The 143,836-nt window shown below is 44.3% G+C and overlaps 2 protein-coding genes and 1 pseudogene across 4 annotated transcripts; 1 reads left to right on the top strand and 2 right to left on the bottom strand.

The window, feature by feature from the left end:
• Nucleotides 1-92: 92 nt before the first annotated feature.
• On the bottom strand, nucleotides 93-52,840 carry Ttc26 (tetratricopeptide repeat domain 26). 3 transcript variants are annotated; one of them, XM_052720896.1, is made up of 18 exons: nucleotides 52,708-52,840; nucleotides 51,846-51,983; nucleotides 47,854-47,946; nucleotides 45,195-45,309; nucleotides 42,839-42,888; nucleotides 35,186-35,331; nucleotides 32,524-32,695; nucleotides 30,120-30,194; nucleotides 26,957-27,059; nucleotides 24,765-24,820; nucleotides 23,466-23,519; nucleotides 21,874-21,937; nucleotides 16,608-16,696; nucleotides 14,933-15,016; nucleotides 13,698-13,767; nucleotides 7,026-7,132; nucleotides 3,665-3,798; nucleotides 93-2,374 (listed from the first exon to the last, which is right to left on the bottom strand). In XM_052720896.1, exons 1-18 carry the CDS (start codon nucleotides 52,708-52,710, stop codon nucleotides 2,263-2,265), a joined length of 1,665 nt encoding a protein of 554 aa, XP_052576856.1. In that variant the 5' UTR covers nucleotides 52,711-52,840; the 3' UTR covers nucleotides 93-2,262. The 3 variants fall into 3 exon arrangements, with proteins under 3 accessions (XP_052576856.1, XP_052576857.1, XP_052576858.1); XM_052720897.1 differs by lacking the exon at nucleotides 52,708-52,840 and adding an exon at nucleotides 52,439-52,546; XM_052720898.1 differs by lacking the exon at nucleotides 47,854-47,946.
• A 26,443-nt stretch (nucleotides 52,841-79,283) lies between these two features.
• Nucleotides 79,284-79,701, bottom strand: LOC128099168 (immediate early response 3-interacting protein 1-like; annotated as a pseudogene).
• A 7,084-nt stretch (nucleotides 79,702-86,785) lies between these two features.
• Zc3hav1 (zinc finger CCCH-type containing, antiviral 1) lies at nucleotides 86,786-139,313 on the top strand. Its single transcript, XM_052720895.1, has 13 exons — nucleotides 86,786-87,448; nucleotides 102,230-102,365; nucleotides 106,222-106,474; nucleotides 109,768-110,799; nucleotides 111,475-111,573; nucleotides 113,549-113,672; nucleotides 117,717-117,891; nucleotides 123,528-123,648; nucleotides 127,747-127,849; nucleotides 130,919-130,976; nucleotides 131,620-131,750; nucleotides 131,988-132,121; nucleotides 136,008-139,313. The coding sequence occupies exons 1-13, from the start codon at nucleotides 87,141-87,143 to the stop codon at nucleotides 136,274-136,276; spliced, it is 2,943 nt and encodes a 980-aa protein (XP_052576855.1). The 5' UTR covers nucleotides 86,786-87,140; the 3' UTR covers nucleotides 136,277-139,313.
• Nucleotides 139,314-143,836: the final 4,523 nt, after the last annotated feature.

Genomic DNA, 143,836 nt, shown 5'->3' with positions numbered 1-143,836 from the left:
TTTTAAAAATATAAGGAAGAAAGAGCTAAGATACTCAACTTGGCCTCTGACCTCCACATGTGCAAGCACACCTGCATAAACATAAACACACATGAAAAGAGCCAAAAAATAAAATTTAATTTAAATATAGTACAGCGGTATATAATTCTTTTGCAGTACAAAAATAATTGTAAAAGTTTTTTTTCCATTTCTAAGTATACACTACAGATTTTAAATAGTACATTGATGCTATAGACTGTACACATTTCCCATTCCCCATCCTGGAGCCTTTTTCCTTTGGATTTTCCTCTGTGAGAAAGCCTGAAACCCTGTCAAGACAACCAGAAACAATTACCCTCCTAACAGAATTGCACGTGCTTCGCTCTAAGTAGCCTTCATGTTTCCATTTCAATCTTATAGATTAAAAACTTTAAAAAGTAATCTAAAACTCTGCTGTTGAGGGAATAGACATCCTTCCCTCAAGACAGGAAGATGTCAGACTACTGAGTAGTAAACTCTGAAAACCTCCCTGGGAAGTGCATCAGCATGAATGAGTGTCTTGAAGACATAGAACTGAGTGGCACCTCACTGGAAGATGCCCACAGCTGCCAGGACTTGCACCTGCCCTCCCACTACCCCGTTCCTTTAGAGTAAGGGAAGTTTGACAAGAATGCTTCACAGAACTCTTCACAGCCATATCTGACCCACCTAACATCCTTGACAGTGAGAATCAGCTGTGACTGAAGAAGCAGAAACAACAGAACAAGAAGATGAAGCTTTGGCGCAGGTTGATGATGTGACTCTGTTTCCTGGAGTTCTGTTAGACCAGTACTGTGATTTGTGCTCTGGACCCATCAGATCTGAGCCTAATATCAAGGATGGCACACTGGCCACCTTCTGAGCAGACCTGAAGAGCACCTGGGGGCTGGCCAGATGTGGAGGCTGTGTCCAGCCGCTGCTCCATTGCTCTGGCTGCTCTCACTCTGGACCGGCTTCCCTCTCCTTTCTGTTCAGCACCATGCCACCTGCAGCGGGAGGCTGGGGCAGGAGGAAGAACCAGCAGTGCTTCCAGGAACTCTTCCACATCCTTCCCAGTCCACTCTCTGCTCTATGAGGATGGGTCTGCGTGTTCTAGCTTGTGATATTGTGTACCTCAAACTTACAGAAGAAAATTAGAGAGCATAGAAACAAAGGTAACCTAATACAGAAAAAGATGTCTGTTTTCTGAAAGTGGGATGTAAGTCGAGAATACTTGGTTGTAGAAGAAAGAGGTTTACGTAAGGACAGCTCAGAGACAGGAGGCTGAGATATAATGTAGAGGCTAGCCATTAGGAGGTCCCTTCCAAGGACCCTCATTTATAACTATCAATGAATCCCTATAACACGTGCATGGGTGTAATATAATATGCCGGGTGGTGGTGGTGCACACCTTTAATCCCAGCACTTGGAAAAGAGACAGGCGGTTCTCCAAGTTTGAGGCCATCCTGGTCCACAGAAAACCCTGTTTCAAAAAACCAAAACCAACCAAACAAAAATGTACATATGTTGCATGAAAACCTTCACAGCTCTATGTTCAAATTGCTGTTCATTCAGCTAATATAGGAAGAAGTTTGCCCTGGCTTTGTTTCCTAAAATACAAGGTAGTGGAGACTCTGAGATCGGTGCACTTGCAGAGACACCGCATTTTCCCTTTCTCTCACCTTTTAAAACCCTACAGCACTCAACCTGTCTCACTGAGAGAGTGAGCCTGTGCGCCTACTCTCTGCCAATGACTGCACAGTTGAGTAGAGGGTCTCACGGCCATCCTCAGAATCACACACTGGGGAAGACTTCTTCACCCAGGACTCAGATGTATTCTTCACGGATGGGCTAATGGACAAGATGACGGAAGATGATCAAATGATAGTCATCTTTAGTATAAAAGTACTTGTCACTGCAGCTAGGAGAAAATGTCCTGAATGCTAACAGAAAAGGAAAAACAAAACTATGATCTACTCTTAAAAGCCAGTGAATTATATAGGAGTATTCTGAGTGATTTTGGAAGAAAGGCACGGGGAAATCCAAAGTCCTTTCACCAGTAGATTACATGGGGAGTCAGTACAGACCAGGGAGATCTGTGCTTCCTGATGGCCAGGTCCACATATTCCAGCCACTCATGTTGACGTGCTAAGAGCGAGGAAGGAAATGTCAATCAAACAGGTCCTGGATCACATGTTCAAGTGCAGGAGAATAGTTCCAGTTTGATGTGAGAGGAAGCTGCTCCCTGGCCCAGGGCTGGGCTGTTTAGATAGGCACTCTGTTCTCCTTGGCCCACTTCTTCATGATCCTGATGATATACTCCACTTGGGTGTTTCCTGTGCTTCTCAGTAAGTGCAGCACTTCTCGGAGGGTCTCTCTGAGGAAAGGTCAGCAAAAGCACGTCTCAATAGAGAAGGAAAACTGGCAATCTCACACTGTTACACTGTATCCAAGTGAGGCATCTGTGCTCATGGATCCTCCACTGAGTGCAAGCCACTAACAAAGCTACTAGTTTTCTAAGCCATAGCAACCAGTGGCTTCTTCAACAGATTGGTTTAAAAGGAGTTCATATATACTAAGAATAGAAATGTGAATAGCAGTAAGGACTAAAATGTGAATATCCAGCATTTATAATTTAACTAATTAAAAATGCTTTAACTTAAAAATTCATTTTATCTATGTATGCATGTGTCCCTTTGTGTATGTCTGTGTGAATGGATTTGCATGTGTATGCAGGTGCCTGAGAAGGCTAGAAGAGGGTGTCATATGTGCTGGGATTCAAACTCCAGTCCTCATGACTGAACAGCAAGTGTTCTTAACCACAAGCCATCTCCAGCCCCAAATTCCAATTCATTATAGTTAAAGCTCAGATTTTAATGAACTATAATGAGGCAGGCTGAAGCTTCCTGTTGTCTCATCACAACGCTGGCAATTGTCTGTGGATCCACTCCTTTATGGTCTTGTTTTCTATTCCTTTCTCTTCAAGGAACCTCCTGCACACAAGTGCTTTTATTTGGGATTGTAAATAGATACAAAGCAGAAGGTAAACTTTGATAATTTGCTTGGAAAATTATTAATTTTTCTATCCATATGCATTAAGCAATAAATATATTACATAGAGTTATTTTTGGAATACTGAATTATGAATTAATTTTAGCCAAGGCTGGTCTTTCTGGACTTGAGCTCACAATTCTGCTTGAGGATCCCAAGTGCTAGGAATTTAAGTGTTTTAATTTTTATTCAGATAGAACTATAAGCCTCTTAGTTTTACATAGTCAAATATCTCAGCATTTCCTGGAATATAAGAAGGCAGGAGCAAAAACAGAATTTCACCCATGTCTACTCTATTCCTCTTTCTTTGAGGCCTGAATTAGACAGCAGAAGGAAAAGCCAATAGGCAGAGAGAGCGGAAACGTGAATGGCATTTGTTTACTGAAATGGCTGTTCATCTGGATGTATACCTTGCCCTGGATGTGGAGGCTCTCATACACTTAGTGTCCCCAGTATGTATGACTTATAGTCATTTGATTGCATAAAATAAGACATTTCTGGAAGAAATGGTCATACAGAAAATCTAACATCTCAACGTTTCTATCTTTGCAGTTTCCACAGGCACCCGTCCCAGGGGCGGATGGACAGAAGTGCCTCTGTCCCTTTGTTTACTTACTTGGGCTCTCTTCCGGCTAAAATCATCTGGAAAATGCCCACACAGGCGCCCCTTTTGCCTTCCCAGTATTCAGGGTTGGGATCCAGCCTCTCTAGGACATCAAAAGCTTTGGCTGAATAGTAGAACTGGCCCATCTGCACAAAAGAAAGCATGGTGGTAGCACTGACATTTAGTCAAGAGGCAGAACCTAATGGAATATACGGAGTACAGAACAGAACAGGATGAAACAAATCGCGTGCACGCGCGCGCGCACACACACACACACACACACACACAAAACCATTTTGAGGTAGCAACTTAGGTACATTTCAATTCCAAGCCAATAGGAGAGGACCCCAGTTTATTTGCATAGGTTTGTTTAAAGCCACAAGCTCTTACTTTCAGTGATAGAACATTTTGTCTCCATACTGTTGAATCATGCTGCCATCAAACCATTTGTTACTTCTTCTAATTCTATTCCACTCTTGTGAGAAACTGATTGTTGTCTTTTTTTAAAAGGTATTTTCAAGTCTCCTAAATACTAACCTGATTATATTAAACTCAAAAGACTTATCTTTTCCAGATTATCTTAAATGCTTAGAAAGCCTAGGCAGTGACAATTTTAAGTACAAAATCTCCTAATTCATTTTGACAGACATCTTTCCCAAAGACATGACACATTCAGGACATGTGGAGCATGACTGAGTTGGCTCGTAAGGCTCCTAATTGCGGGGTGACCCTCTTTACTGTTGATGTGGTTGCCCCTTCAGCCTACTTCAGCCACTGACCACTTCCTTAAGTCCATACTGCATTCTCAGCTTTATACTGCAGAGAGAGCATAAACTTCCTTCCCTCGGAACAAATAATACCCTTCCCTTGTCCCATCTCTCTTCCTATCTCTCAAAAACAAGTGTTCTTCCACTTCTCAGGGTTTACCTTTCTGTCTTCACATTTCTTTACAATATGTAAAATAACACACATATAGAGCAATGTGTGAAACATGTACAGCTTACTGTGTGTGAATACAAGTGAAGAGGCCACCAGGCCCACACAATATGGAAAACAAGCCTTTAGCATATCCCTTGCCAGTGATCCCTGCTTCTTCCTCACTCACCAGCAATTGCTATTCCCACTTCTATGCTCAATTCTTAGATCCTCTTTATACTTTCATCTTCTACCTCTGCATCTTTATATTTTGTCTTGGGGGGAGTATGTTTGCTATAGCATGTGTGGAGGTCAGAGGCCAACTTGGGGTAGTCAGTTCTTTGCTTCCATGTGTGTCCCAGGGATCAAACTAAGGTTTGCTCTGCTTAGCAGCAAGTAACCTTACCTGCTGAGCCACCTCACTGGCCCTCTGCATCTTTTAAAAAATGTCATCAAGTTTGCCTCTCAGAGTTTTATCTGTATGAAGTACTGCATTTGGCTCAAAACTTTAACATTCATCTACATTATTATATATAGCACTAATTAGTTTTTTCCTTAGGTATTTTCTTTTTATGTTTTATTTCATTGTTTACCTGCACACATGTCATGGCAAACATGTGGAGGTCCGAGGACCACTTGTGGGAGTTGGTGCTCTCTCTCCTTCCATCATTTGCATTCCAGGGATCACACTCAGATTGCCAGGTTTGGCAGCGGTGCCTTACCCACAGAATGATATCACTGGCCAAGTTTTAGTTTTAGTTTATGTGTAGGGGTGTTTTGTGCACATACATCTCTATGGACAGTGTGGATTCCTGATGCCCATGAATGTCAGAAGGAGGATCAAATCCTGAGACTGAAGTTACAGATGGTTGTGAACCACCCTGTGGTTGCTGAAAATCAAATCTGGATCCTCTGGAAGAGCAGCAAGTGCTCTTAACCACTGAGCCATCTCTCCAGCCATTAACATCCCCAGTTTTATTTTTAAATAATTACAGAACTATAGGAAATTACAAAGATAGGATGATGTCTCCTGTACATCTCACAATTTCTCCCAATAGTTATAGCTTCTAAAACTACAGTAAAAAGATATCAAAATCAGGAAGTTTACATAGGCACTGTGGAGATGACAGTCCTGCGGAGAATGCTAACTTCCTCTACTATCAAGATCCAGATTCCTCCATCAGCAGAGATTGCCCTGGTTCCAGCTTACAGTGACAACAAGCCCTTCCCTGTATACTCAGCATCCCCAACACCAGCCCCCACTAATAATTCTTGATAATCTTGTCACTGATGTTATAATTTCAAGATTGTTTGTTTTGTTTTGTTTTCTGAGACATGGGTTCTCTGTGTAGCTTTGGAGCCTGTCCTGGAACTCACTCTGTAGACCAGGCTGGCCTCAAACTCACAGAGATCTGCCTGCTCTGTCTCCCGAGTGCTGGGATTAAAGGTGTACGCCACCAATGCCTGGCTCAAGAATATTTTTTATTTATGTTATAAAACACAAAACTGTTTTCATTACTCAGCATAATGTATATGATAGTCCTTATTAATTTGGGTATCAATTTGTTTTCACTATAATCACTCTGCAAAAGTAGGGATTCCCCCAAAATTTGGTTTGGATATTGAGATTGATGATGCCCTCCCCCATGAGGAGTATGAAAATGTTTCTTATCTGTAGAACTGAGATCAATAAATTTATTTATTTATTGTGGCACTGTGAGTTGAACTTAGGGTCTTGAGCATGGTAGGCAAACACTCTACCACTCACCTATATTCCCAGCTTCCTGAGAAAGCAGGAAAAGGTAGGTGTGTGTGTGTGTGTGTGTGTGTGTGTGTGTGTGTGTGTGTGTGTGTGTATGACTGCCAGTGTGCCACAGGAATTGGTTCTCTCCTTCCACCAAGTAGGTTTCAGGGACTGAACTCACATCATCAGGTGTCTTGGTGGCAGGTGCCTTTACTTACTAAGTCATGCCAGCCCTGAACCTGTTTCTGAGGGCTTCATTTTTCTTTTTCTTTAAAACAGGTCTTGAAATCGCTACGTAGCCCAGGCTGCCTCCAAACTTGTAAGTGATCCTCCTGCCTCTGCTTTCCAAGTGCTGAGATCAGAGGCATGTGCTACCACACCTAGCTAATCAATACTTAAATGCTGATGGTGATTCCTAATCTGTTTCCAGATGACATGTTTCTCAAGTTTCAGAACCAAATTTCTGCCCATCAGCTGAACATTTCTACCTTGATAGCTCCTGAGATTTCAGGGCCTTAGAAATCGGAAGCCTCCTTCAGAATCATTGTTTATATGCAGATGAGACTCTGAAATACTAACCTATCCCTGAGGTCACATAATTCATAAAAAGGGTGACAGTCTTCTCACCAATAGCTAGCCAGCCTCCAGGACTATCATTTCGCTGATGAAACATGACACCGCTCCTGTCTTCCCTTTCCCGGGACCCAAACTCACCTTGTAACAGTCATTGGCAATGAGCTGTAAGAGGCTGAAGGACTCGCCAGAGGTTTCCATCTTGAGATAAAGTTCCCATGCTAGTCTTGGTTTTTTATTCATGATATCTACAAAAGGAAACAACTGTTTTTTAAATGTTCCAGAATTAAGTCCTTTACTGTGCCATTCTATGGACTTGCATTTATATCCCCAAATACAAAATGGTGAGGTGTTGCCATTTAACTGGCTCCTTACCAGAATTAGACCAAACTTAAAATACTTAAGACTTACTTAATTATCTTTTAGACTGGGTTGATTTCTAGAAGTTTCTACTTTGCTAAAGAGTATGGTTATTATTCATTCACTCCTGCTCAGTTTCATCCTCACAGAATCTGACTGCTAGCCAGGTGTGGTGGTCCATGCTTGTAATTCCAGCTTTCGAAAGATTAAGGCAATGGGATCGGAAGTTTAAGGCCAGCCCGGGACACAGAGACTTTGCCTCAAAATACTACTAGCACCACCAACAAAAAGAATATGTAATTGCTAAAATTTTCCTTGACTACAAAAACGTACTGAACATTTTAAGTATAGTTTTAAAATGTTCATTTATTACCGTGTGTGTGTGTGTGTGTGTGTGTGTGTGTGTGTGTGTGTGTGTGTGTGATGTTTGTGTTTGGCCTTGAGGGCTATGTGCCAGGGTTCATATATGATAGTCAGAGCACAAACCTGTCAGTTCTCTTCTACCACCTTTCTGTGGGTCCAAGAGTCACCTCAGTGGCCCTTGGCACATATTTGAAATCTGACCAAATGGTAACAATGGCCTGACCCTTGTGCCCAGAGTAGGCACCATATACAGAACTCCCAGAGTTCTCTTTCCTTCTCTTCTGTTTTCCTATCTAATATTTAATTTTAGCTTAATGAACCATCTCCGTTGTGCCCTGTTGTTGTTCCTTCTTGTTTTTAAATTTTTATTTTTGGTTTTTATTTTATATTATTTATTTATTTATTTTGGTTTTTCGAGACAGGGTTTCTCTGTGTAGCTCTGGAACTTGCTTTGTAGACCAGGCTAGCCTTGAACTCACAGAGATCTGCTTGGCTCTGCCTCCCGAGTGCTGGGATTAAAGGCGTGCGCCACCACCGCCCGGCTGGTTTTTATTTTAAAGATTGATGTTTTATTCATGGAACTGGAGTTATGAGCCCCTTGTGAGCTATCTGATGTGGATGCTGGGATCCAATCAAGTTCTCTCAAAGAGCAGTGAGTACTCTTGACTACCAAACCATCTCTCTAGCCCAGATTAGCTATAAAAAAAAAATTCACTCTGTAGCCCTGGATGGTCTAGAACTCATATGTAGACCAGGATGGCTTTGAACTCACAAAGATCTGCCTCCCTCTGTCTTCCAAACAGCTTCATTTATTTTTTAGACAAGTTTTAATATATCCCAAGCTGACCACAAACACATCATGTAGCCAAAACTTACCATGTAGTCAAGGATGGCCTGGAACTTCTGATCTGACTTCCTCTTAAGTGGTACTGTTTTTTGTTTGTTTTTGTTTTGATATTTTTTAAACTGGCACTCTCAAAGAATATAAGTAGACCTGTAATTATGGGTCTCCTGGTCTCAGCCTCCTGAATGCTAGTGTTGTTTAGGCTATCTGATATGATTTCAATCTCCCTTCACTGAAGATGACTTACCGCCTCTCTGTCTTTATTGTTCATCCTTTCTGTTTACCTTTCTCCCTACATTTTTTTCTGTTGCTCAATCTAATTACTAGTATTATGCAGTTTATTTCCCTTCTATTCCTACCATTAATAACTAATATTATAGCACACAATGTACTATTCTTATTCCTTTAATTCCTAAAATTATTGGAATTGGAGAGGTGGTTGCTTTTAACTGACTGCTGCTACATTTTCATGGTAGGCATATCCATAGTTAGAATTGTTTCTTCAGTTACTATATTACTCTGAGAGCAGAGCTGCATATTGTGCCTGGTGCTCTGAGCATGAGGGCTGAGGTTAGCTGCTGAGCTACACTCTGGGACCAGAAGGGGAGAAAAAACACTGAACACTGAAAACACTTTCACTGAAAGAATACAAGTGATTGAAAAACAAAATCCAACCAAAAACATAATCCCATATGTGCAAAGCCCAATTCAGAGCCAGGTGTAGTGGCACACATCTTTAGTCCAGCACTTGTCCCAATGCAAAAACATAAAAACCCTGAAAAATCAAGACAATACAACTACCCTAAAAATTAGTAATTTCACAGTAATACAGTCCAGTGAGAGTGAAATGAACTAGGTGAAATCCTGGACATGGAATTCAAAAAAATGAATAGGAGAACATTTGTTGAAATCAAAGATGGCTCAGTGGTTAAGAGCACTGGCTGCTCTTCCAGAAGACTCAGATTCGGTTTCCTGAACCCACAAGATGGCCCACAACTGTCTGTAACTCCAGTTCCAGGGGATCCAATGCCCTCTTGTGGCCTGGACAAGCATTGCATGAAGACTGCATATGTATACATCCATGAACATAAAAAAATTTTAAGCCCTAAATTGCTAAAATAAAATAAAATTTAAAAGTCAAAATAGATATGAAAATGAATTCATAATAGGAAATACTAGAAAAACTTAACTGCAATTTTGAAAGTGAAAAATTCAGTAAGTCATACAAAACTTTGGTGGGAGGCCTTGCCAGTAGAATGGATCAAGTGGAAGACAGTATCAGGGCTTGGGAGAAAGTAGATGAGTGTGACAGCTAATCTTGGTTATCAACTCGACTATATCTGGAATCCACTAAAATTCAAGGTTCTGGACATGCCTGTCAGGGGTTCTCTTAATTGATTATTTGAGGCCAGAAGACCCATCCTAAATGTGGGCCACAACTCAGGGTAGCAGCCTACATAGAAACACTTGGGAAAAGGAAGCTTTTGCTTTTCACCTGCTTGCCCTCACTCTAACTGACAAGTTCACCTGCCCTGTTGCTAATGCATTCCTTTGCCTACACTAGAACTAACTTCTTTGGGATTCCAACACAGACTGAAGCTCAGCAGCTCTCTCTCCGCAGTCAGTCCTCTAGGACTCCAGTGCCGGATTGGTAGACTGGTGAAATGTCCACCCCTTGGGATTGAATACCTACCAGATTCGCAGTCTTTCACCATGAGACAGCCATTGTTGAACTATCTGGACCCTAGCCTGTAAGCTAGTATAGCAAATTATATATATATATAATGTGTGTGTGTGTGTGTGTGTGTGTGTGTGTGTGTGTGTGTGTGTCTGTGTCTGTGTCTGTGTCTGTGTGTGTCTGAACGATGATTAATACCATGAATTAGGACAGTTATATAACAATGAAAATGAAGTATTAATAGAAGATGAAGAAATGAGATATATAGGACATGATGAAAAGATTAAATATATAATTCATGGGCATAGAACAGAGAGACATTGAAGACAAAGGTACAGATGTATTTAATAAGATCACAGTAGAAAATGTGAAAATCTAGGGAAAGAGATATTTATCCAGATATAGGAAGGAGGCTTTTAGAATGCCAAGATAAGACCAGAAAAGAACCTCCCATGCCATAGTTAAAACACTAAACATATAGGGGCCCAAAGAATATTAGAAGCTTCATGGGAGAATGTAAAGACAACTCCATTAAACAAGGGTAAATTTTGCAACAGAAATTCTAAAAGTCAGGAATGCATAGAATGTCGTATTTCAAATTCTCAAAGACAATAATCGCCAACCCAGATTACTATACTCAGCAAAGCTATGCTTCATAGCTGAAGAAAGAAAAACTTGCCATGATAAATACAAACTAAAAGGAATTTACGTTCACTAAAACAAAACTAAGTGGAAGGAATCATACACACCGAAAAGACAGACACCCTATGAAGGCATAGGAAAGAGCAAACCACAGGAGAATGGTAAATAAGCAAAGAGAAAACCTATAGCAAATATTATACTAAATGGGGAAACTCAAAGACTTTTCACTAAAACCAGGTGTCCATTTTCTCTACCCTTCAAGAAATCTTAATGTCGATGGGTGGCAGTGGCGGGGTGGCGGGGGCGGCGGGGCACACCTTTAATCCCAGCACTCAGGAGGCAGAGCCAGGCGGATGGATGTCTGTGAGTTCGAGGCCAGCCTGGTCTACAGAGTGAGCTCCAGGACAGGCACCAAAATTACACAGAGAAATCCTGTCTCAAAAAGACAAAAACAAAAATAAATTTTAATGTTTTAAAACTTTCTCTACTCTTATTCAATATAGTCCTTGAAGTCTTAGCTAGAGCAATAAGACAAGAGAAACAAATAAAACAACAGTAATAAGTCAAATTATCCCTACCTGTAGATGGTATGATCTTTTTTTTGGTTTTTCCAGACAGGGTTTCTCTGTGTAGCTTTGCACCTGTCCTGGAACTCACTCTGTAGCCCAGGCTGGCCTCAAACTCACAGAGATCCACCTGATTCTGCCTCTCGAATGCTGGGATTAAAGGCGTGTGCCACCACTGCCCAGCTAGATGGTATGATCTTACACACTGGAAACTCTAAAAATTCTATAGGAAAACTTTTAAAACTGATGAGCCCTTTCTACAATGTATAAAAAACAGTATACAAAAACTAACATGGTTTAAAAAGTAGTAGCTTGTCTATATACCAATAACAAACTTGCCAAGAAAGAAATCAGGGAAACAATTCCATTTATAATAGCTTTAAAGACAGCACAACAACTGGGAATAAACCTAACCAAGGAAGTAAGAGACCCACACAATGGAATTGTAAACACCAACGGAAAAAAAAAGGCACTAGAAAAATGAAAGAGCCGCTATGGTACTGAGTCAGCAAAACAAAAGCGGCTGTATTACCAAAGGAACATACAGTTTCAATGCAATTGCCACAGAAGTTCCAAAGACATTCCTCACTGTAACAGAAAAAACAAAAACAAAACAAACGGCTACAATTCACACAGACGTACAAAAGAGGTCTGGGCAGAAAAGCAGACATGTAACTCCGTGGAACAGAATAAAGGAACTACAATTTAATCAGTGCAGTTACGGCTGCCTGAGTTTGACAAGGGTTTCCAAACCTCAACTGGGGAAACAGAGCCTTTAAAACAAATGGTGCTGGGGAAGTGGACATCCACATAAAGAAATTAGGTCCCTGTCTCTCACTCCACTTAGAAATATGGACCTTAGCCAAAGAGCTGAAACTAAAACTGTTAGAGGAAGTCACAGGGAAAATGCTCCAAGATAGAGCCATAGACAAGGTCTTTCTGAAAAGCATTCTAACAGCTTAATAACTGAGGCCAAGACTTAACAAATGGGATTTCTTGAATTAAGAAGCTTCTATGTGGCCTAAGAAACATCTGAGTGAAGAAGCAGCCTACAGAAAGGGCAGAAATATCGTTTAGCTATATATCTGATGGAAGATTAATGTCTGGAATATGTAAAGAGTTTCAACAACTCAAAATACCCAAAATCTAAATAACCCAACAAACAAATGGGCTAAGAAAATGAACAGTGCTGAAAATATAAACTGTAATGGCCAATAAGCATATGCTAATGTCTAACAACCTTAGCAGTCAGACATGAAAATTAAATCCACATGGGACTCCATCTCTTCCCAGCCAGGATGGTCATCTAACAGAATAAGTACAGAGAGTGTGGAGAGAAGGAACGACACACCATTGGTGGGAATATAAATCAGTCCAACGGGTACAAAAGGCTGTTATCAAAGTTTCTCAAAATCTCAAAATAGTGGGGCTGGATTAGAGTGGTACAGCACGAGGCCCCAGGTTTGATCCCTAGACCACAAAACAACAAAGCATGACTGCCTAAAATAGAACTGCACTATGATTCTAGGTCTTTATAGCATAGACACTTGCACACTTATGTTTATTTCTGCAGTATTCATAATAGCCATGCTGGGGAAATAGTCCAGGTGCTCACCACAGATGAACAGATAAAATATGATACACACACACATATACAAGATATAAAGAACAATGAAATTATGTTTTAGAAAATAATACAACTTAAGAGCATTGTATTAACATATGAAAACTCAGACAAACATCTTCTCTCATCTGTACATCCTAGATTTTATACAGATTTACAAGACCATTTCTCCATAGGATATGAAAGCAGAAGGGAGATGGGGAATGGAGAAAACTATGGGAGAGTATGTGGGGTGGATATGGTCAGAGTATATGATATACTTGAAGTTGTCTTGATGAAACCTGGCACTATGTATAATGAAGATATGCAAAAAAATCTGAGAAAAGAGGAAAAGATATGAGAGACTTATTACAGGTTATCAGTGAACAAAAATTACATTTTGACATGTTGCTACTTTTCAGGCTTGAAAAATGAAAAGGTAAAACCAGCCTGACAGCACCATTTCCCTAATGGCGCTGAATACAGAGTCTGGAAGCTTTAATAAAGCTAAAAGAAGCTGACATCTTGCTGCAATGGCAGTGGTATGTCAGTGTGAATGGTGGAACTAATCATGGGTGAAGTTACACATCATATTCCCATGGCAGCTCTTACCAAGGAACAGAAATAACCCTTCATTTCAGTGTCTACTCATTCTACAGAACAAAGAAGTGTAGGAAATGCTTAATGTGATTTTCAAACAGATTACATAATGGGAAAGAAAAAGAGGAGCCTTCTGATGTCGAGAAAAAAAACTTACAGCAGCGAGCTAACCAACTGAGGTAAATGTAATCATTTTTCAACTTCTCGCTTTGGATCAGGAGGAAAACCTAGGAGAGAGGAAAGGGAGTAAACATGAAGCCAGGTCAGCAATAAAAATGGACATAATCAACTAGACCAGGCTGCTGATACTGTAGCCTTAGAGTTTACTAGCAAAACTGAAGTAAAGGAAAACATTAATGTTATAAAATCTGTATGTTGATCGACACTGTACTTTTTAAAAGATTATATTTATATTTATGTGTATGCATGTGTGTTTGCTTGAGTTTATGCACACCATGAACATGCAAGAGCCCACAGAAGATAGAAGAAGGTGTCAGGTCCCCTGGAATTTGGATTACAGGAAGTCATAAGCCACTATATAGGTGCTGGGAACTAAACCCTGGTCTTTGCAAAAGCCAATAAGTGCTCTTAATGGTTGAGCCATCTCTCTAGCCTGATACTGTACTTTTTAATGTAAATCATAAAGAAACAAATTTAAATCATTTATTTACTGTGTGTGTGTGTGTGTGTGTGTGTGTGTGTGTGTGTGTGTGTGTGCTTGTGCACACAGGAGTATACGGTACATGTGTAACACAATGTACATACGGAGGTCAGAGAACACCTTTCAGAAGTTGTTTCCTGCCTCCCACATTGCTGAAGCAGGGCCTTTTACTTTGCTGCCACGAGTGCTGCATACTCCAGGCTAGCTGGCCTGCAAGCTCCGGGTAGTTCTCCTGCTTCTGCCTGCCTCCCTTCTACAAGATGCCACCACAGCCAGCCTTTTTATGTGGGCTCTAGGGGTGAGTTGGGTCACCAGGCTTGCACAGCTAGTTCCTTAACCCACTGAGCCATCTCTCTGGACTATTTTGTTTTTTTTGAGGCACAGTCTTGCTATGTGGTTCAGGGTTTATAGGACTGGGGTACCAGTCCCTAGCTAAATCAACCTATAACAGTCCTTTACACTTGGCTATTTTATTTTAGAGAGAAGAAGCTAAGAATGCTTTTAGGTATGATCATTCAAATGCCTTCAAAAGCAGGCACCCTAATAAGTGTCATAATTTTTTGTTTTTCAGGACAGGGTTTCTCTGTGTAGCCCTGGTTGTTCTGGGACTCGCTCTGTAGCCCAGGCTGGCCTTGAACTTACAAAAATCCACTTGCCTCTGCCTCCTGCGTGCCGGGATTAAAGGCGTGCGCACACAGACCACGTTAGAGAGGACAAAAGCAGGTACTCACCTCTTCGCCCTCACTGGTGTTTCCGGTTGCAGCTTTGGCTTGGGCATAATTAAAGTTAAAGATGTCATCATTGTAGAAGTAACTCTGAAAATGTGTCAAGAACAGGACACGCTGAGTCTTAATATGTAAAATGTAAAATCATCAGCTATACTGACTGTAAAATAATGAGTAATAATGAATAATCATCAGCTACACTAGCTAAAAAAAATCTTCTTAAAGTTTATTATTGCTGGGCATGCTGCCACATACCTTTAATCCTGGCACTCAGGAGGCAGAGGCAGACACATCTCTGTGAGTTTGACACCAGCCTGGTCTACATAATGAATTCCAAGCCAGCCGAAGTGACATAGTGTAACCTTGTCTCAAAGGAAAAAAAATTAGGGCTGGAGAGACGACTCAGAGGTCAAGAGCGCTGGCTATTCTTCCAGAGGTCCTGAGTTCAGTTCCTAACAACCACATGGTGGATCACAACCATCTATAATGAGATCTGGTGTGCAGGGATACATGCAGACAGAACACTGTATACTTAATAAATAAATAGATAAGTATTTAAAGTGTGTGTGCGCGCGCACGCACCGTGGCACACGTGGAGGTCAAAGGACATTTTTGTGGTGTCAGCTGGAGCTCTTTCTTTCATTGAACTCAGGTCACCAGGCTTTTGAAGCAATTTGCTGCCCCCACAGGAATAATCTTACGGAATTAAGCCAGGTATGGTGGCATACACCTCCTATCGTCCAACTTGGGAGGCAAAAGCAGGTGGTTCTCTGAGTTCGAGGCCAGCCTGTGTTGTTGGTTGTTTTTGCTCTTTTGCTTTTTTGGGGGGCCTGCCACCCAGCTCCCAAATAAATCACATGGAGTCTTACTTATAATGCCCGGCCTTAGCTTGGCTTATTTCTAGCCAGCTTTCCTTAACTAAAATTATCCCATCTACCTTTTGCCTCTGGGCTTTTATCTTTCTCTTACTTCTGTAATCTTACTTTCACTCTTACTCCATAGCTGGCTGTGTAGCTGGGTGGTTGGCCCCTGATGTCCTCCTCTTTCTCTGGCTACTCCTTGACCTCTTTCCCAGATTTCTCCTCTTATTTCTTTCTGCCTGTCTGCCCGCCTGTCCTTTCTCCTTTCTCGCTATTGGCCATTCAGCTCTTCATTAGACCATCAGGTGTTTTAGACAGGCACAGTAACACAGCTTCACAGAGTTAAACAAATGCAACATAAACAAAAGTAACACACCTTAAAATATATTCCACAACAAGCCTGATCTACAGAGTGAGTTCCAGGACACCCAGGACTACACAGAGAAACTGTCTCAAGAAAAACCCAAACAAACAAACAAACAAAGGATTTAGATTAATTCCCTGATGCTATCAACACCAGCAGAGAAAAGGAGCTAGCTGCAAATGTATAACTTTGGGGAGGGGGGCATGATTCTCCTTGAATTCCTTTTTTGTTGTTGTTTTGAGACAGAGTCTATGTAGCCTTGGCTGTCCTTGAACTTGCTCTGTAGACCAGGCTAGCCTCTAACTCACAGAGATCAGCCTACCTCTGCCTCCTGAGTTCTGGGATTAAAGGCATGCACCACCATGCCTGATTTGGCCTTGAACTCAGCCATCATTCCCATCTAACACAGCATGTAAAGTGTTTCATACATAAAGTCACATAGATAATTCATACTGACCTTAAAAGAGTTGAGGTAAATCAAGACATCATCAAATTGCTTAAGCAGGAAGAAACACGAAGCCATGCACTGCCTCCCTGGTATTGTATCTAAAATAGGGTTAAGGAAAAGGAAAAAAAAAAACATAGAAATTCATGAAACCAGAAGTTGTCTTCAGTTAAAATTTGAATTACTGTAGAATTTAGAAATAGGAATGCAGCAAAATGTGGTGGCACATGCCTTTAAGTCCAGCACCAGGAGGCAGAGGCAGGTGGATTTCTGTGAGTTCAAGGCCAGCCTGGTCTATATAGAGAGTTCCAAGACAGCCAGGGATACATAGTGAAACTCTATCTAAAATAAAATAATGAATCCCAGGACCCTTTTCTTAGTCCTGATTTTGAAATTGTGGATTCTGCTGGCCCCAGGCTCGAGGGTCAACTCCCCGAGTCCACAGGAAACATATCCCCTGCAAGTATACTGGTTTTGGTATTCCCTAGACTGCCTTTATGGAGCTTTGGTTTCTGCAACTGGTATGGACCTCAACTCAATCAATATGGTCCCGTCTCCACATTTACCTGTCCAACACAACATAGCACCTCCAAATTCAAGCAGGGAAATAATGTGCCATGGAGCTACCTGATTCTGATCTTACACTTCTATTTAAGATAGCAGATGCTATTTAAAAAACAAAACAAAACAAAACAAAAATGACATACAGACCAATGGAATCTAATTGAAGACCCTGACATTAATCCACGCACATATGAACACCTGATTTTTGACAAAGAAGCCAAAACTATACAATAGAAAAAAGAAAGTATCTTCAACAAATGGTGCTGGCATAACTGGATGTCAACATGTAAAAGATTACAAATAGATCCATATCTGTCACCATGCACAAAACTCAAGTCCAAGTGGATCAAAGACCTCAACATAAATCAAGTTACACTAAACATAACAGAAGAGAAAGTAGGAAGTACTCTTGAACGCATTGGCACAGGAGATCACTTCCTAAATATAACACCAGCAGCACAGACACTGAGCACAACAATTAATAAATGGGACCTCTTGAAACTGAGAAGCTTTTGTCAGGCAAAAGACACGGTCAATAAGACAAAAAGACAGCCTACAGAATGGGAAAAACCTTCACCAACCCCACATCTGACAGAGGATTGATCTCCAAAGTATATAAAGAACTCAAGAAACTAGACATCAAAATACTGAACAATCCAATTAAAAAATGGGCTAAAGAGCTAAACAGAGAATTCTCAAAAGAAGAATTACAAATAGCTGAAAGACATTTAAAGAAATGCTCAACATCCTTAATCATCAGAGAAATGCAAATCAAAACGATTCTGAGATACCACCTTACACCTGTCAGAATGGCTATGATCAAAAACACTAATGACAGGCTATGTTGGAGAGGAAGCAGAGCAAAGGGAACACTCCTCCACTGTTGGTGGGAATGCAAACTTGTATAACCACTGTGGAAATCAGTATGGCAGTTTCTCAGAAAATTGGGAATGGATCTACCTCAAGACCCAGCCATACCACTCTTGGGCATATACCCAAGGAATGCTCAATCATGCCACAAAGATACATGCTCAACTATGTTCACAGCAGCACTATTCGTAATAGCCAGAACCTGGAAACAACCTAGATGCCCGTCAACTGAAGAATGGATTAAGAAAATGTGGTACATATATATACACAATGGAGTACTACTCAGCAGAGAAAAACAATGACAGCATGAAATTTGCAGGCAAATGGATGGAACTAGAAAATATCATCCTGAGTGAGGTAACCCAAACCCAGAAAGACAAACATGGTATGTACTCACTCATAAGTGGATTCTAGATATAAAGCAAAGAACAATCAGACTGCAACCCACAGAACCAGGGAGGCTACATAGCAGGGGGGACCCTAGGATGACTGTGGCTTATAATAAGTTTTGGTTTTACTCAATTACTGAGCAAGCCTCAATGAAACATTTCACTATTAGGATAAGAATTTGTATTGTATCAAGCTGATAATAGAAAAATAAATTTAAAAAATTAATAATAAACTTAAAAATTAAAAAAAAGATAGCGGATGCTAGTTTGACATCCTCATCCACTCCATGGCATTCCAAAGATTCCATGCTGGTTAAGGTTTGTTATAGTCTGCTATGTTTCATAATCTAGTTCTGTACCATGTCCCACTAGACTGCAAGCCCACAGGGCAGGGATTCTTGTTTTATGTGCTGCTATATCCCCAATGCTTTAGTAAGTTTTGTTGTACAAATAAAAAAATGAAATAGGGAAAAGAAATACTATTCAATAAATAATGGAGAAACATTTGTGAATCTTCAGGAGCAATTAAAAAAAGTTAACAATCAGTTCAGCAAGTATAATTTTTTGCTCTGTAAACCAGGCTGGCCTGGAACTCTGAGATCCATCTGCCTCTGCCTCCAGAGTGCTGGGACTAAAGACACTATTCCCAGCAGATTTAAATTTTTTAACAGGATAGGGGGTGGGAAGGGAGAAACTCAGTGTAATGACATATATCTGTAATACCAGGACTTAAAAATCTATCTATCTATCATCTATCTATATATCTACGTATCTATCAATCTATCCATCCATCCATCTATCCTCTCTCTGGTTGATTTATTACGTATGCATGTCTGCCTGTACACCAGAAGAGGGCACCAGTTCTCATTACATATGGTTGTGGGCCACCAAGTGATTGCTTGGAATTGAACTCAGGACTTCTGGAAGAGCAGCAAGTGATCTTAACCTGAGCCATTTCTCCAGCCCCTCTTTCTCTCTTTTTAAATATTGTTTATGTGTGTGTGTGAGAGTATTCCACATGCCCACAGAAGCCAGAGAAAGGCATCCAATTCCCTGGAGCTAGAGTTACAGACAGTTGTGAGCAGCCCAACATGAGTGCTGGGAACCAAACTCCAGTCCTCTGCAAGAGTAATACATGCTCTTAACCACTGAGCCATCTCTCTTTCTTTTTTAATGGCCTCTGATTATTTTTTAACATTTAGGGTTTGTTTTATCACATTTATTTATACATTTTGAATTGTGTGTATATGAGTGTGGTCATGAATCTGCTATGGTGCACATGTAGAGGTCAGAGGACAAGTTGTAGAAGTTGGTTCTCTCCTTCTACCATGTGGGTTTTGACAAACTCAGGTCATCAGCTTTGGCAGCAAATGTCTTAACCCACCAGCTCAGCTCACTGGCCTTGAGTTTTAATTTTCCCCTTTTTATGTGTGTGACAAATGTGTGTAAATGTATGATGTGTATGCACGTTTGTCTGTGTATATACCACGGCATTCGTGAGGGGGTCCGAGGACCTCCTCATATGTTGTTCCTTGCCTTCTAGCTTGTTTGAGTCAGGCTCTCTTGCGCTTGGCTGCATATGCCAGGCTAGCTGCCCGGCAAACTTCCAGGGATTCTCTAGCTCCACCTCCCAGCTCACAGCAGCACTGGGATTACAGATGTCCGTCACTCTGTCCTGATGCGCATGGGTGCCAGGGATCCAAACTCAGGTCCTCATGCTTGTATTACAAGTGCTTTACCACGGAGCCATCTGCTCAGTCTGGGTTATTTTCATAAGCAATAAAATATGCTCTGAAGTTAGGCTTTGCTGGATGTGGTGGTGCATGCTGTAATCCCAGCACTTGGGAGGCAGAAGCAGGATGATCATAAATTTAAAGCCAACCTGCTCTACATAGTGAGTTCCAGGCCAGCCAAGACTACATAATAAGACCCTGTCTCAAAACAACAACAACAAAAAAAGTGAAATTTAAAGGTAGATGACCCATGGGGGACAGGAGGTGAATCTGCAATGTGGCATATAAGAAGTTGCTAAAAATTCAGTCAGAACATTTCATATTAAAGCTAATTTAGCGCTGGGCAGTGGAGGTGAATGCCTTCAATCCCAGCACTTGGAAGGCTGAAGCTGGTGGATCTCTGAGTTCAAGGCCAGCCTGGTCTACAGAGTGAGTTTCAGGTTAGCCAGGGCTACACAGAGATACCCTGTCTCAAAAAACAAAAAAACTAATTTAGACTTAAAATTCTCAGGAACTAAGGAGCAAATTTATTCCTATTTATTTATTCTCATATCACACTTTTAAAAATTATACTTATGTTTTATGTGTATGAGTCTTTTGCCTAACTTATGTCTGTGGATCATATGTGTACCTGGAATACATAGAGGACAGAAAAGGACATCAGTTTCCCTGGGACTGGAGTTACAAACAGTTGTGGGTTGTCATGTGGGTAATGTGAATTGAACTCAGGTCCTCTGTAAGAACAGACAGTGCTCTTAACTGACGAGCCATTTCTCTAGCCTCATGTCCTTTATTATTTATTTATTTATTTATTTATTTATTTTTATTTATTTATTTATTTATTTATTTATTTATTTTATTTATTTAGAGACAGGGTTTCCCTATGTAGGCCTGGCTGTCCTGGACCTCACTCTGTAGACCAGACTAGCCTCGAACTCACAGAGATGATCTGAATGCTGGGATTAAAGGTGTGTACCACCACTACCCAGTCTTTTTTTTTTTTCTAAAAAAAAATTATTTTTTTAATTTAATTTTAATTAATTTATTTAATTTTAATTAATTTTTTTCTAAAAAACCTATTTTAATTTTAATTTTATTTTTAATGTTTAATTAACATGTGTGTACATGTGTGGGCATGTACACATGTGAGTGCAGGTGCCTGTGAAGTCCAGAAAGGAATTCTGGATTCCCCTGAGCTGGGGATACAGGCAGTTGTAAACCACCTGATGTGGGCGCTGGGAACTGAACTTGAGTCCTCTGGAAGAGCAGCAAGTTTTCTTAACCACTGAGCCATCTCCCCAGCCCTTTCTTATCCCTCTTTATCGACATGTTCAAAAGGGATAATTCTGATATTTTCTCTTACTGTTGTGTTTATTTGTGGGAGCATCATTATTGCAACAGCTTCCTATATCCCAGGCTGGCCTTCCCATGGAGCCAAGGGCTCCTTGAACTTGTGATCAGCTGTTTCTCTTCGAGGGTTAGAATTATAGGTACCAGCTATCATGTTAGCTTAATGTGGTGCCAGAGATCAAACCCAAGACCTTGTGAGTACTAGGTGAGCATGCTACTAAATGAGCTACATCCTCAGCGCTCCACTCCCATTTCTAACTCCTTGCTTCATAACAAAAAGCATAACAAGAATCCCTCGATGGTTAGACTCCACTAGTCAGTATCAACCAACTCCAGTATGAACTGGGTTCAAAGGACAGACCATAGACATACCACACTCACTAGCCGATCCTCCTACTAACTGGAAAAACTGCTGGGCGATTTTCATGTGATCCCTCTGCAAAACAGAACAGAACTGAGAGAGAGGAAGCAGGCACAGTACTTTATTTATATTGTACTTACGATTACAATGCATTTTCATGTATGTCATTTAACAAATATCCTTGTTTTAAAACATAATCAAGTTCTTATTAGCTTATTATTACAAGCCCCAAGAAAAATACAACCTGAAATTATGTGAAAACTTAAGTAGAGTCCATTAGAGAAGAATCTAACCTCCAAATTCCACCCTAAAATCCATGTAATAAATAAATTTACACATTCAACAAATATGTAACACTGACTGTGTCTGAACTTTGTACAGAAGCCATGGACATAACAAGAATTATTAGACTCCTTTATTTATGCAACGAGGATTTGCTGCCTACATGGAGAGACCCAGAGATGCAAGGCTTATTTATTACATTCTTTGCTTCATCAAGATCTTTTTTTTTTTTTTTTTTTTTTGGTTTTTCGAGACAGGGTTTCTCTGTAGTTTTGCGCCTTTCCTGGAACTCACTTTGTAGACCAGGCTGGCCTCGAACTCACAGAGATCCGCCTGGCTCTGCCTCCCGAGTGCTGGGATTAAAGGCGTGCGCCACCACCGCCCGGCCATCAAGATCTTAATATGCTACATTAACATGGATAAAAAACCTTAGTTTATGTATCTGTCTGTCTGTTGAGAAATGGTTGCACTATCTAAGCCAGCCTGTCCTTGAATTTGAGATCCCTTGCCTTGGCCTGCAGTTATAGGTGTGTGCCACCATGCCCAAGGGCAGCCTAACTTTAGACTGCTCTCGTAGTTCTAAGAAGCTCTTTAGCCAGGCGTTGGCGGCACACAACATTAATCCCGGTACTCCAGATGCAAGCGGATCTCTGAGATTGAGGCCAGCCTGGTCTACAGAGTGAGTTCCAGGACAGACCCTGTCTCAAAAAAAAAACAAAACAAACAAACAAACAAAAAAGCTCTTTAAACCAAGCTCTGGGGAGACTGAGGCAGGAAGACTGAAGATTGGTATGAGCTCAAGGCCATCCTGGAGATATAGTATATGAGATCCTGTCTCAAGAAACCAAAATTAAAAAAACAAAAAAGCTTTTCTAAAAGAGATGTGGGTGTATCCCCAGTGCCTTAAAAGCTTTTCTAGAGAAGGAATTTGTCCCATTTTCTAGGTACCAAATCCATTTTCTGTGTTCGTCAGTAAAGAGACAACCATATTATAATGGGGCTCTTTTAAAGAAATAGCAAGTTTTATGACTACAGCTTTAAAAAAAAAATCTCTACATGATAGAATTGTTTTTGCAGGGATCCTGGACTAGAGGGTTTAAAGAATTAAAAGGAACTGATGGACCAAGGATATGGCTCAATGCAAGTATGTACCAAGCACAAGGGTTTGCTCCCTCACACCCCACCCCAACAACAAAGTACAAGGACCCTCGGAAGAACCCAGTGATCATAAGCTTGTTACTGGTTGCTCATCATCATTCATCCTGGTTTTCACATAACTAGAACTTTGCAAAGTAGGGGTTACCAATGGTTTCATACTCACCGAACCCATTTCCTGGCCAAGGGCTGCATTAACAACTCCCTTGAGAATATACTCCTGGGAAAACACAATCATACCATCAATCAGTTGTGTGGGCGATCCTGTTGACCCCTTGTACGAACTGAGTCCGGTTTGACTCCTCAGGCAAGAGCCCAGATAGCAGCGTTTACCATCGTACAAGCTCAGTCTTAAGCAGAGATGACTCGGTGGGAGGCTGGGGAGACAGCCCAGTCAGCAAAGGACTCGCCATGTAGCATGAGGACACTAGTTCAATCCCCAGGACCCATGGGAGAAAACCACTGTGATCCCAGTGCTGGAGAGGTGAAAACACATTCCTGGAACTTGACAGGCAAGCCAGCCTAACCTAACCAGCGAGCCCAGGCCAGTGAGAGCCCCTGTCCCAAGGAACAGGGGAGACACTGCTTGTGGAAACGCACTACATCTGTGTCATCCCCCCCTCCAATGTCACAAGAACTACGCTGTGGTCCTTTTCCTACAGGACAAAGACAACTTCTGATACCTACTTACAAGATACTTGCTCTATTGGAGTCTTGTAGCCTCATCTATAGCCTATTTTTTCAAGTCTGGGCTCATTCTAGATAGCAAAAGGATGCTGGAGCCTTTCGTTCCCTTGAGAAAAAGCCTTGATAGGCTCCATCCGGTCAGGAAGTATTTTTCATTCAGATTGTTTTCCTTTTCTTTCTTTTTTTTTTTTTTATAAAACATTTATTCAGTGTGTGTGTGCATGTGTGTGTGTGCTCGTGGGTGTGTGTATGTGTACAAGCCATAGCATGCATGTGGCGCTCAGAGGTAGGCTTGGTCTCTTTCTATCCACTATGTGGATTCCAAGGACTGAACACAGGTCGTCAGGCTTGATGGCAGCAGCTTTTACCCACTAAGCCACCTTGGCGGCCTCCTCTGGTCTGGTATTGGATGAAGGGATGCTTACTATGTCCTTAGCACACATGGTGTTGGAGATACAATAGAGACACGGTCCCTGACTGCAGGAGTGAGCGTCCTACTGAGGGGAGAGACAAGCTACAGACACTTACATTAGTAGTGGTTGCTCATTTCATTTCTAGATTTGGATTTTTTAAACACATTTTAATATTTCCAAGCTTTAGACTTTTTAGGAATTAATCGATATTAAGGGACCTGAGTCACATTAATAATAATAATAAGACAAAGCCCAGAACATTCACTCTCCTACAGACAGTCTTCTCGACTGCCCCACAGCTGTGCGCCTGCAGTGCTGCTCCCCACAGCACCTGCCTCACAGAAATGTACGGCACCTCCAATTACCTGGGGTGTAGTAGGTTCCAGGTCCTTGATTAAATTGTAAGCTTCCTGTACATCATCTGCAAGGTAAGAAGTCAGCTGTTACGCGCGCTTGTGTTTCAACAAAGCTCTCTGAAGCACTCCCTGGAAAACTGAGTCTGCAGTATTCAACTCCTCATACAAAATAGGGTGCAGCTTAGTAATAGAGTGCTTTTACAGCAGTGCAGGGCCACACGTGTGTGTGTGTGCGTACACACACACACACACACACACACACACACAAACAAACATACACACAGAAAATATGTTTCATCTGACCATTAATTCTCTATCAAGTTGAAGGTTGTGTAGTTATCCTAAAGATAACAAGTATTTTCCTTTCCAAAAACTGCATGTATGTATGTGCATGTGTGAAGGCATGTGAAGGGTAGAGGACAACCCCAGGCGTCATCCTCAGGGACAGAGTCACTTTGAGACCAGCCTGGCTAGCCAGAGACCCAGGGATCCTCGGTCTCCACCTCCCCAGTGCTGAGATTACAAACACGGGACACTACCCCGGCATTTTCACATGACTTCTGGAGCTGGAACTCAGGTCCCCCTTGGCTTTCTTGGTAAGCACTTTATGGACTGAGTCCTACCCTGGCCCATGAAAACAATTATCTTCAGAAAACTGATACTGAGCCAAAAAAACACCTAAAAAATGCTCAAGTTAAGAATATAGGCTGGGCCAGGCATGGTAGCACACACTTTTAATTCCAGCACTCAGGAGGCAGAGGCAGGTGGATCTCTGTGAGTTCAAGGCCAGTCTGGTCCACAGAGTGATAGCCAGGGCTATTGCAGAGAGACCCTATCTAAAAACAAATAAAGTAAAATAAAATAAAAAGTAGGCTGGGTGTTATGTCAATGGATTTGTATTTAAATAAGAAAACTTGGGGCTGGAGAGATGGCTCAGAGGTTAAGAGCACTAGCTGCTCTTCTAGAAGACCTGAGTTCAATTCTCAGCAACCACATGGTGGCCCACAACCATCTATACTGAGATCTGATGCCCTCTTTTGTCATGCAGGTACACATGCAGGCAGAACACTGTATACATAATAAATAATCTTTTAAAAAAAATAAATAAGAAAGCTGGCACACGCCTTTAATCCCAGCATCCAGGAGACAGAGGCAGGCCTGATCTACAAAGTGAGTTCCAGGACAACCAGAACTGCTACACAAAAAAAACCCTGTCTTGAAAAACAAAACCAAAACAAACAATCAAAAAAAAGTCTTTTTTTTTTCCAAAAAGAAATATATCTTACATACATAACAGTGAAATAACAATGGTGGTCATGGAACTCACTCTGTAGACCAGGCTGGCCTTGAATTCACAAAGATCCACCTGCCTCTGCCTCCTAAGTGTAGAGATTAAAGTCATGAACCACCATCTCCAGCCTAAAAATGATTTAATCTGGAGTCTTTGGAGGTTCTATAATTTGTTTTTGTTTATGCTAGAAATTTTTCATAAAATAATTTGTAAAGTATATTCACTTTTCCACTAATTCATATCTAAAAACAAATTTCTTTTTGCTTATCTATCATATAGAGGGGACTGTTTGCAAGACATGTTCTCACAAAATACACATTTTTCTCAGTAAGTCATAAGTTGCCTGGTTGGCCTCCACCAGGCACCTGAAAAGGCCTCACTGCTAGTTTCAGGTCCGTGGCCTAGCACCCTACTCTGGTAAGTTCTGGGAAGAGCTGCTCCAGGAAGGTTTCCAACAATGAGAGCATCAGATATCACATTCTCTTCCAATCAGAGCATTTCTCCTAAGATACCTGTGTTCCAGAGCAAGAGATGTGGATACTTGGAGCAAATACAAAAGCTGATAGTTTTAAAACAAACCAACCAACCACAAGAAAACGTGAATGTACAGTTTCATGAAACACAAACAGAAAAAGAAAATAAGGAGGAGAAAAAAACTGAAGACAAAGGACATTGATAGAGAACAGAGCAGTAAGAAGAAGAATGGAGGGAGGAAGAGGTGTAGGGCCAGGAGACAAAGAGAAGAGAAGGAGAACAGGACAACTAGTAAGTGCCATGAACTTTGTTTTGTCTCATGACCTTGTTGCAAGTATGTATTTGGAAGTGCTATACATTTAAAGTGCATACAACTAATTCAATCAGATTCAATAGTCTAAAATATTTTCTTCAGAACATGACCAATTTTTCTTACCTTGGCGAAGATAGTAAATCACTAGGTTTAGCCTCGCTTCAGGGATGACGTCAACCAGAGGAGGTAACACCTGCAAAGCCCCCTCGCCTCCTCGGAACACAACCTGCACATAGAGGGGTTACTGCGGCAGCACGGGTGCATGTGCTCACCACTGGGAACGCTGCTACCACACACCCAGGGGTGGTGACAGGAGAGAACTCACTCCCACAAGTCACCCTCTGACGTGCACACGCCTGCCACGGTGCACATGCTTGCATGTGCATACATGCACACACAACAAATCAGCTAAGAAATGTGATTAAAAATTTGAAAGATAAGCAACCAAGTATGTTGTCAGATGATAAGTGTTACAAAGTTAAAAAAACCAAAAACAGGGCCAGTGAGATGGCTCAGCAGGTAAAGGCCCTTGCCGCCAAGACGGACAACTTGGATTCAATCTCCAGGACCCACATTCTTTTTTTTTTTTTTTGGTTTTTCGAGACAGGGTTTCTCTGTGTAGCTTTGCGCCTTTTCCTGGAACTCACTTGGTAGCCCAGGCTGGCCTCGAACTCACAGAGATCCGCCTGGCTCTGCCTCCTGAGTGCTGGGATTAAAGGTGTGCGCCACCAGCACCTGGCACACATTCTTAATTCCAGCAATTGTCCGCTGACCACCACACGTCCACACATGCACGCATACACACAGAAATGTAATAAAAATTTTCAAACAGTTTGTGCCCACTATTGAACTTCCAGAGCCTAGCAGTGTTCAGAACACAGTAAACTCCACAAACACACTGAAACTGAGGTCATCGGGCATGAACTACATCATTTCTCCCTTAGAATATTCATTTCTGTAAGTTTCTCCTGGCTCCTTTAACAAGGGACTTTATCTGCCTCCTTGATCCTCTGAGTTCTAACTCCATCTGACTCTGTTTCTCCATTCATCACTGTATCTTCAGTCTCCCCAGAGTAGCAGCCCCACTTCTCAACCAGAAGCACACACAAGGGTTTTTGTTCTCGTGTAAAATCTCTGCTTGGTTCCTTTGTTCCCGCTGGAGAATGCCCTATTTTTTTTTTCTTTCAATGCTAAACTTCAAAAGCCGTGGCTGACTGCTAATTTCCTCTTACCCTGTCACTCCTTAGCTTCCCCCAAGTTTGTCTTTTGCTCCCAGAACCCTAGTGAACAAGTGCACCCCTTTAACTAAAGGACTTCTGGGGGTGTTGTCTCATGCATCTCTGCGGTCTGACGCTGCAGGGTTTAAGAGGGCCAGAAAAATCACAGCACCATGGCAGTGTCCATCAGCCGGTGGGTGTTACTCAGAAAAGTTACAAAACAAGATGGCTTAGCAGGCGAAGGCTGGGGTTACCAAAGGCTGAACATCCCTAAGACCTGAAAGTTTTGAGTGCTGCTGCTGCTGATGCCATGGGTGGAAAATTCCACACATGACCTCAAAAAGCAGGCTTGGCTGAGTGTGGTGACATTTGCCTTTATCTCAGCAGTAGAGAGGCAAAGACAGGTGGATCTCTGTGAGTTCCAGTCCAGCCTGGTCTACAGAGTTCCAGGCCAGCCTGGGTCTATACAGAGTTCCAGGCCAGCCTGGTCTATACAGAGTTCCAGGACAGTCTGGTCTATACACAGTTCCAGTCCAGCCTGGTCTATACAGAGTTCCAGGACAGTCTGGTCTATACAGAGTTCCAGGACAGTCTGGTCTATACACAGTTCCAGTCCAGCCTGGTCTATACAGAGTTCCAGGACAGTCTGGTCTATACACAGTTCCAGGACAGTCTGGTCTATACACAGTTCCAGGACAGTCTGGTCTATACACAGTTCCAGTCAGCCTGGTCTATACAGAGTTCCAGTCCAGCCTGGTCTATACAGAGTTCCAGGACAGCCTGGTCTATACAGAGTTCCAGGACAGCCTGGTCTATACAGAGTTCCAGTCTATACAGAGTTCCAGGACAGTCTGGTCTATACAGAGTTCCAGTCTATACAGAGTTCCAGGACAGTCTGGTCTATACAGAGTTCCAGGACAGTCTGGTCTATACAGAGTTCCAGTCAGCCTGGTCTATACAGAGTTCCAGTCCAGCCTGGTCTATACAGAGTTCCAGGACAGCCTGGTCTATACAGAGTTCCAGGACAGTCTGGTCTATACAGAGTTCCAGTCTATACAGAGTTCCAGGACAGTCTGGTCTATACAGAGTTCCAGTCTATACAGAGTTCCAGGACAGTCTGGTCTATACAGAGTTCCAGGCCAGCCTGGTCTATACAGAGTTCCAGTCCAGCCTGGTCTATACAGAGTTCCAGGCCAGCCTGGTCTATGCAGAGTTCCAGGCCAGCCTAGTCTATACAGAGCTCCAAGCCAGCCAGGGATTTGTAGTGAGATCTTCTCTCAAGAAGAGGAGGAGGGGTTGGGGATTTAGCTCAGTGGTGGAGCGCTTGCTTAGCAAGCACAAGACCCTGGGTTAGGTTCTCAGCTGGGGTGGGGGGAGGGCGGAGGAGGAGAAGAGGGAGGAGGAGGGGGTGGGGGAGGAGGGGGTGGGGGAGGAGGGGGTGGAGGAGGAGGAGGAGACAAACAAAGCAGAAAGAAAAGCTACAGTCTGCTTAGTGCGCCCAGGGTCTGGCTTGGAAGCACATAGTCTGGTCTCAGTATGTTGTGTGGTTGCTGGAAAACAACTTCATCTGAGCTTAGATTTACTTCAAGCTGTGGCCATCATAACCCAGCCCTAAACCCATTACTCATCCAACTTGACTTTCCACTTTCTCTCGTGCGCATTTACTACTCTCGATCAACCATCCTCTGATCATCTTACACGTCACACTTGTTCTAGATTCCTGTCCTAGATTAGAGTGAACCCTCGAAACACAGCCAATCTTCAAAGATCAAACAACTGTCCTCACTTATGCTAACCCATGAGGGTATGTTCTTCTTCTTCTTCTTTTTTTTTTCCCCAAGGGTCTGCCTTGCCTTTCTTTCCAAATGTGATCCACATTATGCCCTCCCAGTAAGAGGTTCCCTAAGGACAGAGACTGGTATTAGAAATCCATTTTATCCCTTCCACAGTAACAAGGCATTCCTTGAAGTAGTGTAATATTTGCTGGGGGATCTCCTTTTATTCATCTTTAATTGCTGTGATGTACCAAAATAAAATAGGACTCAAGTCAATCAAGATGGGAAACTTACCAGATTGTGCCTGATGAGTTCTTTAGCAAATTCAAAGGGTGAAGAGGCATTGTCCATCAAGCTTTTGAGTTCTGCCTGAAATATAAAAAGGAAAGGCTTATCAAAGTAATAAGCATATAGTTCTTATTTTTTAAGACTTATTTTGTTATATTTATTTATTTTTATTTTTTTAGTTCTATGTAGCCCTGGCTGTCTTGGAACTTGCTATGTATACCAGGCTGGACTTGAATTTACAGAGATCTGTCTGCCTCTGCCTCCTGATACTGGGATTAAAAGCATGTGCCACCACACCAAGCTTATTATTTTCTTAAATTATGTATATGTGTGTGTATCTGTGTGGTTGTGTGCATGTAAGTGTGGGTACATGACACTCTAAAGTTAAGAGTCTCAAGCCTCATACTCAGTAAGAAGTTTAAAAATTGTGCAGGTAAGCTCTTGGTCTCCTAGGGTTAGTTTTTATTTTCAGTGCCAAAGACTTAGAAGTTAAGCTTTTTATTTTTCAGTCTTACCATTGTACCTATATTCTTTTTTTTCTAGGCCAGCCTGGTCTATAGATCGAGTTCCAGGACGGCTTACATAGTGAGACCTTGTCTTGGAAAAAAAAAAAAAAAAACAACAAACTGCCTTACTGCTTGGAGGACAAGAGCAATGGCAACACCCCCATCATACGTCTCTCATGCTGCCTTCAAAACAGCCCTGAAGAGGGACGTCACTGCGCACCAGCACACACACAGAAATGGCACGGGATTCTTTCTCTTTTCATGATTATTTTGAAATCATAAAGGATATTCTGTTCTCTAAAAGTCTGTGATACCATTGAAGATGTTCTGTCCATGATCTTCCAGGGCAAGAGGAATTCTTTTCCTTCTCAGATGAGACTCCGTTCCACCAGCTTTGTTCACGTCTGTCATACAAATTACCAACACCCAGTGCCGCCTGTTCTTAGGACAGTTCGCTAGCCTGGCTTGCTAGCTTGCTCTGAGGCTCTCGTGTGGCTGTAATCTCAGCGCCACATCCACCTCGAATGTGAGTTCTGTGGTTCTCACACTGCAGCTGCCTCAGAAGCCTCTTACTACCTGGCTTGAAGAGGGCACCAAATGCGGAGGGCCAGCAAGTCCTAAGCGTGGCAAGAGAGCCGCCTACGGACAGCATGGAAGGAGCCGCTCACCTTGTGTACATGTGAGAGCTCCGACACTCTGCCCAGGCAGCCTGCCTGCCTCACTGAGCCCTACCCTGTCTCACGGCCTCTGCAGAGCTGTCAGGGACCCAGGCTCCTCAGATCGCACTTTTCAATTATTGGAGATTATTTAATGTTCTTAATGAAAACAACTAAAAGAAGAGGAATTAGTAAAACATTTTAAAACAAGCTGGGCAGTGGTGGTGCATGCCTTTAATCCCAGCACTTGGGAGGCAGAGGCAGATGGATCTCTGTGAGTTTGAGGCCAGCCTGGTCTACAGAGTGAGTTCCAGAATAGACAGGGTTACATGCAAAAAAAAAAAAAAAAAAAAAAAAAAAAAATTGTCCAAAAAAAGTAAGTGAAGGGAAAACAGGTCCTGGAGGGAAAAAGTTACATAAGCCGGTTTCATAGATGTTCCTACCTGTACAAGCTACAGTTAGGAGAGTAAGGGAGGAGGGTCAGGAGCATGAGCAGCCGAATCTGTACAGTAAGACCCTATGATGACTTGGCCCAAACACCAAATAGTACAAGTGGGAGGTCACGTGTCTAAGAAGGCAGATTTGAACACTTAGTAGCACTAGATCCAATGGACACTGAGAAAGATGGGGCAGAGGAAGAGAGAGAGAGATCTAGAAGTTATATCTAATGGAAATAGCGGGTGTGACATGGAGATGAAGGAGAAGAAAGGGGCAGACATCCCAGGTTTCTAATAATGATGTACTGGACATATGAGGTGGCCAGGCAGCCACAGAGCCAGGAACAGACTTTAGAGAAAGAAGCTGAAGCACTGGTTTTAAACATTCACATTACAGTTATATTGTTACACATCATTTAGGTGAAACTATTGAAAATACACTAGATACAACACAGATCATTCAGAAATGAAATTCCGTTTAGAATGTCAGATTTAAAAAAAAAAAACTTCATATAGGGCAAGGTGTTCTGTGTCACACCTTGAATGTCAACACTTCAGAGGCAGAGGCAGGCAGATCTGTGTGAGGTCAAAGCCAGCATGGTGTACATAAGGAGTTGGAGGCCAGGCAGAGCTACATAGTGAGAGCCTGTCTAAAAAAAAATGTTTATACAATTATTTGGTTATAGAATCCCACTGGCAAGGAGCATTACTACAGAGCTATAGATCCTAGAGTTTATGGGCTAACTTGGAAGCTGTTATAAAGTAACTCCCATTAGAACCGAGATCATCAGAAACACATCCACATGCCTACCTCAGCTGCTTTGCCGTTGTAAAGGCGAAAGTGATTGCAAGCCTTAAGGTTGAGTGCGATGGTACTGTCAGGGATTTGCTGGAGGTAAACAGCCAGGACTTCTTGGGACACATCATAGTAATCCAATTTGTAGTAGCAGAGGGCCACATAAACATTGAGGGCCAAGTACTCCCTGTTAGAGAAAGACTCAAGCTGAAGTATATTTCACAGATTGACGGATTAATTCCTGATACAATCATCAAATTGTTTCCAAACAGCTTCCTTTCTTACTAACAAATTCATTTGACTCCTTTCCAGTTTTAATCTGGAATAAATAATCATTACTTTATCATTTCAAGTTTATATAGCAACTGGGTAAGTCTTCTACATACAGAAGTAATATAATAACAGTAAGACAGAGGATGGAAGGACAGAAGGATGCAACATGCTTACAGAACAAAGAAGCTGCATATCCAACAACACATCTGATTTGGAAGGGTACATGGACACAATTCTCATAAGGGAATAAGTGTTTATTATATAGATACTTTAGGAAATCTACTTCATAAAGTTTTCATTTCTAAGAAGAAGGAAAACAAATGTATGTTAAAAGAAGTTTATTATTTAACATTCAGATACTAAGTATGTAAGTCAGTTTGAATCAGATAGAGTTTTGTAGATAGAAAACCTGTCATATTGATTCTAATAGTGTTTAAGGAAAAGTAGACTCCAACTATCATGTTATATTAAGTGTCTAACTGCAAAGCTCAAATGAACAATAAGGCAAAGAACAGGGTGAGGATCTGCCCTGGAAGGAAGAAAACAAGACATAACTAGTGGATTTTTTCTCTTTTTGAGTTGTAATATTTGAGTGTCTTTAAACCAGCTTTGATATTCTATTATAAAAGTTTTTATTAGCATATATTAGTTATACATAATGACTGTTTCATGACATTTTCAAATATGCATATAATGTATTTTGAGGTATTCACCCCCATTACACTCTCTTGTCACCTTCCCACTCCCACCCATTCCTTCCTCTTTTCTACCAGACCCCCTTCATCATGTCTTGTGTGTGTGAACCAATGAGTTTTATTAGGATTACGTATAGAGGCAAGGGTGAGCAGTTAGTTATAGGAGCATGGGCAACTTTCCAGTCCGCTGAAGAAAATGTCCCTCTCTCCTCCCAGCAGCTATTAACTGCTTCTGTCTCCTCAGGTGAAGCCACATAAGCCCCTCCTCTCCAGTACCATTAACTGTAAGTCCTCAAAGAAGGGCAGGGCTTTGTGAGCATCCCCTCCTCTGTATTAGAATGATGAGTGGCCCAATCTTGTGCAGGGAATCACAGGTGCTAGGTATTCAAGAGGGCCCAGAAGGCAGCATTCTTCAGCCTACCACCCTTTCCTCTTGTATTCTTTCCACTCTCTCTTCCTTAATGTTCCCTGAGCCTTTGAGGGAGTGATACAGATATTGCACTTAGAGAAAACCTCTTTGACTTGCTATGAATATCTATAGTTAATGCCACCTACAGAAAAAAAAACTTTTTTTTTTTTTTTTGGCCAAAGCTGACAGCAGCACTAATCTGTGGGTATAAACATATACATTTAGAAGGCAATTTGAGAGGCACATCATGTCCCTTTAGAAAAACAACAGCAGTAGCTTCTGTGCTAGGGCCAATGACTTTTATAGTAATGGGCTTTTAACCAGTTTTACAGTGCCAGGAATGAGGTCCCCCTGAGGGACAGGCCTCAAACCCAAGCAGAAGGCAGTTGGTTGCCCCACCGCATTTTATGCCGCTATTGCACCAGTGGGCAATCTTGCCTAGCATGTTGGTAGTTTAACACACGGCAGCTCACAACCATATGTAACTCCTCTTCTAGGGAAGTTGATGCCATCTTTTGGCCTCCACAGATACCAGACACACATTTGGTGCATATACATGCAGGCAAAACACCCATACACCTAAAATATAATAAAATTACAAACAAAAGCAACAAAAGAAAAAGGGTAGAGAGTCTGATGTGAACAATATCCAAGGAGTTCTTAACCTCATCAGTTTAGCAACAAAACAGACTTGAATATGTGGTGGTACAAGGTCCAGAGGACACTAGAATTCTTAGCCAAATTAGAAACAAAGGAAACTAATCAAATGGCAGCTATTTCAAGCGGGCAGTGTTGTGGAATAGCAGTTTGAGATGTGTTACATTTGTTTATGCTGTGGAATATTTGATTAATGATGCAAAGATGTGTTGCAGTCTTATGTTGCATTTGTTTAACTCTGTAAAGCTGTGTTACTTTGCCTGTACAAAACACCTGATAGTCTAATAAAGAGCTGAACAGCCAATGGCTAGGAGGAGAAAGGATAGGTGTGGCTGGCAGGCAGAGAGAATAAATAGGAGAAGAAATCTAGGTTTGAGAGAAGAAGAGATAGGATCTAGAAAAGGTGGAGAGGAGGATGCCAGGGGACAGCCACCCAGCCACCCAGCCAGCCCCAGAGTAAGAAGGGAAGAAAGACATAGAGAGTGAAGAAAGACAAAAAGTCCAGAGGCAAAACATAGAAGAGAAACGGGATAATTTAAGTTAGAAAAGATGTCTAGAAACAAGCCAAGCTAAGGCTGGGCATTCATAAGTAAGAATAAGTCTTCGTGTATTTATTTGGGAGCAGGGAGGAAAGAACACAGACCTGTTATCCAGCAGTATCCGCTTGTATATGTCAATAGCTTCTTGGTAATGGGATCGCATATAGTGGATTGAGGCCAAGCTAAGCTGGTCTTCTTTGATATCCTGAAGATTCTGATGAAAGTTCATCAATTTCTTCTCATCATTAAACTAAATTGTGAGAAAAGACATGCACAGATTCACATTCGTGTAAGAGAGAATCTCATGGGATGGAGGTCTGAACTTCTCTCTGGCCACTGTGTCCCTACTTCCTCCATTTCCTAGGCCCTCATCTCTTTTGTCCCCCTGTAGAGAAAGGATGCAAATCATCTCTGGAGACAGAGCCTTGGCAATGGAAAGGCTGTAAGTTACAGTTATGATTAATTACTTGATATCTCCACTCTACTCATTTCTTCTCCTTCTTATGTTTCTCTGCCTTTCTCTCTTTCTTCTTCTTCTTTTTACATTTCTTTGCCCTCACCCCTTAACAATTCTTTCCCATTCTTTTGTATTTCTTTTTCTTTGGTGAATAGTATGTAATCAAAATTATGTTATCATGTAACTTTGTGAACACAATTTTTAATTTACTGTTCTAGGTGTTTTTTTTTTTAAGATTTATTTATTTATTATGTATACAGTGTTCTGCCTGCATGTATGCCTGCAGGCCAGAAGAAGGCACGAGATCTCATTACAGATGGTTGTGAGCCACCATGTGGTTGCTGGGAATTGAACTCAGGACCTCTGGAAGAGCAGTTGGTGCTCTTAACTGCTGAGCCATCTCTCCAGCTACCCTGTTCTAGGTGTTTTTATCTTCTTTTCAGTTATCATATATGGTTGTTGTTTTAGGCTATCAGAATTCAACTTTTATGCTTATTTTATTAGAAGGTAGATATAAATAACAAAACAACTGCCTTTGTTTATATATGGGATCCAAATGATACATTTGTATGTAACTCTTGATACACAGACTATATTCACTCCTTCCTGGTGCTTCAAATCTTTATTTTCATTTTTTAGAAGATTTATGTTAATCTTATATGTATAGGTGTTTCCCAGCATTTATTTATGTAAGTGTATTTAGTGGCCATGGAGGACAACAGGAGGACATTGGATCCTCTGGAACTAGAATTACAGACTGTGACTGTGAGCTGCCATATAGGTGCTGGGAACCAAACACAGATCCTCTGCCACAAGCACTCTTAACAGCTGCGCCATCTCTCCTGCCTCCTTAAATGTTTCTTTTAAAGGATCTGTTTCAAAAACCAGGGACTAAAAGAGAACCGCCCTCAGTGGGTGTGGTGGTTTGCATGGGAGTAGCCCCCACAGGCTCACATTGAATGCTTAGTCCCTAGTTAGTGAAACTGTTTGGGAAGCATTAGGAGGTGTGGCCTTGTTGAAGTGGGTGTGGCTTTGGAGTGGGTGTGTCGCTAGGGGTGAGCTTTGAGGTTTCACAAACCCAGGCCAGTCTCTCCCTGTGCCTGCTGCCACTGATCAAGATGTAAAGCTGTGCTGTGCCTGCCTACCTTCGCCATGATGATCAGGAACAAACCCACTGAAACCACAGGAAACCCCCAACAAAATGTCTTTTCTAAGCGTCGTCTTGGTCATGGTGTCGCTTCACAGCAACAGATCAGTGACTAAGACAGTGGGGTGCTAAGAAGCAGGGCCCTGACTCTTCTGCAAGGAGATAAATTACAATTGAGGGACTATGTCCCACCCTCTAAAGAAAGATGGCCTTCAGCTCAAGGGATGGCTACCCTCAAGTTGCTACCTAAGCCCTGATCAAAGCATCACCTGAACAATTTCAGAGAAGCATCCAGATGCCCTGGGGTAACTCTTAATGTGACACATGAACATATTAATTTTCTTTCCAATATAAAGACTTTGTTTTCTGCCTTAATCAATAACCCAGAACTCTTTTCTAGACAAATTTGGCTACTAACCAGCGTTAATGGGAATACCCAAAACCAAAGGAATAATTTTGTTAGACCCATGTGGTAATTATCTTACATATAAGAAGACAAAATACGCCAAGTGGTGGTGGCACACGCCTTTAATCCCAGCACTCGGGAGGCAGAGCCAGGCGGATCTCTGTGAGTTCGAGGCCAGCCTGTTCTACAAAGTGAGTTCCAGGACAGGCGCAAAGCCACACAAAGAAACCCTGTCTCGAAAAATCAAAAAAAAAAAAAAAAAAATAACAAGGGAGTACTGTGCCATGAATAAAGTAAAATGATATGTATTTATAACTGAACAGTGTGTCCTCATCTTTCCAAGATTTCAATAGTCAGTGAGAAGTGAGATTTTGCTTTAGGTTTTAATGACTTCTAACTTAATGGTTCTTGGGTATCTCCTTATGGAAGACGGCCCTGCTCTTTTAAGCACTAATTTTAGGATTGAGCATACCAATCTGTTGCATAATGTATTGTCTATGTGGTTTTATGTCCATGTAATGGTTACCACCCCCGAGTCTCCCTGAACGATGATCCTCCAAACCCCCAGCTCAATGTGTCCTAAGCCCAGACAAGCTGAGACTTTTGATCCCTGGGTAGGCAGGGTCTTCATCTTTGTTCTCCTATGAAGAAGTTATGGAAGATGGATATTCAGTCTTCCGAAACCCTTAAAATGAAGGTGTTAGGGCCTAGAGAGATGACTCAGCATAAAGAGCACTTGCTGCTCTAGAGAACCTGGGTTCGGTTCCCAGCACCCACATGGCAGGTTACAACCTTCTGTAACTCCAGTTCCAGGGGATCAGACACTCTCCTCTGGCCTGTGTAGGCACTGTATATACACAGTATACATACATACATGTAGGCAAGATACCCATATACATAAAATTAATTTTTTATATGGGGTTGAAGTCTAGAATAGGGAAATTGAGGTAGGAAAAAAAGATAGGAAATTATGCTGGGCAGTGGTGGCACATGCTATGGTGATATTGTGTTCCCCAATATATTGCACCCTAATAAATTTATCTGGAGTCAAGGAACAGAACAGCCACTAGACAGACATAGAGGCCAGAAAATGGTGGCACACACGCCTTTACTCCTATCACTTGGGAGGCAGAGATCCATCTGGATCTCTGTAAGTTTAAAGCCACACTGGAAACAGCCAGGTGTGGTGACTCATTCCTTTAATCCCAGGAAGTGATGGCAGAAAGCAAAAACCAGGAACTAGGCTGGTTAAGCTTTTAGGATTTCAACAAACAGTTCAGCTGAGATTCATTCTGGATGAGGACTCAGAGGCTTCCAGTCTGAGGAAACAGGATCAGCTGAGGAATTGGCAAGGTGAGGTGGCTGTGGCTTGTTCTGCTTCTCTGATCTTCCAGCATTCACCCCAAAACCTGGCTCCAGGTTTGATTTTATTAATGTGACCGTCTAACAATTCATGATACAACATGCCTTTAATCCCAGCACTTGGGAGGCAGAGCCATGCTGTTCTCTGTGAGTTCGAGGCCAGCCTGGGCTACAGAGTGAGTTCCAGGAAAGGCACAAAGCTACACAGAGAAACCCCCTGTCTCGAAACACCCCCCCACCAAAATAGAGAATTATGATGAAATGGAGAGAAAAGAGGATTTTTCTCCTCCAGTCTAACCTGCTTTTACTGCTGAGAAAGGCAAGAGACTTCTGACTTTACTGAGGAGGGCCTAATGGTTGAAAGAGGCAATGAACAGTGCTCACACAGGGACAGACAATGCTTTAGTCAAGGATTTCCAGTACACCAATTAGGCTGTGCTTACTTGGGGCTAAAATGATGTAAGACCTATGTTCCTAACACTCTCCTCACCTAGACCTAAGTGATGCCCTTCAGAAAACCTTACAACATTTACTGATAAAAAAAATCTCTACCTTTTAACCTTGTTAACAAATTATACTGATTGGGCTAAGTCAAAAGAAGAGGGAGTCTTCTTATCAAACTTTAGACACACAGCCAAACTGTGAAGTCACTCTGTGTCTGTCTCTTGAGAAGACCACATTTGTGTTATAGGATGTGGGCTGTGGGCTCTGTGCTTATGTTCTCTCTCTCTCTCTCTCTCTCTCTCTCTCTCTCTCTCTCTCTCTCTCTCTCTCTCTCTCTCTCTCTCTCTCTCTCTCTCTCTCTCTCTCTCTCACACACACACACACACACACACACACACACACACACACACACACACCCCTTTGTTTCTGCAGTTAATAAGTCCAATTGGCCAGGCAGTGGTGGCACACACCTTTAATCTCAACACTCAGGAGGCAAAGGAAGGTGGATCTCTGTAAGTTCAAGGCCAGCTTGGTCTACAAATCAAGTTCTAGGACAGCCAGGGCCACACAGAAGACCTGTCTCAAGAAAAAAAAAAATTATATATATATATATAAATATATATATATATATATAAATTCTGAAATTGATTTGCAGTTTGATCACTGATACACTACAGATGTATGTTGTATGCATGTACATTTGTACACATGTGTGCTTATGTAATACTGGAAAACAAAGTCTGGGCTTCATGCATGCCAGACAAATGCTCTATCACTGAGTGTATCCTTAGCACCTGGTACGGACTTACATACAACCTTTGAGAGTTATTTTTTTCTTGAGCCCTCGTTGGCCTAGCAGTCACACTGTAGACCACACTGGCCTCAAGCTTGTGCCCATCCTCCTCTCCCTGCTTTCCAGGGGAATGGGCCTGTGCTGCCACGGCTGAGTTGCTGAAGCCTGAATGTGAGAGGCAGATAGATCCAACTAAGTTCCAGAGTCTAGCCTGCAAAGCTTCCACTGGTGCTCACTTCTTCTCACTCAAACGCACTCTGTCTAATTCAGAATAAATGTAAGAAAATCTGTTTCAAAAGTTAATATTTCTTTTCTTTTCTTTCCTTTTTTTTTTTTTTTTTTGAGGGGGGATGTTCTAGAAAGGATCGCTCTATATAGCCCTAGCTGTCCTGGAACTTGCTCTGTAGACCAGGCTAGCCTCGAACTTAAGAGATCCGCCTGCCTCTGCTTCCCAGGTGCTGAGATTAAAGGCCACCACCAACCGGAAGGTTACCATTTCTTTAGGCCTGAAAATGGGAAAATGTCCAAATACACAACACAGGGAAATGAAAGGGCGACTTGTGGGACGTCTGTCTATTAGAAGGAAGAACGATGACAGCTAGTGAAGATCTCAGTCAAAATTTTGCAAACTGCACCAGGCTAAAACCACTGAGACGGCTATCTTAGCTTCAGTCAGCACGCTACACGAGGAAACATTCAGAGTTTCAAGAGAGCCTAGGGATCAAAGTGTGGATATGGCACACCCTATTTTGAAATTGAAAAAAAAAAAGAAAGAAAGAAAATTGGGAAACTATTTTAGAAAGACTTCACAGCCCAAGAGCTACCTACCATTAGCGCTTCTGTAGACTATCTTGTGATATGAAAAAAAGTTGTACTTTTGAGTGCAAAATATGGACTTAAAACAGTACACATACATAAATTGCGATCCAAATTTGATAAAATAATCCACATTTTCAAAACAATATGGGGCAAAGGGTATAGCTCAGAGGTAGAGTATATGCTTAACATGCATGATGCCTTCAGTCTGAGTCCCCAGCACTGAAGAAGGGGGGACAAAGGGTGGGAGAAGGTGGGAGGGAGAGCAAGTGAAAAAGATGAATTTTTAAGACTCGACGAGAGGGGCTGGAGAGATGGCTCCCTGGTTAGGAGCACTGGCTGCTCCTTCAGAAGACCTGGGTTTGATTCCCAGTACCCACATGGTGGCTCAGCACCTTTTGTAACTCCCAGTTCCAGACACCTTCTTCTGGCCTCCTCAGGCACTAGATGGTGCACAGATGTACATGCAGGCATAACACCCATACACATAGAATTAAGTATTAATAATAATAATAATCGAAAAAATTAAAGTCTAGAAGAGAGCAAAATACAAGAAATGTTGATTATTGTGTGTAAGTGTGTCTTCTTAAAAACTATTTAAGAGAATTAGAATAAACAAATCTTATTTTTGTAATCATAACAAAACACAATAAAATATTTCTTGAAATCAAAGACTCCCATTTCTAATAAGAGTAGACCTGCTGGGAGCCTAGTCCTCTCATCAAGAACAACTAAAAGTTTGAAAGCTACTAGAAATCTGTGTGGTGACATCAAAGGTACCAACTCAGTGAAGATCTGTGATGCCAAGATCCCAAAGAGATGGAAAGAATGGGGCCATGAGGTGGGTGTCCAGCAACACTTACCTTTTGAGGACTCTGGTCAGTTTTTAGTCTCCAAAAGCTAAGTACAGCTTGTGGGAGCTGTATGGGCTTGATGGGTAAACATTAGAGGCGGTCAGTGAGGAGCCCTGGAGGGACAACCCAGCCAGGGAGGCAAAGCGAGAAGCCACCAGCTCTCAGAACAGCTGGGGACCAGCCTTGAATGGCTGATATCGTCATCGGCAGGAGCCAGACCATTTGTTCCTGTCGCATGTGCCTGCCAGACACACAAGTAAATCCTCTGTGGAAGATGACAAACTATCTAGAAACCCTGTCTCAAAAACCATTAACAAACAGGGGTGGGAGAGATGGCTCAGAGGTTAAGAGCACTGCTTACTCTTCCAAAGGTCCTGAGTTCAATTCCCAGCAACCACATGGTGGCTCACAACCATCTGTAATGAGATCTGGCGCCCTCTTCTGGTCTGCAGGGATATGTGCAGACAGAACACTGTATACATAATAAATAAATAAATCCTTAAAAAAAACCATAAACAAACAAACAAAAGAAAATAGAAGCATTTACCTGTGACACAATTAAAGAAAACTAACTATGTAGACACATATTATTGAGGTCCTACAAGGAATGAACAACAACAAAGCAAAAAAAGAAAACCCTCAACAACCAAGAGAACTTCAATAATGTAAATGACCTATGCTATTGTAACCTCTAAAGTACCATAAAAAGGATGCACAACAGCAAGCTAACAGAGGACAAATATGGAATTTTAAAAATCAGTGCAAAAAGAACACCAGAAAGGAGAGAAGATGGAATCCTGGTTATTTGGGACAAATGGAAACAAGCGGTCAGACCTCTGGGCCTGGGTGTGGTGGTGATGCCTTTAACCCCAGCAGCCGAGCAGCTAAGGCAGGAAGTCTACGTGTTTGAGGTCATCTTGGGCTTTGCAGAAAGTTTTAGACCAGCCTGTACAACACAGCAAGGTTATGTCTCAAAAAGCCAGAGGCTCTGGATGTAGCTCAATGGTGGAGCGCTTGCCTAACAAGCACAAGACCCTGGATTTAGTTCTTTTTTTTTGTTTTGTTTGTTTTGTTTTTGTTTTTCTAGTCAGGGTTTTGCTGTGTAGCCCTGGCTATCCTGGAACAGATCAGGCAGCCTCAAACTTGGAGAGATCCATCTGCCTCTGCCTCCCAAGTGCTGGAATTAAAGGAGTTTGCCACCACCGCCAGGCCCTGGGTTTAATTCTTTTTTTTTCCTGGCTCTCCCCCTGGGTTTAATTCTTAACACTGTAAAATAATAACAAAAATAATATTTTGGAAAATTTAAATGCATCAAATATATTTTCATATGCTACTTGTTTGTGACTTGATAAACTTTCTCTAAAACAATTTAGTAACATTAACAGAAATGTCTAGTTGAACACTTTCCATCACTGTTGGTGAAGGAAAGGAAGAGGAAAATGTTTTAAAGGGAGCAATGCAGAATGAGAGCACAGTACCTTGTGAGCCAGATGGAACAGCAGGCGGTTCTGGAGCCGGCTTTTGGGAGCTGGAAGAGAAAGAAGCGCAGTGCTTGGTAAGGAATTCAACAGTTGCTCTGGAAAGATGGCTCCGAGGGTAAGAGCACCTGCTGCTCCTGCAGAGGACTCAGGCACAGTTCTAGCACTCACAAGCTTACAACTGTTCATAACTCCTGTTCCAGGAGATCTGGTGCCCTCTTCTGGCCTCCAAGAGCACATGCAGGCAAAGCACTCACATACATATGATGAAAAATAAATCTTGGGAAGAAAATTCAATGGTCTATGAAAGTTAGTCCCTTGCTGGAATGGGACTCAGGTGGGTCTCCCCAGATCCTTATCTAGCTGTATGTGACTGCTAGAATAAACACTCTGTCCCACCTGCAGGAGCAGCAGCCACAGGAGAGCCAGAGGAGGGCTGTTCTAAGATTCTGCTCTCCACCACTTCTACCCGACACTGCTGTGGTGTCCCAGAGTACAACGCTACACACCTACACACACACACACACACACACACACACACACACACACACACACACACACACACACACACACACACACACACACACAGTGTAGCCCACCTCTGTGCTGTTCACACACTGAACCAAACACGGGGATGTCACCTCAGAGTACACACGGAGCCACCCACATTTTGCCAGCATTCTTTCTCAGTTCCTACTGAAATCTCCTTTCCCAGAATTACACTGTTGCATTTTCCTAAATAGCAGTCCACTCTATTCCAGGGATCTTCTACCACAGTTAAGGGCCACCCTTAAACAGGCATCCAAGGGAAAGGCTAACACCTTTCAAGATCCAGTCAGTTTTCAAATTCCGGACAACCAATTCTATATCTCTTTTATAGACCAAAATCATACTTCAATGCATGAAAAATAAAAATGTGTGTTGTATGTATGTATGTATGTATGTATAGAAATGAAGCAAACTCTTAGAAACATGAGACAGTTAGGACCCTAAAAGACATGATTACATTTGGAATAATTACACTGGCGTATATGAAAAAATGGGGTTCAAATTAAGAATGGTTCAAGTTCCCCATTTTTTAAAATGGGGTAAGTTTTATACATATAAATATGAATTCTACCCAAAATCCATTTTCCCTAACAATTATTTTGGTGGAGGTGGGGGGACCAAGGTCTCTCTGTGTATCCCTGGCTGCCCTTGAACTCAGAGATCTTCTGGCCTCTGGCTCCCAAGTGCTGGGACTAAAGGTGTGCACCACACCCAGCCTCCTAACAACATCTTCATCAATATTCCCTTGTCGGACTTTCTCTCCATTTCCTTAAATTCCATTTGATGTGTGTTCTAATTATCCTTCACCTTTTCTTCCACGTTTCTCCCCCTTACTTGCAAGTCTGAATACAAAGGGAAGCCTGCTGGACTCTTAGGTGGGGATCTGTAGGCTGGCTTCTCTCTCGGGCTCTCATTGTGAGCAATAAGCCCCACAGCAGAGCGGCTGGAGCAAAGGCACCTAAACACCACCCTCCCCTGATGTCCACCCCTGGGCCTTTTAAAGACCCCGTGTCCACTTTCTTCTCTCATCTTTCTGTTTCTGGGCTCTGCCTTCTTGAGTTGGGCGTGGGCACACTAGGGTGAGGATGGGGTAATTAACTCTCTTTAAAGACAGAAGTGATCAAATCTGCCAGGCGGTGGCGCAGGCCTTTGATCCCAGCACTTGAGAGGCAGAGGCAGTCGGATCTCTGTGAGCTCAAGGCCAGCCTGGTCTACAGAGAGAGTTCCATGACAGCCAGGGCTACATAGAGAAATCCTGTCTTGAAAAAAACAAGAAAGAAAGAATTGATGAAATCCAGTACTTTAGTTGTTCTGAAGAGCACAGTTCCTTTTTAGCTCTCATAGCCATTGTTGGGGTTGAGGGTTAGCTCTGTGGTGGAGCACTTGTCCAACAAGCATTGGGCCCTGGACTAAGCCTCCAGCACCCAGAAAAAAGAAAAAAAGCAAAACAGAGACTGTCAGCCTGGAATTAAAAATAAAACAAGCCGGGCGGTGGTGGCGCACGCCTTTAATCCCAGCACTCGGGAGGCAGAGCCAGGCGGATCTCTGTGAGTTCGAGGCCAGCCTGGGCTACCACGTGAGTCCCAGGAAAGGCGCAAAGTTACACAGAGAAACCCTGTCTCGAAAAACCAAAAAAAAAAAAAAAAAATAAAACAAAGCTTCAACTACAAGTTGAAATATCTCTAAGACACGCACTTTGGAAGCACAGAATAAATGCTGGTACAAAGCAAACACTGATTATAACAGAGTAGGGTAACAATGGACAGAGACGTTACGCCAAAAACGATATGTAAAACGCCCACTTTACCTTTAAACCCAGCAGTTTCTGCTTGTTTATACATCCCAAGAAAGAAGTAGGTGCAGGCCAAGTTGACCCACACTTCTGGGTTGCAATTTTCCTCCTTCGTGGCGTTTTCATATTCCTGAAACAGACAATCATTGAGAGCCTCGCTTGACAGTAAGGCGACTGCCCATTTTCTACAATGGAAGAGGACTTCTCACTGCCAGCAGCTTAGCTTACCCTCGGAGATTCTACATCTGCTCCGTCCTTCTCTGCCAGAAGAGCGGAGGCTCACATGGGATTCCACCCAGACAGGGCTCTTGTACACAGAATTACACTTTGGTTCCCTCTCATTTTTAATGTGTCTAGAAACCTTCAGAAATTAAAATAACTGAAATAGTTTTTGCTAACTTAGACATACAGATGGGTCTTCTGGAGAGAATGCTAAGAGCATTAGCTGTTCTTGCAGAGGACCCAGGTTCGATTCCCAGCACCCACATGATAGCTTACAATCATCTATGACTCCAGTTCCAGGAGATCCAATGTCTTCTGGTCTCCGCAGGTTCCAGGCATGCACCCGGTTCACATACACACATGCAGGTAAACACTCATACCCATAAAATAAAAAACATTCTTTTTTTTTTTTTGAAAATTAAGTCATTTTTTTTTTTAAGGTTTATTTCTTTATTATATATGCCGTGAGTGTTCAGCCTGCAGGCCAGTAGAGGGCACCAGATCTCATTATAGATGGTTGTGAGCCACCATGTGGTTGCTGGGAATTGAACTCAGGACCTCTGGAAGAACAGCCAGTGCTCTTAACCTCTGAGCCATCTCTCCAGCCCATAAAAAACATTCTTAAAGAAATATGAAATGCAGTGGTATAGCTCAATGGCAAAATGCTCACCTGGCATGTGCAAAGTCTCTGGTGCACATGTAAACGTGAAGGGCAAGTAGGATGCAGACTCACAAGACCAGATATGGAGAGTCTTTCTCCTTTTATAAAGGTATTTTTGGGCCGGGGAGGTGGTGCACATGCCTTTAATTCCAGCAGTCAAGAGGCAAAGGCAGGCGGATCTCTGTGAGTTTGAGGCCAGCCTGGTCTACAGAGCGAGATCTAGGACAGGCTCCAAAGCTACACAGAGAAACCCTGTCTCAGGGGGAAAAAAGTTATTTTTTGGATTTTATTTAAAACTATCATAATAACTTCTATTGTTGTAGAATATTATTTGAAGGTGTGTTACTTTTGTTTATGTTACATTTGTTTAACTCTGTGAGCCTGTGTTACTTTGCCTGTGTAAAACACCTGATGGTCTAATAAAGAATTGAACGGCCAATAGCAAGGCAGGAGAGAAAGACAGGCAGGGCTGGCAGGCAGAGAGAATATGTAGGAGAAATCTGGGAGGAGGAGGAAAAGGGAGTAGGCAGAGAAGGAGGAGGTCACCAGGGGCCAGCCACCCAGCTATCCAGCAAACCGTGACTAAGAGTAAGATTTACAGAAGTAAGAGAACGGGAAAAGTCCTGAGGCAAAAAGTAAACATGATGATTTAAGTTAAGGAAAGCTGGCAAAAAAATAAACAAAACTAAGGCCAGGCATTCATAATTAAGAATAAGCTTCCGTATTTATTTGGGAGCTGGGTGGAGGGCCCCCCAAAGAGTAAAAAAAAAAAATGACAACATTCTATTATACAAAAATAATACTAACAAATGTATTAAATACTCAGACATTATATTGGAATGCTACACATGCTCTTGTCTTGTGGGTTTTTTTTTTTTTGCTTTTTCGAGACAGGGTTTCTCTGTGTAGCTTTGCGCCTCTCCTGGAACTCGCTTGGTAGCCCAGGCTGGCCTCGAACTCACAGAGATCCGCCTGGCTCTGCCTCCCGAGTGCTGGGATTAAAGGCGTGCGCCACCACCGCCCGGCTTGTCTTGTGGGTTTTATACAAGTATTTTAGTTTATATATTATATAGCAAGGCAGGAAGTTGAGCAGAATATTTATCTCATTATTTTTTTAAACTAAGTTACAAGCTAGCAGGTTTCCCCAAAGCCTTTTCATTGTCTCCTCCACCTCTTTCTCTAGTCTATCTTCTGACTTACAGACTGCACACCCCTCTAAACACTCCCACCTCACACATATTTCCTCTTCCACTTTGATGTTGAAGTAGAATAAGGCAGAAAAGACCAGTTACATTATTTATTTAGTGATTTACTTACAGCGCTGCTAGTCCTGCCCGTCTGCCAAGCTTGACTTCACTTGCACAGCTGAAATAATGGGCTATTGCCCTTAACAACCCGCGGACTGCACCGCCCTGCAGTGTCTGTAAAATCTCGCTCGCTTGCCTGCACCCTCGTAGTTTTAGAGTATAAAATGAGAACACAAACTGGACCTGGGAGGGAAGCCTTTCAGAAGCTTCCTGGCTGCAGCCCGCCAGTGACATCTCCTCTCGTTCGCCCTCGTTGGTGGCAGAGTGCTTATTCCAGAGAGAGTCCCACAACAATATCACATGTGTTCTGTTACCACCCCCACCCCGCTCTGAATCAGTACCTTAAGAAGGGCCAGTGGGGCCTTCATTAAAAGACGTAGGATTGGGGAAGGCAGACAGGGTACTTTCTTTCTTTCCATCTGCCTCATTTCCTTCTGCTGTTACTATGAGCATGTACCATATAATGTCATTTTTTCCCACTAACCTCCAAAGCTCTCTTGTAGTCTCCCAGGTGAAAAGCACAGTATCCAATCCACAAATTAGTGTCGTCTTCTTGCTCCCCAACATGGCGTTTGAACTTCACATTAAAATGTCATGAAAAAAAAGATTTTAATAGTAAATGCTTTGGATTTTTTTAAGGTATGCTGAGTGACTGATAAACAATCAAAATGCTAAATAATAGAAGCCGGATAATATGCGGTTCGATGACGCCTCCGCAGACAGGAATCCTCACAGTCACAGTTGTCACAGAAGTCTTTTTTTTTGTTTTGTTTTGTTTTGTTTTCAAAATGCTGGATTTGTTTTTTTGTGTTTGCTAGCACCTTATTCCAGAAAGTATGTGAATTATCTAATAATTCTGGGTGATGTTCAAGAGTTATGTAAAACATTTGAAAGCAGCCAGGTGGGGGCGCACGCCTTTGATCCTAGTGCTCAGGAGGCAGAGAAAGGCGGATCTCTGTGAGTTTGAGGACAGCCTGGCCACAGAGTGAGTTACAGAGCTACAGAGAAGACAGCCAGGGCTACCAGAGGGACCTTGTCTCAAAACAACAACAACAAAACATTTAAAGCCAAATACCTGAAGGTTAAAGGTCAAGCAATGGTTCTAAGATCGCACGGCCAGCCCCTGTCCCTATGGAAACGGGGATGTAAATGCATGTCTGCCTCCAAAGCCCAGGTTCCCACCACTGACTTTTGCTGCATTCCATATCACACTTCCATCTTCTCCTGTTAGCACACATGTATATTTATTAATACTGAAGGGCTTAAAATCTCCCACCTTCACAACAAAATTTAGGTCCCAGTTCTCTGAGAAGGACAAACGGGTGTCTTTTCCATCAAAGGGCTATTTATCTACGAGGCCCTTTCATTCAGGGTCGAGGGAGAGAATGAACACAGAGGGTCTAAGTCAGCCTCACAGTATCTCAAGGACAAACCCAGCAGCCCCTTCTGAGTCACGTCCAAGGTTGTGCAGATGTGTCCAAAAACCTTAAAACTAAACCTTAGCCAATTAGACATATACTAACCAATTAGGTAACTGACCCTGAACCCCCCCTTAACTGTGCTGCAAGGAGCCTGCACGCCCCTCTCGGGGTCGTCACCATTCTGGACAGGTGAACAACCCCCCATGCATGTGGTATAATAAACGCTCTTGGTTCTTGCACACGATTTGAGTCTGGAGTCTCCCTTCAGTGTTTCCTCAGACCCTACTCTAGCTCATAGCCCTTCTCTGGAGACAAGCCATGAAATCATTCTATTACCCCATCAGGCTAACTGACAGACCAGATGAGTTAAAGGTGTACAGACCCTAGCTAGCCTTGTTTGTGTCCACTACAAAAATGTAAGAATTCGCTGGGCGGTGGTGGTGCATGCCTTTAATCCCAGCAGGCAGAGGCAGGTGGATCTTTGTGAGTTCGAGGCCAGCCTGGTCTACAGAGCGAGATCCAGGAAAAGGTGCAAAGCTACACAGAGAAACCCTGTCTCAAAAAAAAAAAAAACAAACAAAAAAAAAGGTAAGAATTCTTCACCTAACAAAACAGAAGTTTTACTTCAGAGGAAAGGACTGAGAAGATTTTCAAGTACCACGAGTCCTAGCTTCATCCCCGTTGCTGTGATAAAGACCCTGAGCAAAACAACTTAGGGAGCTGGCCATGGTGGTACATGCTTAGCTGGGTGTGGTGGCACACGTCCTTAATCCCAGCACTTAGGAGGCAGAGGCAGGTGCAACTCTATGAGTTCAAGACCAGCCTGTTCTACCGTTTAAGGCCATCCTGGTCCATATAGAGACTTTGTCCCAAAAAAACAACCCAAAATACAGTGCTGCTTTGGTCGTAAAGCAAATGCCTTAGACAGAGGTAATGCTATACAGAACTGCAAGCAGGCCTGACTTCAAATGTCTGCCCTGACTTCCCTCAGTATGGACTGTCACCTAGAATTACAAGCCAAAAAAAATCCCTCCTCCCCTAAGCTTTTGGTTTGTATTGTTTGGGTTTTGCTTTGTTTTCATCTTTAATCAGTCCGGTGTTTTTATTTTTAATTATGTGTAATATGCATTTGCTGCTCTTCTAGAGGACCCGAGTTCAGTTCCCAGCATCCTCATAAGAGTTCACAACTTTCTGTAACTCTAGCTCCAGGGGATCCAGTTCTTCTGGCCTCTGTGGGCACCTGCACTCGGGTGCACAAACTGACATGCAAAGCCAGGCCGTGGTGGTGCACGCCTTTAATCCCAGCACTTGGGAGGCAGAGCCAGGTGGATCTCTGTGAGTTCAAGGCCAGCCTGGTCTACAGAGTGAGTTCCAGGAAAGGCTCCAAAGCTACACAGAGAAACCTTGTCTCAAAAAACAAAAAACCCGAGAGACACTGCCAGCTGCCACGATGACAAACAGCATGTGAAGATGCCGGTAAGCCATAAGCCACATGGCAAGAAAGCCAGAGGCTAAGGATTTGTTCCAGATTAAGATACATCAGGTTTGACCAGCCAAGACCCCCTGAAAGGTCTCCGATGACACCATGGCCCAGATGATCCAACATCCAGAACGGTTTGAAGGCAACTGGCTCAGACAATACAGCCTCATGGACTATTCCATAATCCTAAAATTTTCTTTGTGTCACCATACAGCGCCCCCCTCCAGCAGGAAGTAGTAAGAGAAGCTACGCCCAAACTCCCAAATTATATGTAATTTTACTTTGTTAAGGTTAAAACCTTCCTTTTTGAAAAAAAAAAACGAAAAGGGGAAGTGCTGTGGGATGTTCTGTATGGCAAATGTGTTGCTCTGATTGGTTAGTAAATAAAACATTGATTGGCCAGTAGTCAGGCAGGAGGAAGTATAGGTGGGACAAGGAGGAGAATAAAGCTGGGAAGTAGAAGGCTGAGTCAGAGACACTGCCAGCCGCCATGATGACAAATAGCATGTGAAGATGCCGGTAAGCCACGAGCCATGTGGCAAGGTATAGATTTATAGAAATGGATAAATTTAAGCTGTAAGAACAGTTAGCAAGAATCCTGGTACAGCCATACAGTTTGTAAGCAAAAAAAAAACAAAACAAAACAAAAAACAAAAAAAAACTGACATGCAGACACAAACAACTACACATCATTTTTTAAATTCTTTTAAAAAAAATAGACACGTAGGGAGTAGGTGGTACACACCTTTAATTTCACCATTTGGGAGGCAGAGGCAGGTGGATCTCTGAGTTTGAGGCCAGCCTGGTCTACAGAGTGAGTTTCAGGACAGCCAAGGCTGTGACACAGAGAAACCCTGTCTCGAAAAACAAAAGCAAGCAAACAAACAAAAGGTGAGATCTACAAGCTGGGGCTGGGCTGGGGTGCAGACCTGTGGCAGAATGCTTGGTTGAGGCCCTGAGCTTGATCCCCAGCACTGGCTCCATAAAAAGATGACACTGGCATGCAGAATTGAAATGTTCTATGGGTTTACAATATTTTTAAAATAAACATGGAATAATCAATCTTTTAAGCAAAATATCATGATAGGAAGAAGTTATAAATCACTTAGGAATCACGGTAAACAATATGTGAATTGACACTGTATTATGTGTAATGCTATATTTTTAGGTTAGATTCACCATCTGTGGGACTAGGGAAAAAATTAGTTTTAAGTGTATGAGTGTTTTGTCTTCATCTGTTTCTATGCCCCGTATGTGTTCCTGGTGCTGAAGGAGGTCAGAAGGCCTTGGATCCCCTGACGTTGGAGTTACTAAGAGTTGTGAGCAGACATATGGGTGCTGGGAATCAAGGTCCTCTGGAAGAGCAGCCACTGGTCTTAACTGTCAAGCCATCTCTCTAGTCCAAATTTTTTTTTTATATCTTATCAGGCTTATAGTTAACTTGGAATCTGGAATATGTGTCTGGCTATATTTGCTTGGATTCCTCAGAATGTACCCACCTCTTCCAATAGCATCATAACCAGCATTCACCCCGACATTCATCAGACTTGAAAGCAAACCTTCTTTGGACATTACCTCCAATAGGGTGATGGCGCCAGTGAAATCTCTTTGCGAAAGTAGGTCCTCTAGTTTTGGAATCTTCCTCCCTTTCTTCTTTCTTTTGTCAGTGTGTGGTGATTCCCCGCCCACAGCGGGTTTGGCCCTTGAAAGCATCTGTAAAACAAACAGCAAAGACAGTTCAACTCAAAAGTCTTTTTTTTATTGTTGTTGTTTTTCAAGACAGGGTTTCTCTGTCAAAAGTCATTTTTAAACTCAGAGTAACAGTTCTGTGATTTACAAGTCAAATCCTTACCAACAAACACTAGTAAATCGATTCTTTTGTTTGTTTATTTTTGTCTTTTCAAGATAAGGTTTCTCTATGTAACAGTCCTACTGTCCTAGAACTCACTTTGTAGACCAGGCTAGCCTGGAACTCACCGAGATCCACCTGCCTCTACTTCCCGAGTGCTGGTATTAAGGGAATGCGCTACCACCGCCCGGCCTATTCAGATTCTTTTTTTTAACACGCATTTTATTGAAAGTGCCATCACCTTCCCACTGAAGGGGAACCAAATAGCTACTTCCAACTACTTTATCCACAAGAGACGAACAATTCACGCAGCTTCTACCATTTCGGTCTTCCCTGGCTCTTTTTCCAGTCCACAAGCAGATCTGGTGTCGGGAAATGGAGAAGCAGGAGGGAAGACAGCATCAAGGTGATTTTCTTTGCATCCCTCGCTATTCCCGGTGGAAACACTGGAGGGATAAAAGGATCGCCCTCTGGAGACACACCTAGATTCTATCCAATAGTGTGTTGGGAGTTATAAGCCCGAGTAAAAACCTATTCGAAGTCCCCCCCCCCCCGCCCCCGTTCCCCTTACTATTCAGAGCTACTAACCATCTTGGCGTCGGTCTTGTGAGCCCCTGCCACAGATACTTAGCAAAGGCTGGATGCCTCGGCGACTTGCCACATCTACACAGCCAGCTCCGTTTCCACGGCAACGCCGCCAGGAGGCTGGTCCTTTGATGACAAGAGCTCGCCCGAGAATCAGTGCCCGCAGCTTCTTGGTTCCATGCGTTTCCGCGGCTGGAAGAGAAGACGTTCCTATCAAGGGAGCAGATCCTTGTCTGTGCTGAGGACGAAAATGTGCTTGTGTCTCTGCTTAGGAATGTAGTTTAGGAGAAGGCGACTTGGAATTACTATTGCAATTAGGAAGTGTATTTCAGATGCAAGTTTCTTGGGAAGGTAATTTTCAAGGACCACTTCCGTTTGGTCTAGGTTGAATTCCAACAGCAGCCCGCTGTCTGGCATGTTGTCTCTGTTCTCCCCTGGTTTCCGCTGAACGAAATGATAGTTTGGAGGCAGAAGTGACACAGAAACATTTCCTCAAGACACTGTTAATCCCAAAGATGGGAGGGGAAAGACCATCGGCCCACGTCATGGTCAAATTAATGAAAAAAAAAGCAATTAATTAAAGCAAGTTTATTCGCGTACACAGGCTACCTCCCCCTAAGGCGGGCTTCTAGAGGTCAGCATTAGATGTGAGGAAATGTTTTTTATACAGCTCAGGAGTAGGGGTTTCCAAATGGGAGATGTGGCGGGCAAAATAGGCAGGGTTACAGGACGCAGAACATAAGCATAAAAAGTAATAACATGGCGCACGCCTTTAATCCCAGCACTCGGGAGGCAGAGCCAGGCGGATCTCTGTGAGTTCGAGGCCAGCCTGGTCTACAGCGCGAGATCCAGGAAAGGCGCAAAGCTACACAGAGAAACCCTGTCTCGAAAAACAAAAAAAAAAAAAAAAAAGTAATAACAAATTAGTCTTAACAAACTCCCGAAACAGACCCGGCTGCAAGGTGGGCATAACAACAGGCAGTCATAACAAGGTGGTCATATAACCTTTTGAAACAAAGGTAAGGTTGCAAGACAGTTACAAACAACTTTGAAACAAAGACATGATTGCCATTTCTGAAACAGGCAGTACGGAACCATTTGTAGTTAAGGTTACAAGTGGGGCATAGCCCAATCTTTGAGAAACAGAGGTTTAATGATAAACAGGAATGAACCTGGTTTATCTTTACTATAAAATGACTTTTAAGCCTAAGAAGGAGGCAGGCTGGTCCTTCAACACACTTACACACAATTAGAAACTGTAAAAATTCGTGTTGACTGGACTTACTCCAGAACACAGTGTTAACATGACGGCAAAAATATTTTTAAATGACAGAGTCATGGACTGTTGGAGCCAGAAGGGACCTTAGAGGATATCCAAACTTTCAGAGTGAGCAGATGCACTAAAGACCTAAAATCTTATTAACAACTTGGGTGACATGGCATAATCATTACATAGTTAATTACTTTGCATACCACCCTGAACCGCCCTATAGAGACTCACATATACCATAAATGTGTAGAAGTCTGGTCGGTGTGACTTCTGAGATTCCTTTGCATAGTCATCTGTATCCGGCCTTAGCTTCTCCTCTCATGTCTGCCATCTGTTGGACAGTGGATGACTTCTGTCTTTATGTATACACGTCTGTATACACACAAACCAACTGGTCTACAGAGATACATACCAAAAGGCAAATATATACACTTCAAAGATGCACAGCTTTACCAGCATGCCACTTAAATTCTTTTGTTTCCAAATTTCAGAAATATTCCTATTTTCAGTAAAAAAAAAAAACAAAAAATTCAACAAAATTATTTGTAGCTACTTTCCGTGGTGTGATATAGATGACAGACACTTTAGTCAAAATAGTCAAATAATTATAAAATTCATCTTTTAAAAGTACAACTCAGTAGACTTTAGTGTATTCATAACACTGTGTGTCCTTAACAGTCTTAAGTTCTAGATCATTCCAGGAAGATCATCCTACAATGCACGGCAATCATTCATCAATTTGCTCTCTCTCTAGCCTCTGTCAAGCACTCATTTATTTTCTTTCCCTGTGGATTTGCCTATTCTGAACATTTAATAGAAATGAAATCATACAAGGAAGAACCATATTCCATATGCCTAAATATTGAAAATTTCAAAACCAGCCCAGCAAAATTATTAACTAAAATGTTTTAGCATTCTACCTTGATAAATAAAACAACATGTAGAAGTTTGAACTCCAGTTTAGAATTCTCAGACTTTTTTGAAGGGTGTAGCAGTGCACAAAGTCCTAACCCCAATTCTCAGCCTTCAACCCTCTCACCCCAGGCTTTAATCTGCATTGAAAGGGCTTTATGCATCACTGTGGAACCTCAGCCTACAAAGTCAAGCTTTAGGCCCCCATTTATCCTAGAATCTGTCAGTCTCACGAACCTAAAGGGAAAAAACGCAGAGCAGAGCCCTACTCAAGTGTGCAAACAGACTAGAAGTTACATGGGTGCAGATTCACTATTCTAAGCATCGTGGTATAAAGGAGGGAGTACAAGAACTGAGCAATGCAGATCCTTTCTATCTAGTTTAGCATACAGTCAGCGTAGAATGCAGAGCAGAGGGCTCTCTTACTATGGTCTAAAGTCAGTGTTACTGATAATGCTGTATGCTGCCATGTTGAATTTACTAAATCAGTTGAAATGATCTCTGATTTCTGAAAGTTTGTGGTATTGCTTTACGTCTCTGAATCCTTAGAGACTGTTTGAGATATGCTGTAGTTACAAGGGACAGACTATGGCCCTGAGTACACTTGAGAAGTTCTTCCCAACAACAGCTGTAAGAATTATAACACCTGGTGTTATAAAACATGTGATAACATCAGCATAGGAGTGTTGGCTGCAGGGGCGAGAGGCAGAGTTAGGACTTGCAGCTTTATTTTTTTTATTTTTATTTTTTTTTGAGACAGGGTTTCTCTGTGTAGTTTTGGTTCCTGTCCTGGATCTCACTCTGTAGATCAGGTTGGCCTCGAACTCACAGAGATCCGCTGCCTGCCTCTGCTTCTCGAGTGTTGGCATTAAAGGTATGTGCCACCACACCCAGCATGCAGCTTTATTATAGTTTGGAGAGAACAGCAGCTTTGAAGGATCTGTAATACATATCTAGATTGTGGTGACAGTTGTATGACCACGTAACTTTACCCAAACCATTGACATGTACAATTAAAGTGAGTATGAGTATAGCTTATGCTATGTAAAGGGCATCCCATGAAATATGATTTGATTGTTTAAATGGAAATCTAGTTTTGAACTCATGACAGTATTCTCTTAAAGAATAATTATTTTGATCGTATGTGTACATGCCTGTGTTTGTCTGTGCCGGTGCCCACAGAAGTCAGAAGAGGGTGTTGGATTCCCTAGATCTGGGGTTACAGGCAATTGTGAACTGCATGACGTGTGTGCTGGGAAGCGGACCCTGCTCCTCTGCAGGAACAGCAACTGTTCCTCACTGGTGAGCCATCTCTCCAGCCCTTCAACGGGGTGTTCTTGAAACTGTCTCTCCAATTTTACCCTGATGCATACTGATAACCACTTACAGTCCTTGGAAACCGCTGTGGAAATTATGCCTCTGTCCATGACAGAGCCCTGGACTGCTGAGGGAATGTTAAGATATTAAAGAGTTTTAATGAGGCCTGGAAGGGAGGAGAGGCCTAGCTCATCGTTACATAATGTGCCTAGCATGTGTGAGACCCTGAGTTCGATCCCCAGCACAGAAAAAAGAAAGTCTGTGCATTTCTCAGTAAGGTTGATTCTCCTTAAAGGGAAAAAGAAGATCTCTTGGGAAAAAAACAACAATAAATCTCCATGTTTCCACTACAGACCACAGTAATTCTATTAAAGTGCTGTTAGCTTTTTCATTTTTGTTCACTAGATTTATAAATATTCATCAGGAAGAATGTTTGGGGGCTGGGGAGAAGGCTCGCTTGTTAAAGTCCTTGGCCCACAAGAATGAGGACCTGATTTGCATCCCCAGCATCTACATGAAGGACCTGGTGTACTGGCTCACCTCTGTAATCCAAGTGCCAGGGAGGCAGAGAAAGGCAAATTGCTAATCTCTCTAGCCAAATTGGTGAGCTCTGGGTTCAGGAATAGACGATGTGTGTGCTGAGATCAGAACACAATTTTATGGAGCTGATTCTTTCATCTTTCTGTGGACTCTAGGGACTAGACTCAGATTGTGAGAGCGTCATTCCTTTTTTCTGGATGAATCATAGCCCATCTTGTGAACAAGCACATTTTGCTTAAGTCTTCATATTATTTAAAGCAGGTGATGTCTAGGAAGTTTTCAGAGCTTGGTGTTCCCATTAGCCTCCTCCTTAGTGTCCTGGAGTCCGCAGCCCAGCATCCATCCTTGTGTTAGATTCAAGGAAGATGCCAAACCATGAACAACTTCCTGGATCAGCAGTTCTCAACCTGTGGGTTGCAATCATTGGAAAACACATATTGCTGATGATCTTAGGAGCTAAGACACCACTCAGTAGCAATAAAAAATTTTATGGCTGAGGGTCACAACAACATGGGAACTGTATTAAATGGTGGCAGCATTAGGAAGGTTGAGAACCAGCAGCCTAGATGTAATATGCTGCTGGCCCTGTCTTCGCCTGCAAGGCCCATTCCTGTTATGACTTTTATATATTGGTTTTTATTTTCTCTCTATCTTATCACATGAAAAGCACTGGTTTTATGAGCAATCAGGAAAACGTGCATTAAATCACAAGGCAACACTGCTAAACACCCCCAAACTAGCTCCAGTCAAGCTGTGAGCCTAGGCTGTTGTCACATGATGTCTTGACTCAGGCTCTGAGTTCCCTTTCCAAGTGGTTCACCCGCATACTGGGCAATTTAACACTGGCTGTCAGTGGGAGAGCTTAGTTGCTCCCACATGGACCTCTCCATTGGGCGACTAGAATGTCTACATCATTTGAGAGTTGACTTGCCAGAGGTAGAGAGCAAAGAGGAAGCCGCAAGGTTTTCCCAACCTAATTTAGGAGTCACAGTGTCGTTTCAGATTTACTCAGGTCACACAGCCAACTGCAGACAAAACTCCCCAGGAGCCATGGCTGTTTGTTCTAGGCACCAAGTTAATCCTACTCAAGGATGCAAACATGTCCATTTCTTCTGCTTTCAAACTTGATGCCTAGTAAGAAGTGTTACTGAAGTGAGGGTCTGGTAGTTCGAATGTAACTGGACCCCATAAGCTCATAGGGAGTGGCACTATTAGGAGGTATGGCCTTGTGGAAGTAGGTGTGGCCTTTTTGGAGGAAGTGTGTCCTGTGGGGTGGGCTTTGAGGTCTCCTATGCTCAAGGTATCACCTGCTTTCACGGTTTACTTCCTGTTGCCTGTGGATCAAAGATGTAGACTCCTCCAGCACCATGTCTGCCTGCACGATGCCATGCTCCCCACCATGATGATAATGGACTGAACCTCTGACACTGTAAGCCGCGACCTGAATTAAATGTTTGCCTTTATAAGAGTTGCTGTGGTCATGGTGTCTCTTCACAATAGAAACCCTAAGACAGGGCATGCAGCCTGAAGTTCCTCATTTCAACTCCAGCAACAAAATCTACATACATTCAGAGAGAATGACTGGCCTTTCTCTTCTGTGTGGTTAGCTCTTCCTTCCCTGTTTAACAACGTCATCCTCTCCTACTTCACTTCTTCCCAGGAATCTGTCCCTTGCACAGGTTCAAGCTAGGGGAAATCCCTGTCTGTCCCCTGCGATCTAATCACGTGACTAATGCCTCTCTCCACTCGAGTCACCTGTTCGGTGTGGACTTTGGACTTTCCATCCGACTCACCTCAGATATATGTGTACTTTTAAGTTCTATGACTTAGCATAGCTGACTCATTGTATTCTCTCTGTGTGTTGCTTCCTTCTGATTGGTAGTTAACTAATTCCTACTGCTTGCTATACCAGTGTGTCCTTACAACTTCAGCTCTGAGCTCTCCACAAATTTGTCTTTGAAACTCTCAACTATGCCAAGAGCCTCCAGTAAAACATTAAACAAAGAGGAAAAACCACCAAAAACCCAAGAATAATATAATAGTTGTAAGTTTTTTGCACCCCAATAGGCCTATCCTCTGATGCAGCAATCCAAATCAGACCAAATCAGACTGAATTAGAAAAAGCCCAGTTTAATGGGTAAAGCATTCCTGGGTGATTCTCCATCCCCCCAGAGAGGAGATAGGACAAGAGACTGGAAAACCACCTGTCTGTTTTCTGGGATGCAGCTTATATACCCTGTGCGAGTGGTCTTGAGCCTCTCTGGCGGGGGAGCTGTGTTTGGTGGGCTTTGAAGGGGCAGGCTTGGAGAAAGAGATGGGGGAGGGGAGTTGAGGTAGATCTTCTACCAGAACATTCCAGACTCCTTGAGTATATGGATGCAAGAGTGACAGGGGTTGAGGTGGAGCTCCCACCTAAACGTTCCAGACTCTTTGGGTATAGGGTTGCCAGTTCAAGTCTGGCTACTTCCTGTGGGCATAGGACGATGTGGGGAAGCAGGGAGTCAGGAGTTGGTGGGCTCACATTCAGCAGGAGGTATGAATGGAGGAGCATCCGGTTGTCATCCTGGAGACCTCAGGCATCTGTCTCTTGAGGAAGCAAAGAAGGCAAGTTTCTAGGAAAAAAATAGATCATTAACATCTGTCGTAGTTGTACTGCAAAGATGTATGCATAGAGCAGAAGAGCAGATAGGCCCTTCATTGGGACATCTTGGAAAACTGGAGAGTGGAGGGTCCCAGCTGCTGGACAGACCATGTATCCTGAATAGGTGCCCACTTGAGGCTGGAAAAATGGTTCCAGCATGGATGTCCCAGGAGCTTGGTGGTGAGGATCACAGTATAAGATCCTGTCCATCAGGGCTCGAGAGACTTAGGAGCTAGCTGTTTGAGGAGTACTCTGTCCCCTCGGGAGAGTGGGGCAGGCTCAGGGGCAGTTGGGTCTGTGGGTGTTGGAGCAGGGCCCGGAGGCAGGTAAGGGCAATGGGGAGAAGGGAGGGCCAAGATAACCCGAGTTCATTGGAGAGTTTGGTGAGCTGTTGTTTGATGAGTCCATTGGCCTTCTCAACCTTTCCTGAGGATTGTGGGCGATAGGGAATGTGGAGCTTCCAGGAGATGTTGAGAGATTTCTTTAGGAGCTCCATGACACTGCCAATCTTCACCTGGTTGGTGTCCTGGAAGCTGGTGCAGAGGCTGACATACCTGGAGGGCCCCTGTGAATAGACCTGTGAAATACTCAGGAGAGTGTGGGGGCCAAGGTGAGTGTGGCCCCAAAGCAGCTGAGAATATCACACCAAGCAGAGGTGCAGGGTGAGCAGGTACGACCAGAAAAGAGTGTGAGAAAAATCACCCTGCAAGAATGCAGGGAAGTGTCAGAGTCTTAAGTGGGAAGGAAGGGGTCCCGTCCACCCCCGTGACAGAAGTTGGTGAGGGAACTGTAGGACCTGAGTGAGATGTCAAAACAGAATAGGTAGCTCCCGTGTCCAAAAGAAAGTCAATGGTTTTACCCGCTACCTGCAGCGTTACTCTAGGCTCGGAGAGGACGATGGGAGTCACCAAGTCTAGGCTGCGTGAGTCCTTCGCCAGGCTTAGGAGTTCAAAGGCCAGAAGAGTCTCAGCAATGTTGTTGAGGCTGGACTTCTGTGGCATGGCATAGAGGACAACCCCGAACAGGGGCATTCCGATTTCCAGTGCCCAGGCTGTCAGCAGCTGGCTGCATTTCAGTTGGGCTGAGCTCTGGCGGGATGGAGCCTCGTGGCTGACTTCCCTTGTACCCCTTGTGGGGTTCTGGTGGCCTCAGGGCAGCTGCTAAGGCTTGGGCTTGGAGCATATTCTATTGCAGCCTTGTCTGTCGGGTTGACTCGGCTGTCATTCTCGAGCATTAAAAACTTCAAAAACCATTTTCACCAATTCCTGTAGGGGAATTTAGGGATCCTCCTCAGCCTTTTTAAAATTCTTTATAATATCTGACGCTGACTGGGAAATGAAATGGGTGACCAGGACCATGGCTACTGCTGGGGAGGAAGCAACTGGGGGAAATTCGTGGGCATTAGACCAGTGTGTAGAAGAGGACCTGAATGTAGGTTGAGGCACTGGGGGATCAGTGCAGGGGAGGGGAGAACAGGAAGGCAGGTAAGGAGGAGGAATTTATCCTGGAGGGGGAAGAAGGAGAGGGGTGGATAGAGAAGTGTTGGCCACTGAATGGAACATGTGACCCCACAGGAGGGGGCTGGGTAAGTAGAGTTCTGAGGAAGTGGAAGAGGGGCCAGTGTCTCAGGTGCCAAGGTCAGGGCATAATTTTCAGGGTCCCAGTTCCCAGATAGGCGAGAACCTGGAGGCGCCATGACCCTAGCCAACAAGACCAGTGCTGTGCGACACTGGCCTCTGTAGGGAGGGCAGGAATGCACAACCCCAAAACCGTGGACATAGGGCAGTTCTGTCTAATTATCTCCAAGCCGACAAAAATTTTCAAGATCTCAGAGGATGGAAAAATTGTAACATTTAGCGTACAGTGGCCAGGCCTTAGTGCTCAGAGAAATCAAACGTTCAGGACAGATGGTATCAGATAGACCCAATTTGAATAGATTTTGTAAGAGACCCCACAGGGGCATTTGGGGATCTGACTTTGAATGGCAAGTGCCCATTTCTCAAGTCTATGCTGAGGACCCGAAGCCTAGCGTAATGTATCCACTGTGGTAGGTCTTGTGTCAAAAAATGGGTGTGCGTGGAAAATTCCCTTCTTCTGGAGAAGGGGTCCCATGAAACGAAAGCAGCCCTTTGCTCTGGAACATGGAGGAGGACCTGGCGTGGCTGCATCTTTGGTTGGACACCCCGAAAATTGAAGAGGCCCTGGGCCTCCTAGGCAATGACTTGGAAAGGACAACTTAACCACTTGAAAGCAGATCTTAGTCTGTCGGAGAGCAGGTGTGGGGGAGAGGGGTGTTTTCCCACCATATAGCTGTGAAGGTCTAGACTTGACTTTACAGGCTCCATCTTAGGGAAAGGGCCACCATCTCAGACTACTTGCTGTACTCAGTTCCAGGAAGGACCTCAGGAATGTGCCATGACAACTCAAACGTATATAGAGCAGTATCCTCCTGCAGACATCCTGTCTGCAGTATGGTCCTTGAAGATATCTAGATAATCCTGCTGAGCAGTCCAGATAATCCTGTTCAGTGGGTTGTGGTTCCCCGCCAAAAGTCCAACCCAATGGTTTCAAATGTGGTTTTGTGCCCAAAGTCTAGACTAATAGTTTCAAAAAAATCATATCCCTTCTACCCAATCCCAAGTTGCCAATTCCCAGCTTGTGGTTTTTCCCTATGAAAAACCCTCTACACCTGGGCTCATGGCCACCACATTTCCTTCCATCTGCTGTGCTGTGCACCTGGGGTTGAACCTCAATAAAAGGACCCTTATGTGCTTGCATCAGAAAGCGGCTCCTCGGTGGTCTCTGGAGGTTTCTCAAAATGGGTACAATGGCCCCGGGCTGGAGGGGAAAAAAATCAACCCCTCCTGGTGAAACCTCCAGATGATAAATTTTTTTGTACCCCAAAAGTGTTGGTTTTTTTGTGGTGCTCTTGCTCCAAAGGAAAAGTCACGACACACAACCGAATCCACTAACAAGAGTTTTATCAAGACAAAGAGAAAGGGATAGATGTGATCAGGGCTGTGGAAAGACCGTGCGAGAAAGACCGGGGAAACATGGTGCCACCTTAGAAAGGCCAGGACACACCTGTGGACACAGGCCCATGCGCAGAGATCACGCGGTCACGTCCACGCAACTATGTAACCGCGTAACCATGGGGCATGGGTCACACAGGACGTATGATGCAGAAATGACTAGGCGGAGATGACTAAGTGTCCCACCGGGCATGCGCGACCATGCCCGACTGTGGGGGCATGGTGGGAATTTCTATCAAATAGGCCTCTCCACTGATGCAGCAATCCAAATCAGACCAAATCAGACTGAATTAGAAAAAGCCCAGTTTAATGGGTAAAGCATTCCTGGGTGATTCTCCATCCCCCCCAGAGAGGAGATAGGACAAGAGACTGGAAAACCACCTGTCTGTTTTCTGGGATGCAGCTTATATACCCTGTGCGAGTGGTCTTGAGCCTCTCTGGGGGAGTAGCTGTGTTTGGTGGGCTTTGAAGGGGCAGGTTTGGGGAAAGAGATGGGGGAGGGGAGTTGAGGTAGATCTTCTACCAGAACATTCCAGACTCTTTGGGTATATGGATGCCCGAGTGCCAGGGGTTGAGGTGGAGCTCCCACGCAAACAGACAGACAAAACCCAAAAGCAATGAAACAACAAATTCTTCCTCTGATGATCTGAAAAATGTTTCCCTTCCTCTCTCCTCCCTTGTCAGTACTCTAGAATGAGTGATCTATTCTCAATAATTCTCTCTCTCTGTCTCTCTCTGTCTCTGTCTGTCTCTGTCTCTGTCTCTCTGTCTCTCTCTCTCTCTCTGAGACATTGCTTCTCTGTGTAGCCCTGGCTGTCCTGGATCTCACTCTGCAGACCAGTCTGGCCTCAAACTCAGAGATCCACCTGCCTCTGCCTCCCGAGTGCTGGGATTAACGGCGTGCGCCACCACCGCCCGGCTCTCTTTCTTGACTACACATATTTTGATTTGCAATCTTAGCCCTCCAAGGAAACTATGCACCAAGCTGGAATATAATGCTAAATATAGTCGTATTTGCTGACCTAAGGACTCATGCTCAGGACACAAGGACTACTGCTATGATAACTCCCAAAGCCCAAGAAAGTGATGACACATAGTGATATTAAAATTCCTAAGTTGCTATTCAAAGTAAAGAGAAGAGAAACAAAAGGTTTCTATGAAATAGTTATATATGAAAATAGATAAACCACATTAGCACAGGTTAGCTCTCTGAGCTCTATATCTTACAGTGAGGCTCAGAGGAACCACATCAAGGCTGTTGGGAACACACTTGGGAGAAGTACACCAGATTCCCTAAGTTCAGGGTACTGGGTCTGATGGCACAAGGTCAGCGATCTGGGAGTCTGAACAAGGAAGGGGTAACTGGGAGTTTGAGGCCAGCTTGGGCAGAAGCTGGAGAGCCATAAAAACAAAGCAAAGAGTGGGAGTCAAAAGGACACACTCTGTAAAGAACTTGGAGACTGTAAACAGAACAGTGAAAGGACTACTAATAATGAGTTATTCCCACCATTGGGGAAAAACAGAAAACACTCCCCTCGAAGGGATCTTTAATATTGAGTAATTCCCTCTCTGCAGTAAAAACAAATAAAAAAAAACATTTAAACCAAAGTTAAACAAACAGACAACAAAATTCTAAGCTCTGGGGTTGCTGTTCAGGTTGCAGCAGCGAACCCGCCTGTCGATTCTTTGTAACTCAGATGCCTCTGCTCCATGTGGTCAGGCAGAAAGACTCCGAGTTTTAGCTATCCTCAGTTTTTGATATGAGAAAGAGCCTTTTCTTCATCTATTCTACTGGGAAGACGCTTTTTTGCTTCCTTTATTTTTCTTTTATGAGACTCTTTAATCTTTAGGCCTAGTTTTAGTATTTTTCCTTTCTTACTGGAAAATCCTTGTTTCTTGATTAAAATTTTCTCCCTTTTCTAATGAGAAATTTTCTTTTATTCCCTTTCCTTCCCTCTTCTCTATTGGGAAGATTTTCTTTTCTTTTTTTTATTTCCTTCCCTTTTCTCTATTGAGAAAGGTCTTTTTCCTTGATTTATTTCCCGTCTTAAGAGCCATTCTATTTCTCTCTTTAAAAATTGTGAAGTTACCGCTTTTTCTTTTAACAAGCATTTTAGCAACTGTACATTTTGTTGCTTCTGAGATGGGGAGTTTAAATTCACCATGATCCTGCGGATCCTTGAGTCCTCTTACCCTAGGAGCGCTTCCCTCCAGTTCTTAAGATGGCTGGCTCCTCTGTCCTTCAGTGGATCCTTTGTCCTTCTTCAGGCCATGAGCCCCATGTTGGGTGCCAATTGTCACTGTTTGTCATGGCATGGGTGTGTGGGTTCCCAGAGATCCATGGAAAGAAGACTCAGAGGCAGCTTAAGAATTAATCTAGCCGGGCGGTGGTGGCGCACGCCTTTAATCCCAGCACTCGGGAGGCAGAGCCAGGCGGATCTCTGTGAGTTCGTAGGCCAGCCTGGGCTACCAAGTGAGTTCCAGGAAAAGGCGCAAAGCTACACAGAGAAACCCTGTCTCGAAAAAACCAAAAAAAAAAAAAAAAAAAAAAAAAAAAACCACAAAGAATTAATCTAGCCTTTCATGGCTGCAGGGGGATCCAGCCTCAGTGGACTGAAGCACTTTCCCTTCACCCAGGGCATTTTTATTTTCTCTCTATTTACACTTTAGTCAGTTAATTTCCATACTTTCAAAGCAACCTGAAAGGAGCTTGCAGAGATAAAATGCCAAGTGCAAATTCCTTGATTTCTCAGGTACACCGGTTTTCCAGGTTTCCTGAACCAAGTTTTGCACAGGCCTTTGATCCTTGGGATGCTCTGAGACAATATTTATATAGGGTGATAAGAGAAACAAAAGGTATAAGAGAAACAAAAGTTGTCCATTAAAGAAAGGATGGATTAGGGCTAGGTGCTACTCTCTGGAGCCAGGCCAAGAGTAGCTCAGCAGGAATGTAACCACAGAACAGTTTCCCAAGGAAGAAAACAGAAGTGTGGTCAACAATGTGCAGTTTAGTACATGCCCTCTGTAAAGAAAGGGGATTAAACCCAGGGGCATATGCCTTTAATTCTAGTATTTGGATGGCAAAGGCAGCTGGGTTTCTCTGAGTTTGAGGCTAGCTTGATCTACATAGAATTCCAGGCCAGCCTGGTCTACATAGAGAGTTCCAGGACAGCCAGCAATGCCTAGTGAGAACCTGTCTGTGGTGATATATTATGTACCCTAATAAACTTGCCTGAAGATCAGAGGACAGAGCCAGCCATTGGATTAGACATAGAGGTCAGGCAGTGGTGGCACACACCTTTAATCCTATCACTTGAGATCTCATGCCTTTGCTTGGGAAGCACACATGTCTTTAATCCCAGGAAGTAATATGGCAGGGCAGAGAAAGGTACATAAGGTGTGAGGAAACAGGAACTCATTCTCTTCAGGCTGAGAATTTCATAGAGGTAAGAACTAGTGACTGGCTGTTCTGCTTCTCTGATCTTTCAGCTTTCACCCTGATATCTGGCTCTGTTTTTTTTTTTTTTTATTAAAAGATCATCTAAGATTCCTCACAACATCTGTCTAAAAAGGAGGTGGTGAATAAGGAGGGATGTGTTGATGATGCATGTCTACAATCCCAGCTCTTGATATGCACACCCAAGGAAGGGTAAGTCACAGTTCTTTGCCCCCTAAAGCAGCATCCAGTTTCAGAATGAATAGGCTGAAAAGGTGGCCATGTCCTCTGAGGGGAGGCCTTGAATACTATTCAATAATGTACTGTGATAATTCTGCCAGTTCTTCTCCCAAGTCACTAACAGGGACACAACTCCACATGACACCTGCAGTTCTTTTCAGAGACCTCCACCCAGGTAGAACTGGGCTTCAGTAGAGAAATGAATTTCAAGGTGAGCTAAACATAAAGCAAAGTTAGATTTATTAAAAGCAGAAAGATGCTTCAAGAGAATAAAACACACCTCATAGGACCAGTGTGGGTTTCTCAAATTTATTTTATTTATCTATTTATTTTTATTTTATGTACACTGGTGTCTCCTTTTCATCTGTGTCTATGTGAAGGTGTCAGATCTCCTAGAACTGGAGTTACAGACAGTTGTGAGCTGCCGTGTGGGTGCTGGAAATTGAACCTGGGGGTCCTCTGGAAGAGCAGTCAGTGCTCTTAACTGCTGAGCCATCTCTCCAGTCCAGGAAACCACTTTCCAACATTGTCCAAAGAGTATGCTTTGTTTATTTCATTTGCTTTTCTTCTTAGAAAGATTTATTTTTAATTATGTATATGTGTCTGTGTGTGGGTATGTGCATTTGAATGCAGATGCCCTCGGAGCCCAGAAGAGAGTGACAGATGCCCTGAGCAGGAGTTACAGGAAGTTGTTCAGCTGCCCAGTGTGGGTGCTGGGAATAGAACTTTGCTTCTCCACATGAGCAGCAAGCCCTTTTAATCTGAGCCATCTCTCCAGTCCCAAAGGTATAATTTGTAAGAAGGTTAAAAGTTGTGGGGCATTTACCCAACCACCCCCACAGTTCCCCAGAGTTTTCTTGAGTGCGAGCAGCAGGAAATATTAGATAGAAGGATTTATTGCGGAGAATATCGCGGAGATAAACACATAGAAAATAAAGAATAGCCTCGAGAGGGCCTGGAACCTATTCCAAACGGGCCCCGACTGTCTCTGCCCCAGGGTTTTTATAAAGACGCCAAGGGGTGGAGCAAAAGACCTCCTCCCCCAGCACAGCCAAGTGCAGACCATCCCTGACACCTGCACTTAGGCCCGTGGTCTAATCATCCTCTATGCGAACCTGCTGGGTAAAGCCATGAGGAACCCGAGAACGGGCTCCCACAGGTCCCCCTTTCTTAATATATAAAAAAATAACTATTAGTGGCTTACAGCAATCTCCATAGCTGTTACACCTCCCAGTATGGGAGTAGAGGATGATAAAGATGGCATTTCTCTTTTGAATTAGGTCCAAGGTGACTACAGCAGTCTTAGCTGCCTCAAGCCCTTTCTAAACCAAAAATTCTTAAGGCGACTATAAACTTAAAGAATCCCTTAGCTTCATCATTACCATTAACAGGTTAACATAAATATTGCTATACATAGTCAAAATTCTCTCAATCTTATAACTCAAAGCAAACTCTTATCAGAACTATTTGAATTAGCATATATGGTGCTAAATATAGTTAACAATTTTCTCCGTCTTACAACTTTAACTCAATCATTTGAATTTTCTTGCTAACAGAACATAGGAAAAACTTCAATGTATTCACATCAAACTTAAATATTTCCTTAACTCCACAAAACCAGGGTGCATTAATATCAATAGGTTAAACATAATTTCTGCAAACATAATTCAACCTCATAACTCCTCCTTTTCTTTATAATTTTTTAAACAAAATCTCAAACCTAGTTAGAAAACCCAAACTTTTCCGTTTAAACAGTTTCATTTGTAACACAAAACCAGTCCTGTAAGTAATTTCATTTTTACATAAACAGTTCCACAAAACAATTCATGAATCACCAATTAATAAAGCATATATGCATACACAAAACTGCATCTTGATTCTAGGTAGAAATAAATTTCTTCATTTAAACAGTTCCATTTTTAACCCAATTCCAGAAAACAGTTCCTAGGTCATTGCTATAAACTCAAAATTGTCCCATTGTAATGAAATCGCTACTGTTCATTTCATTTCTTAAGTCCCAAAATTCAAATGATAAATTCTGGTACGAGCCTTCCAAATATGAAGAAATCCATAACCAAAATCTTTTTGTAGTTTTATCTCATTTTAAGTTCAAAAAGTTCAAACAAGAAATAAATTCTGGTATTAGGCTTTTACTTCAAAATATGAAGAGACGTTTTTCAACCAAAACTTTTTGCAGTTAACAATTTTTGTTCAAACAGGCGTCTCTGAACTTTTATTCTCAAGCCAGAGACCTTTTTAGTTACAGTAATATTCTAAACCGCATCGTTTTTGATGTTAGCTCAGGTTTTTCTGTGTTGCGTCGATTTTCCACGGATCTCAGCTTCGGATGCCTTGTGCTGGTTCTGGCGTCCGCCATTCTTAGCTTCTTAGCGGCTTCTGGAGCTTTTGAAACCATTCAGACTGCCTACTTTGCAGTCTACTGGGACACTAACCTTCTGTGTCTCTGGTTATTTCACCATATACATCAAGAATAGATTTATATTTAACATTTACACTTTTTTACAAATTCACATATAACATTAACATCTACTTATTTATAGTCTTTAAGGGAACTATAGAAGTACTTTAGCAAATATATTTCTTTTTTTTTTTGGTTTTTCGAGACAGGGTTTCTCTGTGTAGCTTTGCGCCTGTCCTGGAACTCACTTGGTAGCCCAGGCTGGCCTCGAACTCACAGAGATCTGCCTGGCTCTGCCTCCCGAGTGCTGGGATTAAAGGCGTGCGCCACCACCGCCCGGCGCAAATATATTTCTTATTACTTCTTATGTACTTATTATCTTATTTCTTATTTAAACTTACATTTACAACTAGCATCTTTACTTCTTACAAGCTTATTACTATATGTCTTAAGACTACCTTAGATACTTCTTGCAAGCTTATATATATTCTTAAAGTAACTCTATAGATCTATCTTACAAACTTATATAGGGCTACCATTAGCATATATTTAACTTAGCAAACACCTAGAGATTTCTTAACACAGATCTAACAAGAATTTTTACAAACTCACATATCTTATTTTCATCTTTTTATACTTCTTACTCTTAATTATCACTATCTCTATTAGAAAGATTCTCTTAACTAGACAGGAAGTACGTACATCATTTCTGAAGTTTGGAGTTTATAGTCAGCTTTGCTATAAAGCACTGGGAATTTAGTGAGTGTTGTTATAGAATTGTGATAGTTGCTAGGGAACTGTAACCTTCCCAGGATGACGCCACACTCCAAAGTTGCCAGTTCTCTCAGCCATTCCGACCGGCAGAGATGCACTGTCAGCGGTAAACGGTTTTTAACTAGAGGCTGTCCCTTCACCCAAATTCATAGTAGTTCCCCTAAGTGCTTCAATTCAGACAAACGTTTCTATTACAGCAGTACTTTTGGTTTGTTCTACGGAAAAACTTCACTTCGTGCTGAGGATGAAATTACCATATTTAGCTGCTGTAAAGCTCTTTGCCAAATACTGCACAGCTATTAGGTGATATAAAGTATTTTTCTAAAGGAGCTAGTAAAGCCATAAGTGGCACAGCTCCGAACTGTATTTAGTATTTTCTCTTCATTAGCTTTAACTCCTGATGTTATTAACAGCTGTAATATTTAGCATTGATTTTTTATAAGGAACTTTCAGGTGAAGCAACTCTTTTGTAAGACAGCTAGATTTTCTGGTTTGTTCAAGTCTATAAAGCAGTCATTTCTTTTTGAATGCCTGTTTCCTTGTATCCCTATTAGATTTACAAAGGAATCACTCATTGCAGGCTGTTCATTCAAGGCAAAGAACTTCTTAAATTTCAACATGTTTCTTTATATCTAAGACAACGTTCAGTGTATAAACTGCTTTCTCTTGTTTTAAGGATTTTAAAGTGGCTTGTTTGCTCTTATAGGTAGCTTTTTGTCATCCAACTACCGTAAAAACTTTGCACAGCTATTAGGGTAAATAAGGCATTTTACCAACGGAGCCCCAAACCGCGAAGCACCTAGTTCCGTATCCTTTCAATTTTTCATTGGAACTGACACTTAAACTTTTAGACGATTTACCTCCTTATTCTTTTAAAAGCTGTATTTTAAGTTTACCAGGAACGTATTTTCAAGCTGACAAAAAGTGTTTCAGGGCAATGTCGCCATCTTTAGCGGAAAAACTACCTTTCCCAGAATGCATTTCCCCTATATCAGTCCATAATATCAGTCCCTTATATCAGTTCTTTATATCATTTCCTTTATATCAGTCATTTCCCATAGTTCTTTTTGGGTCTGAGAGTCAACTGGTTCTTTTACCAGACTTGCTTACAAATTCTTGCCTGGGAGGTTTGAACAAAGTTTTTTGCTTTTGCGACAGGAGATTTGAACAAGCATTTTACATTTTCAATTATGGGACATTGGGAGAGTTCTATTCTCTCCTCAGCTGGCTTCAACAGGTGTCTCTCCTTCATTTGACACTGGCCCCCAAATCAGAACTGCACCTGCCTCGTTAGCGCGCATTGAGGTGGGCAATTTCTGATAGCAACTTTTCTCGGGGCTTGTGTTTGTCTTAGCCAGTCAGTGAAAAACAAGATCATTTACAACAGCTTTTCCATAGCTCTTTCAGAGAGATTTTCTCCCACGAATCTATCTCATTTTGCTTATTCCTTCCCCAGATGCAGAGCTTCAGGTATCTGTCTGTGGCTCTGTACCTCTGCTAGCTAGCTGCCTTTGGAGGTAGGGGCTTTTTTTTTTTTCTCCCCCAGAATCTGCCTCAAATTCTAGCAGCTTTTTCAGGTCATGCATTTTTCTGGGGAGGATTATGTCCCTTCTGTGTCTTCAGAGTCTTTCTCCCAGACAGTTCCCAGTTCGATCTGTTTATCCTGCTACCCCAGAAAGAGTTTCCGACACTACAGTGGCGGCTTTCCCTGCTCCTGAAGGTAGGGGCTTTTTGTCCTTTTGTTTTTGGGGTCTGTGTGGTTTGCATACAGACTGAAAATCTAACAAGGGAGGCTTTTGCCATCTCTAAACTCCCATTAGGACAGGTGTTTTTTCCCTCAGGCCTTCACCTGGCCCAGTCCCCCAGTGGGTTGTGTTTGCTTGTCTGGGTGCTCAAGGACAGAGCTTATGCCAGAGGCAATCACCCCTTCGGGCTACACTCCCTCATCTCAGGGAGTCAGTTGAAGCAAAGCTTTTCTCAAAAAGATGCTTTCTCTGATAGAAAAGAAAGCTTTACTCCTGGATAGTTCTGTTCTGCCCTGGCTTGGGCTCTTTCCCCAGACAGCATTCTGACTCAGCAGCACAACTGCTTCAGACACAGTTTAGCTTTACTGTTTTCCCAGAAAGGTCCTTACTCTGATAGGAAAGCTTTTTCTCAGATTTCCTTTTTGCAGCTGTGGACCTATCAACCTGGGACTTGTAGGAAAGCAGACAACTGTGCCGTTCCCACTGGCTTTAGTTTTGTTTGTTCATTAGTAATCTTCCCCTGGGTCCTGCACCTTCCTGCCTCAGCTCTGTGCTCCAGGAAGTTTACAACTGCAGGAACCCTAGTATCCCCGAAATGCACCCCAACTTAGAGACGCTGGCCAGTTGCCTCTGGGTTTTTGGTCAGAAGTGAGGATACGATGCTAACAGTTTGCATTGCTTCAGGGGATCTTTTCATTAGGACGATTAGGAGCACGTTTTCATTCTGAAACGCTCAAGCAAAACCCTTGATGCCTCAGCTTGGCTGTAACTGAAAAGCTTGGCTTTTTTGCTTTTCTCAGGTAAAGTTTCCGGCCCTATTGGGCTCTCTGTAGCTCTTTACCCACAGTCTTCCAAGCATTTCCCTCAGGGTACTCTGACCCACTGTCTTTTCCTGGCTTGAAGAGACAGAGCTTAGAAGAGGTTTTTAGGAACTTGTCCCTGCCTCCTGCATTGCAGGGAAGATTTTTAAAGCTTGAAAGAACTTAGGTTTTGCTGTCTTAAGAGGTTTGTTGTTTTCCCTTTGAGCTAATCACAGGTGGTCCCCATACTAATATCTTCAGGTGATTCTAATTTTTGCCCTTTTGAGAAAGTTCTGAAAGGCTTTAGTTTTTAAGTTTGAGAGCGTTTAAGATGAAGGCTTTTTAGAGAGTTTTTCCCCCCAAATTTTCCAAGAAAAAGCTTTTAGTTTAAGAGAAAGAATTTTTCCCCCCAAGAGAAAGACCAGCTTTTCCCAAAACTTCCCAACTTTAAACTTTGGCTTTTTACACCCCCATTTTTGCCTCAGGGAGAAATCACTTTCTCCTGCCGCTTGGACTTAGCATTTCAGCTGTCCCCAGGTCAAAAGCTTCCATAGGAAACTTTTTCTTCCCCATAAACTCAAAGAACTTTTTTACTACCCGTAAAGCCCAAAGATTTTTTTCCCCCAGTTTGCGTTCATAGCCCGCAAAGTTAGAAAATGGAAGAGTTTTTCTGTCTAGTTGCCTTATTTTTTCCTACACAATCTTACACTTCTAAGTTTTTCCTATACTATATTACTACCCTATGCCTTATACTTATTTTTCACAGATAGAAATTGAGAAAGGGATACAAGATAGAAAATTTTGACAGAAGAGAATTTCGCTGCAGCATCGGACATCCTTCCAGTCCGCTTTCCTTTTCTCTCGAGGATAAAACCCCTGCCTCTCAATATATATAAAAAATATATATTTTCCATAACACCAGCATGCCTTATCCACTGGCAGGGCTGACTCAGCACTTTCGCCAAAAACTCTGTAATAAAACTATTATTTTCCTTTATCTTTAGTCCCTATTACTTTGTCTTTAGTCCCTGTTCATTTGTCTTTAGTCCCCCGTTTTTTCTTTAGTCCCTTTTTTTTCTTTAGTCCCTGTTCATGGCGCCATTCTGTGGGGCGTTTACCCAACCACCCCCACAGTTCCCCAGAGTTTTCTTGAGTGCGAGCAGCAGGAAATATTAGATAGAAGGATTTATTGCAGAGACTATCTCGGAGATAAACAGATAGAAAATAAAGGATAGCCTCGAGAGGGCCTGGAACCTTTTCCAACGGCCCCGCCTGTCTCTGCCCCAGGGTTTTTATAGAGATGCCAAGGGGTGGAGCAAAAGACCTCCTCCCCCAGCACAGCCAAGTGCAGACCATCTCAGACACCTGCACTTAGGCCCGTGGTCTAATCATCCTCTATGCGAACCTGCTGGGTAAAGCCATGAGGAACCCGAGAACGGGCTCCCACAAAAAGTCAAATAAGCTTTCTCAGGGTTGTAAAGAGAACCTCTGAGGGGCATTTGTTCTGGGAGACAGAAGTAGTGGGAACAGCTTTAGACCATGTTAGCCCCAGGCAAGCAGAGCCTACCCACTGTCCTTGTTGTCTTGATTGGAGCATCTCTGGGAGTGCATTATCTGTCCTGAGTGGGCACTATTTGTTTATCATCTCTGACAAGATGCCTTCTGGGAAACATGTATTATATTGGAGGGCCACTCCGTCCCTACTTCAGTGGCATCTGAAGTCTGACGTCTCCTGCCTCTGTCAGCAGTAAAAGCAAATCAGGCCCCACGAAGAGGAAGAGGAGCCTCCTCCCTCTCCCACCCTGTCCTTACGCCACGATAATTCCTTATCTCAGAACAATGCAATGCTGGGGAAAGAGGAAATGTAGATGTTTGGGGGACTGTTCGGGACAAGGTCAGAGCTCATCTGATACCCAGAGATCTGAGGCATCCTCATGGTCCTTATGGAGAGCTGGGTAAAGCGCAGTCTTCTCTAAGGTCCAGCTTACAGTGGTTCTTTGGGTTCTGGGAACCACCAGTTGCCACTTTCCTAATCCTAATTATCTATTTGAGATTGCCATACTTGGATGGTACGCTCCTCCTTGCATCCATCTGATCCTGAAGGATAAGATCTGGTGAGTATGGAAGCAAGCTGAAACATCTGAAATAGTGACTCTACTAGAGAGTGGGGGGTATGGGAGAGATGGGTGCCCCTCCTAAGTATCTAAGGGATGAAGAACTGTTTAACTCTTTCACCTCCCAGTGAGCCTTGCAGCAACTAGGATCTTAGAGAATGACCACAGACTACCACCAGGAAGTAGCAGCCTGTGCCCAGGCATGAATCCTAAGGGGCGTGCTTGGCAGTTGTGGATTAGTGAGTGCATGCTTTACTCCAGTCCATCAATAGACAGTCACATAGACTCGACAACAGCTGCTTACAGTACCGCCACTGGTTCACTCACCAGTCCTCTGTGACAATCAAGCCCAGATACACCAAAGTGTTTGATAAGCCCACACAGTTTGATGCCAACCCACTAAACTGATGAGAAAGAGGAGGAGAGCATGGGAGAGCTCCTGGGGCAGGGGACACATGTGTTCCTGAGAGTAAGAGCTAAGGGTGGTGGTGGTGAATGCCTTTAAACCCAGCACTTAGGAGGCAGAGGCAGGTGGATCTCTGTGTCTGAGGCCAGGCTGGTCTACAGAGCAAGTTCCAAGTCAGCCAAGACTACAGAGAAACCCTGTCTTGAAAAACAGAGGGACGGAGGGAGGGAGGGAGGGGGGAAGAGAGTGGGAGCTAAATCCTTTCTAGTGACTTGCTACTTCATTAAAAATGTCAGAGATACAGTCAGGTGTGGTGGAGCATGATTTTTATCTGGCACTCAAGAGCCAGAAGCTGATGGATTTCTGGGAGTTCTAGGACAGCTAGGGCTGTTACACAGAGAAACCCTGTCTCAAAAACAACAACAACAACAAAAAAATCAGAGATACTTGGACATACACTGTCGTTTAACAGGCAAAGGTGTTTGCTGCCCAGTCTAAGAGCCTGAGTTAGATGCCTGGAACCCACATGGTAGGAGAGAACCAACTTCTGCAAGTTATCCTCTGACACACACACACACACACACACACACACACACACACACACACACACACACACACAAATAAATGTAAAAACAAAAAAACCATGATAGATCTTTGGACTGGTGAGATGGTTCAGAGAGAAAAGGGGCTTGCCTTTAAGCCTGACCAGGACCTACTTGGTGGAAGGAGAGAGCTGACTCCCCTACAAGTTGTCTTCTAACCTCCATGTGGGCACACACACATAAATAAGAAATGGTTCTTAGCATCCTCAGGTCCATCTTACAAAGCAAAGGACTGCTTCTCACATTCTTCACTGGAAAGCAAGCAGCATCGTCGAACTTGTGAGGGATCTGGGTTCTCACTGAGGACGCAAACTCTGCATCAGTCAGCACCACTGCTGCCTCTAGACTCAACCTCGGTCCATCTTCTGTTGCAATAACAAAATACCTGAGATCAAAGTCACTTAGAAAGAGTTACTTGGCACACAGTTCCTTCAGCTAAGAGCATCTGTCTTAGTCAGGTTTCTGTGGCTGTGGGAAAACCCTGCCCAAAAACAGCTTGGGGAAGAAGGGTTTGTTTTGCTTACACTTGCACATCACAGTTCATCCCTGCGGGAAGCCACAGTAGGAACTTGAACAGGAACATGGAGGCAGGAACTGAAGCAGTCTTGGAAGAAAGCTATTCCCTAGGCCTGCTGGCTTGCCCTCCACGGCTCACTCAGCTTGCTTTCTTTTTTTTTTTTTTTTTTTTGGTTTTTCGAGACAGGGTTTCTCTGTGTAGCTTTGCGCCTTTCCTGGAACTCACTTGGTAGTCCAGGCTGGCCTCGAACTCACAGAGATCCGCCTGACTCTGCCTCCTGAGTGCTGGGATTAAAGGCGTGCGCCACCACCGCCCGGCGCTCAGCTTGCTTTCTTATACAGCCCACGACCACCTGACCAGGGCGGCACTGCTCACAATGGACTGGGGTCTCCTCCATCAATCACTAATCAAAAAAAAAAAAATGCCCTACACATTTGCCTATAGGTAATCTGATGGAGATATCTTCTCAATTGAGATTGTTCTTCCTAAATAACTCTGACTTTTATCAAGTTGACAGACAAAAAAAAAAAAAAATCAGAACAACATCCTAACTTGAGCAAGCCTCTTCCTGAGGAGATGCTACACACAGTTCTACTCACCCCAGATAGGAAGCCTGTGATCAACCAAAGTACAGATACCACCAATATCCAGTTTGGTGAACCATGAGTTTTATTGGGGTTACTTACAGAAATACAGGTGAGGGGTTACTCACAGGAGCAGACATGACTCAAATACAGCTGTATCACTGAAGCCCACCCAACATGGGTGACATGCTGGGAACATGGAGCACACCGCAAAGCCTACAGGCACCTCAACAGGTTGAAGATTATCTAAGTGACTCACTTGGTCTAAACCCCTTCCAGGCTGGTTCTCCTTCGGTCAGCGTGTCTGGTCTCAGTCTTCTTCACAGTTTGTTTTGTCTGAGAGTAACGCTTTTATTGCCTTCCCTGGTACAGAGTAGCGTATGGAATCTGGTCAGTTTCAGGAACTTCCTGAAGCTATTTTGTGTTGTTTACCTTCCTGTTGAAGAAGCTTCCCTGCAGGGTGGAATGTTTCAAACTCAGGAATCTGTTATACAACAAACAGTTCATAATAAGGCAAGACAGAGCAAGCATGCTCACACAGGTCTCTGTACCTCTCTCTAGTGGAATTACAAATGCCATCATGGGGGTCCCTCTCCCCTGATATTATCTCACCCTATCTCCCTCAAACCCCAAGTAACATTGATATATGAATTTTGATACATTGTTTTTTGGGGGGCATACAGATTCAAACTATAACAAATTAGGTTGCTTTGCATGAGGCCAAGAACAGACAAGAACTACGGAGCAGGACCAGCTGTGAGACAAACAGCCCTTCATTTTGGACCATACCGTTTAGAAAAGCTTGTAGAACTGAAGGCATTGGAGATAAAATGTATATATATATATATAAAATGTGAGCTGGGCAGTGGTGGTGCACACCTTTAATCCCAGCACTCAGGAAGCAGAGGCAGGCAAGATCTCAATGAGTTCGAAGCCACCCTGTCTACATGGTTTACCAAAGCTCCACAGAGAAACCCTGTCTCAGAAAAAAAAAAAAGTGTAATGTGGTTAGGTACAAGACTTTAATCCCATCCACTGAAAGAAACTGGTATTGGCTCAGGACCCTCAAGACCAAGTTCTCAGCACAAAGGAGATTTATTTGCCCCAGAGGGACAGAGGGCAGAGAATAAGACACAAAGACAAAGATAGAGGATGAGGTAGAAAGGGAAGGGGTGTTTGTCCTGGGGTGGAAGGGAAGACAAAGGACTGTCTCTGGATAAACAGGCGTGGCCCATAGGCAAATGGTGGTTTATAAAGGTAATAATAAAAGGGGAAACCCGTTAGGATGAGGTGTTTATTTTATTTATTTAATTATTTTTGGGTGTTTTCGAGACAGGGTTTCTCTGTGTGGTTTTGGTGCCTGTCCTGGATCTCGCTCTGTAGACCAGGCTGGCCTCGAACTCACAGAGATTCGCCTGGCTCTGCCTCCCGAGGAGTGCTGGGATTAAAGGCGTGCGCCACCACTGCCCAGCGAGGTGTTTAATTTTAACTGGGCATGTTAATTAGGGGAGCCAAAGAAGGCTTTTGATTGCTGGACTTTAATACTCTGATGGCTGGACCTTGGTAGTCAGCCTCAGGAAGAGGAAGTGGCCAAATAAAGGACAGACCCTAGTGACTAGCTTCAGGAATGTAATCTAATGGTTTTTAGCAAGACAGAGGGAATAGGGGGAAAGAGCAAGGTCTGCCAGAGTCATGTTTTCAAGCTGGCTAGAGTCCCTTCATTCATTACTTGATTTCCTTTTTTTTTTTTTTTTAAGATTTATTTATTTATAATGTATACAGTGTTCTGCCTGGGGCAAATAAATCTCCTTCGGGCTGAAAACTTAGCCTTGGAGTGTCTTGTGCCAATACTGGTCCATTCAGGAGATGGCTCATGGCTCAGCAGTTAAGACTGTTAGCTGCTCTTGCAGAGGAACCATGTTCAATTCCCAGTACCCATGTTGGTAGGCTCAAAACCACCAGAAATTCCAGCTCTAGGTGATCCAACACCCTTTCCTGGTCTCCATAGATACTTTCGTGTGTGTGTGTGTGTGTGTGTGTGTGTGTGTGTGTGTGTGTGTGTTTGTGTGTGACGTGCATGATGTGTGGGCAGCATCTCCAACATCTTGGGTTCTCCAAGGCAATACAGGTTTCAACTTCACAGCTTCATGCAATTGCCCCACTAGGCCTCCATTCAGGGTCACCCTGACTGACACATACCTGGCCTCAGTGGCTTTCATTAGTCTTGTGGGGAGAAGAGACAAAGTCCATAACCCCTTCCTTTTATCTTTAACTCCAGAACCACGTGACCGAAGCTGCCTGCCAAGTTCTGCTGCTTACGGGGGCTGGAACATGACCCTCTCATTCAATTACATCTTCATCAGCTTTCTGTTCTTCACTGCCTAAGGTTAGCTGTCCTGAAAGGCTCTGTAGACCAGGCTGGTCTTGAACTCAGAGATCTGCCAGACTCTGTCTTCCCAGTGCTGGGATTAAAGGCCTGTACTACCACATCTAGCTCTAAACTTTTCTTTAATTCCTTTTCACAAGTTGGAAATTTAGGTGGGTGGGATCTTGTCCATTTCCTAATCTGTTTATCTCCTTGAACACAGCACTTAACTCCATTCCTTTCCTCAGGTTTTATATTTTGTTGCTCCTTTTCATTATAAATCTTCATTGGAGTTACCACTAATAACACACAAGCCTATCCTAGGCTGTTGTGAGATTTCCTCTGCCAATGGATTTAATCCAAATCTTTAGCCTCAGGCAGACTCTTCAGACAAGGGCAAAAAGCAGCTGCATTCTTCACCAAAATATCACAAGAATGATCTCTAGGCAACATATTAAAATTCTTCTCCTCTGAAATCTCTTGAGGTAGCCCCCACAGTTCATGAAATCACACTCAGCACTGCTGTCTTCCTTATTCCTACTAGTATGCTCATTAAGCAGTGCTTAGCATTCCACTACTTCCATAACCCAAAGTATCAAAGTCCAAATTCATTCAAACAAAAACATAATCAGGCCTATCACAGCAATACCCCAGTGCCTGGTACTAACCTGTCTTAGGGTTTCTATTGCTGTGAAGAGACACCATGACCAAGGCAACTCTTTTTTTTTTTTTTTAATAGAAACTGGTTTTATTGTCAACTTTACATTTTTGCAAGATGAGCCTGCTAAAACATGGATATTCCAGTCACAATGGAAATAGTAACGTCTGGGGTATCGCTTTTGAGTCTCTGATTTCCCAATGATGTTCAGCCAAATAACAAAAGCAATACAATAGTAATTGAGTTTACTGTTATCAATGACACTCTCATCTCTTTTCTTACAGATCACAGTCCTGGCTCCTCTCTGAATCTGCCAATTCCCTGGTCTGTTCCCAACCAATATTCTTTTTTTTTTTTTTTTTTTTTTTTTTTTTTTTTTTTTGTTTTTCGAGACAGGGTTTCTCTGTGTAGCTTTGCGCCTTTCCTGGAACTCACTTGGTAGCCCAGGCTGGCCTCGAACTCACAGAGATCCGCCTGGCTCTGCCTCCCGAGTGCTGGGATTAAAGGCGTGCACCACCACCGCCCGGCCCAACCAATATTCTTAAGGAAGTGCTCCTTGTGCGGTATGGTGATGGTGTTCACCCACAGTAGGGCCGCCGGCCCGAGAGTACAGCGTGAAGGTCATGGTCACTCCCAACAGTTCTCAGACTCGACAAGCAACTCTTATAAGGAAAACATTTAATTGAGGTGGCTTGCTTACAGTTTCAGAGATTCAGTCCATTATCATCATGGTGGAGAGCATGGTGGTGTTCAGATGGTGCTGGCTACATCTTGATCAGAAGACAACAGGAAGTGGCAGTATCTTGAGCATAGGAAACCTCAAAGCCCACCCCCACAGCTACTCACTTCCTCCAACAAGGCTATACCTATTCCAAAAAAAAGCCACACCTCCTAACGTACCACTCCCTATGAGCTTATGGGGATCAATTCATTTAAACTACGTGGCTGGCAGTTTTAGCTTCTCCTTGATCTGCCCAGCATCTACTGAAGTCTGTAATTCCCCGCTAGCTTTAACCAGCAAGGTAGGGGCACATGGGTTCCATCTGTGCTATCTAGTTTTTGGTCAACTTGATGTAAGTTAGGGTTATCTGGGAAGAGGGAACTTCAAATGAAAAAAAAAAAAAACTATTTCCATCAGATTGGCCCATGGACAAGTTTGTGGGGTCATTTTTTTTTTTTAATTAATGATTGATGTGGGAGGTCCCAGCTGCTTGGGCGGCACTGCCCTGGCCATGAGGTCCTGGGGTTATATGAGAAGAGCAAGTTGAGTGAGGAATGGAGAGTAAGCCTGTAAAGCAGCATTCTTCCACGTCTCTGTTTCAGTTCCTGCTCTGCCTTCCCTTCACGATGGCCTAAAAGATAAAAGATGAAGTAACCTTTATCCTCCCTAAATTGCTTCTGGTCATGGTGCTTGTCACAGTAACAGAAAGCCAATTAGGACACTGCCCGAGGCAGGATTCCTGCTCTCTAGCATCATGCTCTTCCTGATTTGGTCTTCATGAAAATATGGCGGCGCTCTCTCAGACCCATTCTGTTCTTTCTGTTGATGTTCTCTGGTTCTACTCAGGATCTGCCGCCTCCCCCCCACTTTCCTCTTCCTCCTCCTCCCCTTATTCTTATTCTTCTCCCTCCCCCCACTATAGCCCATGCTGTCCCAAAATTTTCTTTCTTTTTTTTTAATTTTATTCCCCCCCCCCCCCCCCCCCCCCCCCCCCCGGAGCTGAGGACCAAACCCAGGGCCTTAGCGCTTGCTAGGTAAGCACTCTACCACTGAGCTAAATCCCCAACCCCAAGTCCCAGAATTTTCTACATAGCCCAGGCTGACCTCAATCTCCATCCTCCTGCTGATATAAAACAAACTCAGTCATAGAACTGATGTTATAAAGGATTTACTAATAGATTTGCTTAGGAGACTTTAAATCACACAAAGTAGAATTGAGTTAAGGGAATGCTGCCTCCAAAATACCCCAAAGATAAGTATAATGCAAACCAGGTTTATTGGAGACTAGTAAAATTCAGCATGCTAAAATGTAAATGTTAAATCACAACGCTCACTCGGGAGGCAGATGCAGGCAGATCTCTGTGAGTTCGAGGTTAGCCTGGTCTACAGAGCTAGTTCCAGGACAGCCAGGAATACACAAAGAAACCCTGTCTCAAAAAAAAAAAAAAAAAAAAAAAAAAAAAGGAAATATTTATTTCCCAGGATTTGTTTACTTTCCTATAGGCTCCATTCCCATAACAAAGAAGAAATCCCTGACCAAAAAACCATACCAAACAAAAACAAAAAACAAAACAGAAACAGAACACGCAACCATTAGGTCCATCCAGCAGCCTAGGCAGGTAGCACAGGGTCACAGCCATCAGTAAGTCTAGTCTGCCACTAAGTCCCCTGGGTTCTTATTGGGAAAGACTTAGTTCTTCCAGGTGGGCATGATGACTCTGGGTGACAACTCTTTGAAAAGAACATTCCAGGTGTACTTAAGAAATAACTCTGGGAAGGAAGGAAGGAAGGAAGGAAGGAAGGAAGGAAGGAAGGAAGGAAGGAAGGAAGGAAGGAAGGAAGAAAGAAAGAAAGAAAGAAAGAAAGAAAAGAAAGAAAGAAAGAAAGAAAGAAAAGAAAGAAAGAAAGAAAGAAAGAAAGAAAGCTGGGTGGTGGTGGTGCACGCCATTAATCCCAGCACTTGGGAGGCAGAGGCAGGGTGAGTTCAAAGCAGCCTGGGCTACCAAGTGAGTTCCAGGACTGTTACACAGAGAAACCCTGTCTTGAAAAACCAGAAGAAAAGAAAGAAAGAAAGAATTCTAGCAACAGCTTTGCTGTATATTCTCCTGTCTGCCCAAGCAGGCAGACTTGCATTCTCCTGTCTCTGTTTAAATTGTTCAAAGTGTAACCTAGGGCCGGGGTGAAAGAGATTAAGGATGGGCAGTGTATGAGAAATGAATATGCCTAAGGTGTATGTAAATTAGCACAACCTTTTACTCAAGGCCTGCTTTTCTTGGGCATTAGCCCCAGTTGGACAAACACTACTAAAAAGCATTTCCTTCACTAAGAGTAAGGAGTAACTTCTCACTGGAAAGGCATTTAATTTCTAGTACACATCCTCATTCTCGCCAACCACTGGGACAAGAAGCGTGTACCACCATCTATCTGGTCCCTTCTGTACTTTCAACTCGGTCACTAACTCCCTCCCAAGAAACTCAACTATAACAGTGCATACTACTATGTCAAAAATGCCCTCAATGAAGTCTGGCGTGGTGGCGCACACCTTTAATCCCGGTACTCAGGAACCAGAGGCAGGCGATCTCTGTGATTTTGAGGCTGGTCTACATAGGGAGTTCCAGGCTAGTCAATGCTATATATAGTAAGACCCTATTAAAAAAAAAATCCTAAATGTTTCCCTTTTCCCTCCTTTCCACAACTGAGAGTGTTCTCTTGATTATGTATCCGTTCTTCCTTCTTTTCTTTCTTTCTTTCTTTCTTTTTTTTTCATAGAAAAGCAATTTATTCCTTTATAAGCACTTACACAGTTAGCCATGGAGAGCAACAGCCCCCATGCTGAGGCAGGCCAACCAAAATGGAGAGGGCATCAAACTATGGTGGTCAAGGACTAACCCCTAGAAAAGCAGCTCTTATCAAGGATTAATTTAATTTTACAAACAAAGACAAACTAGCAATTCACTCTTTCTCAACTTGACAGTTCACCAGAGGTATGACTGTCAGTTAAAAACATACACCTTACAACTTGGTGTCCCAAGTTTAAAAACAAAAACAAAAACAAAAAAAACCCACACACGACAAAAACCATTTCACAGAAAGGGAAGCAATAATATGGAAACAGCTCAAGCAACACACTAATGAGCAAAACTACAAGGGGAAGGGGGACCGTGTTGTCGTAACTAAAGAAACCAAGACTCTGGTTTCCATAGGGAAGTGTGCATCCTGCAAAGCCAGGTGTGAGGACTCTCTTTAAACTCTGTGACTTGACTCTCCCCTGATTCCTGAATGAAAACAACGTCTTGCAATAGTTATACTCATGGCTCAGACACCTACTTCACTCGGCTCTATTTCTTTCTTTCTTTGCTGTAGTGGAGATGCTGGGGATGGACCTCAGGACGTCTGCATACCAGACAAGTCATCTGAGTGGCATCCCCGGCCTGCACGCTATTTTTCAGGACTTGAATGGAAGGGAATTGTTGCGTTTTGTTCTATTTTGATTTGTTTGGTGTTGGTTTTTCGAGACAGGGTTTCTCTGTGTAGCCCTGGCTATCCTGGAACTCACTTGGTAGATCAGGCTGGCCTCTAACTCACTGAGATCCTCTTGCCTCTGCCTTCTGAGTGCTGGGATTAAAAGCATGGTCACCACTGTCCCACTTTGGTTTGGTTTTGTTTTTGGCGGGGGTGGGGTGGGGTGTGTGTGTGTGTGTGTGTGTGTGTGTGTTGTCATCTGCATTTCTAAGTACTCTCATCCAGCTGGACTCTTTGTCCTTTACAAAGAAACCTTTTTACAAAGACTTATTTTACATATATATGTGTGTGTATATGTGTGTGTGTGTGTGTGTGTGTGTGTGTATGAATGTATACCACGTGAGAACTGGGAATCAAACTCTAGCCCTCTGCAAGGGCAGGAAGCACACTTAAGGGCTATGCCATTTCCCTAACCAGGACTCTTTGTTCCGTAATCTCCTTAATCTCTTTGGAGAGTAGCCACTGATTACCTTGATGCAGGTTCTTAGAGTGTGCTGGCGCTTTCTTGGCTGTGGATGGCTTAACGTTGGGGGGGCTGGGAGACTAGGGTGCCTGCAAAAATCAATGGCCACCAAAGCCACCCAGTGGCTTCTAAGTTTGTTATCTTATGCTCAAGAAGAGTAAGGAAATTCAGACGAGGGGTGAGTAAAAGAGCTTTATTAAGGGAAAATGAAAGGCGATCCAGGAAAGACGGAGAGGCTCACCGGAGGAGTCCTTCACGCTTGCACAGTATGGTCTCTTATGGTTGCAGCTGGATGGAGATTTCAGTCACTTTTTTAAAATTTATTTTTATTTTATGTGTGTTTGCCTGTTGTATTGCTTGTGGAGGCCAGAAGATGGCATGGTTGTGAGAGACCATAAGGGTGCTGGGAATCGAACCTGTGTCCTCCGCAAGAGCAGCAAATGCTCTCAACTGCTGAGCTATTTCTCTAGCCCGCATGACTGAGGTAATCCTTATCAGGATTGGTCACTTCTGAGAGCAAAGCGCTGAGCCAGTAAGATGCCTTACTTCACATTCCTTAACTGTTAGGAGTTTGTCCAGGGGTCTCAGAGAAAGAGAATACTCCTCCAACGGAAGTGTCTGTGCAAGGCAGACTTTACCTGGATCAGGAGGGTGTCCTTGGAAGAGCTAACACTCAGAGACTGGAAGCACACTTGGTTCTTTTTTTTTTTTTTGTGAGACAGTCTATGTAGCCCTGGCCATCCTAGGACTCTTTTTGTAGACAAGGCTGGTCTCCAACTCAGAGATCAGCTTGTTTCTGCCTACGGAGTTCTGGGATTAAAAGTATATGCCACTAGCCTGGTGGTGGTGGTGACTGAGCCACCCTGTCCCCCTCAAGCCCCACGCTGGAGTCCTACCTCCCAGCGTTGTTAATTGTCTAGTCTTAAAGGGACCGCCGCCGCCGCCGCCAGCAGAGAAAATGAGACAAAGGTGAACTTCAGTCACTCCAGTCCCAAGAACGCAGCAGGGCCTTGGTGCAAATAAAAGTTTTATAGGCCGGGCGGTGGTGGCGCACGCCTTTAATCCCAGCACTCGGGAGGCAGAGGCAGGCGGATCTCTGTGAGTTCGAGGCCAGCCTGGTCTCCAAAGCGAGTACCAGGAAAGGCGCAAAAGCTACACAGAGAAACCCTGTCTCGAAAAACAAAAACAAAAACAAAAAAAAAAGCTACACAGAGAAACCCTGTTTCGAAAAACAAAAACAAAAACAAAAAAAAAAGTTTTATAGTGGGTCGGGTGTTTTGTTGTTTTTGTTTTTAATATTTTCATAGAAGTCTTTCTTACGGGGCTGGAGAGATGACTCAGCAGTTAAGAGCACTGACTGCTCTTCAAGAGGATCCCGGTTCAATTCCCAACACCCACATGGCAGCTCACAACTGTCTGTAACTCCAGCTCCAGGGATCCAACAATCAGTAAACACATTGATCTTACTGAACGGGTCTCTGGAAACCTGTTAGACAGAAAATAAGGCCAAGTGGATTAAAAGAGGATTCCAGAAGCAAGAAGCAAGAGCTAACAAGTAGCCAGAGGGCCCAGGTTTGGCTACTTTTCATACCAAAGAACTCTGTTCCAGGGAGTCAGAATGGATGACTGTGAATAACCACAGTCAGACTGATTCTCATGCAAGTTTCTGGAGAATTTTATTTCTTACTGATTTGTTTTTAAAATTTAAATTGCATTTATTGAGAGAGAGAGAAGTGTGTGTGTGGGGGGGATTATGTGGGGGTCAGAGGACAATTTGCAGGAGCAAACTCTCCCTTCCTGCATGTGGGGAGGTCCCAGGGGGTCAAATTTGAGTCCTAGGTTTTAGCAACTGGTACCTTTACCTGCTGAACCATCCTCCTGGCCTATAATCCCCCAGGCTCAGTCTCCCAAGTGCTCATATTACAGGCATGCAATCACCACACCAAGCTATTGATATTACTTTAGTGTTTTGGGGGGTGTGTGCAGACACCCATGCCCTCTTGTGGAGTTCAAAAATATCTCAGGCTTACATGGCTCACAGTTGTACTCCTGCACCATGACTGCTGATTTTTAAAAAACGTTTATTTCCTATCTGATCAGTGGCCCTAACGATTCATTTCATTTCTGAGTGCCAGAGGAAAAACTTTTTTTTTTTTTTTCCAGTTTGGGTCTAGTGTTTAGGAGCCTGCACATTAGCTGAGAATAGATGAATCAAAGAAAAGACAACTGTCCTAAATAAAAGTTTTTAAGTCTCAATTTAACAAGGGGAGGGGGCGGAAGAGCAGACAAGGTTTTTTTGTGTCTCAATAGGAGAGTCTGGAAGGATATATTGAACTTTTTTTTATGCTAATGGCCTGGAGCAGCTGAATCTTCTGGAAGCCCCCTGGGGGATGTAGATGGTTCTTTAATTTCGTCAGCCTTTGCTTTCCTCAAAGGAAATCTAGTAAATACTTCTTTCTGTCTCTACGGTATCTTAAAGGGTTTACCTTAAAAATCATCTTTATTCCAAGCGGGGGAGCGGGATATTCTAAGCATGCCCGATTGCGGCTTCTTGCTGTCAGGGATTGACTAAGCAGTTGGTTTGGGGCACCGAAATTGGCGATTTTAGTTAGGAGGGCCAGAAAGGGTCAAAGAGAAGGCAAAGAAACGAGAGAGAGGAACAACCGCGGCTCTCTAAGAGGTGCGTAGAAACTGCGTAGTCCTCCCAGACGTGGAGCAGCGCGGTCAGGCCCGGGGAAGACTTCTGAGAACCTCGTAGTCATCCGAGCTCCACCTGTTCGTTCAAGCTATTTCCTCAAGCGCAAATTCGGTTAGTATCCACGTCCAGGGGTGGTTGCGAGGATTGACGACACCAGCAGATCGCCTGGCTTGGAGGAAGCGCTCACCAGGGTCTTTCCGGGGCTGGGTGGGGCGAGCACGAGGACGCCTCCAGTGGCCTCCCCCCTCCCGCCCCCCCCTCCCGCCGCCAGGATGCGTCACTCGCCTCAGGCTTATCAAAACTCCACCCGAGCCCCACGAACATCTTTACTTCCTCTCTTCCCGGTAGCAGCCTCGCAGTCCCGCGCTGTGGGGCTCTCACGTCTAGCCTGGAACCGTGGGTGTCGCCGCGCCCGCTGACCTGCCGGCATAGCGTCGCTTCCTTCCCATCCACTCTCCCGCGCTGCTGACTTTATTTAAATCTGACCCCCAGGACCCGCCGGGTGAGGTCGGGGTCTCGCGTCGCCACTGCCGGAGTTGGAAAGCGAAAGCTCCGCAAACGGCACCGCCCGCGTCCGCCCCTGGGGCCGCCCGTCAGTTTCGATTCTCGGCGAAGCGGTGTCCCGCGCTGCGGCCAGAGCAGCGGCAGCCATAGCGCGCCATGGCCGACCCCGGGGTATGCTGTTTCATCACCAAGATCCTGTGCGCCCACGGGGGCCGCATGACCCTGGAGGAACTGCTGGGTGAGATCGCGCTCCCCGAGGCGCAGCTCTACGAGCTGCTGGAGTCGGCGGGGCCCGATCGCTTCGTGCTGTTGGAGATCGGAGGCCAGGCCGGGATCATTCGGTCGGTGGTGGCCACCACCCGAGCCCGCGTCTGCCGTCGCAAGTACTGCCAGAGACCCTGCGACAGCCTGCACCTCTGCAAGCTCAACCTGCTGGGCCGGTGCCACTATTCCCACTCTCAGCGGTGAGTGCACCGGGAGTGGGGGAAGTTCTCTGCCGGCCTGGGAGTTGGGGGGACCGTGGGGCTGCTTCCTGGGGGAGGCCGGGGCGGGGTGGATGTCGCTTACTCCCCTGCAAAACCTCTCTTTCCCTCTCTCTCTCCCTCAGACCCTCTAGGCTAGTGGTTCTCAACCTTCCCAAGGGTGCGACCCTTTAATGCAGTTCCTCATGCTGTGGTGACTCCCCAACCATAAAATTATTTTCGTTGCCACTTCATAACTGTAGTTTCGCTACTGTTATGGATCGTAATGTAAATATCTGTGTTTTCCGATGGTCTTAGGGGACCCCCGTGAAAGGGTCGTCCGACCCCCAGGTTGAGAACTGTTGCTCTGGGCCAAAGTGATATTGCCTGACAGAGATTAGGCTGCTTCTCTACCCTTTCCATCTCCCACTAGAATCCTAATTAAAGTACTTTTGGGCCAACCGGAGTTTGGAGAAGTTGCAGGCAGATCTTTACCTCCTTGCGACCCTGGTCCCCTGGCCTGTTGTGATCGCCGCAGAACCCCAGCGGTGCTGCGCACTGGCTTGTGTCTCTGATGCAACGCGAAGGCCCGCTTGGCCCTCCACTCCTAGACTCGCCACGTTCCTCTCTGCCTCTTTCGTCTAGGGACAGACCGCGCCACCATGCCAGAATGGCCCTCCTTGAGATTACCACAGTAGTAGTGGCTTTCTAGCTTCCCTGCCTAGTTTGTGTGACGGCCCGGTTCTTGTGACCCACTCTCGCAAATTGCGTGAAACGGTGTGATTTAACTTCGCAGGCTTCTGTGCCTACTTGATTCTTTTTCGCTTCCTAAATATAGGCGTTTCCAAGACTCGAATCAAGTCTTTTAATTTAGCTGGCTTCCTAATTTTTCCGTAGAGGGATCACCCGCTTGGGTTCCCCTCTCCTGTCTCCCGAGAGAGCTTCCAAACACACATCCCCTGCGGAGGCCTGTGCTATGAATCCAGCGTCTCCATCTAAGGCGTCTGGGGAACCATCGTCCTGCTTACATGGGCCAGACTCCCTCCAAACAGGCTCTCGGACCTAACCCCCGACTTCTCAACAGTTTATATAATTTCTCATCCCTTCTGCGCTTTCCTCTTCCAGATCTCACTTCTGAGTGTTGCAGAGGTAATGAATGGTGCCTTCTAGGCTATCATCTTTCCCAACTCTGTGTGTGTGTGTGTGTGTGTGTGTGTGTGTGTGTGTGTGTGTGTGTGTGTGATGGTTGTGGTACTAAAGATTGCTAGTAGGGCCTCCTGTATCCTAGGCAAGCACTCCGCCACTGGAGCCTTGAAAAATCTTTTTGAGCCAGAGTCTGACCAACTTGCCCAGGCTAGCCTCTAATATGCACCATAGCCCTTGGACTTGGGTTCTAACTGTCATGTACTTGCAAGTGGCTGAGATTACAGGTCTGTCCCTCAGGCCCACACTTTGGCTCAGTTATTTTTTTCTGGGAAGAGCATTTTGCACACTTTGTTGGTTCTTAAAAATTGTTGAGTGTTGCCCTGTTTTGGAAAGTGTCAACATCAAAATTTTTTAAATCATCCATTTACTATCAAAAAACTCCAGTTACTCACCTCCAGTATGTGTGTATCAGAACATACAAAGGAGGAGTGTTTTAAATGGCTGGAGTAATATTTTTAAATTGTTTGAAACGAGAATTCATTTAGCTCATTAAATATTTGAAGAAATGCTTCAGGGTGCCCCTTTATTTAAATATTTAATGTTATGATGCAACAGTTTGAAAGCCTTTCTGAGTTACAGGAAGTTATGCTTAGAAGAGGCATCTAAGTTGCTTGCAACTGAAGAAATCGCTGAGTAGGAAGGAAGGGAAGTGGTTAGAGGCAGAAAAGGAAGGAACGTTCTAGCACTGTACTGAATAGCAACAGGGTTAGAACGCTTTGTGAGCCTTTTTTTTTTTTTTCCTTCTTTTAAGGTCGTTGCTTGTCCTGAGAATTTCCTCAGTAACTGTTGGCTTTTAGTTTTTAAAAGTTTCAGTGTTTCTCTACCATTCTCAGCATATTAAAAAGGGAGAGGGAGCCGGGTGGTGGCAGCACACGCCTTTAATGTCAGCACTCAGGAGGCAGAGGCAGGTGAATCTCTCAGTATGAGGCCAGCCTGGTCTACAGAGTGAGTTCTAGGACAGTCAGGGCTGTTACAGAGAGAAATCCTGTCTAGAAAAACAAAACTAAACAAAAAAGGGAAAAAGTGGAAACTGCTGAGTCTCCCTGTGTCCATCATTTTGATCCAACAGTTTTCAAAATATGGCCTGTCTGGTGTCATGTACTCTTCGTCTCTACTCCCAGCTCCAGTGTTTTATGGTAAAGCAAGTCCCAGTGATTATTTACTTCCTAAGTATTCAGTATCTCTGACAGATAAGAACTATATTTTATTAGTATTCTCATGGGACAGTGGTCACTTTTTAAAAAAATGTCTCATCGGTGGCAGCGGAGGTGGCGCACGCCTTTAGTCCCAGAACTTGGGAGGCAGAGGCAGGAGAATCTCTGTGAGTTTGGGGCCAGCCTGGTCTACAGAGCGAGTTCTAGGACAGCCAAGGTACACAGAGAAACCTGTCTTGAACAACCGAAACAAAACAAAAAGTTTCTTTCTCTGCTCTCCCTTCCTTGAGATGGGGTCTCATTGCAGTCCAGGCTGGTTTAGAACTCCTCTTAGGCCGAGGATGACCATGAGCTTTTGATCCTCTTACCTCCACCTAAGTGCTGGGAAGTACACAACCATAGCAGGGTGCTGGAGGCCGAACCCAGAGCCTCGGGCACGAGCAAGGCCCTTTACCAGCACAACCCCATCCTCAGCCCCCCCAACAATTATTTTATTTTCATGTAATTTGGTACTCAAATTCTCCTGATTGCCTTAGTAGTCTAACTTGTTTTTTTAGGATAAAACACCTATATAGACATAATCCACAATCACTTTGATACACATCCAGTATGTTTTTAGAACTGTCATTTCAGCTTGTTGCACATAACATATGTAGAATTTTTAGTTTTATGAATTTTGTTATTGTTTTTGTGTGGTTTGAAACAACCATTTTAAGTTCACAGACTGGCTTGGAAATGGCACGTTTCTGTATTTTGAAAAATATTTATTATAGAGGAATTATTTTGTCTGTTCAAGTTTTGGATAGACTCTCCAGAGTATTCATCATTTTTTATGGGGGGAGCAATGTATGTTTCTTTTTTCTTTCCTTTCCTTTTTTTTTTTTTTTTTTTGTCTCACTGGGTAGCTCTCTATGACTTGGAACTTGCTTATGTTGACTGGGCTAGCCTTAAACTGACAAAGATCCACCTGCCTGTGATTCCAGAGTGCATCACCGTACCTGGCTAGGTGTGTCTATTTTTTATGTGTATGGGTGTTTTGCCTGCGCATGCACCGCTTTCTGGTGCCTGGTATCCTCTGAGAGTGGAAGAAGGCATCAGATCCCCTGGAACTGTAGCCACAGACAGCTGTAAGCCCCCATGTGGTGCTGGGAATTGAACCCAGGTCCTCTGGAAGAGCAGCCAGTGCTCTCAACCACTAGGCTACCTCTCCAGCCTTAGACTCTCCTCAGAGATGAGGCAACATTTTTTTTTGTTTGTTTTGTTTTGTTTTTTTTGAGACAGGGTTTCTCTGTAGCTTTGGAGCCTGTCCTGGACTAGCTCTGTAGACCAGGCTGGCCTCGAACTCACAGAGATCTGCCTGCCTCTGCCTCCCGAGTGCTGGGATTACAGGTGTGTGCCACCACCGCCCGGCCATTTTTTATTTTTTTAAAGCACGTTTGTTTTGTAGTATTTTCTCTTTTTACAACTCCTACAGAATTCTGTCTTCTGAAACTTGGCGAAATTAATGCCTCTCTTGAAACACCGGCTAATGGGGTCAGCCAGCCATTTAATACCCACAATGATAGACTGTATTTGTATGTTGTAGTGTAATTTGTATTTTTGCTGGTCTTGTAATACTTTCTCTGTAGTGCTTTTATTTATAGATAGAGCTTCTCCTGTCTCGGTGTTCCTGTGTTCCCTTTTGTAATGCTTCTGGCTATACATTTTAGTTGACAGCAGGGCAGTGTATGCTTGTTTGGGTGCTCACGTTTGGATATTTCTGTTTGCTTTGCTGACACAATCTTCCCAAACCTGAAATTCAAGTCCCAGGTGTGACAGACACTAATTGTGCAATAAGCACAGTAGAGATGACAGCTAAATTAGTCTTCATCATAGCTCCTGCGAAGTCTGCACTACAAGTCCACAGACCAGGGCTGCCTGTGCCTCCGAGTGCCGGGATTAAAGGCGTATGCCACCACCACAGCCGCCAGCGGGCAAGTCCTTCCCTTTTAAAAAGTATTCTAACATGATTGTTATTGTTTCGCATGTGTAGAGATGTGCAATGTGTGTACCATAGAGCACAGAGGGAGTTCAGCGCAGTTATGTGGACTTGGTTCTCTTCTTTGTTTTGTTTTGTTTTATGAGGCAGAGCCTTGCTAGGTCCTGCAAGCTTGGCTCAAACTCAAGAAAATCCCCCTGCTTCAGTGTCTTGGGTACTAGTATTACAGGCATATACTATCACACCAAACCTTATAAAATGCTATCTTGGGGCTGGAGAGATGGCTCAGCAGTTAAAAACCGAGTTTCTGCTCCTGCTGGGTTCTGGTTCCAGCGTCAGCATGGCAGCTCAGAACTATTTGTAACCTTGGTTTTGTGGGATCTGACACCCGGTTCTGGCCTCCACAGGCACCAGGCATGTATGGGGTGCACATACATACATACATGTAGGCAAATTTTTCATAGATAAAATAAAAATCTTACCTTAATCAGATGAAACAGGCATAGAGGCCCTTAGATTTTTACTGAAGGCCACCATAGCTTGTAGCTGGCAGAGATGACAAGTCATCCCTATCTGTGTGACCTCTTTCGTTTCTCCATTGCCTAGTAGCTGTATGAAGTGAGGTCTTCCATTAACTCAAGTTACTCTCCTTGCAGGCATGATTTCTGTTGAACTGGTTGGAACAGATGTCTTAAGGTCATTTTGTTACTATGGTTTCTGTCAATGTGGGTGTTTTTTTTCTGAGCTCTTTCCTGTTTTTTAAGGTATTCAGTGTGGGGGCCTGTGAAATGGCTCATTTACTCATGAGGTAAAATGCTTGCCTTGCACATTGATGACCTGAATTCAATTTCCAGAATCCACAGAAAGATGGAAGAAGAAGATCAAATCCACAAAATTGTCCTCTGGTTTCTACACACACACTTCGGCATGCATGTGCCCCCGTGCATACACATTACACACTGGTGCACACACACAGAATAATAGGTAATTTAAAAAGGGATATAGAATGACTAACTGTCTCTATTGTTAAATTTTTGCTTGTCTCTTACAAAATGAAGAGCCCTGAGAGGCCTCAGCATATTTGTTTTTGGTCCTTTGGTCCCGTTCTTTTTGCCTGTTTCCAGATCTACAAACCAACAGGTGACTGGGTTAGGGTGTTTGCAAACTCCGAATCTGTGGATTCACCAACCGCTGATGGAAAATATGCAGGGGGAAAAACTGAAGCATTGTTCTCCAAACAATCCAGCAGAGCAAGTATTTACATAGCATTTCCATTGTATTAGGCATTGTAAGTATTCTCAGGGCGATACATGGGAGGGTGTGGGTAGGCTACATGCAAATGCTGTGCCTTTTAAGTTAGGGACTCCAACATGGATTTCAGTGTTGACAAGGACTTGAAACCACCTTCTCAGGGTCACCAAAGAATGGCTCTTCTTGCTTCATTTGCTCTTGTCCGCTCAGCATGCTTCACCTGCTCTATTTTCTCTGTTTGCCTTGAGCTCTGGGTTTTATGGGTCTTGGTTCTGGTCTTTGCCAAGTTGTGCCCCTAACCAATTTATTTATATGTTTGTTTGTTTTTTCGAAACAGGGTTTCTCTGTGTACTTTGGTGCCTGTCCTGGATCTCGCTCTGTAGACCACGATGGCCTCAACTCACAGAGATCCACCTGGCTCTGCCTCCCGAGTGCTGGGATTAAAGGCATGCGCCACCACCACCCCCTACCCAATTTTAAAAGACCACATGGTACCAAGGAATTATGCCCACTTCAAAAAAAAAAATATTTGTTTTTGGTCCTTTGGTCCCGTTCCTTTTGCCTGTTTCCAGATCTACAAACCAACAGGTGACTGGGTTAGGGTATACCACCCCCTTCCCCAAGCCTATATGGGGTCCTTGGGCCAATGGACTTCTAAGTTATATTTCTAGAGTCTACATATCCTTGGGTCATTTTTTTTTTTTTTTTTTTTTTTAAGACAAGGTTTCTCTGTGTTGTTTTGGTGCCTGTCCTGGATCTCGCTCTGTATACCAGGTTGGCCTCAAAATCACAGAGATCTGCCTGGCTCTGCCTCCCGAGTGCTGGGATTAAAGGCGTGCGCCACCACCGCCTGGCCCTTGGGTCTTTCTACATGTGGAAGGAAATGGCTTATACAGTCTGTGCATCCACTGCCTCGGGTTGTCAGTTCTGTGGGAGAACCTAAGGAGAGAAGGAACTGGTGGACTGGATTTGGGAAACAGGGCTACTATCTTCCACTCTGAGACTGAGCAGTTTGAGAAGTCTAAATTCAAGCTGACCATCCTGGTCATTATGGACCAATCTTTCTCACAAAAGGAGGAAAGAATTCAACAGATTATTAGCTTGACTTACTATATGATATACATATTACATAGTAAATGTATTATACTTTTATATGTAAGTGTTCCATATGGGCCTTCATTTACAGCTTTGTTATAGACCCCACAAATTTTAGAGGGGGACTGTTTGATTTATTAAGGCATAAAGCTTTTTTCTCATTATTAAAGTTGAGATTGTTTTTAGTTGTTTTGCTACTAAATCATGATCTTTGTTTATTTTGATGATGTTTCTTTGTGCACATCTTCCCTATAGAACTAATAATAGAATTTCCAAACTTACCTTAAGTTTTATTAGATGACGATGCTAAATTGTTTTCTAGAGTGTTTGTGGAACTGGGTGTGATGGCACATGCCTTTAACCCCAGCACTCGGGAAGCGTGCGGCAGGCAGAGGTCTGAGTTTGAGATCAGCCTGGTCTACATAACAAGTTCTAGGTCAGAGAGAGAATATTTACACTCCCAGTAGATAGGAATACTCTTTGCTTTTATCTTTGTCAACTGGTCTCATAAGCCATTGGAAATTTGTGCCGATGAAGGGAATGTAAAATTGTATCTCACTGGCTTTTTGTTTTGTTTTATTTTACTTATTTATTTATCTTGTAAAGAGAGCCTCATGTAGCCCAGGCTGGCCTCCACTCTTTTTTTTTTTTTTTAATTTATTTATTTATTGTGTATACAGTATTCTGCTTGCACGTATGCCTGCAAGCCAGAAGAGGGCACCAGATCTCGTTATAGACGGTTGTGAGCCACCATGTGGTTGGTGGGAATTGAACTCAGGACCTCTGGAAGAGCAGCCAGATCTCTCAGCAGCCAGCCGCTGAGCCATCAATCCAGCCCGTGTTGTCGTTTTTAATAGCTAAACCCATTTTTTAAATTTTGTGTCAGTAAGCACATTCGTGGCTTATTTGTTCTGTTTTATAGTTATATTAACGACTGCCACTATCAAAATCCAGAACATATCATCACCCCAGAAAAATGCCCTCACTCCTGATTCTTTCTTACCCCATCGTCTTCCCGCCTGTAGGTACTGACCCTGTTCTGGCCTTCCCTCTCCGAAGCTTCACACGGTGGCTGGCCTCTGGGGCCTGCCTCGCTCCTCTTGGGCTGTGTGTCTTCACAGAGCAGAGTGTTTCATTTGAGCGTGTGACACATAGTTGCTTTGGGTGTATTTACCTGGGAGGAGCCCTCCTGGGCAGTTCCTCTGTCTGTAGAGTCACGTCCTCAGGTCTTAAAGGCACACTGGCTATTTTCTGCAACCTGGTGGCCGAGCAGGGTGCACTCCAGAAGAATCATTTTGGAATCTGTTCTATTTTGGATTTGCTTCATGGTTTTTTGGTTTTTTTTGAGACAGGGTTTCTCTATGTAGCTTTGGTGCCTGTCCTGGATCTTACTCTGTAGACCAGGTTGGCCTCGGACTCACAGAGATCCACCTGCCTCTGCCTCCTGAGTGCTGAGATTAAAGGCGTGCGCCACCACCGCCCAGCTTGCTTCATGTTTTTTAATTTTACTTCCATTAAACTTGACATTCGGTGTCGGCAACGTTCTGCAAAAATGAAACTAAGAAACTGCATATAAGTAATACTTGCAATGATCAAAAAAAAAAATCTTTAACAGGGACAAGCATTTTTTTGTTTTTGTTTTTGGAGACAGGGTTTCTCTGTGTAACAGCCCTAGGCATTCTGGAACTCATTCTGTAGACCAGGCTGGCTTCGAACTCACAAAGATCCACCTGCCTCTGCCTCCCGCGTGCTGGGATTAAAGGCGTGTGCCACCACTGCCCAGCCAGGGACAAGCATTTTAATGTGTAAGTACTGAACACTAGCTCATTGCTCCACTGGGATTCTACACAAGCATTTTGACAACTAATACTTTCTGCTTTTAAATATAACTTTTCTTTCCGTGAAATAGAAAGTTCTAATTTGCTTTCTAATCCTGAAGGTGTTCTTCCAAACAGGAATCTACCTGACCTTCACCTACCAGTTACTTTGGACTAGGCAAGGCCTGGAACTGGGAAGAGGAGAAAAGGTTCTGGGGGACAGGATATCAGGCACAACAAGAAACAGGCAGGCCTCTGACTCTGTTTAGTGAGGGGCGACCTAGAACCTCTGACTCTCCTGCCTCTGTTTGCTGAGTGTTGGAGTTACAGGTGTGCTGGGATTATAGGCCTGTGCTGGGGTTACTGGCCTGCGCTGGGGTTACAGGTGTACTGGGCTTACAGGTGTCCTGGGGTTACAGGGGTTCTGGGGTTACAGGTGTGCTGGGTTACAGGTGTGCTGGGTTACAGGTGTGCTGGGTTACAGGTGTGCTGGGTTACAGGTGTGCTGGCTGGGGTTACAGGTGTGCTGGGTTACAGGTGTGCTGGGTTACAGGTGTGCTGGGGTTACAGGTGTGCTGGGGTTACAGGTGTGCTGGGTTACAGGGGTTCTGGGGTTACAGGTATGCTGGGGTTACAGGTGTGCTGGGTTACAGGTGTGCTGGGTTACAGGTATGCTGGGGTTACAGGTGTGCTGGGTTACAGGTGTGCTGGGTTACAGGTATGCTGGGGTTACAGGTGTGCTGGGTTACAGGTGTGCTGGGTTACAGGTGTGCTGGGTTACAGGTGTGCTGGGTTACAGGTGTGCTGGCTGGGGTTACAGGTGTGCTGGGTTACAGGTGTGCTGGTGTTACAGGTGTGCTGGGTTACAGGTGTACTGGGCTTACAGGTGTCCTGGGGTTACAGGTGTGCTGGCTGGGGTTACAGGGGATTCTGGGGTTACAAGCCTGCACTGTGGTTACAGGGGATTTTGGGGTTACTGGGATACTGCACTGGGGTACTAATTCAGTGACCCATCCCCTCCTCCTCATGACCTGGCTGTGTAACCATGAACATCCTAAGTACACGGAGAATGGGAGACCGAGCTCTTACTAGTTTTAGGGTTGGTTGACTGCTGACCTTCTCTTCTCTAGACAAATGTTGTCTCGATAACATCTCTCACACATCCTGGTTCCTTTTCTACCTGGCTTGTATTATGGTGCACTATTTCCTGTTTCCTGTGTGAACCAATTATTCCCGTATTTATCGACCCCATGGGTTATAGGGAACACAGGGGTTACAGGGAGGAGGGAAGAATATTTCAATGTAGTTACCATCAAACCCCAAGACGCTTAGGTCTTCTTTTATTGTGATCTTCTGTTGAGCAGCTGGTGTGTTTACCGAGGGAAACACCCAGTCTGAGCCCCACCCAGAATTGAATGTGAAAAGCCCAACCCACAAGTCATGGGCCCAGGAAACACATTCGACTCTCTTGGGGCCTCACACCAGTCAGATTAAACCAGTCTCCAGGTGTGGCTGGGGTCAGACCATTTAAAGCAGTCCTCGGTTGGTGGTTATGTGTTGCCTGGGATAAGAACCATTTTCCAAGCTAGGTTGTTAAGGCCGTGCTCCTCGGCTGGCGGGAGTGTGGACTGCTGGGTTAAAGCAGCGTTTTGTTTTGTGGGTAGAATGGCAAAGGCAAAAGGTCATTATTGTTAGGCTTGGGGTCTGAGAGATGCTCCTGCCTCTACATGGCCACCTTTGCCTCTTTCTCAAAGTTACCATTTCCTGTGACCGGAGCCGATTGCTTGCTCGTGTATCTGCTCTGGTGCCAGCAGCGCTCCGCAAATGTTTGCATTGTCCTAGGCAATTACGTGCAGGATGATAAACAGGCTCTTTTTCAGTCTGGGAGCTGGGGGCACCTGAGGCTCTAATCAACCCTTTCTGCAAGAGCCACTGTCCCCTGTGGGGGCGGGAGCCATGACTACTTCCAGGATCACCCGGGAGTCCCAGCCCCCACCTTCAGACAGACTGTTTCAGAAATGGCCTGGGACCTAGCCATTCATCGGTAGTCTAGAAACCCTCCGGATCTAGACGATTTGCATGCTCCAAGCTGAAGGATCAAATGGCAGGTCTGGGATAGGACGCAGAGGTTGCATTTCTGACAACTTCCCTGTCGATTCTGGTCAGAGGAGCACTTTGAGAGGCCCTAGCGCCAACCCCAGGGGGCCCTGGGCGAGCCTCCCACCAGCCCCTGGCTGAGTGTCGGGCTCCTGAAGTAGGACAGAAGGGTGAGAGGAAAGCCGAAAGGGAGCCTCAGCCTTCGCTCCAGTTAGCCCGGCAGCTGCGCCTGTCTCCTCCCAGCCAACCCTGACAATCGGTTTTCGCCCTACTGCCCTTTATCCTTTATGACCTTCTCTCAGCTTGTATTCTGCGCTCAGCCTTCTGGTTCCAGAGGAACAAAGGCTTCAAACCTCCCACAGTTTTCATTTGTAAGTTTCTGAGCTACCTGTGTTGGGCTTTGCAGATTAGAGGCTTTTTCCCCCTCTTGTTTTTGAGGTCTGAGTTCAGTGACCTTCCTTCCTTCTACCTGCGTCACTCTTGAGGTTTCAGTTTATCCGGCCTTAGTTGCCCACATTGGGGTTACTGTAATTGCTAAGCTCTCGGGCAGGAAACGTGATAGGTGTTAATTTCTGTATTTCCTCAGATAGACAGCAAGTACAAACTGCCCCGCCTTTGTGGCTGATCAGTGTACTGAAACGAAGACCAAGATTTACAAAACAAAACAAAACACAAAAACAGCTGGGAGGTGGTGGCGCACTCCTTTAATCCCAGCACTCGGGAGGCAGAGCCAGGCTGATTTTTGTGAGTTCAAGGCCAGCCTGGGCTACAGAGTGAGATCCAGGACAGGCACCAAAACTACACAGAGAAACCCTGTCTCGAAAAACCAAAAGCAAAACCAAACAACAACGACAAACCTGTAAGAAGGGCTGGAGAGATGGCTCAGAGGTTAAGAGCACTGGCTGTTCATCCAGAGGTCCTGAGTTTGATTCTCAGCAACCACATGGTGGCTCACAACCATCTGTAATGGGATCTGGTGCCCTCTTCTGGCCTGCACATAATAAATAAATCTTAAACAAACAAACAAACCTGTAAGAAGCCGCTGAGGGAATGCCTGGAGCCTGTGGAGAAACAGCTGGGCATGGGTTGCCAGACTAGATGCAGCAGACGGGAGCTGTGAAGACCAGAGATTGGGGGAATAGTAATTTGCCTCAGGATGGAGAGGAGAAAGAAAAAGTAAAACGGGAGCCATCAGAAGGACAACAGCCAGCCCAGCTCGACTCTTCTTTTAGACATCCATGCCTTGAGTGGGCTTCCAAGAAGAGGGAGCCCCGTTGGCTTGGCTCTGTGGTCAGGATGTCTGAGCTGGACCCAAGAGGGAAGCAAGGATTCCTTACTCTTTGACTAACAGAGGTGGAACCTGTCTGTCTGTTTGTGGGGCTGTTTGAGCAGGTGGCTTTACCCACTGAGCGCTGTGCTGGCCCCGAGCAGGAGCTTCAGCTAGGCTATTTTCAGGTCTGTAACAAGAACATTAATGGGAATGGCTATGGGAACAGAGAAGGGATGCAAGGCAACTCCTCCACCTCCGACAGAGCTGTCACAGGGCTGTGGGGGAGGGACGGGGGGAGGGGATTACCTTTAGACACTTTTCAGCTTACCAGTCTCTTCAGATGCTCTCTGTGGCCTCAGGGAGTAGGTGATAAGCTGGAGTTTCTGCCCAGCTGTCGAGGGTTCTTGGTGGTGGAGGCTGGTGGGAGCAGTTATCTGAAACCCACAGAGCAGAAGCCAAAAGTTAGCAGGGCCGAGGTCAGCCTTATCAAGGAGCACCAGAAACACACTGGACGCCAAGGTTAGCGGTGGGCAAAGTAAGGGAAGGGCCCGGTTGGGAAAATGGCTAGCGAGGATGGAGGCCGTCACCAGCCCTTCACCTTTCTTGGAAGCAAAGGGCCTGGACGGGCTGGCCAGAATTCAAGGACTCAGCTAGTGGCCAACAGGGCTGTGTCTGTAATTTTTTTTTAAAGGTTCTGGTAGAGGCTTAATAGCATGAGAGAGAGAGAGAGAGAGAGAGAGAGCGCGAGCATGTGCGTGCACACGGCACTCACACATATTCATGTAGGGCATCATTCCTCGGGATCTCTCAACCTTATTTTTTGAGATGGGTTTTATCACTGAGTTGGAACTCATCAAGTGACTGGTGAGCTCTAGGGACCTGCTGTGTGCACTTCTTCTGTGCTGGGACTGCAAACAAGCTACCAGGTGTAGGTGTAGCTTTTTGGGGGGGTGGGGTTCGAGAACTGGCTGTCGTGATGGCAAGGCACACGCTTTACTGATTGAGCTGTCTCTAGCCCATGTGAATGACTTTTAAAGACTTTTTTTGTTAGTTTTGTTTTTTGAGACAGGGTTTCTCTGTGTAGCCTTGGCTGTCCTGGAACTCGCTCTGTAGACCAGGCCGGCCTGAAACTCACAGAGATCTGCCAACCTCTGCTTCCCAGCAGACATGCGCGATCATTGCCTGGCAAAACTAATTCTTAGAGTATGATTTCCACCTGGACGTTCATGTTTGTGAAAACCCACCAGTTTTCATAAGATCATTTTGCATTTCTGTTAACAGGAATAAAGAACTGAAAAGTAGTAGTGGAGCAGGTAATACTTAATATTTAGAAATGAAAGACAATTACTAAAGGAGTTTTTTTTTTTCCTTCTTTAATTTTTTGAGACAGGGTTTCTCTGTGTAACAGTCCTAGCTGTTCTGGAACTGGCTTTGTAGACCAGGCTGGCCTTGAACTCACAGAGACCTTCTGTCTCTGCCTCCCCAATGCTGGGATTAAAGGCCACCACTGCCCAGCTAAAGGAAAAATTTTAATTAAAAATAAAAAAAAAATGGAATAAGCCCTGAATAAACCAGCTGCTATTTCCTGCTCCAGAACCAGATGCTTTAATGCAGTCATGACATGGGTAATATGTAGTATCATTTATAGAGGTAGCAGAATTATGTGCTATTTTATAGAAATTGAGACACTCTAACGTTTGTGTGTATAAAAGTAGTTAAGCCCAGTAAGGATCTTTTGAATAGGAGTAAGCCGACATTATCATGAATCATTGTGTTAATATTTTATGTTGGAAAGGCCATATAAATTATCACCATTGGTTGCAAAGCAGAACAGATTAGTGAAACACAATAGAGGTTGTAAGAGTGAGCCCTCTGGTGTGGGTGCTGGGAACCAAACTCAGGCCCTCTGGGAGGGTGTCCAGGGCTGTTGGCTATGAGGCCATCTGCAGGTCTCTTGGTGATTTTTGTTTCTCGGTGGGCAGTGGCTTCTGAACAGGTTGTTTCCCATTCCTATCCCAGTTTTTTCTTCTTTCACAGCTATGTGCAAAAGAAGTATTATAACAGTTAAAGTCAGATATTATGTGTGCTTGTATACAATTTGTAAAGAATTGTGCACCCTCCTGATTTAGCTGTTTGGTAAATACATTATTATTGTTATCATCATCATTTTATTTATTTATTTATTTATTTATTTATTTATTTATTTATTTATTTATTTATTTATTTATTTATTTTTCTTAAGTCAGTGTCTCTCTTTGTGATCCTGGCTGGCCTGGAACTAGCTGTGTAGATCAGGCTGTCTTCAAACTCACAAAGATCCTCCCATATATACCTCTCAAGTTCTGGGTTTAAAATGGTGTGTCACACACCCTATTTTTTAAATACCTTTACTTTTTTTTTTTTTTTTTTTTTTTAACTCTGAAGCAGAGGCATACAGATCACCATGAGTTTGAGACCAGTCTGGTCTGCATATCAAGTTCCAGGCCCAGCTGATGTTATATAGTGAGACCTTGTTGTTTTTGTTGTTGTTTTGTTTGCAGAGATCTGCCTACCTCTGCCTCCTGAGCACTGGGATTAAAGGCGTGCGCCACCACCGCCTGACAGTAATGGATTTCATTATGGAGTTTTCATGCATCCATGCCATCACACTTTGGTCTTGTGTGTTCCCCTTTCCCAGTGCCCTTGCCTCCTCCCGAACCCCACCCTATCCTCCTGGTAACCCCTCTCTTTTCCCTGATAGTTACCCCTTCTGCATTCTGTTAGCTTCTCCCCTTCCTTTCCCTTCCCTTGGAACTCGGGATGCCTTCCTCCCTCTCCCCTCCCGCTTCCTACATCCGCATCGTGTGTCTGTGGCTGCCTTCTTTCTCCTTTCTTCTGTGAAGTGCAAGCACTGACAGCTGTCTTCCCTTCTTCCAGGAACCTTTGCAAGTACTCTCACGAAGTTCTCTCGGAACAGAACTTCCAGGTCCTGAAGAACCATGAGCTCTCTGGTCTTAACCAAGAGGAGCTGGCAGTACTCCTGGTCCAGAGCGACCCTTTTTTTCTGCCTGAGGTAGGTCCTGAATCATAGTTTAAGCACCCTCTGGTTATTATTATGAGCAAGCCAGGCACGGTGGGGCACAGCTTTAATTCCAGCATCCTTGGGAGGCAGAGGCAGGCAGATTTTATGAGTTGGAGACTAGTTTTGTCTCCATAGCAAGTTCCAGGCCAGTCAAGGCTGCTTCGTGAGATCCTTTTCTCAACAAATTTGGGTCCAGATGCCTCCTCCACTAGTGTGCCCGGGATTCCATCGTGAACAGGATGGGTTGAAGACACAGTCGGCTTAGCTGATGCTTTACATCAGGATGGCCTTTGAACTGAAATTGGAAAGACAGAGGTGCATGTTGTTTTTGCTGTACAGGAGACTTCTGCGCTAACTTAATGATTAGGAAAACATACTTTAAGTTTGTTACTCCTTGATAGCCTCGTCGAGGGTCAGCAGACTGCAGCTCAGAGGCCAAAGCTGGACTGCCACCAGTCTACAAGTAAGAGTCCACAGGAGCACAGCGGTGTTGACGTGTTTACAGATTGTCTCTTGCTGCTCTCCCCCTCCACTGGTCAGTTGAGAAGTTGCAACAGGGACTGAATGGCCAGAAGAGCCTAAAACGTTGACTGGACTGTTACAGAAGTGTGCTGCCTCTGGGTCTTGCCTGGATACAGGCAGGCAGATAAGCTGCGTGGTCAGGCAGAGGGCTCTACACGGTCTTCTAAGGACTCACTAGTAGGTTAGATCTGTTGTCTTCAGAATGTGGCGTCCATCTCTCAGTCCAGGGATTTCTCCCTTGTGGACAGTTTTCAGTCAGTGGGATTGTAGATGGAGGTCGAGAGCAGCAGTTTACTTTCTAAAGAACTGGACGAAGTGTGTAGCACATCTCACATCCCACTGACCAGTGCTTATGACGTGGTCATTTTAGCTGGAAGGGAGGCTGAGAAGCTGAGTTCCTGGCTGAATGCCTGATCGACTGTCTAGAACTTCCGTTACTAGAGGAAAATGGAGACGGCGGTAGATAACGAAGTCTCATCTGCAGAGGACTGTGGAGTGGAGAGTTGGTGGATGTTGACCCGAGGGTAACCACCGCTGGGAATCCCTCCCTGTATTCACAACGCGAACCCAGCGCAGGCCTGACACAGAGAGGGAGACAAAGAAACAGGAAGAGGTGGCAGAGCTGCCGAGCTGCAGGGAAGGTGGAATTCAGGTTTTCCTGATAGATTAGATGAGATAGCCAACGGAGGTCTCTTGAGAATTCCACCATTTGGGGGAAACGGCACAACAGGTGATTCTAAGGTGGCCTCTGAGCTCCAGGAGCCTTGAAGGTAGGACATTGTGTGAGAGTGTTGTGGGGGAGGGCGTGCTCCTCCCTCCCCCAGCTCTAGCGGTCCTTAGGTACTTGGGATGCTCCACCCCGTTTCTAGCTGTCCCCCCCCCCCCACACACACAAACACACACACACTTCCGTAAGTGATCCCAGTCCCTTTAGCTCATTTATCATCCTGGCTTTGCCTTTAACCACCGCTGTGACCAAAGCAGCTCCAAGTCCTGGCATTGTTGCCCCTGTGGTGGTTTGTTTTGCATCCATTAAGATTTAGAAGTGCCAGGCGGGTCTCTGCAAGTTCCAGCCTGGTCTACAAAGTGAGTCAGCCAGGGCTACACCGAGAAACCCTGCCTCAAAAAAACTAAAGGAAAGATTTAAAAGTGCCTGCATGCATCAGGTACAATGTCAAATACTGAATGAAGCAGTGGACAAGACACACTCTCCTGTCCTTAAAAAAAAAAATTAGTTGTTGGGGACAGTGGATAAAGGAACTTGTCTCCAAGCCTGATGATGTGGGTTCAGTCCCTGGCACCCACATGGATGGAGGGAGAGAACTGACTCCCCAAGTTGTCCTCTTTGAAGCTCAAAATGTCCTGAACCTCATTCGACTGTCTAGCCTAGGCTAGTCTTGAACTCCTGATTCTCATGCCTTAGCTGCTACATGCTAGGATCATAGGCAATGTACTATATGCCCCTGCTCTTGGAGACAGAGTCTCACTGTGTAGTTTGAACTCAGAGATCCACCTGCCTCTGCCTCCCTTAGTGCTGGGATTAAAGGTGTGCACCACCTCACCTGGTCATTGTTTTGTTTTATTAGAGACAAGATCACCCTATGTAACCCAGGCTGGCCTCAAACAAACCTGCTGTCCACTTCTTGAGGGCTCATATTATACACATGCTTGGTGTGCATGCTACTGGGAATTGAACCCAGAGCCTTGTGTATAGTAGGCAAGCACTCTCCCAACTGAGTTACAACCCAGCTCCTGGTTTGCATTTCTAATATGTGTCCAGACACCACACTTTGAGAACTGTGGTCTAGAATCAGATTCTGTAGCAGCTACATGCACTCGTCTGGTTTTAGAGGCTGCCGATGTGGCTCTGGCCGCTGGTCCTGGAGTCAGCCTGTCCCTGCATCCAGACCCCTTGCAGGGAGGCAGGCAGACCCAGTCCCACAGCCTGTTAGACCAAACATTCTCATCTTTCAAGTGCCTTCAGGTTCAGGTTTGTCACGCATCACACTGGCTCCTCATCTCATGGGTCGAATACTTGCCTCGCACTCCTTATTTTGTGCAATACAGTTTTCTGTTTTGTTGTTTATTCTGCCTCCCAACAGATTTTAGGCAGGCAGACCCAACAACTATTTTCCTTCTGCCCTTGGAAAGGAAAGAAACTAGAGGATTGCTGGGTCTGTGAGGTCCCCCTGCTGCTTCAAGGACCTTGGCCTTTAAACCAACCTCTCAGCCATGCAGCTGTGTGTAAATAAATGTGTTTGGTTAGAGCAGTGGTTCTCAGCCTTTCTAACCCTGCGACCCTTTAATACAGTTCCTCGTGTTGTGGTGACCCTCAACCATGAAATTATTTTGTTGCTGCTTCATAACTGTAATTTTGCTACTGTTATGAATCATAATGTGAATATCTGATGTGCAGCCTCCAAAGGGGTTGCGACCCACAGGTTGAGAACCGCAGGTTTAGATAGACTGTACGGGTTTCCTTACTGAGCTGGATTATACTGGTGCATGCCCGCAATCCCAGCAGGTGGGGGTCAGGAGGAGGATTGTGAGTTGAAATCTAGCCTGTGTGACATAATGAGACCTTATGACAAAAAAAAAAACTGAAAACAAGGCTGGACACAGCGGTGTGCCCTTTAATCCCAGCTAACAAAGACAAAATGGGATAGGAGTGTGTACACCTTTCATCCCAGTACCTGGCAGGCAGAGGCAGATGAACCTCTTAAGAGTTCAAGGCCAGCCTGGTGTACATGGAAAGTTCCAGGCCAACGAGAGCTACATAGTGAGACCATCTCCATCTCCTCTGTCTGTCCGCCCCTCCTCCTCTTGCTTTTTACACCCCACTCCCTCACATATTTGAGAAGGTCCTGCTCTGGCTATCCGAGACCAAATGACAAAACCGCAAAGTTGTAGATAAGACACGTGTCCTTTCAACTGTAGAGAAAGTCAGGATCCAAACTAGACTTCCTCCTTTGGGCTCCTATGATGTCCCGTGCCTTGCGATTTGAGTTTGATTCTTCCAAGAATTATCAAATTCATCACTATTTTTACCCTTACGTTTCTTTTAAATGCAACGTTTTGACTGGGGATCCTCTTTGCCTCCTGAGAGCTGGGTTACAGGAATGCACCACTATGCGGGATGTCATCTGTTAACTAGTCTGTGGATCTTGCCTGTCCCCAAATAAGTCACCAGTTCAGTCCATCTCATCGAGGAGAGCGTGCGTGCATTGTTTTTTCTGGTACACCTCTGCTTCTTACAGGAAGGGGGCTTGTGCATTGAGCGTGGCAGGTACACGTTCTCACCCCATTGTTCTTCTCTCTTCTGTAGATATGCAAAAGTTACAAAGGAGAGGGCCGGAAACAGGTCTGCGGGCAGCCACAGCCCTGTGAGAGACTCCACATCTGTGAGCACTTCACCCGGGGCAACTGCGGGTATCTCAACTGCCTCAGGTCTCATAACCTGATGGACAGAAAGGTGCTGGCCATCATGAAGGAGCATGGGATGAGTTCCGATGTGGTCCAGAACATCCAGGACATCTGCAACAACAAGCACTCCCGGAGGAATCCCCCTGCCATGAGAGGTGTGCCCTCTGCCTTTTTAATTGTGTGAACTCTCAAACAGAAATTACAGCGAAAGAAAGCTATCTGTAAAATCTCAGCTTCGCTACACAAAAACCCCCTTATTTTCCCTGCCACACCCTTTCCATAGGCATGCACCCCTTTAATACAACTGAGACAATGATTTACAGCTAGCTGTAGCCTCTGATTTTAGATAAGTCATTATTGTCAGGGTGTGTGTGTGTGTGTGTGTGTGTGTGTGTGTGTGTGTGTGTGTGTGTGTGTGTGCGCGCGCGCGCGCGTGTGCGTGCGCGTGTGCACGTGCGCGCTTGCCTCTAATATCAGCACTTGGGAGGCAGAGGCAAGAGATCTCTGATTTTGAGGCCAGCCTGCTCTACAGAGAGAGTTCCAGGACAGCCGGGACTACATAGAGAGATCTCATTTCAGAAACAAAATAAACTTTATTTTTTTTTTCCTTGAAGCTTTTTTTTTTTTAAATGAGAATGAAACAAACATCTTTGAGGTTCAGCAACTATTAACTTTCTTCCAGTTTAGTCTCTTTCTCTGCGTGTGCATGCGTACACAAACACTTGTGTACACATACGATTTTTAATTGCAATTACTTATTTCGTGGGGCAGTCAGAGAGTAATTTTCAGGAGCCAGTTCTCTTTCCATCTTGTGGGTCCTGGGGAATGAACTCAGGTTGGTGACTGAGAGCCATTTTGCCAGCTATACATAAATGTATCTATCTGTCTGTCTGTCTGTCTATCTATCTAAAGACAGAATTCTATTATGTAGTATTAGATGGACAGGGCCTCACTATGTAAGCCAGGCAGGCCTCAAACTCAAAGAAGTCTCACTGCCTGTCTCCCAGTGCTGGGATTAAAGGTGTGGGCCACCACCCCAGTTCACATGCACATTTTGTGGTTAAAATATATATATAAGTCTATCAATGCATTCTCTGAAACTGTTCTCATACATAAATAACAATAAACAGTATATATTTTTAGATTTATTTTATCTTAAAAATTATATGTATGTGTGTGGCAGTTGGAATAGGTATATGCATTTGCGTGTAGGTGCCTGCAGAGGCCAGAGACATCGGCTCTCCCCAGAGCTGGAGTTATAGGCAGTTGTGAGCAGCCCAACATGGCTTTGTAATAGCAGCAAGCGAGCACTTTTAAGCAATGACCCACCTCCCCAGCCCCTTCATGTTTTGAGGCTGCATAGTGTCCCTACTATGGCTGCCTCATTTTGCTTATTCAGTCATTTGTTGATGGACACTCGGTTCGTTTCTACGTGGTAGCTACTGTGAATGTGGGTGCTCAACTATTTCCTTGACACCCTGCTTCCAGTTCTTTTAGGAGTATAACCAAGAAGCCCAATTTCTGGACCACTTTCTAAATGTGTTCATTGTTTTGAGGAGCCGCCGTGCTGTTTTCTATAGCAGCTCTGCCATTTTCCCCCACCCCCAGCAACACACAAGGTCCAAATGTCTGCCCTCCTTCTGGTGCTTGTCACCATCGGAGTTTTCATGAAGCGACTGTCCTCGGGGGTGCGAAGTGGTACCATTTGTTAAGCGTTTTCATATTACACCCCACGGTTCTAGTTGGAAAAGTTTTGTCTTTTAATTTAAATTAAGTTATATTATTGTCTTAGTTAGGGTTACGATTGCTGTGATGAAACACCATGACCAAAGTAACTTGGGGAGGAAAGGGTTTATTTGGCTTACACTTCCACATCACTGTTCATCATCGAAGGAAGTCGAGGCAGGAGCTGATACAGAAGCCGTGGAGGAATGCTGCTTACTGGCTTGCTCCTCATGGCCTGCTCAGCCTGCTTTCTTTTCTCTTCTCTTCTTTTCTTCTCTTTCCTTCCTTTCTTCCTTCTTTCCTTCCTTCCTTTCTTCCTTTTTGTTTTTGTTTTTCAAGACAGGGTTTCCCTGTGAAGCCCTGGCTGTTCTGGGACTCAGAGATCCTCCTGCCTCTGCCTCCCGAGTGCATGCACCACCAAACCTGGCTTCAGCCTGCTTTCTTAGAGAACCCAGAACCACCAGCCCAAGAATGGCACCACCCACCATGGGCTGGGCCCTCCCTTGTGAATCATTAATTGAGAAAATGCCCTACAGCTGGATCTTATGGAGGCGTTTTTCTCTCAGTTGGGCTTTGCTCCTCAGAAAACTCCAGTTGTGTCAGGTTGATGTAAAATTAGCCACCGTGACAATATTATTTATTTTGGGTGTGTATAGCCACATGTGTGGAGGTCAGAGGACAACTTACAGGAGTTCTCTCTTCCCTCGGATTAAGTCCAGGTTATCCAGGCTTTGTGGCAGGCACTTTTACCAAATGAGCCATCTCTCTGGCTCTCCTTGTCTTTTTAAAGTAGATAAAGAAGGAGGTGAATTTTATGAAGCGGACAGAATACCTGACTCTAAGATGCTACAGTAATGCAGAGAAAAAGTACGTCTTGTACTTTTTCTTGTATTGTATTTGTATTTTGGAGATGGTTTATCGTTTACAGGAGACTTTCACCCAGAATACTTCTTTATTCCTCACAGCAAAACGATGAACGATGGCAGGTTTATTATTTATTAACCTCACTTAAGCATGAGGAAACGGATGCTTAGAAATGGTTAAGCAGCCAGACTTGGTGCACGCCTTTAATCGCAGCACTGGGAGGCAGAGGCAGGTGGATCTCTGTGAGCTTGAGGCTAGCCTGGTCTACAAAGTGAGTTCCAGGACATTTGAGGCTCTGTTACACAGAGAAACCCTATCTTGGAAAAACAAAACAAGGGGCTGGAGAGCTGGCTGGGTGGTTAAGAGCACTGGCTGTTCTTCCAGAGGACCTGAGTTCAATTCCCAGCAACCACATGGTGGCTAACAACCATCTGTAATGAGATCTGGCGCCCTCTTCTGACCTACAGGCAAATATGCAGGCAGAATACTGTATACATATTATAATGTACCCATATTATAATATACCCATATAATGTACCCATTTTATAATGAGTGAAATCGCTGTGCATTGTAGACATTTTTCTCTAATTTCTCCAGTCCAGCTTTCATTCACTGTAGTAATGACATTTAACTCGGGACTAGAATCTGGAGACAGCCTCACCAGGCTCTTGGGGCCTCGGACTCACTGAGCCCCAGGAGAGTCCGGAAGAGCATGGGGTCCTCCTCTTACCTTAGCCGCAGACTGCTGTCTTGAGGTTTGTAGCTACCAGTTTGGAAACTCAGTTCACAGGGCTGCACAAGCAAAGGAGCAGCGAGGTAGGCCCTGAGCTTGAATTTCTCTTTGGCTTTCTCTTTCCAGCTCCCCATCCACATCGCAGAGGCGGGCCCAGAGGTAGAAGCAAAAGCAGAGACCGGTTCTTTCAGAACAGTCTAGAACTTCTCCCAGCTGCCTCACCTCCGGAGTCTGGTCCACCCAGCCCAGACGTCACCAGCTGTAAGGATTCCCTGGAGGATGTGTCTGCAGATGTCACCCAGAAGTTCAAGTACCTGGGGACTCACGACTGTGCACAGCTTTCCTCGGTTACATCCAAGGCTGCGGGTCTCCGAGGAACCAGTCAAATGGGAGCAAGCCTGAAGTTCTCAGAGAATGGGGATCCAGATGGCTCGTTTTCCAGGAATCGCTCTGATTCATCCCCAAGTCGAGCTGCCCGCGGCTTTCATCTCGACGTGACACAAACCCGTGAGGCCGTGACCATGAAACCGGGCAAGCTTTCCGGACACCGCATGGAGGTCGAGGGCAAGAGTGAGACTCAAGATATCCAGCGCGTCCCTTTTTTTGATAGTTACGCTGGTGGAGCGACCATGGAAGGAACAGCCTCAGGAATTCAAAGTAACAGGGCCACAGCCAACGGTCTAGGAGAAATGGCATTACCCAGCAACCACTGGAAGAGTGCAGCTAACCCTCAGGATCCCCAGACCATTGGCAGAATCGCCGACAGTGGCCAAGACTTGGCATTCCTGGGTGGTAAATATGGAGGAAATGCAGTCTGGGCTAGTAAATCCACCCATAATGCACCAAACGGCTCTAGTCCAATGATGAATGAAACCTCTCATGTGTCTGAAAGTGCCGCCGCCGCCGGCTTTGGCGTAAAAGCAGCAGTCACTGAAAGAAAAGAAGCAGTGTGTTCTGGAGTTCAGAGTCTGAGAAACCAGGCCCTGACGATGCCTGAGAAGATCACTGCCCCCGAACAGGCCCGCAGCCTGCCTCGGTCACCTCCCCCTTCCTCGAGCCCCAGAGTTGCAGCCTCTGGGACCCTTGGCAAGAACCCCGCACATGCCTCGGTGAGCCCAGCCAGTGAGCTCTCAAGGATGACCTCAGACTCTCCTGAGTGTAAGTCACAGAGGGGACCCCCAAGGCTTGAAGGCACAGGGAGAGACAAACACAGCACCATAGCATTGAGTTCCCTGCCTCAGAATTGCGATCCTTTCATAGTCAGGAGTCCCTGGGGTCCTGGTGTCTATGTTTCATTTTACAGAGGGACTGTGTAGGCTCTTAGGGGCAGCCCATGAATCCTCGGATGCACGTGAGCGTGGACTGTAGTCGGAAGATTTCCTGTGTCCCAGCCTGCCGGCTGTTGGGACAAATCTCTCCCACTTGCGTCCTCCAAGTAAACACATAGAGGCTTATATTAATTATAACTGCATGACCATAGCTCAAGCCTTTTGCTAGCTAGCTCTTATATCTTAAATTAGCCCACAAGTATTAATCTATGTATTGCTACATGTTCCGTGGCTTTACCTGCGTCCCATTACATGTTGCTCCTTGGGCGGCTCGCTGGAGTCTCCCCCCACCTTCTTCCTATCTTTCTCTTTGAATTTCCTGCCTGCCTCTAGGCTGCCTTGCCATAGGCCAAACAGCTGTATTTATCAACCAATCAGAGCAACGCATATTTGCAGCGTACAGAAAGATATTCCCCGGTCAGTGGACCCCCGTTCTGATGTTTTCCTCACTGTGAGGTCAGGTGTCCTCATTTTTGGCATACATGCATCTTCTTTTGTTTTGCAGATCCCCTGTGCTCCGTCACAAGTCCTATGTCCCCTAGGATGAATGATCGTGACCCGAAGGAAATCTGTCAGGACCATCTGTATAAGGGCTGTCAACAGAGTAAGTTGCATTTTCTGAAAGATCCTTTAGCCACTGTGAATACTCTGTGAGCATGGCACACACCAGTGCTTGCCCAAGACCACGACGCTGCCTTTGAGTAATCAGATAAGGAACTGGATCATAGGATAATTCTGTTTGATTTTTGGAGAAAACGTTTTCCGCTGTGCCTTGGCTATTTTCCGACTCCCTCAGTCTTTACTCCCTCTTTTCTCTTTTCTCTTTTTTTTTTTCAAATCTTTGACAGTGTGGTACACATGAATTCTGGTTATCCCTGTATTTCATGTTTCGTTTTTGTAATGGCCCACTGAGTTTAGTCAGGACTGCTTACACAAGTCCCAGTGGGGTTATTTACAGGGGCACAGGCAGCTTACCAGTGTCTACGCCACTGAAGAAAACAACTCTTCCTCCTCCGGAACAGCCTCTCTCCTTCTCCTCCTCCTTCTTTGTTAATGAAATTTTTAATCATATAAATCTCAAGCCGTCCTATTGCGTGAGTTCCTCTGGGGTGTTTTGGTGGTGGTGGTGGTGGTGGTGGTGGTGGTGGTGGTGGTTTTTTGAGATAGGGTTTCTCTGTGTAACAGCCCTGGCTGTCCTGGATCTCACTCTGTAGACCAGGCTGGCCTTGAACTCACAGAGATCCGCCTGCCTCTGCTTCCCAAGTGCTGGGATTAAAGGTGTGTGCCACTACTGCGCGGCCTGTGGTGCCTTTTTATTTTAAAGTAGCCGTGTATCTTTTAAACATTTTTACAATGATTTAAGGTGCTGGAAAGATGCCTCAGAGGTTAAGTACACTTACTGCTCTCATATAGACAATGTGGATTAAGTTTCCAGCACCCACAAGGCAACTTACAACCCCCTGTAACTCCAGCTCTAGGGAATCCATTGCCCTCTCCTAGCATCCATGGGCACTTATATGCACTTGGTCTATGTAAACTCATGCAGGCATGCACACACACACACACACACACACAAATAAAAGTCTTTTTAAAAATCCCAGCAGATTATATTTATATATTTATTCTCTCTCTCTCTCTCTCTCTCTCTCTCTCTCTCTCTCTCTCTCTCTCACACACACACACACACACACACACACACACACACACTTGTATACCTTGTATACATCTATGACAGCAATAATAAAAAGAGGCCGTGACTTCAAGGTGGTCCAAGAGGTGAGGTACAGGGGGCCTGGAGGGAAGGAAGGAGAAGAAATGATAAATACAGCGCACCTACATGGGATTTAAAAAATAAGACAATTTAAATGATTTAAATGTAACATTCATCATTTAAAAAGCATTTTCTGTGTTTCCATGGATTGGGATTATAATAGTTCCTTACTCAGCAAGTGTCCATTCTAGCATCTTTTGATGCTTGTACTGAGAGCCTAAGCTTAACAATGATGCAGCTTTCCTTCATTGTCTGTAATTCAAGTGGGCACCAGCGTATCCACAAACAGGAAGACTGCTTAAAATAAGCAAATACCTGGCATCTAGCCCAAATTGGGTATCAGATGCTGCCTTAAGGAATTTCAAATACTAGTCAGATCATAATGGAGTAGACGAGTTACTTGTATCCTTTCTGGAAGAGATGGGTCTCTGAGATAAAGGCTTCAAAGAAAGATGAGGAGCCGCCTGCTCTAGAGTTCCTTGTCCTGGCCAGAAGAGGGCGTCTGGTCCCCTGGAATTAGACAACTGTGAGCAGCCATGTGGGTGCTGGGAATTGAACCCAGGCCCTCTGGAAGAGCTGACAGTGCTCTCACTGATCATCTCTCCAGCCCAGACTTTTATTTTCTAATGAGTTTGCATTGGAACTAGAGTAGATGACATACAACCCAAGTAGAGACCAGCATCAGGGAAGGGCTGCCGGGGAAGTGCCTGGCAGGCAGGACAGGCTGGCCTGGCAGGCGGGACGTCAGCAGTGAACTTGAACTGGTGAGAAACCCACACCTAACTGTTACCCTTCTCTGTCACTGTAGGCAGCTGTAGCAAGAACCACTTCCATCTGCCCTACCGGTGGCAGGTGTGCATAGCTAATGCTTGGAAGGACTTCCAGGACATGGAGAACATCGAGAAGGCCTATTGCAATCCCCAAGCCGAAATGTAAGTTGGTGGCTGTCCTCTGGCTAATGGGATCTACAACTCGAACAGAGGGAAGCTTCCAGCTCAGCCTGGGAGACACCAAGCTGCCTAATGCTAGGGATTCTGGGACTATTTAGTAACTCGAGTGACATGAACAGTGATGTGATCATTTGGTCTGTAGGTGTGCCCTTCAGAAAAACACAGCACAGAGGCCAATACTTTTTCTTTTTCTTTTGAGACAGGGTTTCTCTGTGTAGCCCTGGCCATCCTGGGACTCGCTCTGTAGACCAGACTGGCCTCAAACTCCACAGAACCTGCCTGTACCTCCCAAGTGCTGGGATTAAAGGCATGCACCACCACCATCCAGCTAGTTCATACCTTTTTAAAAAAAAAAATTATTTAATTTTATGTGCATTGGTGTTTTGTCTGTGTGAGGGTGTCGGATTCCCTGGAACTGTAGTTACAGACAATTGTGAGGTGCCATGTGAGTGCTGGGAATTGAACCAGTGCTCTTAACCACTGAGCCATCTCTCCAGCCCCTAGTTCATACTCTTTAATAGCTCATCACTATCAAAAACCATAAGTGGCCGGGCCGTGGTGGCGCACGCCTTTAATCCCAGCACTCGGGAGGCAGAGCCAGGCGGATCTCTGTGAGTTCGAGGCCAGCCTGGGCTACATAGTGAGATCCAGGAAAGGCGCAAAGCTACACAGAGAAACCCTGTCTCAAAAAACAAAAAAAAAAAAAAAAAAAAAAAAAACCATAAGTGAGGCCAGGAAGATGGCTCATTGGATGAAAGCAATTGTCCCTGCAAGCCATGAAAAAGCCAGATGAGGTGGCCCACATCTGGAATCCCAGCATTCCCATATGCAGAAGCCGGTGGCCAGCTATCCCTGAGTACGCCACATAATAGGAGAAAGGGGAAAGGCCCTGCCTCAGTAAGGCAGAAGGAGAGAATGTCTCCCCTGCCCTCCACGCATGTGCTATATGTAGCATGTGTGCCCACACACAGGTATAACACCAAAAAAATTAGAACTTGGCTTTATAAGTATGAGAACCTGAGTTATATCCCTCAAACCCATGCTTTTAAAAAGCCAGACAGACACAGCTGTGCATGGTGGCATATGCCTTTAATCTCTGCACTTCTGAGGCAGAGGTGGATGGAGTTTGAGGCCAGCCTGGTCTACAGAGTGAGTTCCAGGACAGCCAGGGCTACACAGAGAAACCCTGTCTCGAGAAACAAAACAACAACAACAAATAATAAATAAAAAGCTGGACAGATATGAGGAGCTAGCTCCATGTAGAACTCCTGCCTAGCAAGCACAGGCCGTGGATTTGGTCGTCAGCTCTTGGTGGAGGGGCGGGGGAAGCAGGGTTTGTAGTGTGTGCTTGTGATCCCAGCACTGGGAAGCAAGAGGCAGGGGATCCCTAGGGTATTCTGGTTAGCCAATGTAGCCTACTCGGTGAACTTCAGGCCAGTGAGACCCTGTCCTGAAAAAAACAAGATGGAGGGTGTCAGGAATGACAGCCATCGTTGTCCTTCTGGCCACGACATGCATGTAGATCCATGTACATGCTTGTACACACACATACACACAACCCCCCCCCCACACACACACACACATTTTAAAAAGAAACACTAAGTGATTCGGGACAAATAAGCTTTGGCTTAATTTCTTAATTTAAAAATAAGATTTGGGGCTGGAGAGATGGCTCAGAGGTTAAGAGCACCGACTGCTCTTCCAGAGGTCCTGAGTTCAATTCCCAGCACCCAGGCTCACAACCATCTGTAATGAGATTTGGCACCCTCTTCTGTATACATAAATCTTTAAAATAAAAAATCTTTAAAAAAAAATAAGATTTGAAGCTTGGGAGATAGCTTTAGTCAGTAAAGTGCTTGAATTCAATCCCCAGGACACACAGGGGTGTGTATTTGTAATCCCAGCCCTAGGAAAGTTGAAGCAGGTGATTTCCAGCTTAGCCTTGGTGAGTTCCAGGTCAGTCCAAAAAAACCATAGTGGATCTAAGTTTGACCTCTAGTCTCTATGCACATATGTACACATGCACCCCCACAACATGTGGTGTGAATAATTCCATGTGTTCTAGTACAGAAGTTTGTTGTGTACCTATGTTTTTGTGTCCATCTCTGTTCTAGAAGCTTCCAAGAGGGTTGCTTATATTACTGCATTTGCTAGGGTTGGTGGGGGCAGGGGGTGTGTGTGTGTGTGTGTGTGTGTGTGTGTGTGTGTGTGTGTGTGATAGTCACATGACCACATTTAGGTTTGAGTGCAAGAGGGAAGTGAATGTGGAATTTAGAAACTTTTGGTAGGTGTCCCGTGTTGCCGCATTCTGCCACTAGAGGGCGGCATTAGCTGTTCTCATATGTAGATGAGACTTTTTTTCTCCCCTCCCCCAGGTAAGACATTTTTCTCTCTATGTAAACCCAGTTTCTCAATCTTGAGACTGTTGATGTTTAAGAGTATACATATGTATATGTATGTGTGTATGTGATGTATGTGTGTATGTGTATATGGTGGGCAGTGTTTAGCGATATTGTAGGCCTTCTGTGACCAACATTGTCACCCACTGTTACCAGAAGTTCCCCTGATCTTTCCTGATCAAGGACCTAAGAGCTCTTTCATAGAACAGCAATTCTCCAACTTCCATCTCAGCAGCATATTGAGGATTTGTGTATGTGAATTGCAGCTATCAGTATATCACATTAAAAATAATAGTAGGGCTGGAAGATGGATAAACGTGCTTTCCATGTAAGCAGACGAACTAAGTTCAACCCCCAGAATCCACTGGGGAAGGAGAGAACTACTTCTAAGTATAGTCCTTTGACCTCCATGCATGTGCCTGCGTGTACACACCATATACACACATACATCATACACACACACATACACATACACTCACATCATATACACATATACTATATAAACACATGCACATATGTACATATACATTATACACACATGTCATATACACACACTCACATACATATACTCACGTCATGTACATGCACATCATATACACAAACACATCATACCCACAAAACATCATACATACACACAAATAAAAATTAAGTCTGTTTTGAAGTTAAGTACTATGTAGCCTCCGGAAAGCTGTGTTATACACAGAAAAATAGGAAAGCAAAAAAGCCAGAGAGCATTGTGTGTGTGTGTGTGTGTGTGTGTGTGTGTGTGTGTGTGTGTGTGTGTTTTTGTTGTTACTTTTTTTTGAGCCAGGGTTTCTCCTCTGTGTAGCCCTGGCTGTCCTGGATCTCACTCTGTAGACCAGGCTGACCTCGAACTCACAGGGATCCGCTTGCCTCTGCCTCCCCATTGCTGGGACTAAAGGCGTGCGCCACCACCAGCTGGCTTAGCCAATTGTTTTATGGGCAATTCTCTTCTTTTTTTGGGAGAATCATTTTACATTTTCCCTTTATGTAAAGATTTTCTTTTTATTTTACCTTTCGTGTATGAGTGTTTTTGCCTGCATGTGTGGATTCCCTGGAACTGGAGTTAAAATGGTTATGAGTTGCTGTGTGGATGCGGAAAATTGAACCCAAGTCCTCTGTAAGAACAACAAATGCTCTTAACCACAGTGAGCCTTTGCTGTAGTCCACTGGGTCTTTGGTGGGGGATGAATAACTTTTTAAAAAATTAATTAGTTAATTAATTTTTTTTGAGCCAGGCCCTCACTAGGTAGACCAGGCTGGCCTCACACTCATAGAGATCCATCTGCCTCTCCTTCCAGAATGGTGGGATTAGAGTACACCACCATGCCAAGCAGGAATACATTTTTGGAAACCATTACATACGTAGTGAGGACAGATTGTCTGTGTTTCAGTTTTTCTGTGATGTGTAAGACCAGGAGCTGTACAGAGGAAGTTTAGGCTCAATCCCCAGTACCATTTAGATTGAAAGAGACAGAAACAGAGAAAGAAGAGTTAAAGCGCCATCTCAGCCCCAAATTTATATTCTGTGTTCATGGTAGGGCTGACCAGAGTGTAGGAAACAGGTCATTGAAGTGTTTAGTTAATTTTCTACTTTCTCTTTCAGCATTTTGGTAGGAAAGCATCAGATCAATTTCCAGAAAATGACTTGTGATTCTTATCTCATCCGCCGCCTCTCCACGCCTTCATCTGTGGCTCAGTTGGCTAAGTCTGTCTTCAGCACCACGTGGCTTTGGTATTGGAAGAATGAATTTAATCAATATGTACAGTATGGGGAAGAGGTGAGTACCACTTTCCCTTTAGGGGTGTCTTAGTTAGGGTTTCCCTTGCTGTGAAGAGACACCATGACCATGGCAACTCTTATAAAGGCAAAGATTTAATTGGGGCTGGCTTACAGTTCAGAGGTTCAGTCCATTATCATCATGGTGGGAAGCATGGCAGCATGCAGGCAGACATGGTGCTGGAGAAGTAGCTGAGAGTCCTACATCTGGATTGGCAGGCTACAGGAGGAGTCTGTGCCCATACTGGTTGTAGCTTGAGCATAGGAGACCTCAAAGCCCACCCCCACAGTGACACACTTCCTCCAACAAGGCCACAACTACTCCAGCAAGGCAACACCTCCTTATAGTGCCACTCCTTATGAGATTTTGGAGGACAATTACATTCAAGTTGCCACAAGGGGAAAAAAGCCAAAACACTATTTTTGTTTTTGTTTTTTGAGACAAGGTTTCTCTGTATAACAATCCTGGCTGTCCTGGAACTCGGTATGTGGACCAGGCTGGCCTTGAACTCACTGAGATCAGCCTGCCTCTACCTTTCAAGTGTTGGGATTAAAGGTGTGCGCCACCACTGCCTGGCCCAAAATACTATTAACAAAATGTTTGAAGGCTGCATACCTACCCTTGGAGAGTGGGTTTGGAAGATGAACTTTTAGGTATTTGGGGGGTTTTTTTGGTGGTAGCGGGTGGGGGCTAAAGGGGTAGAGTATTCCAGCTCCAGTTCCTATATACTCTAGGAGGAATTAGAAACACAAACATGTTATTTTTCAGGACACTTGGGAGACACAATTCAGTCATGTCCCTCTTCCTCATTCTTTTTTTTTTTTTTTTTTTTTTTTTTTGGTTTTTCAAGACAGGGTTTCTCTGTGTAGCTTTGTGCTTTTCCTGGAACTCAGTTGGTAGCCCAGGCTGGCCTCGAACTCACAGAGATCCACCTGGCTCTGCCTCCCGAGTGCTGGGATTAAAGGCGTGCACCACCACTGCCCGGCCTCTTCCTCATTCTTTTTTTTTTTTTTTTTTTTTGGTTTTTTTCGAGACAGGGTTTCTCTGTGTAGCTTTGCGCCTTTCCTGGGACTCACTTGGTAGCCCAGGCTGGCCTCGAACTCACAGAGATCCGCCTGGCTCTGCCTCCCGAGTGCTGGGATTAAAGGCGTGCACCACCACTGCCCGGCCTCTTCCTCATTCTTAAGGATGGGCTGGAACTGTGAGTCAGCTTTCTGTGTGTCTGTTCCAAATACATGTCCAGCAAAGAGGGCACTAATGGGAAGTTAGGAGAGGGATGGAGATGTCGTTGCACCAACAGATGTCTTAACCTGCTCTACCACACAAACCACATCTGTCACTCGTATTCAGTCAGAGTTTGAACAGACATGAACTTGAAGGATTGGACTAGAAGATTCTAGGCTGACCCACAGTGGCGACATCGTAAGGAAGAATAGAAGTCTGGATATGCTGAGCATCTGTCCTTTTGTGTGAATGTCTCTTCCTTTGATTCGTAGGATTAAAAAGGAGGGTAGGCGTTAGAGGAAGATGTCAGAGAACAAAGCTCTTCAAGTCAAAGTGACTTTGGAAGAAACAGATGAAGCCAAGAGGGAAGTAAGGGCCAAGAGAGGCAGTGTGAGGTTTTGCAAAGTTAGAAGTGAGGGGCAATGGAGCTGTTCATCAGAAAATCCCGGCACCTCTGTGGGAAGCACAGACACTTCTCAGCAGAGACACCACTGTCTCTGCTAAACGTTAAGTCCTGTGTGGAGGGGACGAGTGGGCTGTGGGAAGGGGTCCTTCCATGTCAGTTCAGCAGCGCAGTGGTTTCCAAAGGTCTTAGCATTTTACCAACGAATCTTTCAAAGAACCTAAATGAACAAAGAGGAGCAGGACAGAGGTGCCGTTTTGAAGTAAGCTAGACGCCCAGACCTGACGCCTTGGCCCCCTTGTCGATCTGTCTCCCACGGCATGTGGAGTATCCTTGGAGCAGAGTTCTTGTCACAGCGGGTGCAGGCTCCTGTGACATGGAACTCTCCGATTCTTTTTATGTTCAAGCCAAGTATGTCGAAGTGCAGTCCCACAGAAGTGATTTTGTCAAGTGCTGTGGGAATAGATATCATAAACCCAAATTAATTAACCCTGGGAAAAATGAAAATAAACTGTAGGTCTCAATGGTTCCTAAGCATGTGTTTTTGTGCGTGTTTTTCCCCCAGAGCTGGGAATTGACGCTAGGGCCTCACGTGTGCTAGGCCAGGGCTCTGCCACTGCGCTGTATTCCCAGCACCATCCCAGTGGTTCCTAAGTCAGGTAGTTAATGTTCTGTTGGATAAGGGAAGGCAGATCAGGAAACAGCTGTTCCCTAGTAACATCAGTGCCAGGAACCAGAGCTATCAGTAGAGAAGATGTGGCATTTAAATTCAAATTCAGAGCCAGCAAGATGACGAAGGTGCCTGCCAGCAAATCTGACAACCTGGGTTCCATCTCCCCTAAATAACTAAATAAATGTAATTTGAACATTTAGTCCTGTAGGTCACATTTCCTAATAAAACATCTAGAAACTTCAGCCACAAGCATGGGGGTATGTATTTGTCATTATATCTGCTCACAGGAGCCTGGGCTACATAGTGAGATCCTGTATCAAATAAATAAACAAACAAATCAAAGAGAAGATTTCTGAGCTCCTAATATAGACTTTTCTCTGGGACAGTCAGACTACATTAGCTACAGAGGTTGTAGGATGTAGTCTTATTTCGTAAATTACATTTATATTGTGTGTGTGTGTGTGTGTGTGTGTGTGTGTGTGTGTGTGTGTGTGTGTGTGTCTCCGTCCGTCCATCCGTATGCACGCATGCGCACATGCACATGTGGGAATACAGGTCGGAGGGTACTTTTAGGAGTTGATTCTCTGCCTTTACCAGGTGGGGTCTGAGGGTGGAATTGAGGTCCTTGGACTTGCCAGTGAGGGACTTCACCCCCTGAGCCATCCTGTCAACCCTGGAATGTAATCGTAGGTGAGCATCAACACAGTGCAGAGCGTTTGTTTTATGTTCACTTGAAGATGTGAATGAGTTTTTGTACTTATTGACTCCATCATGGCATAAATTGAGCTGGCTCTTCTCACTAAAACAGAAAGAGGGTAAAGGTGTGCCTTTATCTGCTTTCCCCATGGTTTGATCCTTGGGACCCACATGATGGAAGGAGAGAACTGACTTCTGCAAGCTGTCCTCTGACTCTCCCAGGCACACCCTGGCTCATGTGTACTTCTCCTACTGCCCTCTACCAAATAAATGTCAAAAGATTAAAAAGTATATATGTAAGTCAGGCATGATGGCACACGTCTTTAAATCCAGCATTTGGCAGAAGTAGATGAAACACTGTGAGTTCAAAGCCAGCCTGGTCTACATAGTGAGTTCTGGACCCTGTCCCGTCTCGCCTCCCTCCCCCAAGAAAGGCAATATATGGGAGAAAAGGTTTATTCTACTTCCCAGTTTTAGGTTACAGCCTTAGGAGCTCACCAATTGGTTATAATACATCCATAGTCAAGAAGTAGAAAAGGTGGTGGTGTGCATGCTTTTAATCCCAGCACTTGGGCTGCAACAGCAGGTCCATCTCTGTGAGTTTGAGGCCGTCCTGTCCTGATCTAGAGAGTGAGTTCCAGGACAGCCAAGGCTACACAGAGAAACCCTGTCTTGAGAAACCACAAAAGAAAAAAAAAAGTTAGAAATTGATAAGAAACAAATTGGCATGAGGCTTGTTACTAACTCTTATGTTTTCAATTAACCCATAATTTTATCTACGCTTTGCCACGTGGCTTGGTACCTTTTCTTAGTACAGCATGTCCATCTTGCTTCTCTGTGTGTCTGCTGGCAACTCCTCTGACTCTGCCCTTCTTCTTCCCAGCATTCTTTGTTTGGCTCTCCCCCTAATCTTATCCTGACCAGTTATTGGCCAGTCAGCTTCTTTATTAAACCCATCATGGTCACATACATTCACACAGTGTGAAGGAATATTCCACACCCGTCTCCTAGTGAACATCCCATAATGCACTGACCTCCCACTCTGCATTATGTGAAAGCATTTGAACACAGATGTCCCCCTGTATCCCTGCGGGTCTGCAGGATGGAGAGAGCATGTAGGCCCATGGTCCTAAGATCCTGTGCTCAGGGACTTCTGTTGCAGTGCCCTCCTGCTGGGCATCTGGCAGGCCCAGGGGAAGGAAGAGCCCCGGAGAGAGTTTAATGTCACTAAAGAGATCACGAGCTCTCCCTGTGTCAGCAGCTAGCAGGGTTGCTGTCTCCAGCCCCTCTGCTCTACTTCTTAAGGAAATGTTTTGCAACTGTTCTATTGAGATCCCCTGAACTCAGGATTTTACATCCAATCTGCTCCTGCTGCAGGATGGCTGTAGTGGAATGGTGGCTTAGTTTTTTTTTTTTTTAAATGCCGAATGCTGTTTATTGAAGGAGGGAAGAGGTCTTAAATACAGGCTTACAGCACAATGGGAGAACCCCGGAGGGCAGAAGTTCACTACAGATGTTTTACAATCTTGCTTCTAAGCTGTTAACGCCCATTATGCAGGATACACAGACAAGGAATTTAAGCATTCAGGAGGGTGGAACCCAGCAGGGAATTAGCATAGGGAGGATATCAAGATCAAGGTCAGCAAACAAGGCAACAGTTACCCAAAACAGGGGCCAGGGCCCTACAGGACCCCCTTTTACTAAAAAATGAGCTTCTGACTTAGGTTGTGTGGGACGTCAGCAGGTCACCTTACCCGTCATGGAGACACCTGCCCAGGCCAGGTGGCTTAGTTGTTTTTTTGTTTGTTTTTTTAAAATAATTTATTTTATTTATTATGTATACAGTGTTCTGCCTGCACGTGTCTTTGCAGGCCAGAAGAGGGCACCAGATCTAATTGCAGGTGGTTGTGAGCCACCATGTGGTTGCTGGGAATTGAACTCAGGACCTCTGGAAGAGCAGTCAGTGCTCTTAACCTCTGAGCCATTTCTCCAGCCCCAGGTGGCTTAGTTTTGACACGTGCCTTTCCCCACTCATTCTGAGGTTTACGTTCTTCACAGCTGCCTTGAAACCAGAGATGAGATCTACATTCCTTGAGTGTCCAAGCCCCTTTAATCCTGCCTCAGTGGGTAGCTAGCACAGTGCATCTTCAGTTTGGCTGCCTGGATGGAGGCCTGCTCATGTTGTTTACCCTGGTTGAAGGCAGAGGAGAGAGCCAGGTCACTTATATGTGAGCAGCAATATCCCTCTTGGAGCTTAGAACTTAGAGGAGTATTAGAAAGGCTTCTTGACTCTCCTTCACTACAATTCCAAACTGCCCTTGAGGTTCTGATTCACACAAGACTATCAAGACTGTCACGGTGGGCGCAGATGAGTTTGTATTGTGTAGATAGTGTAAAAAGAATATCACAGTCACGGTCTTCAGGCATTCCCTGAAAGAATTGCCAGTTTCTACAGAACAGAGCTCTCTCCAGCACTGTGACTTGGTGTCCAGTGGGAAGTTCTTAAGCCTGGCTCAGGAGAGATCATGCCTCCCTAATCCCATCGCTAACGCCAAACTGTGTAAGATAGAACAGTAGAGATTTCCCAAAAGCCTACAGTCAAGTCTTTACCTGCATTTTCTTCACTTTTTCCGGGACTAGCGGATAGGCCAGCCCAGTTCCAACATCAGCTCTCCGTACCTGGAGTCCTTCTTCCAGTCCTGTCCCAGAGGAGTTGTGCCGTTTCAGGCCGGTTCACAAAGCTACGAATTGAGCTTCCAAGGTGAGTTCTCCCCTTTGGTGGTGTGGAGTGTAATGCCGTGGAATCCGGCACTGAGCACACAACAGTAGACAGTCCATCCGCATTGCCACACCCAGGGTCAAGGGTCTTTTTTTTAGCATGGGAACTGTCTCTGAGAGTGGCAGCTGGTGGCTGTCAGATCCATGATCTCCTGAGAGATCAGAGGTTTGGGCAAGAAGTCCCTAGGGCTTCTTCAGCTCCGTCAGAGTATGTTTCTGATTTCGGGGGTGCACTTGGTATTTAGTTGCCGATGACTTGGTCCTCTGGGTACCCTTAGACATTTAGAAAGTTGCTCTTGGCTTCATGCCCTGCCTGTTGATCAGTGATTTCATTTATCACCTGCCTGTCACCATGTTTATTTGAACCTTTGTAGGAAGGTCTTCTTGGTAGCTTCCAGCAGTCTGCCTCCTGTGCTGATTGAGAAAGAAGTGAGGGCTGGAACCAGCTTCCCTTTGGAAGCACTGTCCCTTTGGTGTGCTGCTCAGGGACATGCCTGCATGTAGACAGACACTCGCCCTTTCAGGGCCAGGTTTGAAGAAGTGATGCTTTCTCAAATCTTTGACTGTCCTCGGTGGTCTATTGAGATTTGAGTCCTAGGCCATTTAATGTGTCACAAACAATGTAACTTTAGGGACTACGTTATACCACCCGTTTTGGAAATCAACCTGGCATTCACACTGAGACATATTGAAATATACCCACTGCTTCATTTCCTCTATGTCCACTAGAAAAAATAGTGAATAAATAAATGAAGACTATTAAATGTCAGTGGGCTATTAGGGTAGGTGTCCTAGTTTTCCTTTCTGTGTTATGATAAACACATGACCAAAGGCAACCTAGGGAGGCCAGGGCAGGAGCTTGAGGCAAAGGCCATGGAGGAATGCTGCTCACTGGCTTGCCTCCCCTGGCTTGGTCAGTTACCTTTTTCACACAGAACAGTTCCAGTGCCTGGCATGGCACTGCCCACAGTGGGCTGGGTCCTCTCACATAGCAATTTAAAAAATGCCCCCCCCCCCCGCCCCGCCCCAGGGATGCAGAGACAGCTCTGAGTTTGATGCCAGCCTGGTCTACAGAGCAAGTTCCAGGACAGCCTGGGCTACACAGAGAAAGCCTGTCTTAAAAAAAAGAAAAGAAAAGAAAAGAAAATGCTCGCCAGGCGATGGTGGCGCACGCCTTTAATCCTAGCACTCAAGAGGCAGAGCCAAGTGGATCTCTGTAAGTTCGAGCCCAGCCTGGTCTACAGAGCGAGATCCAGAACAGGCACCAAAACGACACAGAGAAACCTTGTCTCAAAAAACAAAACAAAACAAAACAAAACAAAAAACCCAAAAAAAGAAAGAAAGAGAATGCCCCCCCAGACATGCCCACAGGCTAATCTGATGGAGGCTTCTCTCTTCCCAGATGTGTCTAGGTTTGGGTCAAGTTGTCAAAAACTATCATGGCTATTGTTAAAAATTATGACTGTGAAAACTAACTGGGGCCAGGCAGTGGTGGCGCACACCTTCAATCCCAGCACTTGGGAGGCAGAGGCAGGCAGATCTCTGAGTTCAAGGCCAGCCTGGGCTACAGAGTGAGATCCAGCCAAGGCTGCATAAACCCTGTCTCAAAAAAAGAAAAAGAACAAGTGAAGGGGGGCGCGGCAGGACGGCGGGACGGGGGAAGGGGGGGATGATGGGGGGATGGGACAGGACAGGACAAGGGATGACACATGACCCAGGGCATGTCTTTAGTCCCCTGCACTTGGGAGTCAGAGGCAGGAGAATCTCTCGGAGTTCTATGGCTATTAGGGTTACATAGCGAGACCCTATCTCAACACAAAATTAAATCCCCCAAAAGTCAAAGCAAACAAAACTATTTTGATTTCAGGTTTATCTTATTTTCTGGTTTGTATGTTTCATTGAAAACATGAATTGATTTTTAATGTGGATACTACAAGAGCAGCAAGCATTGTTAGCCCCTGGGCCATCTCTTGAGTTCAAAACAATTGTTTTAAGTTTGTATATGTATGGATATTTTCTTCCATGTAATAAAAACAGGCCATATGTGTGCCTGGTGCCCTGCCCCTCGAGGCCAGAAGAAGGTATCAGAACCCTTAGAACTGGAGTTAGACATTTATGAGCTACCGTGTAGGTGAGGGGAATCAAATGTGGGTCCGTCAGATGAGCAGCCGATTAGCGCTCTTGATCGCTCATCTCTCCAGACCCCCACCCCCACCCCCACCCCCTGCTTTTTAACATCAGAGCCATGGGAAGGTTTTGAACATCATTGCTACAAGATCCATTTTCCCCTCTTGATGTTATGTTTGTTTTGTTCTGTCACCCTTACCGAGTCTCAGTTGTCCCGGTAAAATGAATCCATTCTACTTGTGCAGTTGAACATGGACAGGTAACTTCATGTAAAACAACCACTCTAGGCCGGGCGGTGGTGGCGCACGCCTTTAATCCCAGCACTCGGGAGGCAGAGCCAGGCGGATCTCTGTGAGTTCGAGGCCAGCCTGGTCTCCAAAGCGAGTTCCAGGAAAGGCGCAAAGCTACACAGAGAAACCCTGTCTCGAAAAAACAAAAAAAAAAAAACAACAAAAAAAAAAAAACAACCACTCTAACCAAGACACAAAACATTTCCGTCTGTCCAGAGAGTTTACCTTGCCTCTTTTACGACCTCTGCCCCATCTTTTTACTCCATGACAAGCTATGACTGGTTTGCTATAAGTTCCTATAGGTCAGTTTTACTGTTTCTAAAGCTTCATATTAATAGATTCTTTTTGTTTTGTTTTGTTTTTGTTTTTGTTTTTTTCCTTTTTTTTTTTTTTTTTTTTTTTGGTTTTTCGAGACAGGGTTTCTCTGTGTAGCTTTGCGCCTTTCCTGGAACTTGCTTTGGAGACCAGGCTGGCCTCGAACTCACAGAGATCCGCCTGGCTCTGCCTCCCGAGTGCTGGGATTAAAGGCGTGCGCCACCACCGCCCGGCTGTTTTTGTTTTTTTGAGACAGGGTTTCTCTGTGTAGTTTTGGTGCCTGTCCTGGAACTCACTCTATAGACCAGGCTGGCTTCAAACTCAAAGAGATCCGCCTGCCTCTGCCTCCTGAGTGCTGGGATTAAAGGTGTGTGCCACCACGCCTGGCGTTAATAGATTCTTAAAGTACACACTTTGAACGTTGCTGGTCTCTTTCACTTAAAATAATGGCTCTTAGAATCATTTATGTTGCTGCAAATATAGAAATATAGTGGTTCTTCTTTTTTTTTTTTTTTTTTTTGGTTTTTCGAGACAGGGTTTCTCTGTGTAGCTTTGCTCCTGTCCTGGAACTCACTTGGTAGCCCAGGCTGGCCTCGAACTCACAGAGATCCGCCTGGCTCTGCCTCTCGAGTGCTGGGATTAAAGGCGTGTGCGCCACCACCGCCCAGCAATTCTTCACTTTTATTTGCCGAATAATATTCCATTATAAGCACATACCATAGTTTATCCATTCACCAGTTGGTGGACATCGGACTTGTTTTCCAATGTTTGGTTATAATAATGCCTATGAATATTTATATGCTGGTCTTTATGTAGGTATAGGTTTTAATTTCTTCAGGTGGGGTTTCTGGATATGTTTGGCTTTCTGCAAAGCTGTTTAATTTGCAAGTGAGGCATTATTTTACACTTTTAGCAATGCTTGGTAATTTGCTTTTTGAAAAAGGTCACTCTGAATTTTGAACCAGTTCTACAATTGAAAATATTTCATAGTTGATGCATTTTTGTTTGTGTTTGTTTTTTTAATTTAAAACCACTCTCTATTTGTGCATTTAAAATTAAGTCATGAATCTACAGTGGTGGCACATTCCTTTAATCCCAGCACTCGAGAGCCAGAGCCAGGCGGATCTCTGTGAGTTCGAGGTCAGCCTGGTCTACAGAGTAAGATCCAGGACAGGCACCAAAACTACACAGAGAAATCCTGTCTTGAAAAACAACAAGCAAATAAAAGCAAGCAAACAAACAAATAAAATTGAGTCATGAATATTAGCTGTACAAATGACCTCTGGAAAAAAATGAGTCATTTTCTAGGATCGAGTCTTGATGTTTATTTTCTTTTTTTCTGTCTAAAGGGATGATCCAGACAAACATAGCATCCAAGACTCAAAGGCAGGTTGTCAGAAGGCCAGTATTCGTCTCGTTGAAGGATGTGGAGCAGAGGAGAAGAGGTTCAGAGTAAGTGTTCTGAGGCTGTTTAGCTGGCAGGTATCTGAGATGCTCGGGCCCTGATCTCGCCACACCGCCATGGCCATGCGTCTGGAATCTGTGTTCTTGGGAAGTTCTTGCTTCTGTTTCATTGTTAAGCAATGAATTGTTAAGCAATGTGAATGAAAGACTCAGACCAGGGGGTTGGGGGAGCAGGCCCCCATTAAGCTTTTTTTTTTAAGGCCTTAAGTTTCGGGTGTAAGGTGGGAGGGACACTATGCCGGGAAACCAGCATGTGTCCTTACCTCACAGGGATTCTAGGTAGGTTTCATCCGTCCTCTGGGCCTCAGCTGCTGCAGCTGTGACTGGCTGGATCAAGGGGTGTGCCTATAGAGTACTGAATACACTGGACTTTTGTTTTGCTGTGGGTTTTCTCTCTGTCTTTGGTTGTGCTGTGTGGTTTACAGAGGGCAGAAGGCTGATAAAAAGGCTTGAGCCAGCAGCCTGGTTAAGGACTTTGGAGAAAGATAAAGGCATTGGTTTTAGTTTTCATTGACTTGTAATCATTGTACCAAGGGGGCATTTCAAGGCGGGTTTTGCTATGGGGAATTCATTGTAACTTGCCTATCTGCTGTGAAACTCAGTAAAATCTCATTGTTCATAAACTTTGCAGTTGGATTTTTTCCCCCTGGGGGATGTATGATTATATGAACTAGGTTTCGAGGCAGGTGTAAAATCAAGCTGTTCTAGATTCTTGGGGTTGTAAGAGTCCGAAGTGGGTTACCATGAGCAACATGGGAAATGACATCTAAAAGAGTTCGGGCATGGGATGGGCAAGGAATTGTTTCCAGGAGAGATGTGGGTGCCAGTGCTGAAGGATGGAGCAGCCTGGTTCAGGTCCCCCACTGTGGCCAGGTCTGAGGTCCGACTCTGGTCACCTGAGTTCACACCCTGCGCTCTGCTCATTAGCCTCTGGGGTCTGGGCAGATGAACACATTATCTCCTCTCTTCTATATAACATGTCTAACAGCAGCACTGTGCTCGCTGCTGAGGTACACCCTCAGACCCTGGGAACAGGGCTGACAGGGTGGGTGCTCAGTAATGACAGCTTTGGTTATTGCTTTTACTCCTTTTGATGTTAGACTCTGTGACAACACTTGTGTCCATCTTACAAAATTGACAATAGTTCATTAAATGTCATGTAGTAACACCCAGTTCATGTTCAGTTTTCCCATTCTCTTTGAAACAACCTTTTATAGTTGATTTATCCCCTATTACATCCAAACAAGGTCTGTATATTGCATTTAGCTGATTTATCCCTTAAACTGCTTTTAAACTATTTAAGTATACCCTCCTCTATTTTTAAAAATTTTGTGTGTGTACACATGCATGCGTGCATCTGTGTGTTCTCACCCATTCTGGTCCATGTAGAGGCCGGACAGTGACATTGGTATGTTTTCCTCAAGCACTTCGTCTTGAGACACCATTGCTCACTGAACCTGGAGCTTGCACATCATCTAGACTGTCCAGCGAGTCTCTGAAACCCACTTGTCTCCACCTTCCTGCCTGTGCTGGTGTTACGGAGGGGTGCTGTCGCTCATAGCTTCTTATGTGGGGGCTGGGGATCCGAACTCAGGTCCTTATTTTTCCCACTGAATCGTCTCCCCAGTCTATCCCCCTACATTTTCTTTCCTTTTTTCGTTTTTGAGATAGGGTCGTCTATGTAGTCTTAGCTGGCCTTGAATTCAATATGTAGACCAGGCCGGCTCTGAACTCACAGTTATGCCTAGTTCTGCTTCCCGAATGCTAGGATTAAAGCACTCCACATCTGATTTCCCTCTGTTTTTAGAATGTGATTAAAAGGGGGTTGGAGAGATGGCTCAGCGGTTAAGAGCACTGACTACTCTTCCCAGAGGACCCAGGTTCAATTCCCAGCACCCACATTGTAGCTAACAACTGTCTGTAACTCTAAGATCTGACACCCTCACATAGATATACATGCAGGCAAAACACCAATGCACATAAAATAAAAATTTTTTTAAATGTGATTTAAAAAATGAGTAATTTGATCTATCAAAATATACTCCATTGTATTCTAATGTGGCCATTTTATGGGTAGCTTCTGTTGGCTGGTTACGAGATTTTAAGAATTTGGGTTGGTTTGTTTGTTTCTTTTGTTTCTTTTTTGGTTTTCCGAGACGGGGTTTCTCTGTGTAGCCTTGGCTGTCCTGGAACTCACTCTGTAGACCAAGATGGCCTCTGCCTCCTGAGTGCTGGGATTAAAGGTGTGCCCTACCACGCCTGGCGATTTTGAGAACTGGTTGGGTCCAGGCTGGGTTTTTGGTCAAGAATACAGCACAGGGGATGTTCTTACTGAGATACATAACATCTTACTGTCCTGTTTCCTGACGTTAAGGGATGCCTGCAGTTATTCTGCTCTTCCAGCTGATCTCTCACCCTGAAATACAGTGTCTACAGAAAGGAAGATCCTTTCCACTGTGGATTTCTTTCTTTTTTTTTTTTTTTTTTTTTTTGAGCTGAGGATCGAACCCAGGGCCTTGCGGTTGCTAGGCAAGTGCTCTACCACTGAGCTAAATCCCCAACGCTCCGTTGTGTCTTTCTATACTTACCTATCATTTGGCAAGGAAGTTACAAGGCACACATGCATGCGGAAGCACACTCTCTCTTGAACACGAGCATGTGTACACACACACACACACACACACGCACACGCACACGCACGCACGTACGCACACAGAGGTCAGGGGACAAACTCTGAAGAGTCAGTTCTCCCCTCCAACCTGGAAGGATCCAGCAGTCAGACTCAGGTCATCAGGACAGCATGTAGGCGGCCATACCGACCGAGCGATCTCACCTGCCTGGTGCTTTCACAGTATAGACCGGTGGGAAAGAGCATTTACATTACTTAATCATGCCCTTATTAAAAGCTGTGGTTGCTGGACTCAGAAAATTTCAGGGGTAGTCTAGAGGAAATACAGAAGTCAACAATGCGTTTCCTAGGAAGCCCTGGCCTTCTGGCTACCTATTGAGGGTAGAAAGAAAGGGAACGAAGTGAATTTTCCTCTGTCTTTACTGCAGTCTTCAGCCAGTGATGCCCCAGCCGAAGATTAGCACCATTCCTTCCAGCGGATACGAGGTACTTGGTTTTCCTTGTTTTAAAGGTGGGGAAATGCTTTGCAGGAAGTGTATGGGTTTGTTATCGCAATGAATGGATTGCTTCTGCATTAGCTCCAGATTCAGAGGCGGGTGTCTAGGTATGATTGTGACCCTTTCCCAGAGAACGGCTGTTTTCCAGGGCTCTCACTGTGTTCAGGGGTGCAGTGTCATTCAGGCAGGTGCTTCCAGTAACCCTGTGAGATCATAACGACACTGCTAAGAAAACAGGCACTCGGAGAACAACAGTTGCCTAGGTCCGAGGGCCTCACCTTGGCACCAGCCTGGCTGGGACAAGACCGTTTCTAGTCTGTTTAGCCTTCACAACTGGCTCCAGTCTGGTTGTGCCGCAGAGGTACCTCGGGTTGCTCTGTCACTGCTTGGTTTGGGAGTTTGGGCAGTGAACTTCCTGGGTCTCTGGACTAAGTCACACCCCATATAAATTGGCCTGAATGAGGAGGTGCACGCACCTGTTGGCTCATTACCAGAATGGGCAAGAAGCCAGATACTGACATTCTAAGCCAGCCTGCCTCACCTGAGAACATGGTCATGGCATGGGGTGGTCACGTGTGTTTCATGTTTTCAGTATTTCCTAGTTAATATTTAAACATCCAATTTTTTTTCAGTTGTTAGAACTCAATAGCCAGGATGTGGAGTATGTCAAAATAAGCGAACTTTTTAAAGCATCCATGAAACATTTCAACATTGCAAAGATAAAGAGGATATGGAATCAAAACCTTTTGGAGACCTTTGAAAGGTGACGTCATCAGACTTTGTTTGGGGCCCTGTTATTGAAGCAGATGGAGAGGGGCATATTTATTTCATTTCACATGTATTTGTTTGGTGCGAGGGTCTGGGGCATGCATGTCGTCAGACAACTTACTGGAGTCATTTCCCTCCCTCTGACCGTGTGGGTCCAGGCGACTGAACTGAACCTCTCGTGCTTGGTGGCGGCCATCTTGCTGGTACTGAATCTCACATTTCTCTGTATTAGGAAGACGCTAATGATGAAGAATAAAAATGAGATGCTCCTGTTTCATGCAACATGCCGTGCTCATGTGGATTATATCTGTAAGAATAATTTCGAGTGGATCCTACATGGAAATCGGGAGACCAGATACGGCAAAGGTTTGTGCTGGGGTAGAGAGAGCCGTGATTCCAGCTCTGCACATGTTTTTGTTGAGATGTTCATGGCATTGCTTTGTACTCCTGCATGTCTGGGTTTCAGTGGCCCCTTGAGAAAATAAGCTGAGTTACCTTCAGCCTGTGTTAGGACAGGTCTGTTGAGTTGGGGTGTGAGTTTTAGGCCTTGGCCCTCTGTCTTCTGTCTTGTCTTTTTCTCTGGGAACAATTCAAGGTCTTCATACTTGTAAACTGCTCCATCTACTGGCTATGTTGTCTGCCATTAGACATTCCTGGAGATGGCTCTTCCTGTCCTGTGTCTGTGGCTGCACAAACTAGCTTTCTATTGTCACCAGTGGATTCCAGTTAAGAATGGGAAGAGCAGCCTGGCAGTGGTGGTACATGCCTTTAATCCCAGCAGAGGCAGGTGGATATTGAGTTCAAGGCCAGCCTGGACTACAGAGCGAATTCCAGGACAGCCAGGACTACATACATTGAGAAACCCTGCCTGGAGAAATGTAAACAAAACAAAAAGACCTGGAGAAGAGGTCCCTTCTCATCTCAGCCACACTGGGTTCTTAGGGGGTCTGCCCTCACCCAGAATCTTGCTCCTCTTCTTGTTGATGAATCATTCACTCTTTGTGGCTGTTTAAGGAATGTGATAGTCAGACCTGGTAGCACAGGCTTAGAATAACAGCTACTTGGAAGGAAAGCTGAGGCAGGAAGATTCCGTCCAAAGCTAGTTGGTAGTGCAAAGCTAGTTCAAGGCTAGGCTGAACTAAACTTAGTAAGACCATGTCTTAAAATAGAAAGAAAAGGGCTGGGGATATTGCTCATGGGTAGAGCCCTTGTCTAGCATGTGAGAGGCCTCAGAGTGTTAGCTCCAATATACTAAAAAGAGAAAGGAGGAGAGAGGACAAAGGATAGCGGTACAGATGAACGAAGATGTCACGGTGAAACCCAGCACATTGTATGCCAACCTAAAACTTATTAGCACAGGAAGAGGAGGATGAGGAAGAACTAGAAGAAGATGATGGTGGTGGTGATAATGGTGGTGGTGATGATGATGATATGGCTATTCTGACAGTTATTGTATAATGTAGGTCTGGGGCCGGTGAGTATAGAAATTTGTAGTGGGGACCAGACCTGTCACAGTGAAAAATAATACAAAACAGCTGGGTACGATGGGTGCATGCTTCTGATCTCAGCACTTGGGAAGCAGAGGCAGGAAGAGCTTTGAGTTTGAGCTTAGCCTGGTTCACATGGAGATTTCCAGGATAGCCGGGACTATGTAGTGAGACCTTGTCCTAAATGAAATAAAGCAGTAATAAAATACAGAAGGCATACTGCCCCTTCCATGGTTCAGAGGCTCTGTGGGTCAGGGTGGAGCACAGCTGTAACTAGCAATCTGGTAAACTGGGGCGCTGGGAACAGCTAGGAAGGAGGGGGAGAGCCATGACAGCTGAGACAGTGGCCACAGACATGTGGTGGGCTTGTTTATAAGTCTGCAAAAGGAGCCTGGGTGGTCCAATCCTCTTGAAAATAAGTTTGATTTGACTAAACCTTACATTTGACTAAACATGTGTTACTAAACACAAGTGGCACCGTGGGAGGTGGGGGGACACAGACAAGAGTAGTTCCAGCTCGGTTAGAGGGGTTTGAGCCTTATAACTAAATTAAAAAAAAATCAAGGCACAATGATGTACTTGTACTCTCAGTGCTGCGGAGGCAGACAGGCAGAGCTCTGGCTCTCACTGGCTGGACAGCATAGCATACATGACAAGTTCTGCAGCAGGTTCTGTGCTGGTCAGGGATCCAGCCTCAATCAGTCAGTCAGTAGATGTGGGTGGTACCTGGACACCTGCATCTGAGGTTGTCCTCTGACTTGTGCGCGCGCGCGCACACACACACACACACACACACACACACACACACACACACACACAGTTCAGGCTGTAATCACAGTACTCAGGACCAGAGATCAGAGGATTGCTGCAAGTTTGAGGCCAGCCTGGGCTACGTGATGAGAGCTATCTCAAAACTCCCCCAACCAGGACTGGGGATGTAGTTGAGTCAGTAGACCCCTTTTCAGGTGAGTTTGCATCTTCACACTTTGCAGCTCCTAGAGGGTGCCTTCCTTCTAGGCATTTTTCCTTTTGTCCCAATAAAGTAAGGGTTCTGCTTAATAGAACCAATATATTTAACAATTATAGCACTTTCTTGGTACATGTTCTCTCTGCCCTGCCCTCAGCTTTAAATGAACTTATCATTCTTTCTTTGGCAAACTGCACAGTTTTTATTATCTTCTTGCTCTCAATTCTCATTATAAGTCTCAATAAACATAGTGAGCAGCCTGAATGTTACTGTCTTGAATTCCTTTTGCCAAAAAATTTAGGCCTTTGCATTACCTTTACATTCAGCTTGGTTCAAATGGTCAGGGCATGGGGTGGAGAGATAGCTTATGGGTTAAGAGCACTGGCTTTTCTTCCAGAGGACCCATGTTCAATTCCCAGTACCCACATGGAGGCTCACAACCATCTGTGACTCCAGGTCCAGAGGATCTGATGTTCTCTTCTGCTCTGCAGGCTCCTGCGTGCATGTGGGGCACAAAAGCTCACATAACTACACACATATGTAGATGTAACCGTTGTGTTAAATAAGAAACACAGAGCCAATGCAAAGATGAAAGCCCAAGAGGTCAGAGCAATAGCTAAGAGCTAAAAACCTTACCCTTCACTGCCACTGCTGTCTTCCTCAGCCAGAGAGCTACTTCCTGTGTGTTTGTCTTTATATAGACTTTCTGTTCTGCCTTCTCATTGGTTGTAAACCCAACCACATGACCTCCTCATCACTGCCTGTCTGTACAGACCTCCAAGTCTTCTATGGTTGGTATTGAGATTAAAGGCGTGTGTCTCCATGCTGGCTGTATCCTTGAACACGCAGAGATCTGCCTAGCTCTGCCTCCTAAGAGCTGGGATTAAAGGCGTACACCACCACTGCCCAGCTTCTGCTATGGCTTGCTATTAGCTCTGACCCCCAGGCAACTTTATTAATATATGAATAAAATCACATTTCAGTACAAATAAAATATCACCATACACATACATATACATAAAAATAAAAAATAATTTTTAGAAAAAAAGAAAGAAGTGGTTAGGATATGGCTAGTTGGTTGCTAGACTGTAATATAAATGTCTTCTAGCCCAATTTCCAACAGAGCCTTTGTTCCCCTTTACAACCTCAGAAACACCATTTTCACTTGTTAGCATTCTGGTCTTTCCCACCAGAACAGTCCATTAAGCCCTGCCTGCAGCTCCAGCCCACAGATCCAAGCTCTTCCACATTCCTTCCACAAACTAGCTCCAAAGGCTGAGAACCTTGGGTCGGGTTTAGGACAGCAGCAGCCCCACTTTCAACGTCAGTTTTCTGCCTCTGTTGCTAATCTTGTCCCCATGACCGAGTACCCAAAAAGAAGCAACTTAAGGGGGACGGGGTTTATTTTGGCTGGAAAGGCATGAGAGCGGTAATTCAGACAGTTGATCAGATTATAGCTGTGGTCAGGAAGTGGGGTGTGTGTGTGTGTGTGTGTGTGTGTGTGTGTGTGTGCATGCATATTTGTTTTCTTATTTCCCACCCAGTCTGGGTTTCCAGCCCTTGGAATGACATCACCTACTTTCGAGGTGGGTCATTTATTTGAACCTCTCTGGATATGTTAGCACGTGCGGAGGTGCAGTTAAGTCAATGAAGAGGATTAACAATTTCAGAGGGCTTATAAATGTCAGTAAGGTATTATTGGCAAATGTTTCGTCCATACCAATGTCTGATTCTCTGTATCCTGTCATTACCTATGGTCATTGATAACAATTCCCCACCTTTTTCTGATTATTTCTAGGAAATTACTTTGCAAAAGAAGCCATCTATTCCCACAAAAATTGCCCATACGACGCCAGAAACATTGTTATGTTTGTAGCCCGAGTCCTGGTTGGAGATTCCATTGAAGGAAATATGACATACAGTAGCCCTCCTGTGCTCTATGACAGCTGTGTGGATACCAGGTTGAATCCCTCCGTCTTTGTCATCTTCCAGAAAGAGCAGATTTACCCAGCATATGTGATTGAGTACACAGAGCTAGAAAAAGAGAAACCCTGTGTCATTAGTTAGAAATGACCTATACTGGTGCCGAAACCATCCTGTTGACTTCTAGGACCAAATCATCCCCAGGCAGTAGACTTCTGTATTTCCTTGCTACGTTACCTAATGTCTTAAAGCAGCAGTTCTCAAACTTTTTGTCCCCAGATTCACAGGTCCCAGGTTGTACCCGCACAAGGGCCAGGCAGTGCTTTTGGTTAAAACTCCCCGGGCGATTTGAAAAGTCTGTGTTGTCTTAACTTGACCAGTCAGGCTGGTTTCTACATTGTCTGCAATCGACTTCGATCTTTCCCATCTACTCTTTGGTTTTTATTGTGTATGTAACATTGTTTCAATTTCACTTAAGTTGAATTGGATATCAGTTTGGGAAATTTGAGAGAAATGTAACAATGCTTATTGAAATAGGGACATAAGACATTGCAGCTTTGGGCAGAAAACCCGCTGAGGAAAAAAAAGTTTAAGAGTTAAATTTAAACGCTATTGAGAGACACAAGAGCAGTATGCAATACTATATATTATCATGCGATGAAACTGATCGGAGGAGCACATTTCTTTCTCTTTGCATTTACTTAGAAGACAGACTCTATGAAGTTGGCTCTGAAATACAATGATAAGAGACCTCAAGTACAGTTCAGAAGAACTCACTGGAGTTAATTGTCCATTTCGGCTCTTGGTATCCGTGTTCTAATTCATGTGATTACAGAGGCAGCTTCTTGAGGTCAGGCTTTCGTGGAATCACCCGGATTTTATTAAGATTAAGTTGCAGAACGGATAAACCTGAGAGGTATTGGGATTCGCTTAAGGTGACAGAAAAGGGTCACCAGGAACCAGGAAAGGCCATCCGTGTTTGAAGACTGGCCCTCGTAAGGAGGCGGGACTGGTTTGCTGGTGAGCACAGAGAGTGCAAAGGAAACAGTGGCCCACATAGGCCTTTACCTGCTAGCCACATCTTTTCCGAAACATAGCAGATGTGCTTTTAGAGCAGTTAGGACACCTGGGCCAATATTTTCTTCCTTATTTCCAATCAGGTCTTTCCTTCCAATCCCCCTTTCTCAACATTCTGTACCAGTTACCACAGTTTCTGTTACGTTCCTTCCAGCAGACGTGGTCGGCATCAATGGGCATTTGGGCAGATTTTACACTTTGGAGGTCTCCACCAGTAACACTGTATCGAGAATTATTTAGAGTGGGCTTCTTTTCTGGGGTGCTTGCCACAGTGTTTTTTAATTTACTGATTTTTCTTTTTTTCCTTCTCTGACATAAATCTTCATACTGTAGACATGCAATTTATCCCACTCCTCAGTAAGCTAACTTCTAGTTGGATATTTACCAGCCATCTCTGGTTCAACAGGCCCAAAATGACCACTATTTGCCACCTTCAAAGGGATCAGTTCATAGTGTGGTTGTGCCCCGCCCCCCACGCACCTCCCCCAACCCCATAAACAGTATTACCTGCTCCCTGCTATGCAGAAAGTAGAGTTCATCCCAGGCTCCTAGCCTCCCCCAACTGCTTACACACAGGAGTTGTTTCCAAGTTCATTTTTACCTCCCCTGTACAAGCCACTCTGGTGTCCTTGCAGTTCTTGCTGACTTTTGCATCTAATTCAGTGGTTCTCAGTGAACTGTTCTGTTGGGTCACACACACACACACACACACACACACACACACAGAGCAGTATCCTGTTTGTTTAATCTCCAAGGTGCAATTCAGATATATTCTCCACATGATTCCATTAATTAAAAAAAATTAAAGTTAATATAATTTAAGAGGGAAACCAAAGGTCCTAACTCCGGCACGACTTTACAGTACTAAGACATAATGGAGTCGTCAGATGCCTACATTTACCATGAGTCAGGATGAGCTTAGAAGAAAGGAATTGGAGAAACATGAAAAAGCAGAGACGTGTGAACATTCGAGTAAAAACTAACGATACAAGTCATTTGCAAGTGTCGGGGCTACCTGTACATGGTAAGAACGAAATACCTTCACTGAAATAAAGATACTGCACAAAGAACCTACAGATCGTGACAGAGAATGAAGAGATACGTTCTTACTGACGAGCTGTAGGTCATACATGAATGTCTGATGAGACATTCAAAACTCGAATAGGGCGCAGAATACTTTCTTATTGTGAGTAACTGCCCCATGTATCAAAAGATATGTAGTTGGCTCTCACATGCTAAATGCCAGTAGCGCCCTCCCCCCGCCCAGTCATGACAACCATAGACCCTACTAGACTGTTCATCCTTCTAAAGGTAGACCTTTTTTATAACATGTTGAGATGATTTACAGGTAATACAGTCTACACATGAGTTTATTAAAACTTAATTTAGTGCCCTACCTGTATTATGATGGAAATGAAACATAGAAGGTCAGAACTTGGCAATGGACACACACCGAGTTTCAGTATGTAAGTGCTCAGGCATGACTTCATGCTATAGTCTTTGAAAGAGTTGTTAACTCTCGCTATAATAGGTTTGGGCTTAAGAGTCCAGCATGGGCAACTTCCCGAAATGAATGAAGTACAGGAAAGTGAAAGATTGGAGGGATGTTGACAAGACAGCATTAGGGTACGCCATAGCAGACCATAGGGAAGGGCGGAATCACTTCAATTCAAATGATAATAAGACAGGACAGATTACAGTTTGTCTCAGAGGAAACCAAGTATTCACTCTCAGACAAACTGTAGGTCCTGCATAAATGTCCAACAGGACATTAGACAGTCGCAAAGGTGCAGAACAGTTTGTGTGTGGGACTGACCCTTCCACACACAGCGGGACACGTGTCCTGCCTCAGATTGCATCTACTCAGTGCCGGGAATAACTCAGATACAAACCCAACAACCATCACTCTCCAGTATATACAGTGAGAACCACTGACCTCGTTAATGGTAGCACTCTGGACCAATTCAATTGTACTTCCGTTCTGTTTTACTGTGGGATAAGCCAGATCCTTGCTTCACAAGCCACCAGTTTTTAAAATGCTTTGTGCCTTGGTTTTGCCTATCTGTATCAGCCTTGTTTGCTCAATAAAAAGAAAATAACTTGGTTCATTTGCCTTCATTTGCTGTTTATGGCTATCACAAAAACAAAACAAAAAAATAACCTCAGCTCTAGACACCAGACTGGAAAGCAAGGTAACCATGGTGATAGCTAAGGCTCCAGTTGATTGGCACAGCTGTGGACTACAGACTTAGGGAGAGGGAGGAAAGTGCTGGAAGCCACAAATGAACTTTTCCTCCTCTGATCCCAAGGGTGGGAACGGGTCGAGACGAAGGTGCATAAATTTATATGCAGAATTGTCCTGCTGGCCAATCCTTGAAAACCCTTCTCTAGCCAAGTGGTGGTGGCGCACGCTTTTAACCCCAGCACTTGGGAGGTAGAGCCAGGCGGATCTCTGTGAGTTCAAAGTCAGCCCGGGCTACAGAGCGAGACCCAGGACAGGCACCAAAACTACACAGAGAAACCCTGTCTCGAAACCTCCCCCCCCCCCCCAAAAAAAAAAGAAAGAAAAGAAAAATGAAAACCCTTCTCTAAATCTGGGCATGATGGCAAATGCCTTTAGGCAGAGGCAGGTGAATCTCTGTGAGTTCTAGGCTGTCCTGATTGGTCTACATCATAGTGAGTTCCAGGCTACCCAGGGCTACACAGACTCTGTCTTCAAAACAGGGAGCCAAATCTGTATCTGGGGATGTAGCTCAGTTTGTAAGAGTGTAGATTACACAAAGCCTTGGGTTCAATTCACCAGCACTACATAAGATCAGGGTGGTGGTGTTTGCCTGTGATGTCAGCACTTGGGAGGTGAAGGATCATTAAGTTCAAGGCCATCCTCAGCTGCATAAGTAGCACGTTCAAGGCCAGTCTGGAATAAATGAGCCTTTGTTTTTTTGTTTGTAAAGGTGGGCGCCTTTTTTCTTCTCCTTACAAAGCTGTGGTGACGGACAGAAGATAAGAGCGTGGTGTGCACGGTAGCACACATTTGACAAGGTGAGGACAGAACGTCCATGAACTGGGCTTCAATGTCAGTAAGGCATTTGCACTCACTGTTGTCAAAGCATCCATATCCAAACGCAAAATGCTACCAAACCAAACGAGCAGATGGTTGAGGGTTTTAATTATAAAAATAGTATGACATGCTCTAGTGTGTGCGCAGATGTCAGAGGACGTTCTGTGTTAAGTTGGTGCTCTCCTTCTCCCATGCTGATCTCAAGTCTTGTCAGCGAGTGCCTTTGCCCTCTGAGCCATGCCTTGGTTATCTTTGCGTTTGCTGGTCACTGCAGGCCCCCTTAGAGTCTGCCACTTTTCTGTTTTCTGAGGTGTATTTCTCAGTCTGGAATTCGGTGCAAGCAAAACTAAAGAGTAGCCACTTCCGGGTCGACCTTAACCTCTGTAAAGTGGCTACCATGAGAGGTAATGGGTGCCAAGTGAGAAATGTTCCTTTAGGGCCACACCACTGGGATTCAGAGCATGGCCTCAAAGTCTGGAGTGCAACAGACTCGTGAGCTTCAGAATGGAACATGAGACACAGGAAAAATCACTTAAGAAACCGCTTAGGTCCTAAAGCTCCAGGGCTGAAATGCTCACCCAGCCCCAACCTTTCCCTTGTAAACCTGCCTGGCATCTGATGTCTCCCATCGTCTCCCTGTACTCCCCAACAGTCTGCTCTAGAACCATTTGTCTCCACTCCACACTTGTGAATGCTGCTCATTCTCAGCCTTCACATCACAGACCCTGACTGTGGATCTGGAATGTACTCTAAAGGCTTGACACTGTTAGGAAGTGGAGGAAACCAGCACTGGGCTGCCATCGGCCCAAAACAAAATGCCAATTGGTTATGGCCCAAACCTCCCAATTGAGCAACAATAAACTTGTTTTGCGGGGCTGGAGAGATGGCTTAGGGGTTAAGAATACTGGTTGCTCTTCCAGAGGACCTGGGTTCAATTCCCACCACCCACATGATAGCTCACAACTGGCTATAACTCCAGTCTCAGGGGATCCAACACACACATGGTATACAGATACACATGTAGGCAGAACATCCATTCACATAAAAGTAAAAGGTCAATGGGGCTGGCTCAGCGGTTAAGAGGACTGGCTGCTCTTCCAGAGGTCCTGAATTCAATTCCCAGCACCCACATGGTGGCTCACCACCATCTATAATGAGATCTGGTGCCCTCTTCTGGCATGTAGGCACATATGCAGGCAGGACACTGTATACATAATAAATAAATAAATCTTTAAAAAAATAAAAAAAATAAAAGGTCAAACTGGGTGGTAGTGGTGTACACCTTTAATCCCAGCACTTGGGAGGCAGAGGCAGGTGGATCTCTGTGACTTTGAGGCCAGCCTGGTCTACAAAGCGAGTTTCAGGACAGCCAGGGCTGTTACACAGAGAAACCCTGTTTCTAAAAACCAACCAACCAACCAAATAAATAAAAGGTTAATAAATTTGTCTTTCTTTTCTTTTTTAAGTATTTATTATGTTTGTGTATACCTGTGAGTGTGTGTGTGTGTGTGTATGTGTGTGTGTGTGAGAGAGAGAGACAGAGAGAGACAGAGAGAGACAGAGACAGAGAGAGAGGGTGTGTACAGGAGCTCTCAGAGGGCAGAAGAGGTCATCCAATCTCCTGGAACTGGAATTAGGCAGTTGTGAGCTGCTGTGTGGTGCTGGTGGCCATGTCAGAGGAGCAGCAGGTGGCACCTGAGCCTCAGGGAATCAGTCCACCAGGAAGCAAAGCTTCACTGATGGGCGAATCTCGGATAGGCAAGGCCCCAAGGGCTTCAGCCCCAGAATGTCTCTTGCTACTTCTGTGTCTTTGCATGTCTGTTGCTGCCATTTTTCTCTGGTATCTGGCACGGTGTGAGTGGGTGTGGGGGAATCCCCACTGCCTTTAATGTAGTGTGATTATCTCATGGACATATCCCATTCTACTGGGAATTTAGACCTGTGGATCATTATGCAGATGATTTCCCCTTAAGCTGTGCTGTTCACCTGAAGCAATGATTTTATGCAATAATAGTGTTAGCTTAAATAGAATTCTGATGATTGAGGGTTTTTAATAAATATAGTAAGATATTGTGATAGAGGTTAGTTTAGTGGGAAAATTAATATAGGTAAAGGTAAGATATGGTGTTGCCCCTACCCCTAAAAAGCAGGGGCTACCGAGGATAGAAAATAGGAACAAGGAAGTGTCACGCATGCTATCTAGGAGTTTCTCGAGGAACCATATAGACTGTGGCTTAGGTAAATGATTAAAAAAAAACAATTGTGTCCTAGAAGCCCAGCTAGCTCAAGTTCTCTTAATCTTTTTTTTTTTTTTTTTTTCAAGATAGGGTTTCTCTGTGTAGTTTTGGAGCCTTAATGTTGGGAGATGTGTTCATGGGTTTCAGTGTGCATCATAGCTAAAACAAAGGTTTAAATAATGGCTGAAGGTTAGGTTAAGGTGTTTTTGTTAATGGCTTTGAAGTAGAAAATCTTGGGGAATAATTTAAAGTTTAGAAAGACACACTTTCAATAGTTGAACAAAGGACTCACTGAGGTCAGAGAACAGGACAATGGTACCCTGGCTATTGCTGGCTGACATACTTTCTTGCTAGGATGGGTTGGTGATCAAAGGTGATTAATTCCTTGTACCCATTTCCGCCCTCAGCTTCCTGATATTAAAAAAAAAACAAAAAACAAAAAAAACTGTTGATGAGTAGGTGTGTACTCTGAGGATTTAAAATAGAGCTGACTGACTGTTTTTCATATAGAAAAGTTTAAATTTGTGATTCTTTTAAGATTTTTTTTTTATAAGATTACCTGTGGTGGTGTTTTATTTGTGCTAAAATGTGGTGATATTTTATTTATGTTAACAAAGTCAGGCAGCACACGCCCTTAATCCCTTAGCAGGCAGGGTCTCTGTGTGTTCAAGGCCACACTAGGGAACAGAGCCAAGCATGGTAACACACACCTTTAATCCCAGTACCAACCATAGAGACCTGGAGGTCTGTAAAGACAGACAGAAAGTGACAGAGTTATGTAGGAAGAGGAAGTGAGGTAGCTGGGCTAAGATAGCCAATGAGAGGACAGAACAGCAAGGCAATAAAAGCCTGGGTAGACAGGAAGTCATGCATTTGGAAGCTGCAGAGTTGGTGAGGTAAGGTTGGCTGGTGGCTTTCCCTATTTCCCTGATCTAAGGCTTTCACCTCTGTATTTGGCTCCATGTTTTTTATTTAATAAGACCATTTAGAAATTCATCTACAATTACCTTTTGAGATAAACAATAAAATGATTGATACTTTTTTTTGTGACTGTAAAAATGCAGCCTACCAGTAAAAGAATTGGCTGAGAAAAATGCTTGCTTACGCTTCATTAATCTATAACAAGTTGCTTGGACATGAATGTTTGTGGGTTCTTGGAGATAATTTGTTTTTCACCTGTAATACATTAAATGTTTAATCATGTAAGGGATATGAGAAACATGTTATTTTTCACCTGTATTAATTGTAACCATTCACCTAAAAAAATAGAATGTAACCCATTGTAATTTTTACACTGCTTGGAAGATTTTGCTGGGGTATATAAGCTGT

The sequence above is a fragment of the Peromyscus californicus genome, unplaced genomic scaffold (genome assembly GCF_007827085.1).
Source record: "Peromyscus californicus insignis strain IS unplaced genomic scaffold, ASM782708v3 Scaffold_6__1_contigs__length_162567912, whole genome shotgun sequence".
Taxonomy (NCBI): domain Eukaryota; kingdom Metazoa; phylum Chordata; class Mammalia; order Rodentia; family Cricetidae; genus Peromyscus; species Peromyscus californicus.
The sequence above is the reverse complement of the archived record's forward strand: the minus strand, read 5'-3'. Positions and strand labels throughout refer to the sequence as shown.

Bases quoted from the DNA above. Each gene is read 5' to 3' on its own strand.
- Zc3hav1 (XM_052720895.1), top strand. From the start codon at position 87,141: ATGGCCGACCCCGGGGTATGCTGTTTCATCACCAAGATCCTGTGCGCC. The intron at 87,449-102,229 runs GTGAGTGCACCG...CCCTTCTTCCAG, and splicing joins CACTATTCCCACTCTCAGCG to GAACCTTTGCAAGTACTCTC. The intron at 123,649-127,746 runs GTGAGTTCTCCC...TTCTGTCTAAAG, and splicing joins CTACGAATTGAGCTTCCAAG to GGATGATCCAGACAAACATA.
- Ttc26 (XM_052720896.1), bottom strand. The intron at 47,947-51,845 runs GTAATGTCCAAA...TTTAATGTGAAG, and splicing joins GCGCCATCACCCTATTGGAG to TTCAAACGCCATGTTGGGGA. The intron at 13,768-14,932 runs GTGAGTACCTGC...CCTCTCTCCTAG, and splicing joins ACACCAGTGAGGGCGAAGAG to GTTTTCCTCCTGATCCAAAG.